General features: G+C 44.6%; 2 protein-coding genes and 1 long non-coding RNA gene across 8 annotated transcripts in view; 1 reads left to right on the forward strand and 2 right to left on the reverse strand.

Annotated features, from left to right (window-relative positions):
• The window catches only part of LOC120405395, a 9,929-nt gene extending 5,357 nt beyond the window's left edge, over positions 1–4,572 (reverse strand). Inside the window, exon 1 of the long non-coding RNA XR_005598540.1 lies at positions 4,419–4,572. This is a non-coding gene — a long non-coding RNA (uncharacterized LOC120405395). The remainder of the gene's footprint in view (positions 1–4,418) is intronic.
• Positions 4,573–31,819: 27,247 nt separating this feature from the next.
• LOC120401683 (regulatory factor X associated protein) lies at positions 31,820–83,038 on the forward strand. Of its 2 annotated transcripts, XR_005596650.1 has the most exons (4): positions 31,820–32,330; positions 34,677–34,784; positions 37,110–37,294; positions 80,259–83,038. XR_005596650.1 is itself a non-coding variant. In XM_039531857.1 (3 exons), the coding sequence occupies exons 1-3, from the start codon at positions 31,872–31,874 to the stop codon at positions 37,218–37,220; spliced, it is 678 nt and encodes a 225-aa protein (XP_039387791.1). In that variant the 5' UTR covers positions 31,820–31,871; the 3' UTR covers positions 37,221–38,700. The 2 variants fall into 2 exon arrangements, 1 of the variants encoding a protein (XP_039387791.1); XM_039531857.1 differs by lacking the exon at positions 80,259–83,038 and having other exon boundaries at positions 37,110–38,700.
• SMAD9 (SMAD family member 9) lies at positions 53,153–120,908 on the reverse strand. Of its 5 annotated transcripts, none has more exons than XM_039531818.1 (8): positions 120,798–120,908; positions 98,383–99,011; positions 91,130–91,387; positions 80,608–80,715; positions 71,725–71,946; positions 61,097–61,353; positions 56,403–56,495; positions 53,156–55,175 (listed from the first exon to the last, which is right to left on the reverse strand). In XM_039531818.1, the coding sequence occupies exons 2-8, from the start codon at positions 98,792–98,794 to the stop codon at positions 55,068–55,070; spliced, it is 1,458 nt and encodes a 485-aa protein (XP_039387752.1). In that variant the 5' UTR covers positions 98,795–99,011; positions 120,798–120,908; the 3' UTR covers positions 53,156–55,067. The 5 variants fall into 5 exon arrangements, with proteins under 5 accessions (XP_039387772.1, XP_039387752.1, XP_039387762.1 ...); XM_039531828.1 differs by lacking the exon at positions 120,798–120,908 and adding an exon at positions 120,636–120,732; XM_039531838.1 differs by lacking the exon at positions 80,608–80,715 and having other exon boundaries at positions 53,153–55,175.
• Positions 120,909–121,896: the final 988 nt, after the last annotated feature.

Below are 121,896 nucleotides of genomic sequence, written 5' to 3' on the forward strand. Positions count from 1 at the left end.
GGGCAGAAAAGGTGTGGGAGTTGCATTGTATGTAAGAGAGCAGTATGACTGCTCAGAGCTCTGGTATGAAACTGCAGAAAAACCTGAGAGTCTCTGGATTAAGTTTAGAAGTGTGAGCAACAAGGGTGACCACCAGACCAGGGGGATGAGGTGGACGAGGCTTTCTTCCAGCAACTAGCAGAAGTTACTGGATTGCAGGCCCTGGTTCTCATGGGAGACTTTAATCACCCTGATATCTGCTGGGAGAGCAAGTTTTTGGAAAGTGTAGGGGACAATTTCCTGGTGCAAGTGCTGGAGGAACCAACTAGGGGCAGAGCTCTTCTAGACCTGCTGCTCACAAACCGGGAAGAATTAGTAGGGGAAGCAAAAGTGGATGAGAACCTGGGTGGCAGTGACCATGAGATGGTCGAGTTCAGGATCCTGACACAAGGAAGAAAGGAGAGCAGCAGAATACGGACCCTGGACTTCAGAAAAGCAGACTTTGACTCCCTTGGGGAACTGATGGGCAGAATCCCCTGGGAGAATAACATGAGGGGGAAAGGAGTCCAGGAGAGCTGGCTGTATTTTAAAGAATCCTTATTGAGGTTGCAGGAAAAAAACATCCCAATGTGTAGAAAGAATAGTAAATATGGCAGGCAACCAGCTTGGCTTAACAGTGAAATCCTTGCTGATCTTAAATGCAAAAAAGAAGCTTACAAGAAGTGGAAGATTGGACAAATGACCAGGGAGGAGTATAAAAATATTGCCCAGGCATGCAGGAGTGAAATCAGGAAGGCCAAATCACACTTGGAGTTGCAGCTAGCAAGAGATGTTAAGAGTAACAAGAAGGGTTTCTTCAGGTATGTTAGCAACAAGCAGAAAGTCAAGGTAAGTGTGGGCCCCTTACTGAATGAGGGAGGATGTGGAAAAAGCTAATGTACTCAATGCTTTTTTTGCCTCTGTCTTCACTAACAAGGTCAGCTCCCAGACTGCTGCAATGGGCAGCACAATATGGGGTGGAGGTGACCAGCCCTCTGTGGAGAAAGAAGTGGTTCGGGACAATTTAGAAAAACTGGACGAGCACAAGTCCATGGGGCCAGATGCACTGCATTCAAGAGTGCTAAAGGAGTTGGCTGCTGTGATTGCAGAGCCATTGGCCATTATCTTTGAAAACTCATGGCGATCGGGGGAGGTCCCGGATGATTGGAAAAAGGCTAATGTAGAGCCCATCTTTAAAAAAGGGAAGAAGGAGGATCCGGGGAACTACAGGCCAGTCAGCCTTACCTCAGTCCCTGGAAAAATCATGGAGCAGGTTCTCAAGGAATCAATTCTGAAGCATTTAGAGGAGAGGAAAGTGATCAAGAACAGTCAACATGGATTCACCAAGGGCAAGTCATGCCTGACTAACCTAACTGCCTTCTATGAGGAGATAACTGGCGATCGTACATATCCCTACAGCCTTATGATTTCCAAGTGATGCACCACCCTGGAAAGGCACACACCAATGAGGGGAAAGCAGTGGGTGTGTTACTCCTTGACTTTAGCAAAGCTTTTGATACAGTTTCCTATAGTATTCTTGCCAGCAAGTTAAAGAAGTATGGGCTGGATGATTGGACTATAAACTGGATAAAAAGCTGGCTAGATCGCTGGGCTCAACGGGTAGTGATCAATGGCTCCATGTCTAGTTGGCAGCCGGTATCAAGCGGAGTGCCCCAAGGGTCGGTCCTGGAGCCGATATTGTTCAATATCTTCATTAATGATCTGGAGGATGGCGTGGACTGCACCCTCAGCAAGTTTGAAGATGACTCTAAACTGGGAGGAGTGGTAGAGACGCTGGAGGGTAGGGATAGGATACAGAGGAACCTAGACAAATTAGAGGATTGGGCCAAAAGAAACCTGATGAGGTCCGAAAAGGACACATGCAGAGTCCTGCACTTAGGACAGAAGAATCCCATTCACTGCTACAGACTAAGGACCAAATGACTAGGAAGCAGTTCTGCAGAAAAGGACCTAGGGGTTACAGTGGATGAGAAGCTGGATATGAGTCGACAGTGTGCCCTTGTTACCAGAAGGCTAACAGCATGTTGGGCTATATGATTAGGGGCATTGCCAGCAGATCGAGGGATGTGATCATTCCCCTCTATTCGGCATTGGTGAGGCCTCATCTGGAGTATTGCATCCAGTTTTGGGCCCCACACTACAAGAAGGATGTGGAAAAATTGGAAAAAGGATTAGGGGACTGGAGCAAATGACTTATGAGGAGAGGCTGAGGGAACTGGGATTGTTTAGTCTACAGAAGAGAAGAATGAGGGGGGATTTGATAGCTGCTTTCAACTACCTGAAAGGGGGTTCCAAAGAGGATGGATCTAGACTGTTCTCAGTGGTAGCAGATGACAGAACAAGGAGTAATGGTCTCAAGTTGCAGTGGGGGAGGTTTAGGTTGGATATTAGGAAAAACTTTTTCACTAGGAGGGTGGTGAAGCACTGGAATGGGTTATCTAGGGAGGTGGAGGAATCTCTTTCCTTAGAGGTTTTTAAGGTCAGGCTTGACAAAGCCCTGGCTGGGATGATTTAGTTGGGGATTGGTCCTGCTTTGAGCAGGGGGTTGGACTAGATACCTCCTGAGGTCCCCTCCAACCCTGATGATGTATGATTCTATGGGCAGAGCCAGGAATCGGGGGTGGGGTGTCAAAGGAAGCCAGGGACTAGGGCTAGAGCAGAGCAGGGGCTGGACAGGAAGTAGGTTTGGCACAGTTGCAGGTGTGGAATGCATTGAGCAGGCACTGTGCTGCTCTTGCTACCAGGTTTAAACAGGAATCTGTTGGCCCTTCTGTCCAATCAGGGAGCACAGTCTCTTAGTGAGGGTTTTTTACTGGGCCCAGCCAAGCTCATTGGGTTGCTAGACAACTGTGCCCAGAGCCAGCTGAGTTCCTGTCAGCTGCCCGTCTCAGTACAGAAGAAATCACAAGAGTCTTGGCAGATTTCTGTATTTTCTGGATATGACATGGTTATGCACAACAGTACACCAGAACACTGTGCTCATGTGATGATGTAAGCCTTAGACAGCGTTCGCAGTGATTTCACACCACAGTCATATGTGATGTAGAGAAGACTACACAGAAATAACAAAAATACCAATCTGGAATAGCCTCTGTGGGTAAACAGTGTGGATTTGAGCAGCATAAGGGTATTCCTTGCATATAAGAACAGCAATAAGGGAATGTAATGCTCCTGAAAGCAGGCAGCAGAATGACAGGCCTGTAAAATGACTGACAGTAGAATGACAGGCCTGCAATGACACAAGCAGAGGCAGTACAAGCTTGTCCAAGTTCCCGCTCTGATGTACTTCACCATGAACTTGGAGGGATCACTTATTTTAGCAGGTCTATATCCACATTCAGTTCTCAGTATTTCCGCTGACATGGCCAACAAGCTTGACAATTAGAATAGAGCAGCATTTCTTCAACTGGGGTCCGCGGACCCCTGGGGGTCCGCGAGGAACCTCCAGGAGGTCTGAAAGTCACCTCCAGGAGGTCCGCAAGCCATATCTGGGGCTGCCAGCCCCATTGATCAACTCCTTCCCCTCCCTCCCAGTGCCTCCTGCATGCCACGGAACAGCTGTTCAGCGACATGCTGGAGGCTCTGGGAGGGAAGAAGAGGAGTGGGGACGGGACACACTCAGAGGAGGGGCAGAAAGAGGCTGGAAAGAAGAGGGGCAGGGGCAGAGCAGGGCGGGGTGGGGTCTTGGGTGGAGTGAAGGCGGGGCCTGGGGCTGAGCGGGGGACTTGGGGGTCCAGGAAAAAATTTAAATCAAAATGCTGGTCCTTGGATTGCTAAAGTTTGAGAACAGCTGGTATAGAGGGTATTGCACTAAGAATATTTATATAGTAGGAACAAAGCTGTGACAACTCATTCATTTCACATAGACCAGGGGTAGGCAACCTATGGCACGTGTGCCGCAGGCGGCACGTGAGTTGATTTTCAGTGTCACTCACACTGCCCAGGTCCTGGCCACTGGTCCGGGGGGCTCTGCATTTTAATTTAATTTTAAATTAAGCTTCTTAAACATTTTATAAACCTTATTTACTTTACATACAACAGTCTCATTATACACTTATAGAAAGAGACCGTCTAAAAACATTAAAATGTATTACTGGCAGGTGAAACCTTATATTAGAGTGAATGAATGAAGACTCGGCACACCACTCCTGAAAGGTTGCCAACCCCTGACATAGACCATCAAAGAGCCTTCATACTGTAACAACTTTTGGTTTCTCACAACCTGGGCTAGATTTGACCTGGTGACTAGTGTGTGATTTTCAAAAGCATCTAAGTGACTTAGGAACAACAGTCCCATTGGCTAACACTAGATCAGCTATATAGGAAAGTACTTGCATACATAGCCCTCTGGCTGCATGGTGTGGATTAGATCTGCTCACCTGAACCAATGTGGGCAATGGTGGAAAATCTTTCAAAAATTTCCCTAACGGTAAATGATTCGTGTCGGATTCTGCATAAAACTTCCCAGCCTTAAATTACCCCACCCTCAACTTGTGGCATTTTTTTTGTTTGTTGTTATTCCAAATCCTCAGTATGCTTTGGTCTGTTAAAATGGGTTGTCCACCTTTTTTTTGACTGCACTGCGAGACATAAAAACCTCCCTTTCAAACAATGTTTACACTAGGGATAGTTAGAAAGAAATTTGTACCAGTGCTACTACTTGTGCAGCTGAACCACTGTTAAGAGTGGGGGGAGTGTCCCAAAAAAGTCCCTAATGTAGATGTGGCATTCAACATAAGAGTGCAAATGTTGGGTGCTAACTGCCCACCTTCTATTGTTTTTATTTAAGGCCTTTCAGGCACTGGAGCGTTAACTTGTCAGTGACCTGATGTATCTGCAGTGGCTCCCTGCAAAAAGAGACAGGCAAAGTATGAGAGAGTTGAAATGCAGTGAGTATGCATCCAGTGCAACTGTATGACCTTTATCTGCTAGAGGTTACCAATCAGTCTTCTATGCATTCATATACTAGCCCCCACAACTAGATATTTATTAGATGGACAAAACAATAGCAAGGGAGACAAATGGATGACCCAATAGATTATACGAATACAGTACTGTTATTTGCATTCACCTCATGTGTTTTCACTAAGCCATTATGACTCAATCCTTCAGAGAGAGGACCAAATTCTCTGATTTCAGTGGAGTTATGCCAGCAGCAAATTTGGCCCAGAGATTTATTTTTGTGTTGTCAGTTGTCAGCCTTATATTTGGAACCAAAAGGAGCAGGTGGAAGCAATTCTAGTAACAATTGTGCCCTTGTAGTGTGCTTCAATGAAACAAAAAATTACAAATAAGTCTTTTCCATCTATAATGGTATGTCAGCTATGATCTTCAGAAGAGCAGTAGTGCTGGCTGGCCACAAGCCAGCTGATTTTTAATTCTCATTCATTTAGGACTCTGGAAGCCACAGAAATACAATTTTACAGTACCAATTTCAGGATGATTAGAGCATAAACTATTTCATTGCTGTTCCTCCAGCTTCTGAGGTGTAGCTATTTAGCCCCAGATATCCCATGATTTTCTGTGACAATTTCAATGAAATATTGCTATTATAACTGTTATGACTAATAATTATTTTAATATTTATGCAGAATCATTGGTGTGATTGAGATATTTGCCTCAGAGACCTCACCTGCACTAGGAAAATGACCTCCTGCTGACACTGGGTCTCCTGGAACTAGTGCTGGAAGAGTTTAACCACAAGTGAGAATGGGATGTGATCATTTTCAATGCTGTTACAGGTATTGTTCTTGAGACTTAGTTGGGGCAGCTCACGGAGACATATGCTGACAACAACTGTCAGCAAGGGGTTAATTTCCTAATGTTGATGAAGTCTCTGAGGTAAGGCAAGTCTCATGACATTAGGATCAGTTAAGAGCCCGTCACACCAATGGTGCTATATAAATAACATAATCATTAGCAATAATAATTAATGCTCATATTTCATTGAAATAGCAAGAAGAGATCATGGACTATCCCATGGCACCATGTGTGCATGAACAGAGGTGTATTCTACTCCATCTTCATACATAGCACAGTAGCAAGAAAGCAGTTAAAAGTGTAAGGATAAGGCCGTCACCTACTGCACTTTTATAGAACCATGGAAAGATAATTTCCTCCTAGTAAACCCTAAGGAACTAGGTTTTTAACAAAAGTGATAATGCTTTTATTAACCTCGTTTTTTTTCTTATATATAGGCAGTGCTCAGTGCTCTGAGAAAGCTTTGCGACATTTCAAAGGTCATGATTTGAAGGGCATTTCATAATTTACTGAGCCAGAAGGAGAGCAAGATCCAGACTTTATGGTTCTCCGCTTGGGACAGCTTTCTAAGGAGCTTTAATTACCTGGCACAAAAGCTGGGCCATGTGTTGGGACCACATTCTGCCATTGTTACTTGCTGGCTCAGAGGAATGCTCCTCCAGCAATTACAATTTTTCATTTGTGAGAAAGTACTTTGATGAATCAGCCAGGTGGTAGTTTAATTACAGAGATCAAGCATGATCTCATTTTGATTCAGGAAAAGGCTTTTGAATACTAAAATCATTCCATTAGCTCAATGTATTCCATACGGATTTGGTGGGAGTCAATAAAGACACATGGTACTATTAGGCAGAATGAGAGGCAATGGAGAGGGAGACTTTTTTGTGAGATTCCTCAGTTTTGGTGTGTGATTAGACTTTGTGTTTTGAGTCCTGACCAGCAGAATTTTAATCAGGAGAAACAAGAGAATGCAAGTGTCTTAGGAAAATCACAGGGAAATGTATTAACATCAAATGAATCAGGTGGCAAAAATAGTACTGCACTATAAGTGCTCTACACTTATTTGAGGGGACATGACTGGATTTACGGGAATGAAAAATAGTGAGAAATTTTATATTTGTATGGGACTATATAAAGAGATTGGGGGGGGCAATCAGAGATGAGTGTGTCAGTGACAACAACCAACAAATTAAGGAAAAACTAGCCAAAGAAGGAACAGGAGAAATGAGTAAATTAGAACTGAATATTTTCAATAGGAATGTAATGGGGTCCACTCACCTCTTGCGAGCACCCCCGTTGGCCAAATGTGTGGGCCTGCACTTTCTCTCTGATGTTTGTGGTGACTCCTGAGGAGAGACCGCTATCAAAATACATAGCTCATGGAGCTCATCACCTTAGTAGATGGCTGCATGCTGTACTTGTGGATAATCCTCAGTGAGAAGACAATCACAGGGAACTACTCTGGGGTCTTGTTCATGACCACATACTAGTGGGGCAGAGTTGTACTCATGACATGGAATAAGCAGCAATAGCTGCAAAACTTTAGAATGGGGAAGCAGACTTTCCTGAGTGTTGTGGGTGAGCTGGCCCCAACATTACTGTACCAGACCACAAGGATAAGAACTCCCCTCCTCATGCAACAGAGTGGCGTGAACACCCCGTGGATAATCACTGGTCAGTTGGCACCAGTTTTGAGGTGGGAGCTGGGGTGCTGGAACAATTTTTAAAGAGGTGGTGCTGAGAGCCGTTGAACCAAACTGTAAATCCGGTATATAATAGAAACCACTTCAAGCCAAGGGTTGCAGCAGCACCCCCAGCAATCCTAGTTCCAGCACCTGTGGTGGGTGGTGTATGATGGGTGCTTCTGTGGGCTAGGTTTTCAGGGCAATCCATAGTGTGCTGCAGGGGGAGGAGATCAAGGTGGCCAACATTCCAGAGATCACTGCGAGAATTAAGAAGTTGAGGTACTTGAATTGTGCAGATTTCATTGAGGTAACCCATGTACCACAAAATCCCAGAAATACAGTAACAGGAAGAGGCACGGTCAACAGTGATTCGGGCTTTGAGGTTCATTGTGGAAGCTTCATGGATGTGTCAATAGGATGCCAGGCAGACTACATCATGCTAAAATTTTCACAAATCTAGACTTTTGAAGATTGGACAAAGAGGAACTCTACACCTGCTGAACAACATTGACGTGAGTGGTGTTTCTGTCCCCACTGTGATTCTGGGTGACCTGCTTAATCACTTTTACCATAGCTCATTTCCTGACTCCACAAACTCTGCAGGAGCAGGATGTCATGGTCCCTTCATATTCTCCATTTTATTTTTTAGTGATTCTTTTATTCTGTCTTCTCCACTGTTGGTCTTCCCTCAGAAGCATTTAAAGAAACGTTTCGTAATACTTTTAAAATATTTTGGCTTATTTTTCTTATCATGATGGCACCTAGGAATGCCAGTCCAGGATCAGGGCCTCTTTTTTGCAAGGTGCTATACAGACAAATAACAAAGAAAACAGACCCTGCCCCAGAGGGATTACAGTCTAGGTGTCATACAGGACGCTACAAGTGGACAAAACACACAGAAGGTACACATGGGAAGAGCAGGCAGCAAAGAGAACAGAGTTTAGCAAAAATCCTAAAACCTTTTTTCAAGATATCTTTTCTAATTGTTTTCCTTTCTCTTCTTCTCTGTCTAACTTCAGGGTATTTTCTTTTCTTCCACTCTCTTCCCCCATTCTCTCCCTCCATTCTTTTCCCATAACTACTGTATCCACTCTTGGTCCTCTCACTCTGTTACTCTCTCCTCATTATTTCTCTTCTTCTTGAGCCTCTTATTATGGAGGGTATAGAGTATGTCCTGCTCATATTTCAGATATGGCTGGATAAGCATTCTGAGGATGAGTGGGCAAGAGGAATTTGCAGGCATTTCCCTCTAGCAGCCTGATCCAGATATTCCCAATTGACATCAGTGGAGTTTGGATCAGGCCCCAAATATAGGTGAGTTGACAGGTTTGCTCTGCAGTGTCCTGTCCAGTCTTCCTCAGCTAGAATATTGGGGGCTGCAACACAGGGCATCAAGAGTAAAAGTGAAGTGTAAAACAAAGGAAAATGAGGAAGGTTTAGGGTTCTGATGGGGACATGGAAAAACTCTCCAGAAACAAACACAGTGAACATTAGGCCAAGTGATTCAAGGACTAAACGATTTTAGAGGGGTATTGCTCTTTACTAAGCCCTAACATTGTTACAGGAAAAAGTCTATAGTCTTCCAGGCTGCAATTAGGTTTAATCGCCAGTATAGCACATTAGCTGGAATTACATTTACTCTGTGTGCTAGCTAGATTCAAAGTTAAATTAATCCTTGGGAAATATATTATATAAAACCATTTGAAGGGTGGTTGGCAAGGCAGGAGTTTTTATTGCTATGCTAAAGGCTGGATTATGCAGTGTCACGCCTATGCTGCTTCAATAAATATTTCTCTTTTGGAATCATGCACCGATATTTGAAGGCTAGCTCAACTTCTGCAAAAGGACACATTACATTCCTCTTGCAGTAGATAATAGCTTTGGCACAAGGAGAGGCTAATTCCTAAACACTCTTTTTTTGATGCTGTCACATATGACATTCTCATAAGCGAACTTGGGAAATGTAGTCTGATGAAATTATGAGTGACCAACCAGTTGAAAAAACCATTCTGAAAGAGCAATTATCAATGGTTCACTGTCAAACTGGAAGGATGAATGTAGTGGGAGATGGGGTCTGTCCTGGGGTCTGGTGCTATTTAATATTTTAATTAATGACTTGGATAATGCAATGGAGAGTGTGCTTATAAAATTTGTAGATGACACCAAACTGGGAAGGATTGGAAGCACTTTGGAAGATAAGTTTAGAATTCAAAACAACCTTGACAAATTGGAGAACTGGTCAGAAATCAACAAGACAAGTACAAAGTATTATATTTAGGAAGGAAAAATCAAATGCAGAACTACAAAATGGGGAATAACTGGCTAGGTGATAGTACCACCAGAAAGAATCGGGAGGTTATAAGGGATCACATATTGAATATGAGCCAACAATGTGATGCAGTTGCAAAAAAGTTAATGTCATTCTGGGGTATATTAATTGATATATTATGTAAGACACAGGCGGTAATTGTCCTGTTCTATTGGTACTAGTAAGGCCTCAGCTGAAATACTATGTCCAGCTTTGGGCACCACACTTTAAGAAAGATGTGGACAAATTTGAGAGAATCCAGAAGACAGCAACAAAAATGATAAAAGGTTTAGAAAACCTGAACTATGACAAAAGGTTAAAAAAAAAACCTGAGCATGTTTAGTTTTGAGAAAAGGGAGGACCTGATAACAGTCTTCAAATATGTTAAGGGCTGGAGACATTTTATCATCCAGCTTCAACCCAGAAGACACCTGGCAGATGCAATGGGCAGATGCTGATGTAAACAACAAGCACCTCATAGATGATCCCACCATTTGGTTTCTTGCTCTGCCGAAGACAGCGGACAACCAGTTGCACACACATGATGCACAAATGGAGGATCAAGGATTTGCCACAGTGTGAATGTGGAGACCTCCAAACCATCAAACATATTGTGAACATGTGCCCCCATCTTTTCATTTCCAGGAGGTCCTTTGTTCTAGTTTCCTTCAAGTATCCCGCGGGGTGGAGAGGCTCCTTCTCTAGCCAGCTGAAGACCAAATGGAGGGGTCTCGGGTTTAAATAGACTTTCTCTTCTGGTGGAGATCCCCCTCCTCACTCCTATGCAAATCCAGCTCCGAGATGGAGTTCTGGAGTCACCTGAGCAAGTCACATGTCCATACATGACTCACAGTCTTTACAGGCAGAAGCCATTGTCCACATGGTATCTTGTATGTCTCCAGGAAGACTTCTTATGTGGATTGAAGCATTCCAAGATGCATTGTTCCCCAAGTGTTTCCTGATCGGGTACTTAACCTTGTGAATTCCTTCCTAAAGAAGCTGACCAAATGCCTCACAAAGCTTACATAGAAATCAAGCCAGTATACAGCCAATATTCTTAACCTCAAGTACAAAATGATATATTTGTACAAATAGGATGAATAGATATGGTAGACCATAACCTTTACAGAGATATGTTACATGGCACAGGCAGCGCAAAACATATTCCAGTTATGTCATACTCCCATAAAGCCTTATGGGAGGTACCGTCACAGTAAGGCAAGAAGTAATCTGTAGCAATGGATATTTACGTTAGATATTTGGAAACACGTTCTAACTATAAAGATAGTTAAGCGCTAGAATAGGTTATCTAGGGAGGCTGTGGAATTCCCATCATGGTAGGTTTTTAAAAACAGATTAGACAAACACTTGTCAGGGGTAGTCTCAATATACTTGGTTCTGCCTCAGTGGAGGGATGGACTAGATGACCTCTTTGGGTCCCTTCCAGCCCTACATTTATTTGATTCTATGATTCTATATAATCTGCTGGTGACACAAACTACAGCATTTGAGAGTAGCCTACCTCAAAGGCAGCTGGTTTTATTTTAATAGGTGAGAGTTCTTGGAAGACTACTCTATGATAAATTATGAGGAATTCACAAATAAAGATTGTATGAGAAAGTCAAATCAGTGGGAATTTTTAAAATGATGATCATGATGATCATGATGATGATGATGATTGCATAGCACGAGGAATGTACGTGGAGCCATACAGTGGAAAATCTGTGTCAAAAAGGTAGCTACTCACCTAGCCCAGAACAACTTTGAATCTAATGGCCACATCCCCAGCAAAGACAATGTTGCAAACAAGACAGAAAGAGTGGGATTACAGACAGACTTTAGGTTGAGCGGTGCAGCTCCTAACTTTTAATCACCCTGCCACCAAGTGCAATTTACAACCACAAGTTGGATACTTAGGCTCCCTGTACAAATCATGGTAATAGACACATTCCTGGTTTTCATCCAAAGGCTCAATGGATCTAGACATGACTGTTGAAACACAAATTAACAGTATGCTTTACCACTGCAGAATTAAAACATACACCCTTAGAAAGAGCTAGTCACTTTACCTGGGAGCTATGCACTAGAAAATTAAGAGCAAGAGGTAAAAGGGGTGGAGCAAAGAGAGAACTGAGAGTTATAAAGCAAAACCTACATATTTTCTTATAGCATGGAATATTGACATTACAAGTGAGATTAATGCATGCATGCAGCAGCTTACAAGCATTTCACAGAGGCTAAACACTAAATACATTCTTATCAGACTAACAGCTATTTTGAGCAAAACTAACATAAAGATGAATTGGTTTGGACTCCTTTAGTAAGGCTTTTGATACTGTCTCACATAACCTTCTCATAAACAAACTAGGGCAATACAGCCTAGATGGAGCTACTATAAGGGTAGGTCTATACTCACCGTCCGGGTCGACACGGTGAGTTCGACTTCTCGGAGTTCGAACTATCACGTCTAATCAAGACGCGATAGTTCGAACTCCCCGTGCGCTCTGGTCGACTCCGGAACTCCACCACCGCGAACGGCGGTGGCGGAGTCGACTTTGGAGCCGCGGAGTTCGATCCCGCCGCGTCTGGATGGGTAAGTCAGTCGAACTAGGGTACTTCGAGTTCAGCTACGCTATTCGCGTAGCTGAACTTGCGTACCCTAGTTCGACCCCCCCCCCCCTTAGTGTAGACCAGGCTTAAGGTGGGTGCATAACTGGTTGGGAAATCATTCCCAGAGAAGCAGCAAAGAATCCTGTGGCACCTTATAGACTAACAGACGTTTTGCAGCATGAGCTTTCATGGGTGAATACCCACTTCTTTGGACGCAAGCAGTGGAAATTTCCAGGGGCAGGTGTATATATAAGCAAGCAAGAAGCAAGCTAGAGATAACGAGGTTAGATCAATCAGGGAGGATGAGGCCCTGTTCCAGCAGCTGAGGTGTGAAAACCAAGGGAGGAGAAACTGGTTCTGTAATTGGCAAGCCATTCACAATCTTTGTTTAGTCCTGAGCTGATGGTGTTAAATTTGCAGATGAACTGGAGCCCAGCAGTTTCTCTTTGAAGTCTGGTCCTAAAGTTTTTTTTGCTGTAGGATGGCCACCTTAAAATCTGCTATTGTGTGGCCAGGGAGGTTGAAGTGTTTTCCTACAGGTTTTTGTATATTGCCATTCCTAATGTCTGATTTGTGTCCATTTATCCTTTTCCTTAGAGACTGTCCAGTTTGGCCGATGTACATAGCAGAGGGGCATTGCTGGCATATGATGGCATATATTACATTGGTGGACGTGCAGGTGAATGAACCGGTGATGGTGTGACTGATCTGGTTAGGTCCTGTGATGGTGTTGCTGGTGTAGATATGTGGGCAGAGTTGGCATCGAGGTTTGTTGCATGGGTTGGTTCCTGAGCTAGAGTTACTATGGTGCGGTGTGCAGTTGCTGGTGAGAATATGCTTCAGGTTGGCAGGTTGTCTGTGGGCGAGGACTGGCCTGCCACCCAAGGCCTGTGAAAGTGTGGGATCATTGTCCAGGATGGGTTGTAGATCCCTGATGATGCGTTGGAGGGGTTTGAGCTGGGGACTGTATGTCATGGCCAGTGGAGTCCTGTTGGTTTCTTTCTTGGGTTTGTCTTGCAGTAAGAGGCTTCTGGGTACACATCTGGCTCTGTTGATCTGTTTCCTTATTTCCTCATGTGGGTACTGTAGTCTTGAGAATGCTTGGTGGAGATTTTGTAGGTGTTTGTCTCTGTCTGCGGGGTTAGAGCAGATACGGTTGTACCTCAGTGCTTGGCTGTAGACAATGGATCTTGTGGTGTGCCCGGGATGGAAGCTGGAGGCATGAAGGTAGGCATAGCGGTCGGTAGGTTTTCGGTATAGGGTGGTGTTAATGTGACCACCACTTATTTGCACCGTGGTGTCTAGGAAGTGGACCTCCCGTGTAGATAGGTCCAGGCTGAGGTTGATGGAGGGGTGGAAGCTGTTGAAATCATGGTGGAATTTTTCCAGAGTCTCCTTCCCAGAGAGTAGTTATCAGTGGTTCACAGTCATGCTGGAAGGACCTAACGAGTGAGGTCCTGCAGGGATCGGTTCTGGGTCCAGTTCTGTTTAATATCTTCATCAATGCTTTAGATAATGGCATAGAGAGTACACTTATAAAGTTTGCGGACAATACCAACCTGAGAGTGGTTGCAAGTGCTTTGGAGGATAGGATTAAAATTCCAAATGATCTGGACAAACTGGAGAAATGGTCTGAAGTAAATAGGATGAAATTCAATAAGAACAAATGCAAAGTACTCCACTTAGGAAGGAACAATCAGTTGCACACATACAAAATGGAAAATAACTGCCTAGGAAGAAGTACTGCGGAAAGGGATCTGGTGGTCATACTGGATCACAAGCTAAATGAGAGTCAACAGTGTAATGCTGTTGCAAAAAAAGCAAACATCATGCTGGGATGTAAGAGCAGGAATGTTGTAAGCAAGACATGAGAACTAATTCTTCCGCTCTACTCCGTGCTGATTAGGCCTCAACTGATGTATTGTGTCCAGTTCTGGGTGCCATATTTCAGGAAAGATGTGGACAAATTAGAGGAAGTCCAGAGAAAAGCAACAAAAATGTTTAAAGGTCTAGAAAACATGACCTAGGAGGGAAGATTGAAAAAATTGGGTTTGTTTAGTCTGGAAAAGAGAAGACTGAGAGGGGACATGATAACAGTTTTCAAGTATATAAAAGGTTGTTACAAGGAGGAGTGAGAAAAATTGTTCTTCTTAACCTCTGAGTATAGGACAAGAAGCAATGGGCTTAAATTGCACCCAGGGCGGTTTAGGTTGGACATTAAGAAAAACTTCCTGTCAGAGTGGTTAAGCACTGGAATAAATTGCCTAGGGAGGTTGTGGAATCTCTATCATTGGGGATTTTTAAGAGCAGGTTGGACAAACACCTGTAAGGGATGGTCTAGATTAGTGTATCCCAAACTTGGGACACCGCCTGTTTAGAGAAAGCCCCTGGCAGGCCAGGCTGTTTTGTTTACCTGCCACATCCACAGGTCCAGCTGATCGCGGCTCCCACTGGCCGCAGTTTGCTGCTCCAGGCCAATGGGAGCTGCTGGAAGTGGTGGCCGGTAAGTCCATTGGCCCGTGCCACTTCCAGCAGCGCCTATTGGCCTGGAGCAACGAACCGCGGCCAGTGGGAGCCGCGATTGGCAGGACCTGTGGACGTGGCAGGTAAACAAACCAGCCCAGCCCGCCAGGGGCTTTCCCTAAACAAGTGGCGTCCCAAGTTTGGAAAACACTGGTCTAGATAATACTTAGTCCTGCCTTGAGTGCAAGGGACTAGACTAGATGACCTCTCGAGGTCCCTTCCAGTTCTATCATTCTATGATTTAGGAACAAGGAAAAGAGCATACGGTTTAGAAGGGAGCAAGGGGGCTCCTGGATATGGAAAGCCAAGTAGGGAGTGAGGTTCAGATTATCTTTGTCTCTTCTGTGGGAGCACAGCTGCCTTTTCTGCAAGCACCTCACACATTCACAGCCAGAACTCTAGCAGTCATCACTCTTAGAAATTTATACAGCTAATTTTTAAACATATTAAATTTCTTAGATGAATTTCTCTTATGGAACCTTATTAGTGGGACAAATGCAATACTGGTGACAGAGTAGACTAGAAAGGACTTTGCATTTATATAGCACCTTTAGTAGGCAAGTTAACACAAAATGTTTTTCAAAGTGATGACTCCAACCCATCTGTTTCCTTCCCTTGGCACAGAGGGGAGGAGAAAAATCTTAAAGTCTTAGATGTGGCCGGCAGGGACTGAGAAATATGTTGTGCTCCTCTCACACTACTTAGCTGGTGGCAGTCCTTCTGTGAACTACTCAACAGAGCCCCTGTGTTGGGAAACATGGATGGCTTGGAAGGATGAGAAGCTGGAGATATACATGACACACTGCACTCAGGACGTGATGGAATTTGAGCCATAAAAAGTCTCATAAATTACTGTTGCTATAAATAGCAGTAAATTATATTTCCCATCAGGAGTGCTGCTAACATTGGGTAGCCAATGGCAGCATGACATCTTTGCCAGCCATCTTCTCAATGCTGGGAGGGGTAGAAGAGGAATGTAGCCAGGGTTCCTGCCTGAAGATCCACAGGGTTTTCCTTCACTAATCCTATGCATCCTTGGCCTCCCCATTTGATCTGTAACCCAGCCTCTTCCCAGACCTGCATTGCTGTGGGCTCAGCTTCACAGACAGGACAGAGCACAGAACAGAAGCAGCCCAGCAAACATATATATTTGATATTAAGTCCTCCCTTTCTGTGCATGGTTATACAGAAAGGAGTACTGATAGAACTCATAGTGCGACAACGGTGTAATTAACTATATATAATGTGTTATTGGTCCCTTCATTGCTGAGAATCTGCTGCAGCACAATTCTGCAGTATGATTTGAAGTGCTGACGATTCACAGCAGGTGCGTTTTGTCCCACATACCAGCTAAGTGCGGCAGCAGTGAAGAAGGTAATTACTATCACAGATCTGGAATTTCCATATTTCTGTCTAATAGAGAAAACGTTGCAACTCTCAGAACCCCTGGGGATAGCAGGGTCAGCTGCAAAGGCACAGAGCCTCTGCACAGTTCCTCAGACCGTCTACCACAACCTGGTCCTCAATGGCCACCGCCCCAAAAAAGCTCTCCTAGGGGCTTTACCATGCAAAGCAGAGGGGAAACCCACAGGTACTAATGTTCACTGGGTCCGCATTATCTTGCATAAGGAAACCACTGTGACAATAATGTATGTGGAAGGCATTCTCACAGTGCTCTTTCCTCCACAGTCATGGAGGCCTGACACTTTATAGTAGTCTTGGAGGGTTTTTCACATGATAAAGGTGAAGGGGAGAACAATCTGCAGAACCAGTTTCCACCAGATTTGGCCCTCCTCCCCACCATATAAATACTGAAAAGACTGTATGGGCCTAAGTGCAAACTATTCTAGTCCAGCAGTAATAACGAGATCTGTAGTCCCTGATAATAATATCCCAGATACTATCACAAGACAAGCATCATAGTATTCATACGGGAGCAAAGGCCATTTATAGATTCAAGGTTTAAGGCCAGAAGGGAACATTAGAAGGGAACATATATAGTCTAACCTGTATATCACAGGCCATTAAAATTCACCAACTTGTCCCCATATTGTGGCCAATAAATTGTGTTTGATGAAGTACAATTTGTGTTTGGCTAAAGCGTATCTTCTAGAAAGGCATCCAGTCATGATTTGAAGACATCAAGAGTTGGAGAATCCATCACTTCCCTTGGTAGTTTGTTCCAATGGTGAATCACTTTCACAGTTATAACATTGTACCTCATTTCTAATTTGAATTTGTCTGGCCTCAGCTTCCAACCATTGGTTCTTGTGATGCCTTTCTCTGCTAGATTGAAGATCTCTTTAGTCGCCAGCATAATGTATCTGTGAAGGTACTTATACACTATAATCACATCATGTCTTAATCTCCTTTTTGATAAACTAAACCAGTGGTTCTCAACCAGGGGTACACGTACTCCTGGGGGTATGCAGACATCTTCCAGGGGGTACAGAGAATCATAAAATCATAGGACTGGAAGGGACCTTGAGAGGTCATCTAATCTAGTCCCCTGCACTCACGCAGGTCTAAGTATTATCTAGACCATCCCTGACAGGTGTTTGTCTAACCTACTCTTAAAAATCTCCAGTGATGGAGATTCCACAGCCTCCCTAGGCAATTTATTCCAGTGCTTAACCACTCCTGAAAGTTAGGAAGTTTTTCCTAATGTCCAACCTAAACCTCCCTTGCTGCAATTTAAGCCCATTGCTTCTTGTCCTATCCTCAGCAGTTACGAAGAAAAAAATTTCTCCCTCCTCCTTGTAACAACCTTTTATGTATTTGAAAACTGTTACCATGTCCCCTCTCAGTCTTCTCTTCTCCAGACTAAACAAACCAAATTTTTTAAATCTTCCCTCATAGGTCATGTTTTCTAGACCTTTAATCATTTTTGTTGCTCTTCTCTGGATATCAGCTCATCTAGATGTTTGCCTAGTTTTACAACAAACTACATAAAAAGCACTAGCCAAGTCAGTACAAACTAAATTCATACTGACAATGACTTGTTTATACTGCTCTATATACTATACACTGAAATGTAAGTACAATATTTATATTCTAATTGGTTTATTTTATAATTATATGGTAAAAATGAGAAAGTAAGCAATTTTTCAGTAATAGTGTGCTGTGACACTTTTGTATTTTTATATCTGATTTTGTAAGCAACTAGTTTTCAAGTGAGGTGAAACTTGGGGGTACACAAGACAAATCAGAATCCTAAAAGGGGCACAGTAGTCTGGAAAGGTTGAGAGTCACTGAACTAAACAGACTGAACTCTTTAATTCTCTCACTGTAAGACATTTTCTATAGCCCTCAAATCATTTTTGTGGCTCTTTTCTGAACCCTCTCCAATTTTTCAACATCTTTTTTAAAATATGGATGCCAGAATTGTACACAGTATTGCAGTCAGTCATACCAGTGCTGCATACAGAGGTAAAATCACCTCTGCTCCTATTCACTACTCCTCTGTTTACACATCCAAGGACCACATTACCCTTTTTCACCTCCCCATCTCACTGGGAACTCCTGTGGAGTTACTTGTCCATTATGACCCTTAAATCCTTTTCAGAGTCATTGCTTTCCAGGAAACAGTTCCCCATTCTGTAGTTTGGCCTAGGTTGTATCTTGATCTGTAACTTTGCATTTGGCTGTATTAAAACACGTTTTGCTTGAATGGGCCCAGCTTACCAAGTGACACAGTCCAGTAAGTAATTTATATGTAACCCTCATAATGAAGTCCAGGTTATGTCGTGTTGAGTATAATACTATTTGCATTAGAAAATCATCATCTATAATTTTTAAAAACACTAATGATATTTTATTACTGGTTGCCTGAGACTTCCAGCATATGCCACCATGGTCCTATTTCCCTCGATGGCATAGTACATTTCTAAGAGAGAAAGATAATCTATTTATTAATGTACAGAAGTCAAAGGATCAAAAGTTATGTTAAATTGCCTGAGTAGGACATTCCTGAAAGGTCATTACTTTGCTATTACTTTAAGTATAATCTGTTTATTATGTGACAGTGAGGAAGCAGATAAAATAAGACTAGAAGAAGGTGAAAGTGAACTTCTTGTGGACTACATTAATATACCTGGCCAGCTGACAGCCAACAAGAGACTAAGGATATTGTGTACAAGTTCAGATGTGTGATCCCAGTTGAAATGGGCCAAACACAGCCATATGGTCATGTCACTGAGGGTATCTGAAATACTTAGCATTAGCAATAAGAGAGATATAGATTGTGAGCAAGCTAGAGGGACTTAACACAATGAAATGAATTATAAGTAGGGCCCTACCAAATTCACAGACATGAAAAACGCATCATGGACTGTGAAATTTGGTCTTTTGTGTGCTTTTACCCTATACTATACAGATTTTATGGGGGGAGACCAGTGTTTCTCAAATTGGGAATCCTGACCCAAAAGGGAGTTGTAGGGGGTTGGCAAGGTTATTTGGCGGGGGGGGGGTGTGGTTTGCAGTATTTCCATCCTTACTTCTGCTCTGCCTTCATAGCTGGGTGGCCAGAGAGTGGCAGCTATTGGCCAGGTGCCCAACTCTGAAGCCAGCGCCCCACCACCAGCAGCGAAGAAGTAAGGGTGGCAATACCATACCATGCCACACTTACTTCTATGCTGCTGCCTTCAAAGCTGGGTGACTGGAGAGTGTCGGCTGCTGACTGAGGGCCCAGCTCTGCAGGCAATAGCACAGAAGTAAGGGTAGCAATATCATACTTGTTTACTTCTGCGCTGTGCTGGTGGGGTCTCTGCCTTCAGAGCTGGGCTCCCGGCCAGCAGTCACCACTCTCCAGCTGCCCACCTCTGAAGCAACACCACCACCAGCAGCAGTGCAGAAGTAAGGATAGCAGTACCACAACATGCTCCCCCCCAATAATCTTGCAAAATAAACCCAACCCCACAACTCCTTTTTGGGTCAGCACCCCTACAGTTACAACACCGTGAAATTTCAGATTGAACTAGATTTAACTGAAATCCTGAAATTTACAATTTTTTAAATCCTATGATTGTGAAATTTACCAAAATGGACCATGAATTTGGTAGGACCCTAATTATAAACCTTCATGGATATGAAACAGGTAAAAATGTAAAAGTGCTGCTGGGCTTTTTCCAAAAGCAAGATGGATCAGCCAGATACTGTATGGATACCTTAAGGTATCATGATCTTCTTGATGTAAGGGCTTGATTTATAAAATGAAACATTGTCTCTTTCCCCCAATTCATCAAGTAAATGATGCTTAGTGCCAAATTCTGCCCTGACGTAATGTAATTGTACAGGATGTAAGTCAGAGCAGAATTTGTCCCTTAGCATTTTTATATATATTTTATAGAAAACAGGCATATTTGTACATAATATCACTCTCTGAGATCTTTATATACATTGTTTTCATAAGTGAAAACAGAAAATAGCACAGGAAAACTTTGTAACAACATACAAGCAGATTAATATGGCTTAAGATGATCATTTATGAAAATAATGGCTGCCCACAGCAGATGAGGTAGTGGAGCAGAACTACTAGATACTTTCCTCCAAAAGATCTTTTGTGACAAAAGCTGAAGCATATTGAACTAAATTTCATCTCGTCATTATATTTACTTTCCAGAGCTCAGCCTTTGCACTACTCCTTCCCCAACAATAGAATCACAAATCCACACCATCTCCGCTTCCTACATTCACCCAATTCAGATCCCATTGACCAGCGCACCTAGGGTGACCAGATGTCCTGGTTTTATAGGGACAGTCCTGATTTTTGGGTCTTTTTCTTATATAGGCTCCTATTTCCCCCCACTCCCTGTCCCGACTTTTCACATTTGCTGTCTGGTCACCCTAAGCGCACCAGCAATGGATTTATCCTCTGAGCACTGCACTGTTGCTTTCAACCCTTAACTACATGTACACTAAATCTCTTACAAATGTTTAGAGGCAGATTCTGCCTCCCTTACAATGATGCCTTACAGAGGAAGTTGTTACAGAGAGTGAGTAACGGTGGCAGAATTTGGCCCACAATAAGTGACAGAAGAAGCAAAAGATTAACATGGCTTGAATCATGTGCTTTCAGATTTTTAGAAAATACCCCTCTACCTTATAATAACTGCAGAAAAGCAGAATGAGATTGAAGTTTATGATGTGAATATTATTTAGATCCTTAATCAAATTTGGAATGTTACTTGGCATACCATATGCTTGGTTTCAGCTCATGTAACAGAAATTACTTATAAATGGGAAAAGAATCAATGCTGCAGTAACTAAGTTCTTTTTTGTACAGTTGTACAATGTGCAATTGTAATGTGACAAGGCACATTGAAGCTGGTGATGCCTTCAAGGGGCGAGGGAGTATGTTACCATCCCCACCTTACTCTCATTTCTGTGAGGAGAAAAGCAGAGTTGTTGATGTTCTGAGCATGTGCAGGATACATTTTCAAAGTATTCCCAACTCCATGTTTTTAGTGTATAACAATTTAGAGCCAAATGCTTCCCTCTATTGTGCACTTGCAGAAAACTGGTTTGAAAATTGAGGTTGGAGGGGAAAGCAGTCTAAGCAGTGTGTTTTCCCCTCCCTCCCAGTTGCCTCTCAACACAACACAGCTCATTTGAAGATCAACAGGGTCTGATGAGATATGATTGCCAAGATGGAAGGCACAGTCAGAGAGCAGCTGCATGGACATAGCACATACATATATTAGTCTGTTTCTCCTTCCATCACCCATTTCTGCATGTTTTGACAGAAAACTCATTGTATAGCATCAGCGAGAGAAAAAAACCAGGGGAGAAGCACACAGCTGCTTCAGCACTGATGTGTTACATTCTCAGGATCATTCAGTGATTCAGTCCTGTGAATAGTGTGAACCTTTCTCTCCCTTGGGGGAGCTCTTTCCTTCTGAGATGCTCTGAACCTGATCCCACTGAAGTCAATAGAAGTTTTTGCTATTCACATCAGGAGGCTCTTGACCAGCTAATAGCAAAGAGAGTTAAAGCCCTGAGAGCACCTGGCTAGCAAAACACATTAATGAAGAACTTATCAGTCTTAATTAGTGACAGTAATAGGGTCTTAATCAGTGACTGCATAAGCCAATGACTCTCAGTCTATTCCATACCAGGACCATCCTTCCTTCCTATACCCCCTTTCATCTACTTAGTGTATAGCTGAGACAACCTCCATCCCCACTAGCAATCTGTGATCCCCTGATATCCATTCATGACAACCAATTTAATAATAATAATAAAAAAGCAGCTTCCTAAGGACAAACAAGTAACTGAAACATCTGTATCTGCATATAAGAATTTGCAGAATTGCTATTTCACAGCTTGAATGAAGCATCAGGAAGAGGTGAAGAAATATAATTGCAGTCCAAGAAAAGAATTTTCTGTACATAACATGAAACAATTCTCACCCAAGGAGGTGAATCATGAGTGCTACACACACACAAAAAACTTGAAAATCAGAAAATGTGGATGATTTTAAAAACACCTATAGGTGAGAAATTCTTTGCATAAGACCAGGAAGACAAAATAAAAATATAGTTGCTGAGCTAAATGTGCAAGCAGAAAGATGTTTTAAAACTTTGCAAGAAGTAGTTGTGTGGAAATATTTGTTGCCCTGGCACAGAATGCCAATGTATGTACTACCCAAGTCTCATAGACAACCTTTTTCTGGTTGACTAAAGTGAAGGTGATAGGTCTAGGTAGGGCAAAACTTGTTGGTAGCTGGCTTGAGACTCTGATGAAATATGAATGGCTCCATAATCAGTGCATGAAAAAAAAGTTAAGTAATAGAGCCAAAAAGGTGATCCCCCCTGGCCCAACCATTATTGTGATTTAGAGAATGTAAACAACTGAAATTCCCCAAGGCCATAGATGTTAGAAGTGGAAAGACTTGCTGGACTTCATAGATCATCTGTTCCATCTTCGTGACAATGCAGGATTGCTTCTTTACTATACACTTCTTAGTGCTTTATTCGGTCTAGTTTTAAATGTCCAAAGCAACTGGGCTTTCATCACTTCTACTGGGAGAATGTTTCACAGCTTAATGGACCTCACTGATTTTCCTGACATTCAACCTCATTTTTTTCATTTCTTCATTTCATTGCATTACTTAGCCTTACCACTTCATCAAGCACAGTAGTTATGCCTACTTTTACCCTACACGATAATTTTTCTCTCTTTTTTGTGCTCACATGCTTTGGGCTGCAAACATAGAGATCTTCTGCATTTTCAGTGTAAAGTGGAAATGGATTAAATGCTTTAGAAAAACAAGAGCCAACCAACGTAACAATAATCATCAGAATTAGGGATATCACTTCTTGCCAAAGTAACAGCTATGCTATCTACATCAAAGTCATATGTTATACCCACACAAAGGAACAGAAGACATCTAAACACAATGAAGAAGGACATTAGCTCTTCATTTGTTGAGGACATCCAAAATGCTACTTATAGTGTTCCTGTGCTAAAAGAAGTAACATATGCCCACCCAGTCGCAGACAGTGAAAAACGCAATAGCAGCAAACATGGGCTCCAGATGTCAGATCCACTCCAGCTGCTGAAAAGTCCATCACAGAAGGCTTTGTGTTGAGAACAAGAAGTAGACAGGTAACCAAACAGCAGTTGAGGTTCAGCAATAATAGTTCAGGACAGGTGTCTGATAAGAGGCAAAATAATCCCCTTTTCTCTCCGGGAGATTGAGATCATCTTCCCTGACCTCCCTCCTGCACATTTCTATTTATGTGTTTTATTAATTTTAATGAGATATCATTTTATTTCATTTAATATCAAATAAATAAATGAAGGGGAGGAGGAAGATATAACAGTAACCATTAGAATCAGTGAATGTGCCTGCCATGGGACAGAAGTACCTCTGAGAAATGTCATGTGCCTGAGACCAAGAAATAGAAACTAGCATTTTACCAGCACTTTGACATGTCACACCTTTATTACAACCTGAACCTGTGTCCACAACTCAGATCAAACTGATCCCAAACTTTTTTCCCGAGTGTGACATACCAGGGCACAGTCCAGACTAGTCAGGGGCTGTGTACCCTGTCCTGTAACCTGGGGTTCCATTTACATTGTTTTGCTGCTATAGCCTTTAAGACCAGTCTGGACTGGTCTTAAACAGCCTCCAAATTACTCCCAGCTATGTCTGTATGTGTGTGCTGCAGCCAGACAGCCAGCCACACCTTGACTTTTACCAGTCTGGGTTATGATATAGGGTGATCCCAACACACCCCCAGTCCCAGATTTTCCCAAAGAAATGTATGTCCTGTACTGCCCAGCCCTCTCCTAGACAGTTCAACATATTAAATTCGTTATTTCTTTAAGGGAATAATATGCCACCTTATTATCTTAAATAGTTATCCAGACAATTCAATTTAAACACACTGCATTAGATAAGACAGTAAAACAAGTTTAATAACTACAAAGAATTAGATTTTAAGTGCAAGTAATGAGGCATAAAAGTCAAAAAAATAAAGATAAAATATCTACTAGTGCCTAAGGAAAAGCTCACTGGTTTGAACATTGAGTTGCTAAACCCAAAGTTGTGAGTTCAGCCCTTAAGAGGGCCATCTAGGGCAAAAATCTGTCTGGGGATTAGTCCCCCTTTGTGAAGGGGGTTGGACTAGATGACCTCCTGAGGTCCCTTCCAGCCCTGATATTCTATGATTTGATATTAGATCTAAGCAAAATTTCTCACCCCATGCTTCCAGCAAGGTTACTGACCAAACTCTTCAGGTGAGGATCCCTCCCATAAACTCCTTTTTGTTTTCTCAGCTGCAGAGAATGTGCTGGGCAGGGACAGAGAGGGGAGGGTGTCTGTCCCTGTTTTTTTAATAGTCTGTTCCCTGCTTTGAGAAGGATTTCCAGCTGGAAGCAAGGCAACAGGGAGTCTAGTGAAGAAAGAAAACATCATACTGTTTCTTTGCTAAAATTTAGATTTTTGTCCCTGACAGTTCCTTGCCAAAGAATGTCCACTTAGCAGGGAATGGTCCATCAGCCTTGTTAACACCCACTGAGGCATCAGAGCTTGCCCTTTGTCTCTGAGAAACTGGTTTAGCCACACCCCAGATTTATCTGGGAAACATACTTCTGTCATGATTTCAGTTTATGTTCATAACTTTACATATAATGTTGCTATGTGCATTTTGTCATGATATTCTTGATGAGCAAGTTATTTAAATAATACCTCACATGGCATACCTTGTAAAAACATTATTACAATAGTGTGTAGGGTGAACACAGGGGTATACTCTGTCAAACTGAGGTTGGCAAAAATGAGTCAATATTTATTTTTGAAAGGCTATGTCCTTCTGCACGTTACAGTCCTGTCTGGAAAACAGAAACACTTCAGTCCTGTGAGAGAGGCTGATTACAGTATTTGATAATATACGCATCAAAACTTTTGTTATCAAAACCAAACCTTAAGAAGTTCACCACTGGCAGGCTAACGCAGTTTGCATTGCCATTAATGATGGGAGTTCAACATTCATTGCTTTCAAGGAATTAATATTTGTAAGGTACATTTCACCATTTTGTTTGTTTTGTCTTTTTTGAGTATATCATGTTTTTCTATTACCAGGCTTTTGAATCTCCTCATGGCTTTCTCACTAGGTTATACGACTCAATACTATGGATAGTGTTAAGCAGTAAAATGAGCAATAGAACTAAAGGACAAGAAACCTTTTTTTCTGCTACCAACTTCTGAATCCTTTTAAAAAAGAAATGTCTTTGTTAAGAAATGTGCTTTAAATGAGATTAACCCTCCAGGATTGTCCTGAAGTCTCCAGGAATTAAAGATTAATCTTTAATTAAAGACTATGTTATATGTGATGAAATCTTCAGGAATACATCCAACCAAAATTGGCAACCCTATCACAGCTTTACTCAGAAGGCTCTATTTCCTTGTATCATTCATGTATCTTTCAAAGCTACGTTTTAAAATCTCAGGTTTCAAAGTAGCAGCTGTCCGATGAAGTGGGCTGTAGCCCATGAAAGCTTATGCTCAAATACCGGTACATTTGTTAGTCTCTAAGGTGCCACAAGTACTCCTGTTCTTTTTAAAATCTCAGGCACTCTCCTTGACTTGATGTTTTCATTTTATAATGGTGTAATAAAGTTACAAGATAATTTGCATTTAGATTATGCTTTCTCTGTAGGGCCACCTTAACATTGGATGTATGAATTTTATCATCTCACTTTCCACTGAAGTTCTTAATATTTCATGAGATGCACACGTTACAAGATAACAGCAAAAGCACTTTGTGTGCAAAACACTCTTAAACAACAATAAGCAAACAGATCTCATACCCTCTGTCCTCATAAAAGGGAATATTTTGCTGCAGCTGCAAGTATACGCATTAGTGCCATCTTATCCCAGAACTAGGGCAGCTCAAGTGGCCTAATCACTTCATATGGGTAGTGGAAGACAGGCTAATGTGCTAATACTTAGTTCACACCCTTATATTAATATTTGGAATAAACATCACTGTCTGTCAATATATTCGTAGTGTATTCCAGTAGATAATGGCTTCCCCAGTTCCTCAATTATGATGACCATCTATATGTAATTTATCACCAGTCTACATTTGTACAAAATGAAAAATGGTGGCAGTAATGCTAATAAAATAGTTTGGGAATTTTACCTCTGCTGGGAAGGTATAGTATACGAAGACATGAAGGATACAAGCCCCTCAAATCTAACATCAAAGAGAAAAAGATTCTCCAGAAATTTGAAAAATGTGTCATTTGCCAAGAAAATCAAAACAATGCAAAACTGTCAAAAGCCACCAGTGCTGTGTGGAATTCTGTGCTGCTGGAGGCAGAAGCCAGGAGAAGTGAATTGTACTGGTGACTACTGGATGAGTTCACTAGTTTAGATGATGTGCCACCAATACTCTCACCATCACCCGTATTCTCATGATCTTCTTGAGTTCTGTCCCCAGTGACTGCTTTTCTAATGAATACTTCTCACCAGGATAGTTACTGAGGATTAGGTACTGAAAAATTGGCACAAAAGCTCTGGCATATCAAAATGAACCACTTTATGAGCACTAATGTAGATTTCAGAAATATACAGAATCTATTCAAACCACAAGTAGGCAGCCTGCACACAAATGAATATCTATGATTTAAGCATGCAGTTTTTGGCATCTGATGTTAGACACACCTGGGAAGGCCAAAGACTGTGTATCTGTTCCCAGCTGGGCAGCTGGGACACGTAAATTAAGGACCAAATTGTCAAAACATGGCCTTCATTCCTCAAAATGAAGGCTGGTACAAATAGTATATGGCATATAACATTTGTTTTTTGCATTTGAACCTTTCTTTCTCAACATTTTCTACAGTCTCTCCTAGGAACAAAACAATATTTGATTGCAATTTTTAATCCATAATTTTCCATAAGTTCAAAGTTAGGCTAAATTGATTAGCTACCCAGTCCTTTTCCATTTCTGTTTCTTCTTATGCATAAACATTCCAAATCATTCAAAAAGCAACCTTCTGGTTAATACAAAGTAGAAGCATGATAATAATATAATATTTTGCTTTGCATTCTAAAGTGCCTTTCATCAAAGGATATTAAAGTGCTTTGCAAACTAATTAAGTCTTACAACATCCCTGTGAGATCCATCAATGGCTATTAGCCAAGATGGTTAGGGACACAAACTGCCAGAAGTTGGGACTGGATCACAGGGGATTGATCACTGAAAAATTGCCCTGTTCTGTTCATCCCCTCATAAACATCTGGCACAAGACACTGTCAGAAAAAAGGATACTGGGTTAGATGGACCATTGGTCTGACCCAAGGCAAGCCTACACTCAAAACGCTACATGCGTGCAGCTGCGTCACTGTGACACTTTAATGCAGATGCTCTAAGCTGATGGGAGAGAGTTCTCCTGTCGGTGTTGTTAATCCACCTTCCCAAGAGGCGGTAGCTATGTCAGCAGGAGAAGGTTTCCCACTGATATAGCGCTGTCTATACAGTGGGGTAGGTCGGTATGACTGTGTCACTGAATGACGCAGGCATACCGATATAGATCTGTAGTGTAGACCAAATGTCAGTACGGCCATTCTTATGTTCTTATGTATTGTTATCTTCATTTTTTCAGATGTAGAAATTGAGGAACAATTTTACTAACTAAGGGCCAAATTGTGCCTTTAAAGCACAGCCCTCTGGTGAGAACTCCAGTGCTGCAACTGAAATCAGTGAAAGTGCCTGAGATACGGCCTCCTCAGGTGAAAAGAGAGGGAGCTGCTAACAGGATGTTCTTCGCAAAGACCTCTTAATTTGGACATAATCATCCACTTTGGTCTGAAATAGCCCATACCTGTTGGCCTTCCTGGCATGTTGCAAAACCCATCTGTCTGACAGGGCTGTTAGGTAGGGCTGGGGTATTTGGTAAGGAATTTTGTCTTTGCTTGTTGGGCATGTGAAGGGGTCTGATGTATAAAATATGTTCCAACTAATTATTATATGGTTTTGTATGTGTGTGTGTGTGGGGGGGGGGAGAAATGTGGTAGTATTCTGGTTTTGTCATTATTTTTGTATTGTGTTTTTAATTAATCGGAAGGACATATAGAGTTTCAGACCAGCATTCTGTCTAGTTGCATTTAAATCAAAACAAAATCATTTGACTTCAGCAGAACTACTCAAGTTTACCATTGAGTAAAAGGGTTCTGAGTATAGCCCTAATTGTTTGAGGTGTGTATTATTACTCTCATTACTATTGCTACATATTTGCAGTAGTGCCCTCTATGTGCTAGGCACTTTCCAAACACCTATGAACAATCCCTGCACCACAGAGCTCACAATCTAAAGACAGAGATCAGGGAAGGGAAAAAAATAATAGGCAACTTCTATACAATTTATATATACATCAGCAAGATTCGCTCTAGGTACCAGTTGAGAGCTGGTTGTTTCAGAGGGCTACAAATGTGGCGAGGCTCTTGTTGCGTGCAGGCAAGAAGGCACATCAGTGCTTTTCAACAATGGAAGGTGTCAGTGCTGTTGATACATGTTTTGGTTCTGTCCACTGCATCCTAGATAGAGCTGGGTAACAATGGTTCAAGGAGCAGGCAAGACTCTGCCCAGCCCTAGGTATAGGGCTGCAAACAGGCTGATTCATGGGGCAGATGAGCAGGACAGGTGCCTGGATCACCATGTGGCTTGGTTTTGTGGCTGGGCTGCATGGGGGAGCAGGTGCCTAGAGGGGCTGTCCATCAGTTACATAGGACATTTCTGGGTCATTTTCACCTCCTCCTCGTCACTCTTTGAAACACTGTAACAAACACACAGTATTAAGGGCCCGGTGACAGACTGTACTCCTGTATTCACCCCTTGCATACTACTGTAATAATCTTTGTACAAAGTAAGCCTTATGGGGTATCATTTGAAAATTCATAATTTGCTGGTCGTTACTGTTCTGGTAAAATATGTGTGGCAACAATGTATGTAAAACTATAACATTCCACTGTATGGTGTTACTAAAACATGTTTCAAGTCTGGGGAGTGACCAAAACAGTTCCTCAAAGACAAAGAGCAAGATGACACCTCAGCCAGGTATAAACAAGGTCAATGGGTCATTACCTGCTAACTGGCTATTCACTGGCAAGAAAAAGGGCATGGGCGGAAATAAAAATTTCATTAAGATGATGTTTAAAAAAAAAGTGAACGGTACAGAGTTTAAGCATAGAAGTTTCTGGTTATCAGAGAATAACGTACAGATTATCAACAGGCACCAAATTCGGGTTAAGATTGGATGGCATAAGGAGTACATAATCTGCAATATCCCTGATTGTGCGTAAGACCTTAACGGGTCAAAGTACAGACATTGAGACATGAGGGTTTGTTGTTCATATAATGGCTATGTTCAAGTGTATAATAAGTGAATACGATGATGAGGATGGATTGACCATCATTTGGTGAGATTTAATGTTCAGTGAGTTTATTGTTTCAGTTCATATGGTCCAACGGAAAAAGTCTCTCAGTCCTTTTCTCGTAGTCGATGCACGATGTTGCTCAGGCTCACGCCTCCTGCTGCTGTTGGTGGCCGGTGATGTGTTCGATGTAGATGTCCCTGGACCATCGGATGGTGTCTGAGACCATGAGTTGCCGCATGAGCCGTGCGTAGCATCGACCAATCCCGCAGGTCCACAGCACACACTTGTTGCAGGGGTCACAGGCACCCAGGGCTCCAACAATCAGGGTGTCCATCTGCACCTCGTAGCTCTTAGCTCTCAGGGTGTTGGCCAGGGGAGCATACTTTTCTAGCTTACGAGCTTGGGCTTTGTGAAAGGCCGGGGTCCTGTTCTCAAAGGAGACTGTGATGTCAGTAAGGATGATCTTTTTCTGGGCCTCATTGGTGATGACAATATCAGCTGGTTACAGCTGGCTGTCAGTACCGGGGATGGCGCAGTTCACGACAACCTGCCCCAGTCGTGGTGCGATGGCTTTCACCAGGTGGTTCTGGATAGCATTGTGGTACAGATCTACATCTTAGCGAAGAAACAGAATGGGGTTCCTGTTCACAGAGTCTGCCTGTCACCATACTCCCAGTTGGAAATGCTTCTCGAAGGAAGACAGGACTATAAAAAGAAAGGGAAAACACCCAAGGCACCCCTCTTCCTTGCTCTCTCTATTGATTCACTGCATCAGAAGGAACAAAGGAAGCAGCCATTAAAACAGAAGGAGGGGTCCTGGCCTAAAAAGCTTGGCCAGGAAGTCTGTGGAGAGCCTGTGGTGAGAAAATTTTGAGTTTAACATAGTTTAAGTTAGGCACTAGTTGCATTTTATCTTTATTTTTTTTGTAAGCATTTCTGACTTTTATGCCTCATTACTTGTATTCACTTAAAATCTCCCTCTCTGTAGTCAATACACTTGTTTTGTTTGATCCAATTCAATGTGTTTGAATTTAATTATTTGGGAACCTCCATTTGGAACAACACAATCTGTTCATATCATTTCTATTAATAAAACGAGGGCCTTCATATAAGCTTGCATTGTCCAGGAGAGGGCTGGGCAGTATACAATGCACACCTGTGCATGGGGAAAGCCAGGCCTGGGGAAGGAGAGGCTGCACCAAGGCTAGAGCGAGCCAGAGGATAAGCTACGTGTAGCTGGCAGGTGGCAGTTGCACACAGACACTCGGGGTGTGGCCTGCATGCTGGGAGCGCCTTTAGCAAGGCACCCAAGGGCTGTACCCTAATGGGCGGGTAGCCCAGCAGGGCCGGGCGCCGGGTGACACAGCTGAGTTCTCCGGCAGGAAAACACAGCTGGGAACGGGGCTGCCCCGCCCAGCACGCGGCACACATATGACCCTCCGCCGACGAGGCGGAGGCTGCATTGTCACGCGACCACCACAGCTACCCGAGGCGCTTAACGACGCCTCAGGCGCGCGCTCCTCATCTCATTCCTCGCCTCGTCGCCCACATCAGGTTTGCGCACGTGCAGAAATTGCATCTTGGCGTCGTGACAGAGCGACCGCCGCGCACGCGCACTTGATTTTCTGTCACCTTGGTGTGGCACTTCCCTACGTGCCAAATTAGTTTTCCATAATACGCATGCGTGCTCACGCCACAGTCCCCTCAACAGTTGCGGCCGTAAAGCGGGCGTAGTCGCGCGCCGCTCATTGCCCCTAGGGCGCATGCGTTCCCGGGTTCGTCCGCATGCGCAGTAGGCAGTTGGCGAGGCTTACAGTGAAGCCGCGCACGCGCACTAGGTCTCAGTGCTGGCAGGCAGAGTCTACGGTTGGTCGCCTGTCAGGGCCGTCGCGCCTGCGCAGTCACTGCTCTGTGGCTACCGGTCCAGGGCCGCCCGGAGCGCCTGGCGCTCGCTGGGTGGGAGAGCGGGACGGAGGGTCCGGGCGGCAGCAGCAGGGCCCTGCGGCCGGGGCCCGCCGCCGCCTCCTCCTCGCCCCCCCAGCTGACGCTGCTGGTGATGCAGCCGTGCAGCGGCGACGAGGAGGCGGCGGCGGCGGGGGGCACCGGGCGGCACCAGGGCCCCGCGCAGGCCCCGGAGACCTCCGGAGGCCTCGTGTTCCTGTGCGAGGTCTGCCCCAGCGAGGGCGAGGGGGACGCGGCCGAGGAGGGCGAGCCGGCGGGCGGCGAGAGCACGGCCAGCCCCGAGGAGCTGGAGGACGACGAGGCGGCGGCGGCCTCCGGCGGGGAGGCCCCCGCGGGGGGCGGGGGCTGCAAGAGCTGCACGTACCAGGGCTGCAGCGAGACCACCACGCAGGTGGCCAAGCAGCGCAAGCCCTGGATGTGCAAGCGCCACCGCAACAAGATGTACAAGGACAAGTACAAGCGCAAGAAGAGCGACCAGGCCCTGGGCGGCGGGGCCGGGGCGCCCCCAGCGCAGGGCGGGGCTGCCACCCCGGGGGGCAGCGCGCGGGCCGAGGTGAGGGGTTAGTGCCCGGCTCCCCGCTGTGTCACAGCGCCGAGGTATTGGGGCAGAGATTAGCGCCGGGGGAGGGGGTGGTAGCCGAGGCTACATATCAGCCCCCCCCCCCCCCACCGCTGTGTGCAAGGGTAGCTCGCTGTGCAGCGCCCAGTTAGTAGCACCTCGAATCACTTGAGCGAAGGGTGAGTTGTAGGCAATCAACTTTTCGGTGGGGTCCCCCATTGGAGGGAGGAGACTTAGCCTGCCACTATGTGCTGCTGTTACGTGGGGGTGGGAGCGGCACCTCCCTCCCTGGAGAGCCACATAACTCTCCTGGTTCTCTTCTCCACTAATGTACAGATTCGGTGCAGAATGGCACTAGTTATTTACATCTCCTGCCTAGCGTTTTGTCTGCTCCTACTCCCCGCGCAAAGTGAGTTCTTTCTAACGAGCCTGTCAGCCTGGTATGATTTCCTGACCTCTAGCGTTCCAATTATCTAAGCATGTTTGTGATGGCCCACGTAGTTCCAATAATAGTAGTGGTAATTCTCCTGTACCAGAGAGAAATCCACACCCGTCTTATAGACTGAGGCCACTGTGCCAGGGAAAGCCTTGCAGAGAATAACTTGGCCATCTGCTTTCCTGCTCCCTTCTCCCTACCCCCTGTTTGTTACACTTATGAAACCCTCTAAGTATGCTTAGTCCTTGTGTAATACTTTAAACATTCAAAGCTATATCAAGCCACACAACATCTTCATAAATGTTATCTACATATTATAGATTGAAAAACAGAGGCACAGGGATCACACAGTAAATCAGTGGCAGAACTGGTATTAGCACTCAGCTTGTTTTTCAGCAGTTCTGCTTCTCAGTCCCAAACTCTATGCAATGTAGTCTCTGATAGTTGCCATAATTTTTATAAAGAGTTTTCAAGCAGATTTTGCATTTTGTGCATGCATTGTATTTTGGAATAGTTTTGGGAAGGGGGAAACCGCATTTCTTCTACCGAGTTAAAAAAAAATGGAGATGGGGGTGGTTTTGGAAGGGGCAGGATTTTCTTTTTCCAAAACTATGTAGTGTGTACATAGAATACCCATATATGCATCTAATAAAGGCTGAGCCTTTTGACAGTTAAAATTATATTATATGCTTTCAAGCACTCGTTCATCTTCTAATAGGTCTCTTTTTCATTTCTTTTTTTTTTTTCTTCTGCTTCAACAGTGTTGAAGTAGTAGATGCTAGAATAGATATTTGTCTGACTCCTTTCATTTGGAAGAACAGTTAACAAACTTTACAGGGTGGGATGCCTCAGGCCAGAGAGAAACCAGTGAGGAATCTGCAGCACCTTATCTGTGCTGAACTGTGGCTAGAACTGCCCCAGCTGTGAATATAGCCTGACTTAGCCTCCAACCTGAGACTCTCTAGGCTAGTGGTTTTCAAACTTTTGTACTGGTGACTCCTTTCACATCGCAAGCCTCTGAGTATGACCCCCAAAATAAATTAAAAACACTTTTTTTATATATTTAAAACTATTATAAATGCTGGAGGCAAAGCGGGGTCAGGGGTGGAGGCTGACAGCTCGCGACCCCCCATGTAATAACCTCACAATCCCCTAAGGCAGGGGTAGGCAACCTATGGCAGGCGTGCCAAAGGTGGCATGCGAGCTGATTTTCAGTGGCACTCACACTGCCTGGGTCCTGCCCACCGGGTCCACAGGCTCTGCATTTTAATTTAATTTTAAATGAAGCTTCTTAAACATTTTAAAACCTTATTTACTTTACATACAACAATAGTTTAGTTATATATTATAGATTTATAGAAAGATCTTCTAAAAATGTTAAAATGTATTACTGGCACGTGAAACCTTAAATTAGAGTGAATAAATGAAGACTCGGCACACCACTTCTGAAAGGTTGCTGACCCCTACCCTAAGGGGTCCCGACCCTCAGTTTGAGAACCCTGCTCTAGACACACATTACTTTCAGGGAAATATAGTTAAAAAGTGTGGAGGGAATAATTGGGCTGTTTCAAATTACTTAATTTTTAATCAAATAGATTAAAGTTTTATTAATTAGCTGTGGTAACTTGGTTAGGAATCTAATTTAGAAGTCTAATTCACCAGTTTCTGAAGTCGTGCTCACTGTGGCAAATGGAGACTGGAAGCTTTATGGAGGGAAAGGGGAAAAACAACATTGGGTGGATTCTTTTCCTTTCTGGCACACCTTATTTCCTTCCACAGGTTAGGAAGGGGAAGCAGGCCCTTTTATTCTGAGATCTTTCCCCTGTAGAAATGAAAATGCATTGTAATGACAAAACATATTAACATCTATCTTTCCTCTTGTGTATTTTGTCTCTTATGTCCAGGATTGTGTTGATGGCTCAGTTTCTGTTACAAAACAAAGAACAGGGTCTATTGGAGATCGCCCAGCAAGACCTACTCTTTTAGAACAAGTATTGAATCAGAAAAGGCTGGTAAGTACCATGGCTTCACAAGGCTGAAGATAGTAGGGTTGCATTTTGAGAACCAATTTTTGGAAAAGTTCTGTTGCTCACTCCTTTTCTTAAAGAGAGAGATAGAATATGTATTGAAAGTTATTGGTGCCTCTCTGGAAACTTGGAAGTCAGTAGATTGCTGTTGTGCATTACATAGTTATAGAAACAAGTTTTTAAAACTGAAATATCCCAGTAGACATGAAAGATGCACATTTTGACAACTGCACAGAACATAAATATGAATAATCATGAGTATATGAATCAGTTACATTAGCTGAAAGTGGACATTTCTGTACTATTAGAAAAGTGTGTAGTTCTTTCTTTGGGCAGATAGCATTCATAATGTATCTAGGATGTTTTAATCTGTTAATCCAGGAATCGGCAACTTTTGGCCTGCGGCCCGCCTGAATGTCACTTACATGGAGGAGAGAACTTAATAAAAGCCAAAACCACCAAATATATTGTGACTGTTTCTACTGTACCTTTACCATTGTTTTTGTTCTCTTTCTATCAAAAGAGAATCAAACGGTTCATCTACTACCTCCATTAACAATGACAAGCAACGTAACCAGCCCTGATTATTGTGCTGCAGGTCTCTTTAGGCACTTATGTGCATGGAGGACTCCAGATCCCAGATATTTTGAAGTTGAAAGTCTTTAAAGAAAAGATCTCAGAATGCTAGGTTTACAGCAAAATAACCTTATTTTGTCTCCCTTCTCCCAGTGAGATACAATACATAGAAGTACCTATTTAAAGTCTAGAAATAAACTTTGGAATAGTGTTCATGAAAAGGAAATTATATTATTTAATTCTTTAAAGTATCCTGCAGAAAAATTTGTGTGACAAAGCCCCCCATTGGCTGCTGCTCTCTGAGTCTTGCTATTGGATTGCACCGCTTTGGCTCCCTTGCCTGACTGACAGTACCTTCACAGCTCTTAGCTGCACTTGGCAAGGTCCTTTTAGTAATGGAAACTGAAAACACTTTTATGATTTCCCTAGAAATATAGCAACCAGATGCTCTTGGAAAAGTAAGTATTTCTTTTAAAGGCCTTTGCACAAGACTGAAGCGCTTTCATTCATGGTTCTGCCCACCAAACAGGAAATGTGAGGCACAGATTCTCCTTGAACCGTGTTGCTGTCTTCTTCAGTGCTTTGCCCCTTTCATTCAGCAATATTCCTTTAGAAAAGATCCCTTTGTTTTTAATATATCCCACCTGGGGCAAAGTATATGGGAAGGAAGGATAGCTCAGTGGTTTGAGCATTGGCCTGCTAAACCCAGGGTTGTGAGTTCAGTCCTTGAGAAGGCCATTTAGGGATTGGGGGCAAAAATCAGTACTTGGTCCTGCTAGTGAAGGCAGGGGGCTGGATTCAATGACCTTTCAAGGTCCCTTCCAGTTCTAGGAGATAGGTATATCTCCTATTATTATATATTATATTATGATCTCATAAACCATAAGGATATTTTTAAATGGAATGTTAATGTATACATCTTGGAAAAAGAACTGGCTTCAAGGATGAAAACATTTCCTAATATAGTACTTTTATGGCACCTTTTAATCAAGGATCTCAAAGGACTTTCTAAGTACTCATTTTGGGAGTTAGATAATTATACCGATGCTGCAGATGGGGTGGGGTGGGGTGGGGGGGGACAAGTGGGGAACTGAGGCACAAAAGTTGTGATTTGGCCAAGGCCCATAACAAGTTTGTGATAGTGCCAGGAATAGAACCCAAAACTCCTGATTCCGATCCTCTTCACAAGACAGTGCTTCCTTTCATGCTTTCATAAGGGTTGTTTGTTTCTATCTGGTAACAAGTTAGTATGATAGATTTCTATAAACATTTATAGAAATCTTACTTCAATGACAGACTCTGTATTTCTCCAAAAGAACAGGGATTTGAGGTAGTTTGCTATATGGAATACAAGTAGTATAGTTCAAATTAAACTGCAGTTAAATATTTTTAAAGCATATGTTTACATTGTCTATATGACAGTAACTTATTTTTGTTTAATAAAAGTATACAGTATTATGAAGTGGCATATCGTGCACATCTTTCAGTCTTGATTCAGTTAACTGAAGGTGGCATTAATGTTGATTCCATTTCTTTTCTGGGGGTATTGTAATGATGAAAACGGTTCCCACTTTGGTGTGTTTTGTGGGCATGTTTTGTAATATGTTAATTTTATTGAACTCCCATTTATAAAATATAAGGAACAAACTGATATAATGCATAGTTCACAAATATGGGATATTTTTCTATTCTAAATATTTTGGTGTCCATTTAAAATATCCTCTTTTCTTTAAGTCATTATTAAGAAGTCCGGAGGTGGTACAGTTTCTGCAGAAACAGCAGCAACTGTTAAGTCAACAAGCTTTGGAACAAAGGCAGCAACAGTTTCCAGGAGCACCTGTGTGATGAGGACAAAGATCTGCAGCAGAATCTCATGCTGAAGTGGTGGAGGGATATGTATCTTACATAAGTGAAAAAAGGCGAGTTAAATATTAAGATGGAAGACTAAAATTGTTGCTGCTGTGTTATACCTGTATTGTTTTGTGGTTGCACTTTTGGGGTTCTGAGCTGCATGGATGTCCACAAATTTGTGAGCAAATCAGGAGGAATCTGATTCTCCATTCTGTTTCAGAGATGTAACTTATTAATAATTTTTATGTAAATGTCATTGTATCAGTAATCCTTACATAACCCCCTACTCCTACCAAAGTCTTCCATTATAAACTAAACACTTTGCTATGTAAAAGATTTCATAGCTTCAGTGTAGTCACTCTTTGATGACAATCATTGAAGAAATAGAGGCAATTACTTTCTGTGGAAGTTGTGAAATAAAAAAAGTACTGACTTTGAGCCAGCCCAGTAAGATGACATAGTAGCATATTGCTCAGGGATATAGGAGGCTTGGAGTCATTAGCTTCTATTGCACTAACAGTTAAAGACAAAATAATGCCATGCAGTAGCTGCGCTAATGGCTAATTGTGTAAATCATTGGTTGATCCTGTTGGTGTGTCCATAATTCACAAGTCTAGCTGGATTGGCGTGTTTAACCATTCTCTCTAAAAGAAGTGCTACAGGGCTGTAACCAGCGTAATAGGTAGTTTGAAGGAATTGATGTGGAAAATAGCCCCAGAATGAATAGAAAGGAGAAATTGCCATTTAAAGGAAGAACTAGAGGCAAAAAAGAAAATAACCTAAGGTTTTTTTCATTGTTTACATGGCCTTCCACTAGCCAATGCTCATGAGCTTTACAAAAAGTAATATTTAAAGAATTGGTGGTCAATAGTGGTGGACCATAGCTTGCTGAGTGATAGTAGAATAAAGTGACCTCTCATGGATGAACCAGTTTAAGAATTATATTAATTATTATTTATTTGTCTTGGATTTGAAAACCATGAGTGACTTTCATTCCTCTCTGAAAGTGAATAAAATGAAATATTTAGAGTTAAAGTTGTTGAATTTAGTTATAACAGCAGTTGTGTGCAAAGAGTAAAATTAATTCCATATCACTTGTTCCTTATAAGTAATCTTCCTCCTCCAAAAACAAACCTTTTAAAAAGAGCCTAATACAAAAGAAATAGAATCCAATCTCCTTGGGTTTCTAGTTAATTAAAATTGTTCATTTTAACAATTGGTTTACCTGTTTAAGAATCAAAACATATCACAAAACAATGAATCCTGAGTTTTTCTTAGTATTAAAACTAATTTTGTAGTAGAGGTTTTTTTAAGTAATAGTATAGGTGTGACTTTGGTACAAACTTTTAAGGTTCACTAATAAGTATCAATTAATAATATTTCTGTTACTCTTGTATGGGTGTTGTGTAAGATGTATTTATTTACAGAAAATGTTCAGATAGTGATCTATTAAACAGCAATTGTATGTCTGGAATTGTGCAGGTGGTTCTCATTTCAAACATGTTTTAAGAAATTTTGTATAAAAAATTTTGGACCAATAAGTGTTCTTTGAACAACTTTTTTGTAAAAACTCATGTTCCTTTTTTTTCTTCTTTGAACTTATTGTACATTCATTTTTATGTTCTGTCTCTGTATTCAAATGGCTAGCTCTGGTTAGGTAGCCTTAAATTTTGCTGCATTTCCAAACTGCTTGTGTTCTTTGAGAGAGAGAAACTCTACATTTAAAAAGAAAAAAATCAGATACTGTGTTTTCAGGGTGTAAATGGTTGTTATATGAAAATTAAAAATAAATACTAATTTTATAGATTTTTATTATTATATTTATATATAGAAGAAAGTAGTGGGTTTTTTTTGTCTAATTTGGCTAAGTTTTTTTTTAGGTTTTTTTATGAAAACATTTTTTTGGGGGGGAAGACAACTTCCTTAAAATTGTGGAGCTGATTGCTGAGTTTGATGCTGTACTCCAGGACCATCTAAGAAGAGTCACCACCCAAGAAATGTACACACACCACTACCTTGGAAAAACAATTCAAAATGAGATTATACAGTTACTGGAAACAAAAGTCAAACAGAAGATTGTGGCAGATCTGAAGTCACCAAATCTGTTATTCTGGACTGCACACCTGACATCAGCCGTACAGAACAAATGACTTTAATGGTGCGTTTTGTAACAACAACAACAGAACCTAGTGAAAATGCTCTCTGACAGTCACCACTGCAGGGACATTTTCTAGAATGTATTGACATTGATGATACTACAGGAGCTGGTATGACAAATGTGCTTCTTAAGAAGCTGGAAGATACAGGAATTGCAAAAGCTGACATGAGAGGTCAGGGCTACGATAACGGTGCCACCAGGAGAGGAAAGAACAGAGGAGTGCAGACATGGATCCGAGAGTTAAACCCTTGAGCTTTTTTTTGTCCCATGCAGTTCTCATTCATTGAACTTGGTGGTCAGTGATGCAGCATCAGCTTCTAGTGAGGCTGCTGAATTTTTTAATGTAATTCAAAGCATCTATGTATTTTTCTCTGCATCAACTCATCGATGGCAAATTTTGAAGCAACATCTGGGAACATCCTCTCTGACACTGAAACCACTGAGTGCCACACGATGGGAAAGTCGAGTGGAGGCGATAAAGCCTATCAAACACCAAATTGGGAGGATAATGCTATGACAGGAACTGTTTGTGGGAGAACAGTGGCAGAGGGAAATGGAATCACCAGAAACATACATAACTTCAAATTTCTGTGTGGCTTAGTGTTGTGGCATGACATTGGTTTTGAAATAAATGTTGTAAGCAAGAGACTCCAATGTGTTGACGTTGATATATCTGGAGCAATGGAACAACTGGATAAACCAAAGTCATACCTAGTCTTATCAGTCAGATGAGGGATTTCAAAAGGTTCTGAAGAGTGCACAGAAGTTGGCAGAGGGACTTCACACTGAAGCTATTTTTCTAGCTATTTAAGAATACAAGCGTCACCGAAGAAGACGACATTTTGATTACAAGGCATGGGAGAATCCCCTAAGAGACCCCAAACAACAATTCAAAACTGAATTCTTTAACCAGGTGCTATTGTGCAGTACAGTCAGTTGAACGTTTCATGCAGAAGAACATTTCATGCAGCTCAAGGAACACAGCAGTATATTTGGGAAGTTGTATGATATTCCAAAACTCCTCGCTATACCTGAAGAAGACCTACACCAGCAATGCAGGGCACTAGAGACAGTGTTGACACATGATGACATGCACGATATTGATGCGAGTGATTTAGGTGATGAAAGCCCTTTCAAGATACATTTCAGCAGGATCAACTCCAAAGGCTGTTCTGGAATATGTGTGCACAAATAAGATGACCACCAAAATGCTTTTGGTGCTCTGCGCATACTTCTAACACTTCCTGTAACAGTTGCCAGTGGAGAATGCAGCTGCTCCAAGCTGAAGTTAATAAAAGCACATCTACACTCCACAATGACACAGGAGAGGCTGATCGGCCTTGCAACCATATCAATAGAGCATGAGCATGAGACTGTGGACCTTCAGGAAGCAGTTCAAATCTTTGCTACCAAGAAGGCACAGAAAGCACCACTTTGATTATTCAAACAGATAAAAATGCCAGTGTTTACTGTACAGACAAGAAAAGTTACATTTGCAGTTCAGGCGTTTGAAAGTTGTGTTACTTACAATTTTTGAACAAGGCATTTTAAGTTGTTAGTTCTTTATTGAGGTAGGTAGCAGAGCAGTACCATGACAGGAGTAGAACCGGAAGAAGGCAGAATTGAGACCTTTCAAAGTTTTGGCCCAAGTGAGGGGGCATGGCGTCATTTGAGCTCCCCGCCTCAGGTGCCAAAATGTTGTGTCCAGCCCTATATATGAAGGGGTAAAGAATGCTTTTTCTCCACGCTATTCATGATTTTATAGGCCTCTATTGTATTCCCCCTTCCCGCTATAGTCTGTTTTTCAAGCTGAAAAGTCCAAATCTTTTAAATCTCTCCTCATATGGAAGCTGTTCCAAACTCCTAATCATTTTTGTTGCCCTTCTCTCTACCTTTTCCAATTCTAATTTATATTTTGAGATGGAGAAACCAGAAGAAACTGGTCTACACAGAGTAGATCTGGAAATGGACTATACAAAGTGCTGTCAAGTGCAAAAGTAAATTAGGAATTTTTCTTTTAATCTTTTAGTAATAGTTAACATGACAGCTAATTGTTACAATAATAGATAATTATCAGAATTTGATTTGTTAATGGTGTCTTTCCAAAATGTCACTCAAAATACTCATTCTATCTAAATTGTTTGTGAATGTTTAAATCAAATGTCTGATTCAGCAAATCCTCCATGTACACAGCTACCAGTAACTTTCAGCATTTGGCTATTGTTAAGCTGAAATCATTAGTGTGTGATATTCCATGTGTTACTTAATCATTGGAACAAGCTACGAAAGGACATAGTGTATTCTCCATCTCTTGAAATCTTCAAATCAGACTGGATGCCTTGCTGGAAGATTTGGTCAAACAAGTTAGTGGGCTTTTATTCCCAGTAACTGGAATGTTGGATACTGAGATTCAAATCCCTATTTTGCCTGATTTGGAACAGAAACTTCAACCCTAGTCTTCCACCTATATGCCCTAACCACAGGGCTATGGAATATTCCATTGTGGGTTTCTCTCAGTATCTTCCATTGAAGCTCTTCCATTTTGAATAAAATAAATAGTCATTGGAGTAGGCATTGGAACCCAGGTCTCTAGTGTTTGTGCCAACCATGGGGGCTATAGAGTCATTCTCAATATTTAAGTTTTTTGGTTTTTTTTTAAATATATACAGCTTTACTGGAGAGATTGAGAGCCCCACCCCAGAATATGATTTAGCTCAGTAGTGAGGGCTCTTGTCTGAGAGGGAAGATCTGGGTTCAAGTGTGTGCCCCAAAACAGGCAGAGTGGGGATTAGAACTCTGGTCTTCTACATTCTGGCTGAGTTCTCTAACCATGAGATGATATACAGAAGGGGGGGGGAGTGTGACATGCCCAGCATTCAAATGTATACACCACTTACCCCATGTACATAGGAGTCTTTGTACTCCTCCAAGTCAGTGACCAGATTGGGAAAAACTGGCACTACTTCTCCACCACCAACTTACTCATGCTGTTAAAATAAAACCAGATTCACAACAGGTCACATTGATCTGTGTCCAATCCCACCTCTTTTCTACAATGTTTGCATGCTGTGATGCTGGCTGATCATCATCCACACAAAAGCCATTATTTGATGCAATTTCCTAGATCAAATGTTCTGCCAGATGGCCTATCAAGGCTCACAAACATCTGTTCAGGCTGTATAATTATTGAGTTAATGGAGTGACCTGGATACAGAGTATTGTTTATGGTACTGAATCTATCATTCATCTGTGAGAGAAGATGATCAGGTTACTATTCCAGTTTTCAGTCTTCTCAGGCCAGGCTACTGTACCTCCATAGTCCTTGAAAGAGGCTGAGCCCTTGTAGTGATCTGTTCAATTTATATTAAACATTCTACAGAGGCTTCCTATTTCTCTATCAGTTTAGTTTGTTTGTCCACGTTAGCAGGTCAGGTATTTGCCTGGTCATAGCAGTAATGAATGCAGGCAGTGATCCAAGAAGAAATTGTTTGAGCAGACATCGGAGGACCTTTCATTCTGTTGGCCACTGCGACGAACAGCTGCGTGGATTTGCAAAATGGCTTGGTCCGTTCAATGTAGAAGGCTAGTGCTCTTCTGACATCTAGGGAATGCAGCCAATGCTCCTCCAACTTATGGGGCTTTGGAAAAAAGATGGGCAGATAAATCTCCTGGTCCCTATGAAACTTGGCAGGAAGGCTGGGTGTGGATGCAATTGGACCTTGTCCTTGTAAAAGACTGTATAGGGCGTTTCTGAGGTAAGTGAGAGACCCTGCGGGCTTCAGTTATTGCAACCAAGAATGCAACCTTCCAAGAAAGGAGGAGAGAATAGGAAACCAGAGGCTCGAAGGGGGTGTGTGCTATGAGCTGGGATAACATGAGATTTAGGTCCCACGGAGGGACTGGGTCCCTGACATGCGGATAGAGGTGGTCAAGGCCATTGAGGAACCTGGCAGTCATGCTGTGGGCAAAAACTGACCTGCCCTCTAGTGGCAGATGGAAAGCTGAAATAGTAGCCATATGGACTTTAATAGATCACAAAGACAGGCCTTGGAGCTTGAGGTGCAGAACGTAGTCCAGGATTAACTGCAGCGAAGCCCGCCCAAGCCAAGGACCAGTACGTAAACTGTCTCCACTTGGCCGTGTAGGTCATTCTAGTGGAGGGCCTTCTACTGCCTGGCAAGACTTGCTGAACTCTGGCCGAGCACTCCTCCTCCTCATTTAGCTATGCCGCAGCCAAGCCGTCAGATGCAGTGCTGCCAGGTTCGGCTGCAGAGGGGCGCCGTGGTTTTGTGACAGAAAATCCAGCCAGAGCGGTAGCTGAAATGGAACCACCATGAAGAGGTCCAGCAGCGTGCCGAACCAGTGCTGGTGTGGCCAAGCTGGCGTTATGAGGATCACCTTCACTCTGTCTTGCTTGATCTTCATGAGGACTCTGTAGATCAGTGGAACTGGGGGAAAGGTGTACATTAGAGCCTCCAACCATGGGAGCAGAAAAGCATCTGATAGCCTCTGTCAGACGCCTGAAAGGAGCAGAAGTCGTGGCATTTCCTGTTGAGTCTGGACGCAAACAAGTCCACCTGGGGAGTAACCAACCTGTGGAAGATGATGCTGACCCCCTCCAGACGGAGGGGATGGTGAGACGAGAAAGTCCATCCCCAGACGGAGGGGATGGTGAGACGAGAAAGTCCTGCTGAAACGATCTGCCAAAGCATTCCTGGCCCCGGAGAGGTGTGTGGCTACGAGATGGAAGTCTTATTGCACACAGATGTCCATAGTCCGAGAGCTTCCTGGCAAAGGGCAGGCCAAGTGGACCACTTTAAGCTCCCTGACATTGATGTGTAGTGAACAATCGAGTCGGGACCAAATTGTGTCGAGCACCCAGTGGTCTGAGGTCAGCCACAACCAGGCCGAACAGAAAGGGGGTAGACGATCGAGGAAAAAGCAGGGGGGTGGATCCTGGGCAGTGACTTGGGCGCTGTTCTCAGACGCATCCTCAAAACGCCTGCTTCTGGCTGCCCTGATCGTGAGAGGGGCCAAGCTCGGCAAAGGAGCAGGAAGATGAAAGCTTAAACTCCTTGTCTTTTTCCTTTTTGTGTAGGAGCTGGACCGGGGAACGCTCCACAACTTTGATGGAGGTGGCGGCAGGAATGGCTTTCTATCCTGTTGAGGGGTATGCAGGCCCAAGGACTGGAGGGTGGCATAGGAGTCTTTAAGGCTGTGGAGCCATGCATCAGTCAGCTCTGAGAAGAGCCCTGCTCCCTCAAATGGGATATCGTGGAGGGTAGTTTGCAACTCCTGGGACAGCCTGGAGGACTGTGACCAGGAGTTGTGCCTCATGACCACTGCAGAGGCAATCACCGTGGCTGTCGAGTCCGTAGTGTCCCAGGCCAGCTGGAGGGTGCCTCTCGCCACTTCTTTACCCTCATCCACTAAGGTGGCAAACTCTTTGGCTTGGTCCTGTGGAAGGCCCTTCTTGAACTTGCTGATGGAGTCCCACAAGTTGAAATTGTACCTGCCTAGCAGGGCCTGACGGTTAGACACCTGAAATTGTGGGAGACAGCAGTGGATCCCTGGCTGGGCTAGGGGGTCTGACCACAGTGGTACCCCTGTGTAGCTCCGGGGCAGGCACATGGCCTGACACAGGTCCTTTGTCCAAAGCCCCCTTGTCCTGCGGAGCCCAGGGGCCCTTGGGCTTCTGCCGTTTCTTGGGCACCAGCAAAGGGGAATGGTGCTGGGTGGGTTCCATAGCCAGCGGTGCACTGCACACTAATGCCGAAGTACTAGGCATGGAATTTGACTGGAGGGCTCTGAGGCAGGACGAAGCACAGCCTCCGTGAAGAGGGCCCTCAAGCGGATATCCCGCTCCTTCTGGGTTCTAGGGTGAAAGTTCTTGCAGATCCTGCACTTGTCTTTTCTGTGTGATTCCCCCAGACACTTGAAACAGCTGTTGTGGGGGTCACGATGGGCATCGGCTGGGTACACGATGAACCTGGCTTGAACGCTGACTTTGCAGCGAAGTCCTAGCTGGGACTCTTAACTACTAAAACTATGGGACACTTAACGGTTAAACTAAGTACCTAAAAACTAACTACAAAGGAGACAGAACAATGGGCTGAAAGAATCGCTAATGTTCTTGCAATGCAAGACAAGGCATTCCAACCAACCATCACAGATGGTAAGAAAGAACTGAGAGGGTGTACAGCTGGCAGCGCCTGAATAACTGATGCATGAGCATGGCCCTCGGGGGCACCGCAGCTGACCCTACAGATACTATTAGGGCAAAAGTCTCCGTGGGCACGCACACACCTAGAATGGAATTGGCATCAGCAAGCACTTGAAGAAGAACCATGGATTCCAGTGGGACTATGTGTATAAGGTTTACTCATCTGATTGAGAGTTTTCTAAGGGGGGTGCGCCTGTGCCTGTAGTGAATGGGAGCAGGATTGGGCCCTAGACCCTTATCAAGGTTTAATTTGTAAATCTCAGCCACGCAGAAAAATTCACGCCAAAAAACTGCTCTCTGTTTGGAAGTAACTTTATTAACAATAAGCACAAGATGTGTATGATCGTTATTACACCAGGATAATTCTATCCAACGAAATGAAAGATTGATAAAGTGTATTATTCAAACATCAGACTAAGTACATTGTTTTCAGGCAGCCCCAGTCACCCTTGACAGGACAAAGGATTTGGAAAAGCTACTTAACTATGTAGCAAGCATAATGTTTTTCTCGATGTGATAGCAAGGCCTAGTTTACCAGTTGGAGGACTTAACATGGCTCTCAACTCTCAGGCTCATGAAGGCTACTACTTCTGTCTCAAGAGGCAAGTGTACAAGTGGCACTACCCATGCACTAATTTGCACTGGCAAGTTTTTGGAATGTCAAGGACATCTGCCTGAGAATGACACTGAGGGCTAAACATAGAATAGATGTTCCCATTTGACTTAGAGCCCAGACTCAAAGCCAGCTAGGAGAGTGGGTCCCAGGCTCAACCACAAGCAGGAATGTCAACACTGCTATTTTTAGCCCTGAAGCACAAGCCCCATGAGCACAAACTCTGAGTCTTCCTGCTATGGGTTTATTTTTGAAGTGTAGACATACCCTAAATCCCTTTTTTCTGGATGATGAAGTTGTTTTGCTCAGGCTGTGATCAGGGCTGGCTCCAGGTTTTCTGCCACTCCAAGTGGCAAAAAAAAAAAAAAAAAGCTGCGGCAGCGCGATCGCACCGCTCCACTCTTCGGTGGCAGGTCCTTCATTCCAACAAGGACTGAGGGACCCGCCGCCGAAGACCCAGACATGCCATTCCAGTAGCAACCGGAGGGCTGCCCCTTGATATTGGTTGCCCCAAGCACCTGCTTCCTTAGCTGGTGCCTGGAGCCGGCCCTGGCTGTGATAGTGGGAGAAAGGGCAAAATCAACCAGAGAGAGAACTTGTGTATTTTACTTTTGTATATTTAGGCTTGGTAGAATTTGTTGTTTTAAAAATAATTTTAACATAATGTTTCATTTTAAGCATTTTTTTCCATTTTTATTTATTTAAACTTTCACAATTGCACAAAATTATGGATTTTAAGCATTTTTTAATTTCTATCCATTTAAATTTTCACAGTTGCAGGAAATTATGGGGGGGTGTCAGACAATAATTATTTAATGACAGCAGACATTGAGATCCAAAAAATTAAAGCTTTCTAACCACTAGAACACACATTTTCAACATCACATATGAAAATATACAAAGTAAATATCCTCTCATAAGTTCTCAAACTGCATTTTTCTTATTTCACCTATCTGTAAATTTTGATTTTTATAGATGGATATTTTCCCCACTGGTTTGTGTATATGCTGTGAAATTGATGTTTACTGACGTTCACCAATAAAAATCTAATCCTTCCAAGCCTTTGTGTATATATATTCCATTTGGTACTGGTTTTTCCCTCAACTAGAGTGTGATAACTAATACATACTAATAAACAGCAGAGAACCCCTCAAATCCATAGTTTTGCCCCTCACATGCATACATCTTTGGAGGATTAGAGCTTTCATTACTATACACACTTTATAATCCACACAGAAAGGGGTTAATCTCCCCATTTATCAGCAAAATTTAAATAGCAGAGGCAGTGCTGTAATGAGATCTTGAATAACTAACAATGAGTTATCTTTACAAAGTATACTGTGGTAAATTTATTTGTATTTTAGAAAGAATTATAAATAAGTAAAACAGAACTGAAATTGCCAAAATAAATGAAGAAAATGTAGTGATGACTTATCCCGGCTCTTTGTTAAATTTGTTCCCGTGCTCACTAATCTGCAGTGTCTCGCAGGCATGAGTGTGAATTAATGAGACTGTAATATTTTAGCACATTGTAATATCAGAAACATTTTGATACAGATGACATGATAATGTATTTGAAAGTGCAAGGGGTTAGGATTAACCAAACTTCCATGGATTTCAATGTATGATGAATTATGTATTTGAAATTAACTGGTTGGTTTAGTTTTCCTGTGCTATTATTGTGCACGACCATTTTAGGACTAACTCAGAATACAAAATAGCAGTATACATATGTAACAAAAAAAAACAACCTAAGACCACACATCAGAAAAAAGTTCACAATTAGCTGGAAGTATTCACACCGGCAATGATAGAAGTGCAACTGACTTCAAGGGACAGAGTGTGTAATTTAAAACAGAATTAAACAAACCAACCCCAAAATGGTTATTAACCAAGATGGTAACCCCATGCTCTGGCTGTCCCTAAGCCTCTGACTGCCAGAAGCTGGGACTGGATGACGGGGGATTGCTCAATAATTACCCTGTTCTGTTCATTCCCTCTAAGCATCTGGCATCAACCACTATCAGAAGACAGGATACTGGGTGAGATGGACCATTGGTCTGATCCAGTATGGCCAGTCCTATGTTCTAACCCAGGGAATCAATTTAAGGAGGAAGTATTTGATCTAATTTGCACAGGCAGTTGATTGTAAAATAAAAGCTATATGTTGTCTAGTCTTGTGCAGGTGCTCTGGGGCAAAGTGGGTGTTTGACAGGAGTATTAGCTGACCCCTTCTAAACAAAGGGTTAATACCCCTCAGCAGGTGCTCAAAGGAAAGGGGTCTGAGAATGGTTGTTCTGGGAGGAGACTGCCATTAAGAAGGTAGTGCTCTGCACAAGGAGCCATGGCATGATGCTGGGGAGATTTTTTTGTTGACATGAACTTATTTTGATTTCTTGTTATAAAGGTTATGCCTTAAAAAACAGGCCTTGCTGACTGTGACTTGTTTTTTTTTTCCTGTTGAGTCATTCCAGCAGCTTACTGGGTGAAAGAAGGTACAGGGATTCTCTCCTCTATCCAGGAGCCAGACTGAACACAACTCCCTAATAGTGTGGGGGCACCTAGCCATCCATAGCCCTTGCTATGCAGTGCCCAGCCAGACTGGGACTATGATTAGGCCCTTTTGCGCCATGCACAGACTCAGATGGAAGGATAGAGAGGCATGCATAGCTGCAAATTGCTGCAGCACACATAACACTGTCCAGCATGCTCCCTACCATCACACCTTTCCTTGGTGGAATGGGGCATTCTGCTCATGAGCTACATCTCCACTCTCCCTAGTCTCTCAGTGAAGCAGAATTTAGTCCTAAGAACTTTAGAAAGCTGCAGCCCTGCATGGACCCTTCTCAGCTCTTTCACGAAAGCTTCCACTTGCACCTGCAGACTGTTCTGACTAGCTGCCTGTCCCAACTCAAAAGCAGGAGATGCCCAGGATAAAACCAGCTTCCCAGGTAACAGCACAATCTCTATTATGGGCAACATGCCTCAGCTTTGAAAATGAGATTTTAATGTGTGTTCTATTCTGAGTTTACTCCATTGCACCCCAAGCTTTATTTTCCGCATCTGCTTCTTGTTTTCTTGGAATCAGTAATGAGAGAGAGATTAATAGGAAGTAGGATGAAATGCTTGTCTATGGTTTTGACTTCCACCACAAACTGCCCTGCACTGCTAGGGATGATATCACACATTACATTTCAAATGGTCTATAGATCTCCCCCCAGCTTTATCAGATAGAATTTACGTATTCTTAAAGTTGAATACAAAAGAGAAAAAGTCCCTAATGAGCCAAGAACACTGGCTTTCCCCTTGAGATCCATTCCAGGAACAAATAAATTAAGCCACACTTCTTTATTAATGATTCTATTCAACCAAAAGAAACAGCTGCAGTTTCTCCCGTAGTAGTCACATCTAAGGAACTCTACATCTCTCTAAGCAGCAAGTGGTAAGTGATGCTTCCTGAATCTCATAGCTTTGCAAGCAGATAATAAATGCTGTCAGCCATGAAAGAACAGGGTGAGATCAGACAAAGCTAGACACAGATGCCTCTCCCTCCACCGTTAAGTGGAGGGGGCCCACTGATGTTCATGCTTCAGTGCCATAAGGTATGAACTATGAAGTACAAGTTGCCTCTCCTTAGCAGAGCTCTCCTGTGACAATGTCGCAACCACCATCTTGGTCACCACCAGGGATGAACCTGCAAAGCTAATGTGTAGGACACTTCACTACAGTTTGACTTAAAGGACTATAGTCTTGACTGACCACCCATTGGACTCATTGGCAAGACTTACTTCTGTGGGTGTTGGATTGGGCTCTAGATCCCTAGCTGGCAGCTGTGGCACAATCATATCCTGTGGAGCAGGGACACCAGGACCTTGGGCCCTAACGGCAATGAGAATGTCTGCCCCTTTATTGCAGCCATAACTACACCTCTACCTCAATATAATGCTGTCCTTGGGAGCCAAAAAATCTTACTGTGTTATAGGTGAAATCGCGTTATATTGAACTTGCTTTGATCCACCGGAGTGCGCAGCCCCGCTCCCCTGGAGCGCTGCTTTACCGCGTTATATCCGAATTCGTGTTATATCGGGTCGCGTTATATTGAGGTAGACGTGTATTGCACTGCAAGGCTTTCTGTGCTCCTGTTTAACAGGAAACTCATAGACTTTAAGGTCAGAAGGGACCATTATGATCTAGTCTGACCCCCTGCACAATGCAGGCCACAGAATCTCACCCACCGACTCCTGTAACAAACCCCTAACCTATGTCTGAGTAACTGAAGTCCTCAAATTGTGGTTTGAAGACCTCAAACTGCAGAGAATCCTCCAGCAAGAGACCTGTGCCCCATGTTGCAGAGGAAGGTGAAAAACCTCCCGGGCCTCTGCCAATCTGCCCTGGAGGAAAATTCCTTCCTGACCCCAAATACGGTGATCAGTTAAACCCTGAGCATGTGGGCAAGACTCACCAGCTAGCATCCAGGAAAGAATTCTCTGTAGTAACTCAAATCCCATCCCATCTAACATCCCATCACAGACCACTGGGCATACTTACCTGCTGATAATCAAAGATCAGTTGCCAAATTAATTGCCAAAATTAGGCTATCCCATCATACCATCCCCTCCATAAACTTATCAAGCTTAGTCTTATAGCCAGATATGTCTTTTGCCCCCACTACTCCCCTAGGAAGGCTGTTCCAGAATTTCACTCCTCTAATGGTTAGAAACCTTTGTCTAATTTCAAGTCTAAACTTCCTAGTGTCCAGTTTATATCCATTTGTTCTTGTGTCCACATTGGTACTAATCTTAAATAATTCCTCTCCCTCCCTAATATTTATTCCTCTGATATATTTATAAAGAGCAATCATATCCCCCCTCAACCTTCTTTTGGTTAGGCTAAACAAGCCAAGCTCTTTGAGTCTCCTTTCATATGACAGGTTTTCCATTCCTTGGCTCATCCTAGGAGCCCTTCTTTGTACCTGTTCCAGTTTGAATTCATCCTTCTTCAACATGGGAGACCAGAACTGCACACAGTATTCCAGATGAGCTCCTAACTCTCTCCACAAACACACGCACAGACAAGGGCTGGACACACTACATACCTGCCCATCTGATGTGGGGTAAATGGGGATTAAGGGTGGGAAAAAGAAGGGGCCAACTGATGGCTTCATGGGGGATGCAAGGTTTGCTTGAACAGGCTCTGGAAAAAGGTGATATATTAATACTGGTATTTCTGAAGTACTGGCAGCAATTAAACTATCATCAACGCACAACAATTTTCTTGCACAGATTTCTTAATAGGAAAATAAGTGGTCTGAGCACCATGATGAATGTTCTTTGTGCCACTAGCAGCTTAAATCTCATAACTCTCTTTTGATACATTGCACTTCTCAGTAGGAACCTTAAACATGGTTTGAATTGTTGATGCCCAGAAGCTTTAAAAAAAAACATTAAAAAAAACCCTGTCTTTGTGAATTAGTTTTCCTCTAAGTGGCTTTTAAATCTCTCTGGCAGCCTATCAAAAGCTGCAGTATTTATGAGTTCGTTTAAAGGTTTTTAATTGAATACTAGCTGACAGTGTCATGAGGACCTTTGAGCAGAAAATATCACCATTTACAATGGGGAAACGTTACAGTGAAATACAGAATTCCCTTGCAATAAGTTATGGGAAATTTATGCCTAGTTTCAGGGCTTGGCTACACTTACAAATTTGCAGCGCTGCAGCAGGGTGTGAAAACACACCCTCTCCAGCGCTGCAAATTGTGGCGCTGCAAAGCGCCAGTGTGGTCAAAGCCCCAGTGCTGGGAGCGCAGCTCCCAGCGCTGTCCGTTATTCCCCACAGGGAGGTGGAGTACGGACAGCGCTGGGAGAGCTTTCTCCCAGCGCTGGCGCTTTGACTACACTTAGCGCTTCAAAGCGCTGCCGCGGCAGCGCTTTGAAGTGTAAGTGTAGCCAAAGCCTCAGACAATGTGGACTTGTCATTCAGAATAGGCTGACCACGCAGCTAAAATCAATGAGGGCTGCAGACACTGAGGCCCTCTGAAATTCAAGCCCAAGGGCCCATAGTCTCAAAGATGTTTAGGCCCTTAGCTCCCATTGAAATTAATGGTGATAAGCCCCTAAATAACCTGGATGATCTGGTGTAAGGCAGCTGAAGTTGGGCATTGCAAATCAGTGGCTGCTTTTGTAAAATTTGGCCTGAGTGTAATTTAGGGTTTTGCCAGGTCTGCTGTGAATGCTTTAAAATCTGATGAAATACCTTAACAAGGCAAGTGGGGTTTACACACTAGGAACTTGTTACTGCAGCCCTTACTCAGGGGTGTAGTCCTACTAACAATGGGGCTATTTTTAAGGATTACTCCCAGAGAGTGGAATGCAGGAGGCAAAAAGCCAACCTGAGGTGACTGGTGTTTTAATCACACACAAATCACATGGGTTATTACTGTGCAAATGCCCTTGCGTTCCGGAGGTGAAACCCCCTACGAACCAAAAATATTTTAGAAAAGAGACCAGTGCAGCTGGGCAGGTGTTCTGCTGCACTATCAGCAGGAGACAACTGGATTCTAAAGCTGGAAGGGACATGTTCACTCTCTGAGTAGAAGAGGAAGATGCTAAGAATGTCTACAATCAAGCCCAGCTGTCCATTCTATACAGGCATTAACAGGGGATTGAGGAGGAGGTTGCAACTCCTCCCTTGTGGGTTGGAGGGAGTCAATTATCTTTCACTGAAAAGGGAAGCGCAGAAGGAAAGGATGAACCTGGGATACAGAATGGAGGAAGTAACTAGCTGCTGAAATGGAGCGAGTGGGCTTTCTCCATTCTCAGCTGCTAAAAAGGGAGGGGGAGCTGCAGTCAGAAAAGCACAGAAAAATTGGTGGAGAAACTGAGCAATGAGTATTTTGAAAACCACAGTTCAAAGACCCCAGTAGGGTGACATTGCTGATGCAGAAGATGCTGTGTAGAGAAGATTAGAGAGCTGATGAAAATGTCTTTTCAAACTAATTTTCTCAACTCTGCTAAGCAGTAAATGGCATGTCTAGAGTTTCTCTGTACCAGTATTACTTGATTTCATTGCTGTGGGAGATTATAAAGCTTCTCCTATCAGATAATGCTGCTGCTATCAAGTGGTGACAGAATGGGGCTCTTCGCCAATACACATTTCCCATGAAAACTTGCTATCTTGCACAGAATTTAATGATCGTTTATTATTCTGTGCACTAACACTGTTGGAAATGCTTGACGCTGTATTCAAAGAAAGTAACCCTGTTGGTTTATTAAAAATTCTTGTGCTACATTCATAATTATCACCTTATAATAGGTATTACACAGTTTCCAGAAGTTGTGAGAAGTATTTTTAACAGATGTCGTTTGGGTTTTATGCAAAATATACTTAAAAGATTTCAGAAATCCTCATCTTACAATTAGACAGTGCAATGCTTAGTTCTAGCTATTGTACAAGGAGAAAAGAAAAATCATTCTGTTCAATAAAAGTTTCAGGGTAACACTTCTGTTATTGTAAAAAGTGGGATCTATGAAGTTACTGGAGTTTCTGTCCCTTATAGCAACCTGGTTCCTGGCAGCTAGCTAAGCTGCCCTGCCTAGGCATAATCAAATATTCCCCCACTCCTTTCACATGTTGTTGGTGATCATGAAAAAGGATTGGAGTCCTTCGGAAAAGGTGATGTGCCCTGGGTGAGTGGAGTTTTGCCAGGCTGGTTCCATGCACTAGAGTGTAGGCAACAGCATGTCCCACTTGCAGAGGGAATGTGAACTGGAAGCTTATAAAACATTTTTGCCCACCACTTTGCCCCTGCAGCCCTGGTCATTCCCTGCAGCACAGCCAAAACCACTGTGCAAATGCCAAGGCCTATGGCTAAGATGGTAAACAGCTTGTTCCAGCAACTGTAGGGATGTGTACGGTATCCTTTGCCCCCCCTGACTGGCTGAGAGCATCACCTGCTGAACCCCGAATAATCAGTGGCCCAGAATCAATCCCTGAAGCAAGGCACCATCAATACAGTAAATGTATCCGACTCAATCCCACTCCCACCTCCCACCCTTGTATGTTTGCTGCTCCCACCTCTGCCATGTACCCAGTACAGAGGCTTTCCCAAGGAGAATGATAAGCTAGTTATGTAATTCCACAATTTTCATTTCCCTTTTGTGACTCACAGTCCAAGTGCCTTTTAGACGTACCATGGATAGCAGCACAATAGTCAACTACAGATCGTTCTAATTTAAAAACAAAATACATCAATACTGCTCAGTGGAGAGGATGAAGTTTACATGCCAGATAAGTATTTATTTTTATCTTGCAAAAAGCAGTGGAAGTTAACTCATTTTTAAATACTATATATGCATAGATTTTGGTTTTGTTTAAATGAAATTGTTCTTGTTTTTCAGTGCAACAGTACCATACACTACTGTGTCAACAGTATCTGACTACTTGGGTTAGCCCAGGATGCTCTGACAAGGAAGGGCTGAACACCTCCTGTGAGCCAGAAGTTCCCACTGAAATCAACGGTAGATGTGGAAAACTAAGCTCCTCGTAGGGCCTAGCCCATAATGCTTTGCAATAGTGTAACAGACTGTACTCGTATGTTCACTTTTACAAAACTATGATAAAACCTGTACAAAGTATGCCTTGTGAGGTATTGTTTAAAAACTCATAACTCGCTGATCATTATCGTCCTGATATAATATGTCTGGTAACATTGTATGTAAAGTTAGTAGCATCATACAGTGGAATCTTATAAGGCATATTCCAATTCTGGGGAAGCAGCCCAAACCTGTTCCTCAGAGACAAAAGGAAAATGGACGCTTCCGCCAGGTGTCAACAAAATCAATTGGACAATCACCTGGGTAAGCAGCCATTCTTTGGCAGGAAGAAGGGTGTGAGCAATAAATTTTCATCCTGGGAGACAGATTTGCTGCCACCTGAACCCCAGCTGGAGATGATTCTCTAAGAGGAGGAAAAGATATAAAAATGAGGAACAGAGGACACAAATCACCTCTCTCCTCCCTTTCCATCTGCTCATGGCGTTAATGACACCTGAAGAAACACTGAATGGGGGGAAGGAGCCTGACTGAAAGAGTTCAGCCAGTAAAAGCATGTGGTGAGAAAAACCTTGGCTTTGAATTCACTTAGCTTGATAAGTTAGGTATTAGTTTGTGTTTTACCTTTTATTTCTTTTTAACCAATTCTGACTTTTATACCTCATTACTCATAATCACTTAAAATCTATATTTCTGTAGTTAATAAACTTGTTTTATTTAAACCAGTGTGTTTGGACTGAAGTGTTTGGGAACCTCCATTTGAGAGAACAGTGCTTGTGCACATCATTTTCTATTAATGAAGTGACGGACCTTCTATGAACTTGTATTGTCCAGGACGGTGCTGGGCAGTACAAGACACACATTTCTGGGGACAAGTTTGGGACTGAGAATTTGCTGGTGTCACTCTGTATATAATTCAGGAGTGACTGGCTAGAACACTCATATCTTTCAGGTGGGAGTGATTTTGCATGCTAGAGGCTGTGTTTGAACAGGCCAGGAGTGGTTGTTCTCACAGCAAAGCAGTGTAAAAGGCAATGCCAGGTTGAGAACTGAGGAGACATAGCTGTTCAACAGTCCAGATTGTACCCTGCGGAATGTCACAAATAGGGAGACATTCCTTTAACTGTTTATTCCTTTAACTCACCAGCTGCAATTCACCCTATGCACAAATCTTGCAGGCCACTTTGGTCCTGCTTAAGCCCACAGAATTTAAAATGGATTTAAGTGGTGCACAGCTTGGTGTTGGTTCTCTGCAGCCAGGGGTTCTTAATCCATATGGCGTGCTGAGTATTCTCACCTCTCGAAGACTTGGGTGGGAAGTGAAGATACTCACAGGAAATGTTAGGTCTTTGCAGGGATCTGGTTTATTTCATATGAGACTAGACATGCTAACCCTGAATTCTAACCTTGTCATACTAGCATCATGTTAACTAGAAATGACAAAACATACCATGAAAAAAATAGGGATAGTAGACTATGTATATATATTTACATCTACATATAGAAACTTCTTTTACTTGGAGATTCTATAAGCCACTGCCTGCAATAGCATCCATCCTATAGGTAATACTAGAGATGATTCTTAAGAGACTGAGGAGATGGGGTTATGAGGTGAGCCCATCTGTGTGAGCACCTTATCCAGCCATTGCAATGGTCCGTGCAGATGAATCTCAATCCAGCAAGGAGTGCTTGTAACATCCTGGCGATGATACTCTGCTCCCCAGCCCTACAAAAATACCAAAGGATCAAAAGGTGAGTTTCTTTTTCATTGTAATTCCACCACTAAAGGCCCAGCCTCATTGCAGCCAGTGGGAAAGTGGCCAGCGATGTCAACTAAGTTGCCAACATTTAATACATTTCTCTAGGGACAACTTCTCCAACAAGTGGGGGAGCCTTAAGGGCCAGAACTGTCTGTGCATTCAGTGAATTTAAGATTATTGGTGACACAATTATCTAAAAGTTTGTGGTTCAGACAGATGTTTGAATACTGAGACTCCTACAAGGCCCCATGAGCCTCTTCTAATTTACACTTAGTTTATTTATAGGCTTTTCCATCCACCATCAACCCCCTTCCTCTTCTGGCGATTCTGACCTGCAATTGTCCCTTATGGGGAGGCTCCTTAGCTTTCTCATTCGGGGTTCTTGAGGGCATGGGTTTCTCTCCCCATGCCTTTCTTCTAATGTGTGTGTAGGGGGGTTCCTCCTTTCTTTCAGTCTCCTCTAGGGTGGGGAACATTTTGGGCTTCACCCATTTGTGTATGTTCCCTTTCCCTATCTCATCATTCCTTCATCTCCTGCTCCACCATTCTCACTTTGGATCTTCCTGTGTCCCTCATTTCCTATTTTCCTCTGTCTCCTCCATCAACTACACCCTCACCTCAAGAAAAGGTATATGGGGCATACACACACCTGCTCGCTGTTCCTCTCTGTGCCTTGCTCTCACAGACCCCACCGCAGGGAGATGGGATATACAAGAAGCCTCAGGCTTCTCAACAGTTCTCCACAGTGGATCCTGTAGCAGGAGGCCACTCTGCCAGCTGCCCAGGACTCTGGCTGGGATTTGAGAGACCCCCAAGAGAGTGTGATGGCGTTAATAATGCACTGGAGTCCTGGAGCAACCGGGACAACCAGCAAGTCTGTTTCAATGGGTGCAGAACTGAGTTCTTATTGTGCTGCATAAAATAAACCACAACATTCAGTATGAAATCTAGTGGAGCTACTATGCCTAATTTCAGCCCAAACACAGAAGGCCCAATTCTACCACACCTAGTGGGGCTACGTAGTCCCTTACCGTGCTGATTTCACTGAGTTAAGTGGATTGAGAGATTACAAGACTAGCTCAAAGTCACACTCCTGGGCAATGTCAGAGCCAGGAACAGAACTCCAATGTCAATAGGACTAAGCACAAACTAAGATACTAGTCAGCATGAGTGGGTTTGGCAGGAGCAGGCACTTTTGGTGGGTCACTGAGCAAAGATGCTGAGGTTTATCTATGTTGCTGTTGATCTGGAGGGCTAATAGGTTTGTCATCACCAAAGAGACATTTACTTTAACATGGTGGAATTTTTACAGGGAGAAGAGTTAAGCTTTGGGGCCTGTCAAACAGGCTCCTTTTAATCAATTAGCGTCATTCTGGGCTGCAGTGAAGTCAGTTTACATTAAAGTTCTGGAAAAGTTTTCATAAAAACTCTTTTCTTTATATTGGCCCCAGTTTATCTACCAGATCTCCTGGATCTGTAATACTGGTGTGTTCTGTACTCTTTTTTCATCAAAAAGTGCATAATGACAGTAGAACAAATGTCAGAAGTGCCTAAGCCCCTCACTTTATTGGCAGTACTGCCAATCTGGGGGGGAAGAGGGGGAATCAAATTTGTGTACACCTGACCAGTTTGGTGCATGGAACAGTGACAACATTGCAGTAAGCCAAATGTTTAAGTGGCTGGACAGCTCCCTCTCGTGGCAGCTTGAACACATTCTCAGGCTCTTTAATGGGTTTGTTACTATTCATGCTGTACACTCAAACCCACCGTGACTAAAATGGCAAGGAACTGTGACTTCTGCTTTTATCTCTATCAAAGAAAGTTACTCCAACTCCACCGCTGCTTATGAACTGCCTGCCCTGGGCTGCAGCTGGAATTCTTGGCTCCCAGTACTAAAATGAAGCTGGAAGCTTAAGCAGATGGAGGAGCTCTCTGGAGTGATTAGAAAGGGAGTGCAATCAAAACCACGGGCAAAATCCTAGGCTTGTTGTCTTGTCTCATATGATTGCGATGGGGATAGCAGTGACTAAGTGGAGGGTCCAAGAGCCAGTTTGCCAGCATAGAGCAAATGGCTCAGGGGTCTGGAGGCAATGAACTCAGCAGAAGTCCATACTGGCGGCTCCAAGTAGGAGCAGCACAGGCTCCTCCCAGCAGGTTGTGTCAACAGCAGCCTACATGAAGGGAGCCTGGGCTTGGCCATGCCCCAGATGAGCAAGCTATGCAGTCCCTTGAAGCTGTGCAGCACCACAGTAAGTGTGTTTTCCAGGTCCTCTCCTTAGCACTATGGCCTCAGGCAGTGACGTCCAAGAGGAAGTGAACCAAACTGGGAGTCAGAAGACCTGGGTTTTGTTCCTGATACTGACAAGCTGTGTGATTGTAGAGGTCTCATTTAACCTCTCTGTGCCTCAGTTTCCCCATCTGCAACAGGGAAAATGATACCCACCTTTGTAAAGAACATCGCCATCTATAGATGAAAAGCATTCTATATGTTCTTAGTATTATTACAGTTGTGATCCTAACCAGCCGCTGCATGGGTGCACTGGGGGGAAGAAGAAACAGAAAGTGGCTTCTTGCACCCTTCGTCCCCAGTGGAGGAGAGGACAAGGTTTTGCTGCTAAAATGACCATAAGAGGACTCCCAAAGCAGTTTTCCAAGGAAAAAATAAAGAGGAGCAATGAGGTTTGAAAAGATTGGAAATGGACCTCTCACACATTGATGATAGGGAGCCAAAAGGGTGATATAGTGTTTACAATTGTTTCAACAATGCAAGACGATAACATGGGAGAAGTCTGGTTCAGCATGAAAACACAACAGCATTCCCTGCCACTCAGGTTTGATTCCAGATAACACATCAAAGAGAGCGCCAGCGAGTTACTGAGATAATGAAGGTGTTGCGTGCACTTCCTGAACAAACATGCCCATTCATGTCGTCCACTAACAAAGAACACTGTTTTTGCCACTAATACTTGAGTTGTACAAGACTTCAATTCCTTCTCAAACCGGAGCACAGCATAACAGTGCAGGTCACGGCTTGGGAGACTTTGGCTTGCACGCTTAGGGAAAAAAAGTGCCAGGGGATTTTTAATTTCCACAAAATGCAGATAGGACTTCGGTCCTTAAAGTTTTATAGGACAGGTCTGCACTCAGGAAGCTCTTCAGACACTTTGCAAGGAGGAGGAGGGGTTTGACCCTGCTGATATTCATTCTAGGCATATCAGCCCTGATTCTTGGCCCAAAAGCCCCGTCCCATCTGGCATAAATACTGCAGTCATTTGGACAGCACCATTTCTTGTATAAAGCTGTAATAACTGACAGGTCTTTGCAAACAAGATCAACTAGACTGGGGGAGTCTTCCAGAGCTGAAGAAGTGCAGATAAAAACTTCCAGTCCCCTGTGGTTAGCTTTCTCCCAGAACTTCAATCATAAGCTCAAGAGGCACTGGGAGGGGTTTGTTCAACCACCTGAAAGTCACCAGGCTCCTCTTAAGCTATGTCTTACACTGGCAACTGAACGACACAACTTTTGCCATTCAGAGGTGTTAAACTTTAACAGAGGTGTTAAAGTATTTTGCTGGCAAAAGAGCCGACAAACAGCAGCTACACTGCCTGACTTTTAGTGACACGGCTGTATCAACACAGCCATGTCACTAAAAGCTGCGTAGTGTAGACATGGCCTTAGTCAGGACAAGTTAATGGGAGATGGATGGGCCTGTGAGGCTATAAACTGTAATTGTAAATGAGAGGGCAAGCTGCCGGCAGAGCTCAAAAAGTTATGTATTCTATCCCTTGCTCCTAAGCTTTGCCATTTTTCACTTAGGTCGGTATTTCCAAACCTGGGCGCCTAAAGTCAGGCTTCGAACTCTGCACCTAAACAGCAGTGGGCTGGTTTTCAGAGGTGCTGAGCAACCCCAACTCCAAAGGACACTGAATGGGAATGATGGGCACTCTGAAAATCATCCCACCTTTATCTAGGTGCCTAAATACAGATTATGGAGTCTGACTTTGGGTACCTAGATGTGAAAATCTGGCCCTAGTCTCCAGTCTCCTCTTGCTGGGAAAGGGCATTGAGAAGATCGTAGAAAAATCAACTCTAGCAGAATCTGATAGGTTCCAAGTTTCTGGAGAGCAGTTAGTCTGGCTTTAGACCAGGCCATGGCGCAGAAAAGCAACAGTTTCAATGGTCAACAGTCTCCTCAAATCAGTGGGCAGTTGTCTTCAATACTATTGATCATAAGGGGCTGCTAACTCATTAGCTGAACATGGCTAGGATGGATGAACAGCTTTGAAGAGATTCTCTTCGTTCCTTGTGGCAAGAGATCAGAAATGTGTGGAACACCATCAATTCCTATCAAGTTCAATGAAAACTGAAGGTGTTCAGCACCTCACAACTAGGCCTCATCACTTTCATTCTACAGCAACTACCGTCTGTGAATTGTTTAGTAGCATTAATACATTTTTTTATGTTGGTGGCTAGATAAAACTCTATTGGAAAAGATCAACCCAGTTAACTAATCCCTGGGATTTCCCTTTTCTTTCCAGAAAGGCAACAGAAGAGAAGGAATCCTTACTTTAACAAAGCTCATTCGGATAGTGCACATCTTGGTCAGCTCATACACCACCTCAAAGCCATGGTTGACTGACTGGGCGAGCAACTGAGCAAAGAGCTGGTTGTTGAAAATCTTGAGGCTGCAGCCACTGGGGATCTTGCAGACAGTGGCTGGGTGGAAGCCATGCTGATAGTTACAGTTGCGGCTCTGTACAAAAATGCTGCTGTCACTCACGCATTCTGCATACACCTCGCCACCAACATAATAGAGATGGACACCTTGAAAGGACAAAACCACGAGTTATTTCTCTGTAATACTTGACATATATTATATTAGGGCTTTACGCTTTGGCTACTTTACTTCTGTACAGTGTAGCAAGGGGGTGTGGCCTCCCTCAGAGACTAATGGAAGGAATCCCCGTCCACACCTCGGTGGGTGGAGCAAGGACACCCACGCCCACCCTGACGGAAGCAGAGGGGTGGGACAGGAAGTATAAAGGGTGGACCCTGAAGCTCAGTTGGGCTACAGCCACCAAAGGAGTACACAGATGCCTCCCACCTGCTGCTAGAGTTGGAGCCTGAAGAGGACCTCAATTGTGCTAACTCGCCAGGATTGCCAAAGCTGCCAGCCAACCAGGACGCCGAGGAGCTGATGGGACTGTTGCTGACTACATGTTCTGAGGAGATAGAGGACAACCCCAAGACACAGGTACCACAGCGAAAGGAGTATAGGAAGTAGCCCAGGGACACCCGACTACAGTCCAGTTGTGTTGTTGCCTGAATCCAGGTCAGTGTGTTTCGGCTGGATCACCGCCGACCCATTGGCGGAACCATCTGCCAATGTTAAGACCCTGGGCTGGAACCCGGTGGAGTAGGGTGGGCCCCCTACTGCCACCCCCACCCCAGGACAGCAGCCTCCCCACTTTAGGCCAAGAGGCCTGCATTTGTCTGCCGTTTGCCAGAGCTAGGATCTCAGACTCTTTGGTGCTCTGCCCTGTTTGCAGGCCTGAGCCCCTAGATTGCTTGTTCTTATTGGAAGGCCTGCGAGGTTCCAAATGATCACTTGGGACAACTAATGAAAAACAGGGTCAGGAGTGGTGGTCAGAGGTTCAAAATGAGGGATCCAGGTGGGGACACCAAGCAGAGGACTCAGCAAAACCAAGTCCTGTCATCCCTCCTCCAGGTGGAGATTCAGAACCCCAGGGCAGTCCTGGCCAGAAAAACTCCAGAGCTGTCCTCTGGAGCTGGACCAGGAATTAGATTGCTTGTTGCTTTGCCCTGCCTGAGGGGCTGAGCTTGTTAGACCACTCGTTTCTCTGCCCTGCCTGAGGCCAGAGCCCTGAACTACTTGCTGCCTGGTCCTGCTTAGAGAGCCACGGCCTCAGAGACTGCTAATCCCCCAGTAACCTTTGTCTTGCCAGAGGCCCGGGAGCAAGAGGGCATGGCCTCCCTTGGAGGCTGAGGGGGAGGGACGGACACCTAGTCCTACATACAGGTACCAGCCAATTATTACTCCATCTGTGTAATTCCTGTATATCACCCTAATGGTAGTTATTGTAAAGTCACAAATTTCCTATACAAAATAATAAAATATTGCTACTGATACATTTAAAGTATATGTATGTAGATGTTTATATGTAACATATCATGCACAGAACAAACCTTTCAGTGATTTATGTCACAATTCTATTCCATACCAAAAAAAAAAAAAAAAACTACACCAAAAGAACATTAAGGTTGCAAAATCAAGCATACTACAAAGTTAGGAAATGCCAGAATTAAGGTTGCCTGCAGAGTCTTAATTTCCTCCCCTGCACTCCCAATGCACACTTGATATGCCTCATTCAGTACACAGAATGGATGGTGCTCTCTTACTGAGCAGCCATTCAGTAGTTATTATTAAATATTTTGGATGTTTTTCTACATTTTCAAATATATTGATTTCAATTACAACACAAAATACAAAGTGTACAGTGCTCACTTTATATTATTTTTGATCATTTTTACAGTGCAAATATTTGTAATCAAAAGAAATACTATTTTTCAATTCACCTCATACAAGTACTGTAGTAAAATCTCTTAATCGTGAAAGTTCAACTTACAAATGTAGATTTTTTTTTGTTCCATAACTGCATTCAAAAACAAAACAATGTAAAACTTTAGAGCCTACAAGTCCACTCAGTCCTACTTTTTGTTCAGCCAATCACTCAAACAAGTTTGTTTACATTTACAGGAGATAATGCTGTCCGCTTATTAGTTACAATGTCACCTGAAAGTGAGAACAGGCATTCGCATGGGAATTTTGTAGCCAGCAATGCAAGGTATTTATGTGTCAGATATGCTAAACATTCGTATGCCCTTTCATGTTTTGGCCACAATTCCAGAAGACATGCTTCCATGCTGATGATGCTCGCTTTAAAAAAAGTGTGTTAATTAAATTTGTGACTGAACTCCTTGGGGGAGAATTGCATGTCTTCTCTGTTTTACTCGCATTCTGCCATATATTTCATGTTATAGCAGACTCAGATGTTGCTCATTTTAAGAACAAAAACAACGAAGAGTTTTGTGGCACCTTAACGACTAACAAATGTATTAGAGCATAATCTCTAATGAGCCACTTCTTCAGATGTATGGAGTGAAAGTTACAGTAGGCAGGCATAAAAATACAGCACAAGAAAAGATGGGAGTTGCCCTACCAAGGGGGCGGGGGAGGGTCAATGATTCAATCAGGGTGGATGTGTCCTATTCCCAATTGTTGACAAGAAGGTGTGAATGTCAGAGTAAAAATTACTTTTTGTAGTGCTAATGATGCAAATTCCATCAGGATGGATGGCCCATACTCAACAGTTGATGGGAGATTACTTCTTGTAGTGACCCGGCCATTCTCAGTCTTTATTCAGGCCTAATTTGATGGTGTCAAGTTTGCAAATGAATTCCAGTTCTGCAGATTCTCGTTAAAGTCTGTTTTTGAAGTTTTTTTGTTGAATTGCCACTTTTAAGTCTGAAATTAAGTGTCCAGGGAGGTTAAAATGCTCTCCCACTGGTTTCTGAATGTTATAATTCTTGACGTCCGTTTTGTGTCCATTTATTCTTTTGCGTAGAGACTGTCCAGTTTGGCCAATGTACATGGCAGAGGGGCATTGCTGGCAAATGATGGCACAGATCACATTAGTAGATGTGCAAGTGAACGAGCACCTTATGGCGTGGCTGATGTGGTTAGGTCCTCTCATGGTGTCACTTGAATAGATATGTGGACAGAGTTGGCAATGGAGTTTGTTGCAAGGGATGGTTTCTGGGTTGGCGTTTCTGTTGTGTGGTTGCTGGTGAGTATTTGCCTCACTGCAGATTTGACAAAATGCAAAGAAGGTACCAATGTGAGATTTCTAAAGATAGCTACAGCACTCAACCCAAGGTTCAAGAATCTGAAGTGCCTTCCAAAATCTGAGAGGGACGAGGTGTGGAACATCCTTTCAGAAGAGTTAAAAGAGCAACTCTCCAATGCAGAAACTTCAGAACCCGAACCACCAAAAAAGAAAATCAACCTTCTATTGGTGTCATCTGACTCAGATAATGAAAATGAACATGCATCAGTCCACACTGCTTTGGATTGTTATTGAGCAGAACCTGTCATCAGCATGGACGCATGTCCTCTGGAATGGTGGTTGAAGCACGAAGGGACATATGAATTTTTAATGCATCTGGCACGTAAATATCTTGTGATGCTGGCTACAACAGTGCCATGCGAACACCTGTCCTTACTTTCAGGTGACATTGTAAAACAAGAAGATGGCAGCATTATCTCCTGAAAATGTAAACAAACTTGTTTGAGCGATTGGCTAAAGAAGAAGTAGGACTGAGTGGACTTGTAGGCTCTAAAGTTTTACATTGTTTTATTTTTGAGTGCAGTTATTTTTTGTACATAATTCTACATTTGTAAGTTCAACTTTTATGATAAAGAGATTGCACTACAGTACTGGTATTAGGTGAATTGAAAAATACTATTTCTTTTGTTTTTTTTACAGTGCAAATATTTGTAATAAAAATAATAATATAAAGTGAGCACTGTACATTTTGTACTATGTGTTGTAACTCAAATCAATATATTTGAAAATGTAGAAAAGATCCAAAAATGTTTAAATAAATGATATTCTATTTTTAATCACGATTAATTTTTTTAATCGCGTGATTAATCACAATTATTTTTTGTAATCGCTTGACAGCCCTACTTAGTATTATATAGTACTTTATGAGTTCCAACATCACAAAGGAGCACGGGGGCAGAGGCAGAATCCATTTTTTCAGGGCAGCATTCAACTGCCTTCAACATGAGACCCTGCTTTCTTTTCATGTAGTTCCCTGTCTCATTCACCACACACCCAACTTTCGCAATAAATGAAGCAGGAGTCCTACAGACAACAGTTGCCTTCACTACAGAGCCCTGATTCATTTCCAGAGCAGATCCAGCCTGTGCATTGAATGAGATGGGTTCTGTGAAAAACACACTATATGATCACCTAATTAAAGACTGTATCATAATGCACATGCATAAGGAAGCCAAATTAATGTTGCACAGGCACTAGGCTAGAGTTAATCTCTAGCTCACTGTGACTGCTCTCACTCAAGCTAAGCTAGCTCAAGTGTAGTAACTGTGGAGCCACCTGTTGCAATGAAGACAAGCCTCTGTGCCTTTTTTTTTTGTCCATCTGTAAAGTGGGAACAACAGGGGTGCTGTGCGCATAAATACATGTAATGATAGTGAGCTGCTCAGACACTACAGTGACAGGGCAATAGAAGTATGTGATATAGGCAGACAGAGCGAGAACACTGCCACTGACCAGCCTCAGGGCAGGAAGAGAAAACTAGGAATAGAAATATCCACTGTGGCTTAAATTTTCAGCAGATGCTAGTAACTTTGGGTGCCCAACTTGAGACAACTTAAAGGACCTGGTTTTCAGAAAATGCAGAGCACCCACTCTCTGAAAATCAAATCCCTTTAAAGGTATCTCTGACTGAGCATCCAACATGAAAGACAACCAAACTCATGTCACTTCTGAAAATTTAGGTGACAGTGTTTTATTGTTGTGGATTTAAAAAAAAACATGAATATTATAAAACTAAAATGCCGGCAAGTATTTCCATTTCTCCAATGTGCATTCACTGGAGACAAGCACTTTCAATGACAGCCAGTCGGCTGCACTCACTTCCAGAATCGCCAAATCAGGAGTTCCCATGCTTTTATGGGATTTCATTCATCTCTTCAGATCCCTGAGATCCAGCACCCTCGAATCCTCCAGATCTTTTCGGTACTACAAAGTAAACAGATCAGAAGCCTCTTGTCTGTCTTTGAAGTTTGACTGCTGAAATTGGACCAATTTCTAGCAGATAATTGCACTGTGCTCTGGGTTATTACTTGCTTTGATGTGGTATTTCCAGGAAACAGTTTCATGCTGGTACACTGGATGACAATTCTATTACATACACTTATCCTAGTGACCTAATCTTGTTTACTCACTATTTTTTCTGTTAACAGAAGAGATAGTTGTATCCATTTCAACAGCTTACATAGTTCCTAAAGCAGATAGACAGATGAATCATTGGACCTGTCCTGCAGTCCTGTGCTTAGGGCATTTCCCCTCCTGGGCATTTTCCTTTCAAGTTAGATGAATAGGGAAATGCAGAGAAATTAAAGGTCTCGGCCGGATCAGGATTCTCCATGGACAATTAGCTTTCTTCCTTTGAGTAGATTCCTAATGTAAGGTTCTAGGATTTTTAATCAACACAGACAGATCTTCAAATCTGAACAGATGAGAACCATTAGTGTTTACCACATTTTCTTCTTGCTCTGGAGATCATTCCCTCTCTTCCCTTTTGGGCAGAAACTCACAGGAACTAGCTGCCTCAAATGAGAATTTTAACCATGAGAGGCCTAGCAATTGCTGTTTATGGATCTACAACACACTACTAGCGTATGTTCATATACAGTCTTTGTCTTTATTTTCAGATAAACTGGAACTGGACGACTATCTCATTTCCACTGTTCAAAAAGAAATATTAACTATTTGGGGTTTCACAAAGCATCACAACATCCTAACTGTTCCAAAGGACAATATGTAGAAAGATGGGAGGCCGAGGAATGGCATCCCTGCATTTGGTCTTCAGATTTGCTGGTTTTTGTATCAAGCATATCAGATTTGTTACTTGGCTTGGGCCTTCACCATATTCAATCAGTCTCAAGACTGGACTAGAAACAATTAAAATACTGTTTTGAGACTGGGAACTGGGTAGGGCCACTGAGACTTGTATTCAGTTGGACCCTCATTTAATTAAAAAAAAAAAGGAAATGTAGTTTAGCTGATCATTGCTTAATGTAAGTCTTGGTCAGAAGCTTTCTACTGCAACTAAATAAATTACAACCTGAAAAATCTTGAGTGTATCTTCAGCAGGGAATAATCCGGTTCAATTTGGCTGTTTTATGTCCTCCAGCAGAAGCCATTCCAATGGAAGGGGGAAATCCATAATTGAACACTTCAGAGTTTGTTTGTTTTTTAAATGCAGACTGCAATAGAGGCAGTTGTATACCAACAGGCGCATGTATGTTTATTGATTATTCTGGATCCCAATCAGGAAAGGAGACATTATTTAAAAGACTAGAATTCTCTTGGAAACACTCGTAGTAGAGGTGGGTTGCTTATTTTTCTGTGGCAGAGCCAAATTTGTATCTCACATTTCTTCCCTGTTTCTGCCGTTGGCCTGCCAATGCATCAGTGACCTATATCAAAACTTTTATAAGACTAACGGCTTGGCTACACTGGCGCTTTACAGTGCTGCAACTTTCTCGCTCAGGGGTGTGAAAAAACACCCCCCTGAGCGCAGCAAGTTACAGCGCTGTAAAGTGCCAGTGTAAACAGTGCCCCAGCGCTGGGAGCGCAGCTCCCAGCGCTGCAAGCTAATCCCCTCGGGGAGGTGGAGTACCTGCAGCGCTGAGAGAGCTCTCTCCCAGCGCAGGCACCGCGACCACACTCATACTTCAAAGCGCTGCCGCGGGAGCGCTCTCGCGGCAGCGCTTTGGAGTTTCGAATGTAGCCAAGCCTAAATGTCAACATCATTACTCATACATTGTTTTAGATCTTCTAAGTGCCATTCGGATTCTTAACTACTTAATCCTCAGACAACTAATGCCAATTAGATAAGTTATTATTTCAGCTTTACGGAGGGGAAACCAAGACACAGAGGTTCAGCAACTCATCCAAGTGACTTAGTGGCAGAGGCAGAAACAGAATTCAGGAGTTCATAGTTTCCAGTCCGATCTTCAATCATTTTATGGCAAGTGCTGATTCAAGGTTGTGTGAACAAGAAAGAGGACCAGTCACAGAACAGAAGATCATTAAGCTCAAATACACAAAGGCATTTAGGCTTCTAACTTTTGTTGATTTCAGCAGACAGTAGGAGCCTGTTTTAACTGAGCCTTAGGCCATGTCTACACTGTGTCAATGCAGCTGTGCCACTGTAAGATCACTTGTGTGGCTGCTCTATGCCTGTGGGAGAGCTCTCCCATCGACATAATAAAACCGCCTCCACAAGCGGCAGTAGCTATGTCAAAAGTGGTAGTGCAGACATAGCCTTGGTGCCTACGGGACAAGATCAGAGCTGGCATTAGGCATTAAAATGTCCCAATTACTCTGATTCCCTCAGAGAGAGAAGAAACAAAGAAGAAAGCAGTGGTCTATGAAGAGGGAGAAGGAAATCCAAAACTCCATGCTTTGTTTTATTTTGAGAAGGTTAAAACTGGTGATCCATTTGCTGGTCACAGAAGTGGCAGGAAGATAGTTATGAGCTGGGTGAATCCTTATTGTGGGTTGAGTTAAACCCCCATTGAGACTGATAGGTGTGAACTCACCCTTCAATTAACATGTCTATGAGCATAAACCCCCATCTTTGGGCTTGGCTACACTTGCAAGTTACAGCGCAATAAAGGAGCCCCGGGCGCACTAGCTCACTACTCGTCCACACTGGCAAGGCCTGTAGAGCGCTCTGACTCCACGGCTCCAGCGCTGCTGGTACTCCACCTCAGGGAGAGGAATAACGTTTGCTGCGCCTTGGCTACAATGCCCGGGCATCAGTGTGAACAAGGTGTTGCATTACTGTGCTCTGATCGGCCTCTGAAAATGTACCATAATCTCCTAACGTAAAGTGGCCACTCTTGTCATTGTTTTGAACTCCTGTAGGAATGCGGAAATGCCCTTTCAAAGCTCCATTTCTGACAGCTGGCATGCAAGCCGTTACTGTGGAATGCTGTGTGTGTGTGAGAGAGAGAGAGAGGGGCAGGCGGGGGCGGGGGGGGGGAAGGGGAGGTCTGCTGCTGTCTGAACTTATAAGACAGCATGCTGACATGCTCTCAGCCCCCCTAAAAACCCACTCTCTCTCCCCCCACATACACACAACACACTCCCTGTCACAATCCACCCCACCGTCCCATTTGAAAAGCACGTTGCAGTCACTTGCATGCTGAGATAGCTGCCCATAATGCACCACTCCCAATGCCGCTACAAGGGCCGCAAATGTGGCCACGCCAGTGCACTGTAAGCAGTGGACAGACTGCAGCACTTTCCCTACTGCGCTCTACGAAGGCTGTTTTAACTCAAAGCGCTTTACATCTGCAAGTGTAGCCATGCCCTAAGATACAAGGAGAGTGTGAATCCACCCAAAAGCTTTCGGCTGAGTATTGTTTTGGGTAGGTGTGTATGGAGGAGGGAGAGGAATGGCATAAGTGATACAAGACTGAAAAAGACAAGAACAGAGAGAGAGAGAGAGAGGCAAAAAAGCAAGAAGGCCAAGCAGTAACCTATGAACACCATGTGACCCTGGAAAAAGCCAAGAGATTTTTTGGGGCTGTGGACTAAAGAGGCTTGGAGCTGTAAACTAAGAAACTGCTCCTTTTGTTCTGGGTTCCTCCTGCATTTGGAGAAGGAGGACTTTGTACATTCCTAGTAAATAAACAAGACTGCATCAAAGAGAATATCAGAATCCATCAGCTTCTACTTCCAGCTGGAACATCCCCAGAGCCCCATAATGTGATTAGCCGCTTGGGTTGAAAAGGGGCCACGCGGATGCCAAGAGCGGCATCCAGTTTCCCAGGAGAGAGAGAGAGAGAGACTGTGAGCTGGATTCCTGTTGAACCAAGATGGAACAAATAAAGGAGGTGCTTGCAAAATCAAAAATGGCCAGTGGGATTGTAAACAAGACATAAAACCAGAGCTGGAGTTTTCACAAAGGAATTTAAAACAAGACCTGGAAGCTTCACAAAACAAATTACAGCAGCATCTGGAGGATTCCCAGAAAGGGCTGAGGGCTGTCAAATCTCTGTTGGAGCAACAACTGCAAAAACTCCAGGCAATCTGGGATGTCCAGATGCCAAGCTCCCAGGGAGGAAAAGCAAGACAGATCAAGGAGGTGACCAGCAACCTGGCTGCCACAGACCAGAAGTTTCCACTAACTACTGGCGACTTGGCAAGCTTTACCCAATTTGGAACTTGCTAACAGAGAGGAGCTGCAGCAAGGAGCAGCCTTCTGTGTCTTCTTGGAGAAGGGGTGGGCAGATTGAAACTCTGATGGGGATGTGCCCCTCTCCAAGGCAAAAAGACACCTAAAATGCTCATCATTGAGCAGAATAGTTGCATCACAGGAGGGGCAAGTTTTGAACTCCAGGGATTTTGTTTCAGGTACAGCAGTTAAATCTTGGTACCAGAGAAGCCTCTAAGGACACAAAAAAAAAGTATTGGTTTTAAAGCTAGCAGGTGTAAGAGAAAAATGACAAGTATACTAATGACGTTATCTACAATTAATTTATATACACGAGTAGGCAAAGTCACAAATGCACAGTGAAGCGGACACTGCGGGGGTTCTGTCTTACTGCCACAGGCGATCAGAAGGAACTGATGGGATGGCTGGACCTGCTCTGCTCTTTCTGGCCTCAGCAGGGGGACATGAGGGCATACAGAGCACAGGCATGGCCCCAATGGACACTGCTGGCCAAAATAATTCAGTCGTGTGTATGGAGCACATGTGCACTTCACCAGAAGTGGAATACATGTGGGCAATCACTTGAAAAAGAACCTTAGATTTCTCTTAGATTTAACTGGCAAAAGTTCCCAGAAACACAGAATCAGACTGGACTGGTTTCCTTAACCAGAGAAAAAAAGCAACAGAGGAAACGTTAGCAGTGCTATCTAAATGTATAGCTCAGCTAGTTAGCGTGTTGTCTATCTCCACCTGCTTTTTAGTGATAGAAGAACCAGCAGCAAGACACCAATAATTATTTTTTTAGTGACATTTCAATGGCAATATTCTCAGTTGCCAGATGTTCTGATAAATACAAATGAAAATACATACTTCTAAGTTAGAGCAAAGTTTTGTTTTTAATTATGGGTTCCATGTAGGCCAAGTAAATAACCTTTGTAAAAAGCTACCCTCTTCCCAGTAAAGAGCCGATGCCTCATCTACTGCTTCAGAAAGAAGCCAAGCAGGTGGCTTTACATTCATGTTGGTTAGGTACATAGACAGATACAATGGACAAACACACTTTTCTAGTTCTAGACCATGGACATTCTTCCAAGCTCCGTTCCTTACCAATAAGAGAGAATTTGCTCTTACCTTTACCTATGTGTCGCCTGGTGTTTTCTATAGTAGAATTCCTGTTGACATTAGAGAGCAGTCCAAGACAGAATCGGTTCCTGTTATTTGAAGGATCCGTGAATCCATCTATAAGAATACTCCGAGAAGAAGCCTGGAAAGTCTCCCCTACTCGGTTGTTGAGTTCATAGTAGGCAACTGAGCACCAGTGCTGGGGTTCCTCATAGCAAACAGGTCGAAAGTCTGTAGGAGATAAAATAAATCAGGTGTCTAGGTCACAGTAATGCTTGCTTTTCTATCCAAACTCTCAGACCATGATCTCATTCCAGTCAGTCACTTTTCATCAGAGGCAGTCTCAACAGCAAGTTCTATTTCTTCTTAGTTTGCTGACTAGCGCTCCCAAAGGGAGAACATTAGAGAACTTGAGCAGGTGCTTAACTGGAAGCATGTGAGTAGTCCCAGTGAGACAACTCTTATGCTTAAAGTAGAGCATGTGCTTAAAATTCTTTACTGCACAGGTTGAGTTAGCTTTGCAGTGCCCGGACAGTTATATGCACTGTATCTGACAAACAACAAGAGCCAGGAATGAGCAAACTGGTTCAGTTTTATAATAAAAAGTGAGCTAAGCCTTCATGCAACGTGTGATTAAACCTAATGCCAAGCAAGGAGGTTTTGCATTATCATCCCTCTGTCTTATTTCTTATTTTTCATTTTCACATCCCTCAGGATGGCCTACTTCCACCTGAGAGTACAGGCAGAAATGGCAAAATGCCACACAAAAGGCCGTTCTTGCTGGAACCCCAAGTTTTGCAGACTCAAAGTCTGAATAAAGATCCATCTGGGTGCTTATTTGAACTGAATCTTATTTGTCCCATGAGCATTAATTAAACCTGTCCCCCTGCCATGGGCATGTGAGACCCAAAAAGCAGTGAAACTGACTCCTGCTGTGAAATGTACAATATGTTTCCAACTGAGAGTAGCTAGGCAGGTGGCCAGCAGGGATCAATGATGTCCTTAATGGTTCTGGGAGTATTTATTTGTGGTGGGGGAGGGGAGAGGAAAGATGACTGGAAACTTGGTGGCTGTCACATGGGTTTGATATGTACCCACACGTTCCTAGCACGGTTACCTTCATCCTCTCTCTCCTTCAGTTGTCTGCTACATGCACTTGTTACTTATTGTCTTAATTGAGATTGTAAGCTTTTGGGGGCAGGGACTGTCCTTTAATATGTGTTTGCACAGTGCTTAGCACAGCGAGGTCCTGAACTTGGCATCTGTGCAGTACTGCAGTACAAGAAGCAATCGTAACAACTGCACTCAGAGCAGGCCATAGGAAACCAGGGCAGAGGGACTCCTCATACCATAGATTCCATGGGGCACTGCTCCACGGTGGTTGTCTCTGAGACAGGTGAATGAGTGGCTAAGGGAAGAGCAAGTCAGTAGGTCTGCAGGCTGAGGTCTGTAGTCACTACTGCAGCCCAGAGGCCGTAGAAAGAGGAAGTTACTCACCTTCTGCAGTAAATGATGGTTCTTCAAGATGTGTTCCCATACGGGTGCACCACTGCAGGTGCATTTGTGACCCTGTGGCTCTAATTGGACATTTTAGGTCTGTTCAGCTTGCAAATGCGCTCTCCCTCCCTCGTGGTCTGCCTCGAGGCTTTCTAGCACAGCGTCGGCAACCCCCCCTCAGTTCCTTCTCTACCACAGAGCCCCATATTGAGAACTCTGAAGTATAGGGGAGAAGGGCAGGTTGTAAAGTACCCATAGGGACACACCTCTCGAAGAGCCTCAGTTACTCCACAAGGTAACTTTTTATTGTTTGAATAGTGTCCCTATTGGTGCTCCACCATTGGTGACTTCACAGCAGTATCCCCCATGGAGGGCTGGGGCTTCGGAGTGGAGTCTGTTACTACAGAGAGTACTGAGGAGCTGAAGATGACGTCAGAGGCCGAATCTCCAGCGATCACATAATGTTCTGTGAAAGTGTGGGCAGAGGCCCAAGTTGCTACTCTGCAGATTTCCAAGATAGGGACATCTTTAAAAAGTGCAACCGAGGTAGAAATTGACCTTGTGGAGTGCCAACAGACTCTGTGCGGAGGCCACAGGTTGAGTCCTTGATAACAGAGATTAATGCAACCCAAGACCCTTTTGGGTAGTCTTTGAGCCAATATCACGGAGCCTTTGTGTCTTTCTGCGAATGAAAGAAAGTCCTCAGTCATTAGGGAGAAACTTGGGATGCAGCCTCAGGGTTACTTTGTCTTTAAAAGAGACCATGAATAGGGGGTGTACCATTAGGACCGCAATTTCTCCTATGCACCTACCTGAGGTGATGGCAATTAAAAATGCTGTCTTCATGGACAGGTGAAAGAGAGAGCAAGTTGCCATGGGCTCAAAGGGAGGTCTAATTCTAGGTTAAGATCCCAGGTCAGAGAGGGTGGTCTCATATGCAGGAAGAGGTTACCAATGCCTTAAGGAATCTATGCATCAGCGGATGAGTGAACACTGAGTATCCATCTACTTGATGGTGGAAGGCCGTTAGAACTGCAAAATGTACCTGAAGGGAGTGGAGCGAGAGTTTTGACCTCTTGAGGTCTAAAACCAGAGAGAGAGAGAGAGGACAAGGCCTGGTATATGTGCTTAGAATGACACCAAATTTGTAATTGTTTCCATTTTTGTAGGTAAGTCCATTAAGTGGTTAACTTTCGGCTGTATAGCAACACATTTTTCACCTCGTCAGAGCACGCTACCTCTTAGTCTTGGAACCACGAAGGAGCCAACCATGGAGGTGGAGGATCCGCAGACTGAGGTGAAGGATCATCCTGTTGTTTTGAGAGAGCAACTGAGGAATGGGCCAAAGGGGAACCGGAGGGCATAGCGTCATGTGTGTCCAGTAAGGGAATCAGACTTGTCTTGTTCAGAAGGGGACAATCAGAATAACTCTCACTTTGTCTCATCGGATTTTCAACAGGACTTTAGATAGAGAGGGAATGGGGGAAAGGCATACAAAAGGTCCCTGTCCCATAGGAGGATGAGTGCATTTCCCAGTGAATGTGTCCCCAGTCCAGCCCTGGAGTAGTAGCGAGGACGTTTCTTGTTTCAGTAAGTAGCGAAAAGATCTGTAGTCAAGGTTCCCCAAAGGGTGAATATGTTGCAAAGCACCTCTGAGTTCAGTTCCCATTTGTAGTTGTGAGAACAGTTCCAACAGACTGTCAGCTGTCGCAGTCTGCAGATACACAGTTGAGATAAGCACATTGTGATGGATGCACCAACTCCAAAGTTTGAGTGCTTCCATGCAGAGGGAGAAAGATCTGGCGACCCCTTGGTGATTTATGTAAAACATACAGTCATATTGCCCATTATGACCTTTGTGTGGGTATTTTTGATGAATGGCAGAAAGTGTGCACAGGCGTTCCTGAATGCTGTTACCGCCAAAGGATTGATATGGAGGGCTGCTCCTGTGGAAGACCACTTGCCCTGAACCTTTTGGTCATGTAGGTGGGCTCCCAAGCCTATTAGGGAAGCATCTGTTGTTAGAGTCAGCAGTGGTGGTGGCTGCACAAATCGAACGCCTACTCGAAAGTTGGATGGGTCTTTCCATCTGTCCAGAGAGTATTTTACTATGCAGGGCACTGATAGCAGTTTGGTTAGTCTGTCCCTGTTTGGAGAATTGATTGAACTGAGCCACATCTGAAGACACTTCATGAACATCTGGGTATTTGAAGTGACAAAGGTTCACGCTGCCCTATGACCTAGCAGCTGCAGAAAGCTCCTGGCTGATGTTTAGGGGCTGGACTGGACTGTCCCTATGAGACTCGTGAAGGTGGAGATGTGGAAGTCGGCATCTTGTAGGTCGAGGGCTGCAACCCAATCTCCTTACTCCAGAGCTGGAATCATGGCTGCTAGGGTGATCATCTGGAACTTTTGTGCCTTCACGTATTTGTTTAGTGCCCTTAGATCTAGAATGGGCCTCTACCCTCCCTTCACCTTGGGGAATCAGGAAATAACGAGTAGAACTCCTTGCCTCTGAGTTGCATCATGATTGGTTCTATGGCCCTAAGTGTAATACATCTATTTTTGTGCTGAAGTAGGTTCTCATGAAAAGGGTCCCTGAAGAGGGAAAGGGAATTAAATGGCATAACCCTTTGAAATAATCTCCAAGACCCAGCTGTCGGAGGTGATGTTGTCCCAACTGCTGTGAAAGAGGGCCAGGCGACTTCCAAAGGGACATGACAGGCAGAAGGCATCTGATGTTGCAAGAAATAGCTATTTAGACCCTCAACCAACCCGTTAAAAGTGTTCAGCAGAGGAGGGCAGAGAGGATGTCGATTGGGGTGCTGATTGCTTCCACTTTTGTACTGTGGGCTTTTTGTGCTGCGGTTTGTAATCGTGCTGTGATGGTGGGTACTGAGGAGGTCATGACCTCTGCTGTGGTTGAGAGCTGTATCTTCTCTTTTGTCCTGCAGTGTAGATTCCCAGAGCGCATAATGTGGCCCAGGAATCCTTCAGGGTGTACAGAGAGGAGTATGTCTTATTCACAAAGAGCTTGTGCCTTTCAAACATGAGATCTTTCACTGTTGTCCGCAGTTCTTTGGGCAACCCTGGAAAGGTGTAACCAGGAAGCCGGCATCATTACCACTGCCATGGAGACTGAGTAGACTGCTGTATCGGCTGCACGCAGTGCTGTCTGTAGCACAGTTCTAGCTACTAACTGGCCCTCTCTGACATCATCATTCATCATTCATGCCCGTCACCCCAACCGGGGTATGGGCCGCCAACCACAGATCTCCATAGTCTTCTATCCTGGGCCATTCGCTCTAGCTGGTTCCAGGTATAGCCCATTTTTTTGCTATCAACCTGAAGGTCGCGTCGCCAGGTATTTCTTGGGCGGCCTCTTTTCCGCTTGCCTTGGGGGTTCCACTGCCTAGTAGGGTCAGGTTGTTGCTCCTCATCTCTGCTGCAACCTGTGCCGTCTTTCCTGACTCGTACATGGTCCTCACATTCCATGTGCCGATGGTAATCCTCCTGGTTGTAAGAAGGGTGATCGGCTTAGTGGCTTCCTCGCAGCTTTCACCACCCAGCGTCATGCATCTTCGAGTTGAAGACCCTTCTTTTTCCAGGCTAAAAGTCTCTGTTAACTCTATTGTTGGCGTTTCTGTAGCAAGCTGATTTTTACAGGGTGGAGTTGCTAGCCCCACGCCCAACCCTCCTCCTTTACCCTGACTTGGGACAGGCAGATGGCCCCAAAGGACCTCTCTGGTGGAGTTGCCCTCTCTGACAATGGCCTGAAACTGCTCCTTTTGCACCTCGGGTAGATGATCCACAACTACACTGAGTTTCATATAATTAATAAAATCATATTTGGCGATGGCAGCTTGGTAGTTCGTGACTCTAAACTGCAATGTCGCTGATGAATATGCCTTCCTCCAAAAGAGCTCTAGTCTCTTCCAATGCCAATTGTGTGGGGTCGACTTTGCGTGATGTTGTTTGCCACGTGCATTAATCACATCTGCTACAATTGAGTTGGGTTGCAGATTTAAAACAAAAAGTCTGCCTCTTTGGGAGGGATGTAGTACTTCCTGTCAGCTTTCTCACAGGTTGGTGCAATGGAGGCTGGTGTCTGCCAGATGACTGACAGGATCTAGAATAACCTTGTTAATTGGGAGGGAAATTCTGGATGAAGAGGCAGTGTGCAGAATATTCACCAGTTTGCAATTTGTCTGTCACCACCTGCAGGTGAATTTACAGCTCATCTGCCACTCTCTTGATCTTAAAATCATCACCAAGTGATGGGGGGGGGGGGGGAGCGTGCAGTACAGCCTCGTCTGGTGAAGATGAGGAGAAGATTTCAGGAGGGGTAGCTTCTCCTTCAAGTCCTTCTTCCTGTTCTTCCAAAGCTTCCTTCTCCACTGGCTCAGAGGCTCTGGACAGAGAGGCCGGAAGGGACCATTTGGTGGATTCTCTCTGAGAGACAATGGACACCCTTGACATGTGGGATGTGTATGTCGCCCAAGGAACCTAATACAGGCATAGGCAAGGGAAAGGCATGGATGGCGGAGAAGCCCAAGGGGCCCATAGCACATTCATGGGTCAGCTTGATGGAATGGAGGACCCTTGTATTGTGACGGCAGGCCATAGTGAGAAGCTAGGGAAATGACATCCTCCTGGTCACTGTCAGGCTCATCACTGGATAAGGGTGGCGTTGACCGAGATATTGGTGGCATACAGCCCGATACTGAGGACGATTCCGGGCACTGGGATGTACTCGGTACCGGGGCCCTGATACTGAATAATTGTGATTGTGTTTCTTCAACCAACCAACAGGTCGCTAGGGTACTGTAACTCTTGCAGTATTGTTGGCTCACTTGGTACCACAGAGAGTTTCTGCGGTACGTTGCTGGTACCGATGGTTGCAAAGATGCGGAGCACTCCCTAGATGTGAATTTTGTCACATTTGGTAACACAGGTTTACTCGGTGCCACTCCTTTAGAGGTAATACGGTATTTGTCTTTCTTCTCTAGGCGCTGCGACTGAACTCACAGCGGAGGCACCCTGATGCTTCTGGGTACAGCACTTCGGAGCCACCAGTACCGAGGTGGCTGATCGCACTGAGGAATCCCTCTGACAGGCCAATTGTGCTTGGAGCCCTTTTTCCTCGAGCCTTTATGGGGGGAATCTGCTGGTTTTTCTGCAGAACTACTCGCTTTGAAGTTGAAGGCTCCGGGGAGGATCCGGGGTCGGCACCAGAGTCCCCTGGCAGCTGAAGTGCCTTCTCCATAACTTCAGCTCCTAGTTCTTGTGAGACCTCCGCTTTAGCTGGTGGCAGAGGGAGCACTTCTGAGGGATATGGGACTCTCCCAGGCACCAGACACCGTGAGAGTGTCTGTCCATTACAGAAAATGGACTCCTTGGAGGAGGGGGACCTCTTGAAGCTGGTAGAACCAGCCATGCCCCAGGGAGGTAGGAGCTATCACCCTCTAGCAGTGAAGAATGCAGAAAAAAGATGTTCTGTCCTCTTCTTTTCTCTCTCTTTTTTTTAAACCAAGAGAAGTTAGAAACTCTAAACACTCCTAGGGTGTGGGGAGAGACAAGGAGGATCCTCCCAAAAGGGCTGGAAACGTAAACTAAAATTATTTTTCTTCTTTTAGCCCAGTGGGGTAAACAGAAGCATTAACTATTAAGAACAAAAGAACTAAAAACAACAACTACTTATGCTAAAGATGCAGAGGAAAAAAAAAAAGACAACTGCTCGCTCAGTTGGAGGCCAAAGGTGGTCGATAAGGAACTGAAGGGAATTCGCCCACGCAGCACTAGATAGCCTTGAGGCAGACCACATGCTTGGGCTGAACAGACACAGCTACCTAAAATCTCTGATTAGAGGTGCAGGGACACAGATACACCTACAGTTGAGAACTCATAGGGACACTAGTCGAAGAAGAATAGCTGCAAAGTAGCTGTAAAGCCTTTAGCATGGGGATGGGGGCTCCCAACCCTCCCAGCTTTCACTAGGTCTCCCACACAGAGCATGGGGAGGAAGATCTGACCTTCTGTACAGCTCTTTCTGTGCACCAGTGACACTACTTATTATTCAGAAAATATAAGTATGTATTACAGAAATGTGACATTAACAAAAAAGAGATGGAAATACCAAAGCCTCTAAACAGAGTGCTTTATGGTGGCTAAGTAACTCACCCAAAATTGAAGTCGATAAAGAAATCGATCCTGATTTTGACTAAGCTCTGGCTGCATTACACATTCCTCCCTCCCGTCATCCCTTATTTGATCTTCGTCACTACAACCTGGATAATGGTGTTTGTTTTCATTAATACTTCTTACTTTTGTGACCCCACAGATGCAAATAAAATCAGAATCTTTTGTCCTGGTACCTAAGTCACTGAATTCTTAAATCCCTCTCTTGCTACTGAATGACAAGCCTAGGCTGCCTCCTTAACCTCAGATCTGGCAAAGCCCACTGTTACAGATGTGCCTTGTCCTCTGATCTGGAGGTCATCAGCAGAGCCGATTCCTTAGGTTCCGTAGGCGACTTCTCACCTCACCTGCACAGGCTCAGGGAAGAAGGGCGTTTCTTGTAGACAGTCCTCGGCGAGGATCTGTCCTTGTGCCCATGAGGAGTGCCCTCTACTCTCATGGGGAGCCCTACAAGAAGAGTCCTTGGGCTTATATGTCAAAGGCTCCACTCCAAAGCATGTGCTTGGAGGGGCACAGATGAGGGCCACCTAGACTTCTCCCTCAGGTGCTTTCATAGGCGAAGCTCACAGGCTTTTCGAGTTCTGGGTGGGAAGGAGCGACAGATCCTGCACTTTGCAGAGATATGTGCCTCACCCAGACAATACAGGCGCCGCTGATGTTCAATCTGATGGAAAAGGAGCAAGGGCGGGAGATGCAATTCTTGAATCCTGGGAATCTGAGCATAGTCCCCGAGCAGGGGAGGAGGTTCCCCAACCAGGGAAAAGAAATACTCTATGCTAACTACAAATTAACTACTAGTTACTAAGTTAAAATATATAACTATTTACAAATATTTTCTTTCTTTGCAGGTTATACAACTGAGTGACTGCGTACATGAGTCTAACTCAGACTATGTGGGAGTAAGAAGGAACTGGAGAGGCGTTGACCCTCACTGCCTCTTATACCCTAGGTCAAGAGCACAAGGAGATCTACTGTGCATGTGCGGGCCAACGGACACTGCTATGAAAAAATTCCAGACTTGGGTGCACGGTGCAAATGCATACCCACATGTGGAATACACATAGGGACCAGCACTCGAAAAAGAACAATAGGCCTTCCTGCTCTGAAGAATATATAATAATTCTTTGGCTAAGAATTTTTCCCTGGGAAGCAGTACAAATACTTGTATATTTTCAGTTTCTCCAGCAGCAGATTTACCTCCATTGGGCAATGATAGCACTAACTGATTGTCAGCTGTTGCATCCACTGATCGTCCATTTTGGTTTCCTGGTGTTTCTCTTGCATTGTAAGGTGGGGGTGTTTCAACTAAAAAACAGAAAGACACTGAGATCAGCAAGTTGGTAAATTCTACCCAGGTCTGCCTGGGAACTATTCAGCATAGTTTTAACTAGAGAAGGGTCCAAAACAGAACCCGAGTCTGAATCCCTGCCCTCCTCAAACTCCAGGTCAAACCCCTGGAGATGCACCTGTCCCTATGGTTTAGACTCTGTGTCAGGTCCAAAGGCAGACGAGTCCTAATTTCCAAATACAGATTGGATGTGGCCCAAGATGACAGAAATTTCAGCTTTGATTTTGGCACTGGTTAGTCTGCACCCAGACCCAGTTTTGCCTCAAACCCAAACTCCATGGAAAGAGACTGGCATCCATCTTAAGGGTGGAGTTCCATAAGTGGGCTCCCTGAACCCAGCCTGCTTCACATGGAATCCTGGTGAGGATGCAGAGCAAAGACACACTAGCTGACCTCAACTGCCTTGACAGGGGGAGAGAGCCGCACACAGGCCTAGACTAATATACAGTCAGCAAGACCTGGAAATGAATCAGATGGATTACAGGCAGAATGTGGAATCCAGGAATTGCTACCTGCCTTGCCCTATGCCATGAAGCAAATGAGAGCCATTGCATTCTGCAGCCACTGTAGCCTCTGGATCAGATTCAAGCAAAGACCAAACAGGACTGAATTACAATAGTCTAGCCAGGAGGTGAGGAACGTGGGTATAGCTGTAGTGAATTCTGCATTTGACAGAACTGGGCAATTTCCAGGTCTAGTGATAGCCACTGTGAAGTAGTGTTGTACTAGGAGTTTCCATTCTGGAAAGCAATGCAGAATGACCCCTATTCTCCTGACCTCCCTCGCAAGTGGTGGCCTCGCCCAGTGCATAACAGAGGTGCATAAAGCATCCACAACCACTTCAAAATGGGAGGTGCCAGAAACATGACATAAGCTTTATCGGGACTGAGTTTCAGCCAACTGTCCCCCATCTAAACAAATCTGTCTGCAAGACAACCAAGAGATAGTTAAAGCAGGACAACAGGAAAGGAGGCACAGAGGTAAAAGTCACTAGTATCACTCCATATCCCAGTCCATACCCTTATCTCCCATCAGGCTCATACACGTTCAACAAGATAAGGAACTGAACAGACATAGCAGGGAAACTGGACAATGATGAGCTCTTAGCTTTTAGGAATTCTCTTCTACAAGGCAGCTCAGTCACAGAAGAGTCGTGACAACACCCACACCTACCATGGACCACAGCTAGGCTACCAACACCTAGTGATAGGCCTAACATAATTAGCAGGGAGCAGACGCCTTAGTCCCTTACTGGCAGATCTTCCACCATGTTAATCAGAACTCTCTGGGTCATGAAATGGTCTGGTTCTAGATGTACAAAGATGTATTTAAACAAAAATGATCTAATCCAGGTGGGATTAACCCAATCCCCACTGTCTCAATAACCGCTCTCACAAATGGAGGTGCAGAGGCTGGCCAGTAATTTGCAGAATGAATATTTTAGAACAGAGGCTGCAGTTCCACACATGTATGTGCAGAGGGAGTCTGGCCTCTCAAACGTTTGATCACCTCCACTAGTACCTTCCCTCTAGCCTTAACCAACCAAGATAATCTATGGCATTGGCAGCTGGCTACCAATGACAGCCTGCCTCTCAGAAAGAGACACAAGCTGATGACACTCACGCAGGACAGAAGGGGTATTCATCCCCTCACACTGTGGAGAGGGCCAACTCTCTTCTGACCAATCTTCTTGTTAAAGAACCATATGCACTAATGAAAAATAAACAAATGAACTACAAAAACAGCCCTCCTAATTCCCAAATTGTTTCATTTACAGAACAGCAGCCTAGGAACAGGAAAGCATCCTCCATTCTAATATATGCCAAGAAGGAATAGAGTGTGTTGGAAAGCTGAAATAAAGACCTTGTTTTCATGTTAGAAAACACAGATGTAGACCTCGATCCTGCAAACACTTAAGCATGGGAGTCAATTTATTCATGGGAGTAGTAACTTAATGGGACTACAAACAAGTAAAGTTGCACAGGTGTTTACATGTTTGCAGGACTAATAAAAGTATTTAGGTTGAAATTCACTCCTGTGCAGAGAGACAGCAAAAGACATCTATGTCGACCTGGCTTGATGTGAGTAATTGGGCATGGGTGAGAGTTGATTTATTTGGAGATAGGATTAGAGAGGAAAATGGATCAGCAGGCTGAAAATGGCATGTCTGCACCGGCTAAGGTAAGTGGGAAAACACCCAGGGAACCATTTACAATGGACAAGCTAAGTCGGAAACATAAAGATGGGGTAAAGAATAAGTTGTACATGCACAGAGCATGCTGTACAGGGATTGGTTCCTACAAAATGACCAAGCCAATCCCCAAACATGATGCAATGTATAGTAAATGCAATGTAATTTGTAAATGTATATAAAGGAAAGTTGCAGTGTAACTTTGGATGTGTTGTACGCCCTATACCGGCGGTGGCAACCTTCGGCACACGGCCCATCAGAGTAATCCGCTGGCAGGCTGCGAGACATTTTGTTTACATTGACTATCCACAGGCACAGTGCCGCCACAAATGCCGACGGTTTCCGATCCCTGCCCTATACCAACCCCCTACATTTGAATCTGATCAATTCAGCATAGCTTTGCTGTATGACCAAAAAAAAAAGAACCTGAGTGACCAGACTGGAGTCAAACTGAGTTCTCAGGGAACCCCAACACTGTGCACCACTTAAACCCTATTTTGAGGGCTTAAGTGGGAATTAAGTGGTACATAGGCATTGCCCCTCCGCACAGCGTATATAATTCACATATAGCGGATAAATACAGACTAACTTGTAAAGTGACCACGGAACTGGCAAAACAGCAAGAATTACAGTATCCAGATTGATGTCATTATTATGTATGCTTCAGCAGTGCCCAGAACCAGGGCTCCAATGTGCTAAGTCAGTGTTTCCCAAATGGTGGTCCCAACTCACAGTGGATTGCAGAAGGGTCCAGGTAGATGGGTCGTGCAAAGACTGACTTCCCCTGGGCAGCAGGCAACGGCATGGGAAGTGGGATCCAGGCATCAGAGCCGAGGAAGCACCTCCGGGACACACACAGGGTGGGTACAGGCTACTGTCTGTCCGCTTGCTGGATCTGGTTGTTTCTTCTGTGCTGTTGCTGCTGCCTGGATCCTGCTCCCATGTCTCTTGGGCAGCAGTGTGGAGAGAGGGATGTGGCAGCAGCAGTGCTGAAGAAATGTCTGGAGCCAGCAAGTGGACAGTTAGTACACTGGTGGCAATCACGAACCAGCTACAATGAAAGAGGGACTATCTGGGGCTGCAAGAGGGAACAGGGGGAGCCAGGATAATGGTGGGTCCTGTGACAGGGTTAGGGGAAACCCCGCCCTGTGCGGGGTAAATGTGCCCACCTCTCTTAGGGAATTGGGGGGAGGGGGACATATGTATCTTATGTCTATGTCTCTCCCAGCCCGAGTCCATACCCTCACTCTTATCAGCAGGGCGGTGCAGCCTAGTGGCCAGAGTCCATAAATTTGCCCTTGTCAACCGGGCAGTAAGGCGTAGGGGCCAGTGTCAGTCAATCTGCCCCTTTTCGCAGGGCACTATGGCCCAATGGCCAGAGTCGGGAAATCCCCTCCTTCTCGCAGGGCAATAAGACCTACTGGCCCAAATCACTACATTCGCCCCTGTTCACAGGGCTGTAAGGCTTAGCAACCAGAATCAATAAATTTGCCCTTGTCAGCAGGGCAGTAAGGCCTAGTGGCCACTGCCAGACACAGAGGGAGAGGTTGCACCCCCAGAAAGGGGGTCCAGGCCCTCCCGCTCCACTGGACCCCAGCCCAGAGCCCTGGTAGTGGCCGTAGCACAGGCCACTGAATCAGCAGGGGAAAGCTCAGACCGAAATGCACTGACTCAAGGCTTTGGCTCATTCACCAGTCCATTGTTTGATTCCCCTAGGCTGCTTCCTGCCGTCATCCCTGCTGCTGTGGTCCGGGCATCCCTGTTACCTCTAGGTTCTCCGGTCTGCCCTATCTCTGGCACCTCTGAACCCTGTGAGGCCTCCAGGGTTGTCCTGGCGTCTGCCTGGGCTGCAACATCCCCGGCTCCTAGGGTCCCAGACTTCCGCTGGGGCAGGTGGCACATGTCCTTCCTCCACAGCAGTCAGCCCCAACTGAGCCGAGCTGCTCCCTTTTATATCAGTGCACCTGGAGCATGCCCAGTAGAGTACAGTGGGCGTGGCTTCCTCAACCCACAATGTAGGATTAACCCTTCCCCGTCCAGTCCAAACACCCTCCCCTTTAAGAGTGGATCTGGTGGGGGCGCGGTGTCTCTTTCCTCACATTCCGGCCAAGAAAAGAAGTCTGCATTGGCGTGCGCCTTTCCAGGGCGGTGCATCACTTGGAAATCATAAGGCTATAGGGATATGTACCATCGCCAGTTATCTCATCATAGAAGGCAATTAGGTTAGTCAGGCATGTCTTGCCCTTGGTGAATCCATGCTGACTGTTCCTAATCACATTCCTCTCCTCTAAGTGCTTCAGAATTGATTCCTTGAGGACCTGCTCCATGATTTTTCCAGGGACTGAGGTGAGGCTGACTGGCCTGTAGTTCCCCGGATCCTCCTTCTTCCCTTTTTTAAAGATGGGCACTACATTAGCCTTTTTCCAATCATCCGGGACCTCCCCCGATCGCCATGAGTTTTCAAAGATAATAGCCAATGGCTCTGCAATCACAGCAGCCAACTCCTTTAGCACCCTTGGATACAGTGCATCCAGCCCCATGGACTTGTGCTCATCCAGCTTTTCTAAATAGTCCTGAACCACTTCTTTCACCACAGAGGGCTGGTCACCTCCTCCGCATACTGTGCTGCCCAGTGCAGCAGTCTGGGAGCTGACCTTCTTCGTGAAGACAGAGGCAAAAAAAGCATTAAGTACATTAGCTTTTTTCACATCCTCTGTCACTAGGTTGCCTCCCGCATTCAGTCACTTTCCTTGACTTTCTGCTTGTTGCTAACATATCTGAAGAAACCCTTCTTGTTACTCTTAACATCTCTTGCTAGCTGCAACTCCAAGTGTGATTTGGCCTTTCTGATTGCACTCCTGCATGACTGAGCAATATTTTTATACGCCTCCCTGGTCATCTGTCCAACCTTCCACTTCTTGTAAGCTTCTTCTTTGTGTTTAAGATCAGCAAGGATTTCACTCTTAAGGCAAGCTGGTTGCCTGCCATATTTACTATTCTTTCTACACATCAGAATGGTTTGTTCCTGCAACCTCGTCAATGTAAGTGGCAGTGTACTGTCTCTGGGGTTGTAATATCCAATCCATACGTCACTGGAAGGATGCCACTGCCCCATGTAACCCAAATGGCATGGTCACAAATTGGTATAGGCCAAAGGGGGTTGGGAAGGCCATCTTTGTGCATGAGGTCAGGGTCAGAAGGATCTGCCAATACCCTTTGGTGAGATCCAGAGTCGACAGGAACTTAGCTCCCCCTAAGCTCTCAAGGAGTTCATTGACCCATGGCATTGGGTAGGCATTGAACCGAGATATATCGTTCACTTTTATAAAGTCAATACAAAACCAGATGGAGCCGTTTGGTTTTGGAACTAGGACTACTGGGCTTGGCCACTCACAATGAGATTCTTCTATAATGCCCGTGTCTAACATGATCTCGACTTCCTTCTGAATGGCCTCCCACATCTTCTTGGGCAGGGGCCAGTGGGGTTTGCATACCTTGTCCCAGTACAGTTGCAATATGACAACTCATCATCGTTATCCATCCTGTCCAAGCCGACAAGACCTCTGGGTAAGACCTCAGGGGTCCTTGGAGTTGCTTTCTCTGTGTCAGGTGTAGTCCTGCTCCTATCGCTTCAGGCCCGTCCTCAAAAGGTTCATCCACCAGGGACCCTAATTCTGGTTTGGATGTACGGGGGGATAGGGAGTGATCAGTAACATATCCCTGCTCCTCCAGGCTTTTAGAAAATTGACATGATACATGCACGTCTTGCGGCGCCAGCCTGGTAGCCGAACGTCATAATCGACCGATCTGATCCGCCGCATGACTTCAAAGGGGCCTTGCCACTTAGCCAATAGTTTGGATTTGGTTGAGGGGAGCAGGTTTAGGACCCAATCTCCAGATTCAAAGCTCCGAAGGCCTGGCTCCTTTATTATAGTGTTGTGCCTGACTCTGTTGGGCCTTTCCAGATTCTCCCTGGCAAAGCCTCTGAAGCCTCTCCTGTAGCTGTAGCATGTGATGAACAACCCCCTTTGCCTGGGTCCCTTGCTCTTCCCAGCCCTCCTTCAGAAGGTCGAGGATACCTTAGGGCTGTCTCCTATATAAGATTTTGAAGGGGGAGAACCCCGTGGAAGCTTGGGGTACCTCATGTATGGCAAACAACAAGGCTGGGAGTAGCGTATCCTACCGTCGTACATCCTCTTCCACAAATTTGCGGCGCATGCTCTTCAAGGTCTTGTTAAAAAAAGTTCCACCAACCCCAGATGGACGGATTGGCATAGGGATATCCTGAGGGCTCGTATACTTAAAAGATGGCAGAGGTCGACCATCAATCGGGAAGTCACATTTGTCCCCTGATCCGTTAAGATTTTGCAAGGTATCCCCACCTGGGAAAAGACCTTAACGAGTTCAGTGGCTATCTTAGGGGCAGTGACAGTCCATAACAGGACTGCTTCTGGGTACCGGGTCGCGTAAGTCAACAAATCACAAAGTGGCCAGATTCACTCTTTTCTAGTGGGCACACCAAGTCAAGTCCTATTCACTCAAAGGGGATCCTGACCACTGGGAGGGGAATGAGGGATGCTTTCAGCACTTTTTTCAGGCCCGTGCATTGGCACTCTGGGTATGAGGCACAATAATTCTTCACCTTCTGGTGGATACCTGGCCAGAAGAACCGCCGCGCTACCCGTTGGCGGGTCTTTTCTCTTCCCAGGTGTCCTGCCCAGGGCACTGAATGGGCGAGGTGTAAAAGACCTTGGCGCAACCTCTGTGGGACCAGCATCTGATGGAGTACTTATAGTCTGCAACATGTCCACCAGCCAAAAGAGGTGGTCCTGACATAATTCAAAGTGTGGGCCTTGGGGCTTTAGGGGAGACCCCTCCGCTTCTTGCTCTCTAGAGGTGGCCTGTTCCTAGGCATGCCTAAGTATAGGGCCCTCTCCTTGTTCCTGAATAAAGTCACCATCGTGTTTGAGCTCTGTCTGCACATCATTGACAGAGGAATCTGTTCGTGTAGATGGGGATACCAGGATCTTGGCAGACCTGGAAGGTCCTTCCCCTGGGTCATCATCCCGATCCCTCCTGAGCAGCCTTCTTTTCACCCGCTCCTCACCTTCTGCTGGAGTGTCCTGGGTGGACTCTTGCAATAGTTCTAGGAACCACGGCCAGTCCCACCCCAGAATCACCGGATAGGCCAATCTGGGGGTCACGCCCACCGAGAGATCCGCTCTTCAGTGGTATATCTCCAACATCACTCAGGCAGTAGGATACCAAATGTAGGTCTCTGTGGATGCACTGGACATAGATGGGGGTTCCACGTGGCTCAAGACTGGGTACAAGATCACCCCAGATGAGAGTTTGACTATAGCCGGAGTCGATCAATGCCATCGTAGGAATCCCTTCTATGAGCACCAGTACCCCAAGTTTCCCTGGGCCCCTCTTTCGGGCCCGGGGGCTGGCTACCCAGACCTGCCCGTAATTGCATTCCATGTAAGAGCAATCCCAATGAAAAATGTCCCTCTTGACCACATTCATAACAACAGTCTCTCGCTCCTCTGGGCGGCGTGTCTATTCAAGTTGGCTCAACGCCAACAAGTGGTGTCTCTTCCTGCTGTGTAAGTCCTCAGGTGGCGGTCGGTTTCTCATCCGGGTCACAGGTCCTGACCGGGGTCCTGACAAATGCTGTAGTCCTCCCAGGGGGGGCAAGTGGGGTCCCCCCCCACTGGCTGGTTTCTCCCCCCAGGTTCCTCCATCTTGCGGGGTCAGGGTTCCGTAGTCTCAGCTGCCAAGTAATCTTCCATCAGTCCAACCACTCCCATAAGCATTGTGGGGCGGTGTCTATGCACCACTACTTCCTTCCGGCACGAAGGATTTGGGTGAACTGCTCCAAAGTTACAGCTTCTGCCACCTGAGCACCGGACCGCTGGTTGGGCCCTAGCCATCACCAAGCATACTCCTGAAGACACTGAGCCACTGCTCATGGCCTACCCCCTGCAGGGTACCGTTCCTGATGAAAATACTGGAGGTAGGTCTCTGGGCTGATACCTGTCTGGGCTAATAATGCTGTCTTCACCTTTTCATAATCCAGGGTGTCCTGAGTGTCCAGGCTGCAGTAAGGGGCTAGAAGGGTGTCCCAGTGTCCTGCTGGGCATCATGCAGTGGTGGCCACCCATTCAAATGTCATGAGAAAGGCTTCAGGATCATCCCCAGGCCCCATCTTTGTGAGCCTTAGGGGGAGGCCAGGCGATAGAAATCCCGGGTGAGGGTCCACTAGAGGGCTGACTGACGGCCCGCCTGGCCACAGTAATGCTGCCATTTGTTGGACAAGCCTTTCCTGGTGAGCTTGCTGCTGGGCAGCCAACTCCCGCATCATCTCCTGTTGGTGGCTCGTCACCTGTTGCAACAGCTGGGCGTATTGCTGCTGTTGTTGTGCGGCTTGTTGCTGCTGGCTTCCTAGGAGCCATTTCAAAACCTTATCCGACTCCATTACTCCAGTAATCTCGGGTCACTAGCATGTCAGGGCAATCAAGGGGAAAATCCATACTCCCCTCGGATCTACTGGTTTTAGGCCTCTCCTCAGGCCTGGGGCACTGCCCACATACTCCACCACGTGCGACCGGGTTGGGGGGAAAACCCCATCCTGTGCAGGGCAAGTGGGTCCGCCTCTCCTAGGGAATGGGGAAGGGGGGAGTATGTATTTTACATCTATGTCCCTCCCAGCTAGAGTCCATACGCTCGCTCTTATCAGCAGGGCGGTGTGGCCTAGTGGCCCAAGTCTATACATTCGCCCTTGTCAATTGGGCAGTAAGGTGTAGGGGCCAGTTTCAGTCAATCTGCCCCTTTACGCAGAACAGTAAGGTCCAATGGCCAGAGTCAGGAAATCCCCTCCTTTTCGCAGGACTGGCCCAAATCACTACATTCGCCCCTGTCCACAGGGCTGTAAGGCTTAGTGACCAGAGTCAATAAATTTGCCCTTGTCAAATGAAAAAAGGGTTATGCAGTTACCCAGATAGCTATTGCATATCTTGAAGGTTCCTGAAATTACCACAGCCTTTTTAAAAATTAAACTCAGCTGTCCCTGACTAAATCGCAATCAAATAATTTTGTCTCCAATTCAGAATCACGTATGCCCGGATATACTAAAATGCAGATTAATCCACTTACATTTTCAAGTGGTTTTACAAGCTTTCAGGATCAGCTGAATTGGCAGGACAGCCACACAGGGTAATTTACAACAGGCCTCATCTTCCAAGGATACCAGTATAAATCAGGAGCAACTCCATTGAAGTCAACAGTTACCCAGGTGTAAAACCACAGTGAGTGAGAAGAGAGGCCCTACATATACCCTGTCATTCTGGGGAGTACATCAGTGAAGTTGTGGAATATGAGCTAAAATGATTAAAGATGCAAAAAAGAAACGATAGAAAATGTAGGAAAACAAAATCTTCCTATGTCCATAGTGTCGGATTATAAATAAATAAAGGACAAATGAAAACATTAAGGACAGGAATTTAGATGCTCAAAAGTCAAGACATTCAAACGTTAAGATGCAAGATTCAGCTCTGAATTACATCCATGTAAACCCAAAGCTGAAATCAATGGATTTACACTGGTGTAACACGAGCATATGTTGAACACCACGAGTATCAATATATTCCTAGAAACTTTAAAAAGTAAGAGGTTAACAATATTTGCAACATGAATGAGTGAACTTTACAAAGACGGAAACCTCGGAGCTGACTCAGCATCCTCTGAAGTCAATGGGAGTCCCTTCATCATCTGCAGTGGGTGCTGGATCAGATCAGTTACCTTTTTAATTTCCTGAATTAAGTCTTTCTATTCATGAACTTCAAGTGACATCAACAAATGTCTTCGTATTTTACTTTCCCTGTTTCCCCCACCCCCACTCCCCCCAAAGAAAAGTCCAAACCTATTGAACTTGGGGAGTTCACAAGCTCCAATGACTTTCCTGCTGGAGTTTCTAAGCGCCTTGAGAGCTACTGAGTTTGCCAAGAGCTCACAGACAGTATTAAAGGAGAGCCTCATTTGATTTCTTTTAATCTATTCAGCCTCCTAACAGAGCATGTCCATCTTTTGCTTCAGCCTCCAAACACCATGTAGGATCTCCTTCTGCATTCACATTCACTGGCACAGGTGGGCATCTGGAGACCATCGTTGCCTCTTACCTGTGAGCTGATATGGACTTCCTGGTCCAGAAGAACTTCCTGGAGAGTTAGGATAGCTGATGCTGCTGGGTGACTGAGAGAACATGTTACTGGGTGATGATGGAAAAGGGGTGCAGGGAGTTTGCTGAAAAGAATCAGGATAGGTGGCATTATGTGGCATCAGAGGCTCACTGTGGAGGGAAGCACTCCGGAACTTGGCAAGGAGGCTGAGATGCGGGTTAAACTCACTGTGTCTTGGAACCAGTACTGGAGGCAACACTGAAAGTAAAAACAAGAGAGAGTACAAGTTTTAGTCAAACACCCACTCTAGCGTGCTGTATCTCTTTCTGCATCTGAGTGACACATCACACTACCAAAACGTCACTTCACATATACTATCCTCTGAATGTTGCTATAAATGTGTTACAAACATATTTTAAATACCCTTTACCAGAGTCCTCAGTGTGTTGTTGTTACAACTCAGTTCATCCAGAACCCTTCATTGAAACTAGAAGATAATAAATCTGCTCAGCAACTGAGCTTTCTTCTTTCTTCAGTGGCAACACTACCATTCCTTACACAACATGACTAAAGCTTTCAGACAGCAGGCCCAGTTCTGCAGCTGCTACATGACCAAAACTCCAACTGTCTTCACCAAGGAGAGATAGTATGCATGCACACATACCGCCCACCCCCCGAAAATAATGGAAGTGGCACATTTATACCCATTAAAATTACAGCTCCCACAATCCCTTTTCTGGGATGCTGAGGAAGTCAGAGATTTGCACAATACTCTTGATAAGCAGGATTTGTCAAACTCAGAGCCCACTTTAATAATAAATAATAATATCTGGCACTTTTCAGGGATAGGGGTCAGTATAACTATCTGAATTTTACAGACGAGAAAACGCAGGCATGGAGAGGTTAGAGGCCAGATTTTAAAAATGTATTTAGGTACCTGAAAATACACACAGGTGTCAAGTAGGATTTGCCTATAGCAATCCTTTCCGAATATCAATTCATTTATTTGTTCTGGTATTTCAACCTAGGTCCGGAGAAACAGGGGAGTCATGGTGCTCATGGTGGAATCCATGTAAGAACAGCACAAGACAGACTTGGATATATATGGTTGCTAACAGCATAGCAGAGTCAGTGAATGCACCGTAAATGCCTGGAATAACCTTGTGTGCACTCTAGTCCAAGGACTAACCCTACTAGCAAGGGTGAAAATTATCCTGTACTGCTATGTTGCTCCCAAGGTCATGCCCCCAGCAATGGAAAGGGACAGAGCTGTGTGCTGTATTTAATGATAGCGAATTGTCAATTAATTCTCCATTGAATAGATTTTTATGAATGTAACTTACAATCACCTTTTTTGTTAGACTTCCTTGTGTCACATCATTCTCTCTCTTTTCTGTGAAAAACGGGGGTGCAACTTTTCCTGTCTGTAGCATCTGTTGTTTTTAAATTTTCCTTCCCTCTCTCTTCATATTGTGTTCTTTTTCTTGCCCAACATTGTATTCACTAGATTCCCCCCACCCGCTATTCTGTTTCTCCTGTCTTCCCCATTTGCCACCCCCCAAGCTCTTTCATAGAATCATAGATCATTAGGGTTGGAAGGGACCTCAGGAGATCATCCAACCCCTTTCTCAAAGCAGGACCAATCCCCAAATGGCCCCCATTAAACTTACAACCCTGGGTTTAGCAGGCCAATGCTCAAACCACTGAGCTATCCCTCCTATATCCTATTGCTCTTTCATAACTTATCCCATCAACCTTTTCCTATCTCCTGCCTCCCCCAACACTCCCACCCACCCACTGACACATAACACCTAATAGCCTGAGGACTGAGTATTATGGGATGGAGTAGGGAAGGGATTCACTGTCCAGAGGCAATGCCCAAGAGAAAAGCCAGCACCTCAACTACTGGGAAACAGGGAAGGCACTGGGATTCCTACGAGGGTGCTGTCCACAGTCCTACTCTAGGACTCCATCTGTCTAATCTGCCTCTTGCCTGAATGTGTCCAATAAACTGGAATCCTCCAGCCTGACACCAATCCCCTCTGGCTGCTGGAAAGAAGGAATATTCTTTCCTGTTCCTCTCTCCTGGTTGCGATGAGTTTGGGTTGGTGGTGCCCCCCCGCACCATTCATCTCCATCTCCTTGCTGTGATGCATCTCTGCTGCTCAACCTCTCCCTTAGCTGCTGGGGTTTAAAAGTCTTCTTTCTCCAATGAATAGCTCCAGTGCTTGATGCTGCTGCTCTTCAGAATCTCCACAAGCAGCAACATGAAACTGACCTGACTTTTGTCATTTCCTGGTGGCCCACAGGGTTCACAGCAGCCAAAAAGAGGGTGGCCATGGTGTTTTCACTGTACTGCAATTTGTGGAAGCTCTGAGCAGGAGCAGTCACACTACAGTAGCCTGTCTATAGACTTAGGAAGCTAGCACTGGAGCACTAATGCTCTCTCTGTATTTAGAAGGTTTTCTTTGCACCATGAGGACTAGAAACAATTCTTTGCCTAAATGACTCCTGACAGTCTGCAGGTGCTGATGGCACTTGCCAGGGAAGGCTTCCTACTTGCCCAGGATAAGTGGGCAAGGGGAGTTTCCAAGTCTTGCAGCTCCATAAGCTTGTTAAACTGTTATATCCAGCTCTGACTGGCACACCCACACTTCTCCAGTGCACTGCTTCTGTCACATCACACCATCTTTCTGCTGCCTATGCCATACTGTGCCTAGAGGGGTGAAGCTACTGGGGTAGCAAGGAGGGTGGAGGTTTTTTCTGTTTGTGGCTAGTGAATCTCCAGAGGCTCCTTATTCTCCCTGCTCCTTTGCCCGCAGATGCCGTTCTCTGAGTCCTAAGAGGTGGCCATGCTGGAGACAGGGTAACCAGAGGTCTGACACTGAAACCCTGTCTGACCCCGTCACACCCAGTCTGTGCGAGTGATTCACCTAGATCATCTCTACTCACCACTGTTCCTTTGCCCCAGCTAATATCTGTAGCTGACCCTGTGGAGGTATATTAGTCCTCCTGCGCATTACAGGAGTATGCCAATGCGCCCCTAGCACAGCTGGTGACTAATGGGCTGATCCCCCGAGTCCTGCCCTTGCTGCTCCTGGACTAGATTCTTTGTTGGTCATTGTCTTCCCCCCTCATCTACTGCACTAGGGCTCACTGAAAACCTGGCCAGGCACCAGCTGAAGACAGTTGTGTGGCACTCTGAGCACTTACACGTGCACCTGCCTGTTGTGCCTGTGGCTGCAGTTGCTAATGAGCACAACAAATTTTCCACACATTTTTTATCCCCCCATATAGTTGTTTAATGAAGGGTACAATCGGTGGCAGTTTAGCCACTGTGCCAACAGGGCCCATGCCCAGGGGCCCCAGCAAATTGGGGCATCCATGCGCATCCTGGCACTCCTGCTGGGAAGTGGGGTCAGGGTGCAGAGGCTTGCCCTGCTCCACCTGGCACTCCTGCCGGGGAGTGGGGGAAGCCCCCATACCCAAACCCCACTCCCCAGCAGCTGTGCTGGACGGGCAGGGCATGGCAAGCCCCCATGCCCCTCCAGGAGCTCCAGGCAGGAGGGGGAATCCCCCACACTCCAACCCCATTTCCCTGGCAGAAGCGCCTGGAGGGGGTGGGGGGACTGCAGGTGGAAGGGGTGGGGAGGGGCCCCCACTTGCTCTGGCCCAGGGCCCCCATAAACCCCTAATCTGCTTCTGGGTACAATAGCACATCTTCAGGTTCTGACCCTGTGCACAGCTGCAGAGGTTTACGCTTTTGAGAGTGCAGTCCTAGATGAGATTCCCCCCTTCCCTGAACTTTCCCTGTGTCCTTGATCATGGGCAACCCTACAGTAACAACAACATGTAGCATGTGAAGGGGGAAAATGGTCAAGAGACACATTTCAGTTTTAAGCTTCACAAGGAGGGTTGGACTAGATGAGGGGGTTGGACTAGATGACCTCCTGAGGTCCCTTCCAACCCTGAGATTCTATGATTCTAAGGATTCAAATAGAAGCAGCAAAGAGTCATGTGGCCCCTTATAGACTAACAGACGTTTTGGAGCATGAGCTTTTGTGGGTGAATACCCACTTTGTCGGATGCATGGAGTGAAAATTTCCAGGGGCAGGTATATATATGCAAGCAAGAAGCAGGCTAAAGATAACGGAAAAGGATAAATGGACACAAATCAGATATTAGGAATGGCAATATACAAAAACCTGTAGGAGAACACTTCAACCTCCCTGGCCACACAATAGCAGATCTTGAGATGGCCATCCTGCAGCAAAAAATCTTCAGGACCAGACTTCAAAGAGAAACTGCTGAGCTTCCGTTCATCTGCAAATTTGACACCATCAGCTCAGGATTAAACAAAGACTGTGAATGGCTTGCCAACTACAAAACCAGTTTCTCCTCCCTTGGTTTTCACACGTCAGCTGCTAGAAGAGGGCCTCATCCTCCCTGACTGAACTAACCTCGTTATCTCTAGCCTGCTTCTTGCTTGCTTATCTGTTAGTCTATAAGGTGCCACAGGACTCTTTGCTGCTTTTACAGATCCAGACTAACACGGCTACCTCTCTGATACATAAGGATTCAAATAGTCTCACAGGGTCCTTTTCACTCTTGGACCACAGCCACTTTTCCATGCTAACCACCATATAAATATTGTGGAGTAGATTTTTAGGCAGCACACTGGCTTGGGAGTTACCACATCTTCCTTTCTGGTCAATGAAACTCATTTATAGCAAGTCAAAAGTTCACCTTTGTTGCTGCTGCAGACAGCAGCACTGCATATTAGAAGCTCCATTATCTGTCATCCAGTACACAGAGTGATCTCATTTAAAAATAATAGAGCAGGCAGTTTTTACATTATTTTAAAATTGCAGTTTTGGTTGGCAGTAACCCATTTCTAACTCAGACTTCTGACCTGGAGAATGGGGAAGTGACTCTAGCCACCCAATCCACCTCCTCTAAATTGGAAGGATTATTCTCTATCTCCAAGTCTCAGTTCTGCAAATCAAGGGGATGTTTTCAAAACAGGGAAGTGACAGTGGTGCTTTCTAACAGCAACTACTGCGCACTGGGCCAAAGTCACTGCCTGGATTCCACCAGCAGTTGTGGGCTTGGGGAAATTTCACTGGAGGGAGGCTGGTAGTGGCAGAAGCCACACACAACCTATGTTCTGTCATTCGGCATACGTCACAAAGCTGACGAGGTGGCCTGAGGGGAGAGAGAGGAGTCAGTGCATCTCGAGTTCCAGGCTGGGCCTTAAGAGTTGGTCTCCCTGGTGGATATCTACTGCCCCTTCTTTCTCCTTCCCCACTCTGCCATGGTAAGTCCCGTCTTTGGGATAGGAGGAACTCACTGAATAAATCAAAACCACTAGTTTTGAATTTAAGTTATGGATTGGAGTATAGAATGGGTCACTCAAGAGAAGGGACAACAGAATGGGAACAATGGAATTTATGGGAAGAGTGAGTTGAAAAATAAAGGACATTTGAGGAGATCAATACAGCATAGCAGTTCTGTGACCATCACTGGGTTTATTAGTGAACATTCCAAGATGCAGTTTCTTTAGCTCCTAAGGCTAAGATGCAAAGAAACTCACACAAGCCTACAGGAACCACAGTTAGACATGAAAAGTGTTGTATTTTTCTGTAGCTAACCAAAATTGTTATTTAAATGGATTGCAGCCTAGACAATTGGGAGCTGTTACATTTTGTTCAAAGGAGAGGAGTGCCTGACACCAGGACCAGATACTGACAGAGCCTGACCCTTAACCCTCTGGGCTTAAGGGCAAAGACAACAAACTTCAGAGCTCCTGCAGCAGTATCCAGAACTGTCACAGAATAACAGCTGTTAGCAGACATTGAATAGATCATAAGATCTGCACTATTCATGATTAATATACTGATTTAAATGGAATTACTCTTGACTTACACCAGTGCGAGAGGACAATAAAGCCAACAACCTTTCAAAGGCAAAGATACACAAAATTAGGGTGACCAAATAGCCAGTGTGAAAAATCAGGACGGGGGGACGACTGTCCCTATAAAATTGGAACATCTGGTCACCTTACAGAAAATGGATATTATCTTAGTGTCTTTTTGAGATTACTTGAATAGCTTATTTTAGTAAATCATTAAATCAACCACTTCCACCCAAATTAGACAACTATCAATTCACCTGTAAGATTTAGACAAAACAAATGTTTTTAGAAGTTCAGATCCATTTCAGAGTGAGAGCTCAGTTTTAAAGCAAGGAACATCAGGAAGGGAAGCAGCCATTGTTGCATTAATGTTAATAAATGCCTCTCTCTCTCAAATTATATGAAACAGTAATAAAAGAAAAATCCCATGGTTCATTTTATCTGATCTTAATGTCAATTCAAAGTTTAGGACTGACAGAGGATCATCAATGGTGGTACCTGGTTTACAGTTACTAACGACAAACCCTATTCACTAGTAAATTGCCACAAGGCCAGGATTGGGCTCAATAATTTTACAATAATTGTTCAGCAGTTTCTTTGCCACACAAATCCAATGACTTGATCTCGTGATAAAGGCAGGGATTTACAATGCAGGTTGACATCTACCCTGAAGAGGATCCTCAGCAGAAAAATTTAAAGTTGCATGTGGACTTTGGGGGTGGGGGGGTTTGAATAGAACTGTCCACCCAGCTACGAAAAACTCACAACGGGAAGACAGCAGGTATTTTAAGACGCCTTGACTGATCTAAGGTCTAGGATCTTCGGTGCACCTTCATAACAATTAATCCATCCCTGTGGATCCACTCTAATCTTTAAAAAGGCCATTTACTGTGGATTAGTAAATCAGTTTTTGTCCTTTTAGAATTGGGCAAAGATCCAGCCAGGATGGAGAGACCCGTTTGTGCCTAATTTCATGCTAATGGGCACAATAGTGCCAGCACATTAGCTAGTGAGGTTCTCAGGGAAGCTAGCACCCAATACATCAAAGGAAAAACGCTTTCAGCACCCTGGACAAGTTCCTGATGTTCGATTCTCCTCTCACACTTCAATGGGATTTCCTTGTATCCTACCAGAGGAGAGTAGAGCCCCTTGTAAATCACAATTATGGGCAGAAGCTAGATCTGGGATCCCTTTCAGCAGAAAAGACAGCTGATCTTTCCAGCTGAACAGAGTCTTCTTTGTTATGATTTCACAATAGGACTAGTTATGATGCACCAAGTACAGACGTTTCACCCAAAGAGCTGATATATAATTATATAATTTTCAGCCGATATATTACCTGGGGTCTCCACCCGCCGGTAATGGTAGGGGTTGATGCAAACTTCTTTCTGCTTCGAGCCAAATGGGAACTCGCAACATTCTAGTGGTTTCAATTCATGGTGAGACTGTAAATCGGGCCAACGCCACACTCGGCAATAGATGACATGGGGCAGCCCCTTGCGATGAGACACCTGCAGCCTCCCATCCAAGGAGCGTGGGATTGTGACACACTTACTGGGCTGGCCAGGACAGCTCAGAGCCCTCTCAAGTTCTTCCATAGAGCCTTTCTTCTTCTTCAGTTTCTTCACCAGGGAATCCACAGCCTTCTCTGCCCACTTCTCCTCTTCATCTCCTTGCTTCCAACCCAGCAGTCTCTTCACTGCTGGGCTGGTGAAGGAGAACAATGAGCTAATAGGGGTGCTGGAGTGCATAAGAAGCAAAGATTGTGTGTAAGTGCAAAGAGAAGCACAAATCCCTTGCTGCTTACAAAGCTTGGGTGAAGTCTTCACAATATTCAGATGGGCAGCTGCCTTCACAGAAAGTCTCTTTCCCACATAACAGTCTTCCTAATCTTAGACACAGCTTGAGAACACTCCAACTGGGTGAGATTCAGACCTCTCCACAATACCAAGAAAATGTCGATCAAGCCTGAAACAATAACACAATCCATAGTTAGGTTTAATACGTTTCCTGACTTATGTTTTTAATAAAATTAGATAAAAAGAGAAGTAAGTTCAAAAGTGTGTTTACTTTTCACTCTGTTTGCTATTTTGGGCCCAATGCTATCCCTGGAAGCTGGTCCCTTGGTTTTTAGATTTCTCTAACGTTAGACTAAGCAAAGAGTATAGTCACTTACAGTCAGCTTCTAGTGATTTCACTTCCTGTTTTCCTGTGGTCAGCTTCTTGAGGGCCCTCCTTAAAGCATGGGAGGTGGAGGACCTCAAGAAGCTGACCACCACTGTGACTGTGCCCAAGTGAGTCTGTACACCCTGCACCCCACAGGGCTCTGTACCTGAGAGCTTTCCTCTGTGGACAAGAAGGAAAGGACATTTGACATGCAGCCCTAAATCACAGTGGTCTTTGTTGTTGCCCGTATGACCCTACTTGCCCAGCAGATGTACATGACAAGCACTGGGAGAAAAGACTTATCATGAAAACATGAACAGCATGAGTGAATTGAAAACAGGGAGGAAGAAACACATTTATGCGTGCAAAATACACACATGCTTATTTCAATGCCATAGTGCCAGTCTCTGTGCTATGTTATAAATGAATTCAACAAGCCAGAATGATTTATCAAAAGAAAGTTGAGTAGCTGACAAAGCAGCAAACTGTAATTGGTCTAGATCAGTGATTTCCATCTTTGTGTAATGACTGGATCAGTTTACCAAATAAATGGCCTGGTCCTTCCAGGAAGTGTTGAGTGCCCTCAACTCCAACTGACTGATGCTCTGCACCTCCTAGAAGCAGGCCCTAAGGCCTGTCTGGAATCAGCTAGGCAAGGCTGAGATCTTCTTAATGAGGCTTTGATCCTTAATCCGTTTAGGATCTATTAACCAGGGGACCTGGCTACTTAGGGAAAACAGGGGTTTAAAAAGCCCGTGCCTAAGCGACCAAAGGAGCAAGCGAACAGAAGCATAAACAGAGGAGTTCTGAGAAGAGGCGAGAGAGCCAGATCCACCAAATGCTCTCTAAAAACTTAGGCCAATAAACCACTCCCCACCCAAACCACGACACTCTCCCCACCCCACAAAAACAACCAACAACCCCAAAAAAGCTGCAGGAGTAAAAAGAATGCAGGCAGAAGTCCAGCAGCAGACTACCCAGTTTATTGCACGGAATGTAGCATGTATGATTACCTGCTTTGTGGGCAGGTACCGTATGTGTGCAAATATGTAGGAATTACAGAGTAGGTTGTGCTGGTGGGGGAGTGGCAGTATATGTAAAAGAAAGCATAGAGTCAAATAGACTAAAAATCTTAAATGAATCAAACTGTACCATAGAATTTCTATGGCTAGAAATTCCATGCTTGAAGAGTACAGAAGTAGAAATATACTACTGATGACCTGACCAGGCTGGCAATGGTGAGTGTGAAATGCCTGGGGAGGCTAGAGAGGATATAAAAATAGAGAACTCAATAATAATGGGGGATTTCAACTATCTCCATATTGACTGGGTACATGTCACCTCAGGAGGGGATGCAGACAGAAAGTTTCTAGACACGTTAAATGACTGCTTCTTGGAACCCACAAAGGGAGAGGCAATTCTTGATTTAGTCTTAAGTGGAGCACAGGATCTGGTTCAAGAGGGTGAATATAGCTGAACCACTCAGTAATAGCAACTGTCATATAATTAAATTTAACATTCAGAAGGAGTGGGGGGAGAGAGAAATACCAAAGGAGACCAGCACAGTAACGTTTAATTTCAGAAAGGGGGACTACCTAAAAATAAAGAAGCTAGTTGAAATAGAAATTTAAAAGGTACAGTCACAAGAGTGAAATGCCTGCAAGCTGCATGGATTTTTTTTTAAAAAAAACACACCATAATAGAGGTTCAAACTAAACATACCCCCCATTTTAAAAAAAAACAGTAAAAAAGCCCGCCCAAAATGCCACCATAGCTATCTGGCTTCAAGACTAAGCTTGATAAGTTTATGGAGGGGATGGTATAATGGGAAAGCCTAATTTTGGCAATTAATTTGTCTTTGACTACTAGCGGTAAATATACCCAATGGCCTGTGATGGGATGTTAGATGGGATGGGATCTGAGTAACTACAGAGAATTCTTTCCTGGGTGTCTGGCTGGTGAGTCTTGCCCACATGCTCAGGATTTAACTGATCGTCATATTTGGGGTTGGGAAGGAATTTTCCTCTAGGGCAGACTGGCAGAAGCCCTGGGGGGTTTCGCCTTCCTCTGCAGCATGGGGCACGGGTCACTTACTGGAAGATTCTCTGCACGTTGAAGTCTTTAAACCATGATTTGAAGACTTCAATGGCTCAGACACAGGTTTGATACAGGAGTGGATGGGTGAGATTCTGTGGCCTGCATTGTGCAGGAGGTCAGACTAGATGATTATAATGGTCCCTTCTGACCTTAAAAAGTCTATGATTCTATGATTCTAGATAAAATTCAGTGCTGATAAATGCAAAGTAATGCATACTGGAAAACAATCTCAACTATACATACAAAACAATGCAATCTAAATTAGCTTTTTCCACTATGACTCCAAGATCTCTTTCTCGAGTGGTTAGTTCCTGAAAACATCCATTCAACGTGCAGCAGCAGTCATAAAAAGTGAACAATGTTAGGAACAATGTTAGTTGTATGCAGTGTGGTAGCCATGTCAGTCCCAGGATATTAGAGAGAAAAGATAAGTGAGTTAATATCAGAAGAGCTCTGTGTAGCTAAAAAGCCTGTCTCTCTCACCAACAGAGGTTGGTTGGTCCAATAAAAGATATTAACTCAACTACCTTGTCTCTCTAGGAACCATTAGGAAAGGGATAGATGATAAGTCAGTAATCATAATGCCACCATAAAAATCAATGGTACCTCCACACCTTGAATACTGCATGCAGTTCTGGTCACCCCAAATAGGTGCTGGAACAAGGAGCACTGGGGATGTGGCAGCTTGAAGGGGTTTCCATCATATACAGGGTTTACAGTTTGGTTCAATGGCTCTCAGCAGTCCTACTATACAAATTGTTCCAGCGCCCTGTCACCTTATCTCAAAAAAGCAAATATTAGAAATGGAAAAGGTACAGAGAAAGGCACTCCCCAAGATGGATAAGTAAAAATGGAAATTTTTTATGACCCATTCATAAGCCGACCCTATAATTCAGGGGTCGGCAAACTTTGGCTCCCGGGCCATCAGGATAAGCCGCTGGCAGGCCGAGAAGGTTTGTTTACCTCGAGTGTCCACAGGCACAGAGGTAAACCTAAGTAAACAGTGTCCTGGCCCGCCAGAGGCTTACCCTGATGGGCTGGGACAGCAACTGGTGGGGAAATTGGGGCTGGGGGGGAGAAGCTGGGGTCAGGGGAGTAACCCCTGTGACCACCTCCCACATGATCCCACCCCTAGCCTGGGACCCCACACTCTCCCCATCCCATCCCTTCCCACCTTAGCTGGGGCAGGCCAGGGGAGGATGTCTCTGGCCTGGCCAGAACTGCTCCAGCAGGCTGGGTAGCGCAGCTGCAGCCTGCCAGCCCTGGAGCTGCAGCTGCTTCAGAGGCTGCAGGGGAAGCAGCGTGGCCAGAAGCGAAGAGACTCTGACCCCAACTCATCCCTTCTGGCTCTGCTGGCTGTGCTGCCTCTCCTTGCTCCCTCTGTTGGGGGGAGGGGCTATGTCCCACCTCTCCCTCTCTATACCCGTTCATAAGCCAACCCTCTTCTCTGATGCTTCCCTTTTTTACTAAATAAAAAGTAAAAATCAGGTACTTCTTCACACCATGCACAGTCAACCTGTTGCCAGGGGATGTTGTGAAGTCCAAAACTATAACTGGGTTCAAAAAAGAATTAGATAAGTTCATGGAGGATAGGTCTATCAGTGGGTATTAGTCAAGATGGTCGGGGATGCAACCACATGCTCTGGGTATCCCTAAGCCTTTGACTGCCAGATGCTGGGTCTAGACAACAGGGGATGGATTACTTGATAATTGCCCTGTTCTGTTCGTTCCCTTTGAAGCATCTGGCATTGGCTACTGTCAGAAGACAGGATACTGGGCTAGACAGACCTTTGGTCTGACCCAGTAGTCAGACATCCAGACTCTACTCTGCACACAGCTATTAAGTTTGGGCTGCTCCAAATTCCAGCCTCATGAGAGAAAACAAAACATGAATAGGAAGGAGCCCTGATGACGACTAGTGGATCAGGCCCTACGGCAGGAATGGGGAACCTAGAGAGCCAATGACTAACTCCTGCTGTATCAGTACGGTTGTAAGTACCTGCTATAGGCTGATGGGGAAAATGGGGCACATTTTTTTATCTGAAGAGTGTCCCCAGGCGTTAATGTATGTAAACAACTGGTCTTGATAAGGTAATGTAATTTTACAATTAGCAGATCTGAAAGCATACGTGGAATACAAACTTACATACGTAAGAATATTGTTCTGAGATTTTTTTCCATTTTGAACAAGGTTTTAAATAAACACATTAATCTCTTCCAGTCAAATTAAATAATTCAACAGTGACCTCAGCATGAGTCTGAACACTATTGTTGTTAGTGGGAGAGAAGCCAAGGGAACATGTATAAAAGCAAAAGCAGTGCTCTGTAGACCATGTGATGAAATCTAAGATAAGGCTACATTGTACAATTTCCTTTCATGCTCCTTCATTTCTCTCTTAAGACAAGAATTAAAAAAAAAATCTAAATGATCATACAAAGTATAAATGGCATTAAATGCCGCTTTTAGATATACACACCCTATACTGCTATTGACTAACATTATCATCAGAACATCCTACTTCAGAGCTATTAGATTACAGAATACTGCAGGCTGCTCAGCAGACGAAACCATTTGTTCCTGTGCCTAGATGTTCCATTAGGAAATACTTAGGCAGCCTCTCTGCTATAGTGCTGTAAAGACAGAAAAATGGTAATTCACAACCTAATTTAATTTAAACAATCTTTTAGGACCACATTTGTTTCAGACATAAGCATCTCGTATCGAGCAACTTATACTGGTAGTGGGTTCCTGCAGCACTGCCAGGTTAAAGTTCTAAAATGCTTTAAGCAATGCTTGAGTCTGACGTGTTTCCAGCATTGATGGTCTGACATGTTTTCCTATGTGGATGATTTGAGTCCATGGGAAAAGCGTGTCTCAACTCTGATGATCAAACTCTACAGTTTTACAAAGTCATGAGCTTTGCCATTTGAGATCTGGTGTTACCACCAGTTCTGGTCTCACTGTTTCTGAATTTCAAGCTTTGTGGTGATAGAACATGCAACATTCGTGTGAATGCCTTGCATCATTCAGTCAATAGTTACTTCTCTAGCATACCTCACTTTCCACAGAGCTCAGGATGGAAGGGTAAGACAGCATGAAACCATCTTACTCTTCCACTGATTCCTTCTGTGATAGGAAGACCCTTTAAGAGGGACCCCAGGGCTGCTGCAGGCTACAGAATACCCTGGCAGTGTGGCTCTGTTGAAGCCATGCTGCTAGGGAGCCTGACACTAAGAGGAGAGGACTGCAGAGGACACAGAGCCATCATACCCTTGCTGTTTTGTAACCTGATCCAACTCCCAATGAAGTCAGTGAAAAGGCATCTAGTAAGTTAATGGAAGCTGCATCAGTTTGTCCAGTAGGAGCACACAGCCCTGGCATGGTAGAGCCCTGCATTCAGGAATGGATCTTGGGAGTCTCAGACTCTGAGACAATTCAAGTAGCGCCCAATGGTGCAGCCAATGGAACTTATTCCTGGACAGAGGACTAGCACAAGGCTTATGCATCACTTATGACCCATTTAAATCCAATTTTGAGGATTTTAGTGGTGCATAGCCCTTGTGCTGATCTTCTACATGGGTGGATTTCACCCAACAGATATAATCCTGCTCTTGTTGAAGTCAATGGGAAAAGTTCCACTGGTGTTAAAGGAAACAGGACATGGCTACATGCCACTGTGTAGAGAGCAGAAGCCAGTTTTGCCTAATGCTGTGTACATACATATCTACAGTAAGAACTGCACCCTACTGCACATCCATCCAGGACACAGTGTAAGATTGTCTTGCTCTCACTGTACACCCAACCGACTGACTCACAAGCAGCACGGGTACCAGTCTAGAAAAAAGACTGCTGTCATCAGTCTCGGTGTCACTGAAATGGCTAAATATGTGCACAGAGTAGATATTCTCAGAGGGCTGTCTAGACATACACTGTGCAATGCTTTGGGATATTGCTAGACACTGGGAAACGGTGAATCTATAGGACAGCAACTAAACCGCTACAAGAATCAAAGGAAAAAGAAACCGTCTGTAGATAAAATGTCTCCAATATAAAGGACTGTGTGTTTAACGCGATACTATCTGTAACTTTCTTACATATTCCTGTTACAGCTAACACCTCAGATTACTGTAACTAAAAGAGATCATAGGGAAAGAGTGGGTTTTTTTCCCCAGAGGTTTTTCTAAATGTCTGCCTTTGACACCACTTTGTGTATATTCTGTTTCACTGCAGTCATTTCTTTGTGCAGGTCTTTCACACAGCAACAAAGGACAGAAAAACAATTTTTTAAAATATGAAAGTGTGGTAAAGTCACATACATTTGGGTCTAAAATGAGTATAATGCTTTATCATAACTAGCTGTTATGTAGTGTTTTCCATCAGTAGATCTCAAAGAAAGCAGGAAATCAGTATCATTAGCCCCATTGTACAGATGGAAAATTGAGGCAGAGAGGTGAACTGAGATCAGTGGCAAAACTGGGAACAGAATCCAGGTCCCCAGGTGTAAGTCTAGTGCTGTATCCACTAGGCTACACTAACCCCCATAACAAGGTACAGTTGAGAGGCATGGAATTAAAGCTGAGGGGGTGAGGAACACAGAGAAACCAGTTTGAAAGGGAAGAAAGGGAAACCTGGCAAGCAGACAGCACAGGAGGAAAAAAGCTGAAGGGAAGGAAAAAAAATATGAGGTACGATGGAAGCATTTTATTGCAGCTGCAGATTAAGCATGAAGATGAAAGGAGGCCTGCAGCTGAAGGGAATTCAGTGACCCACACACTGAGTTTATTTGTAAGTGGCCTGTATTTTGAAGCCTGTGAATTTCAATTTCAGACTATCTACACAGTTGAACACTAGGCCCCACCCTCCTTTGTCATTTACAATTTCTAAACCCTGCCGAACATGTCTGAACACGTATACCCTTTAATCTAGCTTTAACTTGTTTATACTAACTGTGACTTGAGAGAAGGATTTTTGATAATGGTATTTCTAAACCTTGTCTTTTTGTCACATGCAAATACTAGCAAAGCACCTGGTGTGAAATCCTCGCCCTACTGAAAGCAGTGCGAGTTTTGCTACTGAATTCAATACGGTCAGGATTTTATCCCAGAAATGTTACCCTTAAAGAATTCTCTCACTCACTCACCTTTGAACGACACGTAGTGTGATGAGAGAGATCTTCACTCCTTTCTCCCTGAGCACTGCAATCAGTCCCAGACCTCTTACCCATGATTCTCAAACTACTGCAGCTGTATGGTACTGCTAGTGACTCCCCATGCCCGATGGAAAGAGAGTCAGCTGCTTCTACAGCACCACACCTCTTAGCTCGGACCCCGCAGGGCCTTCTTAGGGTACGTCTATACTGCAATAAAAGACCCGCGGCATGGCTGTGGCTGGCCCAAGTCAGCTGACTTGGGCTCGTGGGCGTTGGGGTATAAGGCTAAAAACTGCAATGGAGATGTTTGGGCTCAGGCTGGAGCACAAGCTCTGAAAATGCACGAAGGGGGTGGGTCTCAGAGCCTGGGCTCCAGCCTGGGCTTGAACAATACAATAGTGTTGTGGGGTTTTATTGCAACATAAACATACCTTTTAGGGGCTGGCATCTGTGAGTGCGGAGGAGGCACGTTCTCCCAATCTAGCAAAGAATCCACAAGATAGATAATAAGGCTAAATTACTTTCTTACACAGCTCCTTTCACCACAGAACCTTAAAGGGGGTGAGACTCTCAGGGCAGCTTCAGGCTGGAGCAGCAGAGAGCCCTTGAGCCAGTAGGGAAGCACTCAGCATTCATGAAGACATCTCTGTGCCTCCAATAGATCCCTGACATCTGTGTAGGACTCACAGCACCCATGGGGGCTTCCGGACTCAACCCTCTGTTACGTCCACTGGGGTCAAATCGCCTCTCTCTGCACACAGACTCGGGAGGGATTCTGGGCCTTTCAGATTTATTTATATGGCATTTTGCCAAACCCTGTCATTCTTTCAAGTCTTTCCATCCACTTACTGCTGATTCACACAAACGGCCCAATCCTGCCGCCCTTCCAAACCCCACTGTAATCAATGGTAGCTTCAGATACAGAGCTTGCAGGATCAGGCCCAAAGTAAGTATCAGTTGTCTTCATCTGAGATAGATATTGCTCTGATCTTACAGTTTACTGCTGAGATGGGAGGAGCAAAGCAAGAGAATCACTATGGAGGCAGTGAGGCAGAGCGGCCTCCCTTCACTACAGAAGGGGTTAACTCCTCATGGTGGGAGTAGCTAACCCCGCCCCGCCCCCCTTGCAGGAAGTGCACAGGCAGGACAGGAAGTATAAGAGTAGGGCTCTGCAGTTGGGGCCAGACTAGAGAAGGAGGCAGACAGTCCCTCCCAGAGAGCCGAGCCCTCAGCAGAATCCAGGACCAGCCGAGGGGAAGAAAGTCTACCCACTGCCCCAGGAGACAAAAGACCCTGAGAAGACACCGGAGTAAGGGTCACCTGACTGTAAATCTGAGAGACAGAGCTCAGCGGCAACAGAGCAGCACCAGCCAGAACCAGTAGGAAGTAGCCCTGAGAAACAAGAGGTTGGTCCAGTTGCACTGCCGGGATGTGAGGCAGCAACCGCACATTTCTCTGTGGCAGGATCGCCCACTCCTGCTAGGGCCCTGGGCTGGGACCTGGTGGAGCAGGTCCCCTTACCCTCTGACCCCAGTCCTGTATGCGGGGCTGGATGCACATTAACCTTTAAGCCAGAAGGCTGAAGTCAGACTGTTGCTGTTTGCCCCATCAGAAGGCTGAGGGCCATAGACTGTTTAAGTGCTCAGAACATGCCTAGAGGGCCAGGCCGATAGACTATTGTTCACCCTGGAGAGGAGAGCAGGACTACTGGCTCACTGGGGTGTGCTGAACCCTCCTTCTGGAGACCTGAACTGCTACTCGGCCGACTTGCATGGTCGCAGGTCAGACCACCTGACGAACATCCAGTAGGCGTGCAGACTTCCTGATGCCACCAGAAGGGAGTGCCCTTGACCCCGAGAGGGAAGAACAACGTGGTGGAGAACTCAGGCTTCATCCCACCCCTGAGTCAAGGGGATGAGCCAAGGGCTAACCAGAGACCACCCTACAGAAGGGGGACAAAAAGAGACCCCACTGTGATGGACTCATGGAAAGCCAGCAGTGGCTCCTTCAACAGCTGGGCAGTCAGCAGCAACGAGAGAGTTGGGGGCCCAGCACCAGGAGCAGCAGCAATGCCTGCAGCAGCTCACTACCCTACTACCGACACCTCTTACCCCTAACCCTGGTGGAGAAGTGACTCAAACTGGCCCTGCAGCTCCTGTATGCCTGGCTAAGATGAGCCCCAACAACAATCCGGAGGTCTTTCTTGTCATGTTTGAGTGGGCCACCTCAGGAGCCAACTGGCCCCCTGAGCAGTGGGCCACCCTTTTGGCTTCATACCTAATGAGCCCAGCCTAAGCTGTGTACCAAGGACTCCTAGTGGCCGACACCCAAGACTATGGGTGCCTGAAAAGTGATGCCCTCGACATCACGCCCAAGATGCATCAGCAACGACTGTGCAGAAAGACATACCCATCCGGGCAGTGAAATAGATGTGATTAAGATAGAGAATGTATGTGAATGCATGCCTAGTTTAAACAATGAATGAATGGTTAGGAGTAATCCACCACCACACCTCAAAGGAAGGAAAAACAAAACATCTAATAACATGGAACATGAACTGACATAGGAATAAATTCCTATAAAACTGGACTCTAAAGACTGAGGACTTTGAGTCTAACTATAACATCTATACAGAACCTGAATAAATGATTGTGTGATCTTAATAAGATCCTGCTGGTTTTTATTGTATTGGTACAACATGGGGCCAGGCTGAGGATGGTTGCACAGCAGCTCAAAGATGCATGGTGGTGGTGGTTACAATCTGAGGGCTTGTCTACATTTACAGGAAGATAGACACTGTGGCGATCAACGCATCAGCCATCAATTTAGTGGGTCTAATGAAGACCCACTAAATCAACCGCCGATCGTTCTCCCATTGACTCCTGTACTCCACCTGATTTAAAAGAGTAAGGGGAGTCGACGGAAGAGCGTCTCCCATCAACATCGCATAGTGTGGACACCGTGATAAGTAGATCTAAGCTACATTGATTTGAGTTACGCTATTCATGTAACTCAAATTGCATAGCTTAGATTGACTTTTCCCTTTAGCATAGATAAGGCCTGACTGGCATACCAAGGCCAAGGTCACTGACAGGTGGTGCTGGAACAATTTGTGCACCTCCTCCCACCACAAGGAAGCATATGGGTCCTTTGCCAACGGCCAGCGACCCTGAATGAGGCAGTCACACTCATGAAGAATTTTTTGGCCGTGAGATCCCTGTCAACCCCGGAGCTCAGGCCTCCACCCTGACGACTTCGCTAACAAGAGAAGAGAGGACCCAAAGCCAATGAACAGCCCCAGCCCTGGCCCAAAATGCCACAACAGACAGGACTTCGCCAACCCCCAATGATCACCCAGAGCATCTAGGTGAACCACCATGCCCCCGGACATAGTGAGGAAATCCCAAACCCCAGGTGAGCAGACCAGCTCAACAAAACCCGAGGACAGGCCCAGGTGCCCTGAAACTGGCCCAGGTTTCACCTGTGGCCATTTCGGCCACCTCCGCTGGGAACATCCAATGATGAGCTGTAACTTCGGACAGGTCTCGACCGGGGAAGCTAGAGTCCATAAACAACCCTCCGGCAAGCTGACAATCCGCCAAGACCTCATTAGGACCCCCAGGCCCACAAGAAGGGATCATCTGCCTCCAGTGCATTCACAGGGATGGGAAGCCCTATCCCACTGCTCAAGTCACCAGGATGGTAAACAGTGAAACTAGGACCATGACAAGCTCTGGCCTTGAAGCCGGCATATCCAGTCATCCTTGGCTGCGACTGGGGGTGAATCATGGAGGTTCCACCACAAATCCCAAGTCCAATCATCCAGAATTGGCGTTTGAGGGAGACCTCCTTGAAGGGATGAGGGAGATGCCCAGTGACCTGACCTGAGTGTCCGGGAATGTCAAGATAGTAAGCTCGACACTGCTGACAAGGGGAACACCCCAGTGCAACCCCGTGACAAAGAGTTGTTGAATTTGGAGGCAGGTTTTGGCCAAGATCAGGAAGACCCTCATGCTTAGTTGAACCTATGAGCAGTCAGCATCAGTGGGAGAGTCACGGAACCCTGCCGGGCAGCACAATACCCCCAATTTGAGATAACAGGTGATGCCTATAACACATTGACCTCAACCCCCAGATGCAAGAAACCCGGAATCAGTTGGTGGTGCCCCAGTGCCACCAACAAGCCATTCTGCAACTTGACCATGATGTCCATACCATGGGACACTTGGCAATGAGTAGGGCACTACCAAATTCATGGCCGTGAAAAATACGCCACAGACCATGAAATCTGGTCTTTTGTGTACTTTTATCTATACTATAGGGTAAGAGTATACAAAAACACAATGTTTCTCAAACTGGGGATCCTGACCCAAAAGGGACTGCTAAACTATTGTAGAGGGGTTGCGGTACTGTCACCCTTACTTCCGCACTGCCTTCAGAGCTGGGCGGCCGGACAGCTGCTCGACAGCTGCCCAGCTCTGAAGGCAGCGCAAAAGCAAGGGTAACAATATTGCAACCCCCTCTTGGGTCGGGATCCACAGTTTGAGAAACGCTCACTAAAGGGCTTTACATGTTTATATTTTGCTGTTTTTAAATACATATTCATCCTTTGTTACAACGCCATGAAATTTAAGATTTAAATATTTGAAACCATTAAATTCAAGATTTTTAAAATTCGACAACCATGAAATTTACAAAAAAAAAAATAGACCATGAATTTGGAAGGGCTCTATGTATGTTGCAGAAGTTTCCCCCAAAAGACCTCCAACATTGGGACCAATTCATCCCACCTCTATTACTGGCCATCCGGGAGGTCCCACAATCATCAATGCAGTTCCCTCCCTTTGAGCTGTTGTATGCCTAGCAGCCACAGATGTGGGAGAGCTGGGAACAGCTACTGTCCCCATCACAGGGCTTCCTGCAATGACTTACAGCCATGAGAGCAGCTGGTGAGAGTAGGGGTCTTAGTGAGAGAAATATCTCCACAGCACGCAGAAGGCCAAAGAGCAGACCTACAACAAGGGAGCCCAGGAGAGAACCTTCGAACCCAGTGAGAGGGTCGTCCTCCTGCTCCTCTCAGATGAATCAAAACTGCTAGCCTGGTGGTAAGGGCCCTGTGAGGTTATCTGCCGGGTGGGGCTAGTCACCTATGAGATCTGGCAACCAGACAGGAAAAAGAAACAGCAAGTCTACGATATAAATCTCCTAGACCCATGGCAGATTCGAGAGGGGCTGGTGGATTGCCCCATATGTCCCAAAGCCAGACTTAGGACCCCCATCCTGACTGACTCCGAAGAGCCACAGATTGGGAACAACCTGACCCAAGAACAACAAAGGCAGGTCAGGAGTCTACTAAAGGTGTTCCCCAAAACCTTCAGAGCCTGACTGAGACAGACCACCTTTGTTCAGCATATAATATTGACAATGGCAGGGAAGATTGTCTGAGAGATCACTCGGCCCCTGCTGCAATGAACATGGGAGATAGTGGAAAACGAGATACAGGCCACGTTGGACCTGGGGGCGGTTGAAAGGTCCCAAAGCAACAGCCCCATCATCCTCTTCCTGAAACCTGACAGGACCCTTAAGTTTTGTATAGATTTTAGGAAGGTAAATGCCATATCCAAGTTTGAGTAAGTCGGCTGAATATCAGTTCAGGTCTCCAGCAGGAGGGTTCCACGTAGAACAATAGTCTATGGGGCTGGCTCTCTGGGCAGCGCTAAACACTTAAACAGTCTATGGCCCTCAGCCTCCTGACTGGGGCAAACAGCAACAGTCTAGGACTTCAGCCTTCTGGCTTAAAGGTTAGTGCACATCCAGCCCCTCATACGGGCCCAGGGTCAAGGGAACCCACGCCCACCCTATTCCACCAGGTCCCAGCCTAGTATATATACTAAGTAGCACAATTACTCAGAATCATCTCCCTTTGATTGTACTGGCCTTCTGAGTATTAAAGTATTACCTTCTTAGGGAAACTGGTGTCCATGTCTATACATAATGAGCCATGCTTGGCTTCACCAAGGGCTGGTCTACAAGAAAACTTACACTGGCATAGCTATGTCGCTCAGATGTGTGAAAAATCCATGACTCTGGGAGAGATAGCTATGCCAATTTAACCCTCCTGTAAACAGCATGAGGTTGATGGAAAGATTCTCTTATTGACCTAGCTACTGCCTCTCGGGGAGGTGGATTAACTACAGTGACAGGAGAACCTCTCCCATTGGCATAGGTAGTGTCTACACTGAAGTGCTACAGCATCTCATCTGCGCCACTGTAACACTTCAAAGTAGACACTCCCTACGCCGACAGAAGAGGTTCGCTGGTTGCTGTAGTTAATCCACCTCCTCCAGCGGCAGTAGCTTGCTGGATGGAAGAATTCTTCCATTATCCTAGCATTGTCTACACAGGGACTTAGGTCAGCTTAAGGACACCTGTCATAGGTTTTACCCCCACTCTGAACTTTAGGGTACACATGTGGAGACCTGCATGAGAACCCCTAAGCTTAATTACTAGCTTAGATCTGGTTGCTGCCACCACCCAAATTGTTTAAAGCAGCTGTTTATGAGTCATTTGGGAAACTCTGTTTTCCCCCCCAAAATCTTTCCCTCACAAGTATTGTAACCCTTCCCTGGGTAACCTTGAGAGACTTCCCCACCAATTTCCTGGTGAACACCGATCCAAACCCCTTGGATCTTAAAACAAGGGGAAAAAATCAATCAGGTTCTTAAAAAGAAGGCTTTTAATTAAAGAAAAGGAGTAAAAGAAATACCTCTGCGAGATTAGCATACAAGCTACTCTCACAGACAACAGATTCAAAACACAGAGGATGTTCCTCTGCGCAAAAACCTTAGTTACACAAAAGAAAACCCAATTTGATTATCCCTCTAATGCAAAAAGACAAAGTCACAAAAAGAAATAAACAAACTAATTCATTCCTTATTTAATACTTACTACCCTGGGTGATTCCTGCACAGAACTTAATGAATAGAACAAAGGAAGAACTTCCCTCCTTCCTCTTGAAACATCTTGTCCCCCCATTGGTTCCTCTGATCAGGTGTCAGCTAGGCTAGGTGAACTTCTTAACCCTTAATTGTCTGTTTATGACACACACACCCCAAATCATAGACAGTGTTAGACCACAGTGGCTGACCACTCAAGGGTCTGGATTTTTCACACCCGACTGGTGCATAGTTGGGACTTAATTCTCCAGCTGAACCTCAGATGTTGATTTCAATCGATGATCTAGACCTTCACCAGAACAAAGAACAAGGGCCCAATCATGCAGTCCTTGCTCAGGCAAAACTTCCATTTCAAGCCAATGTTTGATTAAGGACAGTTGGGAGTGGCCTCCCGAGACCAATGAAAGAGGAGGCTTAACCAATTATTGCTATTATTTATTAGTCTCTAGACTGCCCAAATTAGAGCAGGACCCCTTGGTGAATGGCACTATAGATACACACAATAAGAGAAGGTCCCTTCCCCAAAGAGTTTACAACCTAAATAAACAAGACAGACAAAGACTGGAAGAAAAGAAATATTATCCCCATTTTACAGGCAGGCAGAGTCCCGAATTCCTTGCATACCAAGCATTCCCATCTAAGTTGTAGCAATGTCCAACATTGTTTCTAAAAATGAAGTGGTTGGAAAAATTAGAGTTAATGGTTTTTAAAATAAATGCTGGCCCTTCTCAAACAAAGTGCATATCCAAATGCCATCAGGACAAACACTTACAGGAAGAAGGGACTGCAGAAGTATTTCAGTGTCAGGGCTGAGCTAGAACTAATCAGATCCTGTAATCCTTGTGATCAATCACTGGTTTCCTGGAGATTTTCCCACACAACCATTTTAGGAAAAGGAATAGCTCGAAATTAGATGTTCAACATATTGTAATAGATATATATCTAAAGAGCTGTTACCTAACCTGTACTTAATGTGGACTTTTCATGTAGAGGATATTTTATGTGGAAAATTTAGTATCTCAGGTCCCTAGAACATAATGTACTATTTGATCTATACTGTGCAATAAAACCAAAGGTACTAGATGAAGCAAATGTTATATCTTCATAAGTGTAAAATTTTCCAGCTTATTACAGAAGAGATTTTGGGCCCAATTCGGTGAGGTTCTACAAGGTGCTGAGAGCCTTCAATTTTCCCTGAAATCAGGGGAAACCAAAGGTGTTTGAAACCCTTCAGCATCTGTTCAGCATTATGTTAACACAGTGTGATGTGTTTTACAAAGACATGGTTTGGTGTAGCTGAATGCAAAACAAAATACAGATGAGGTTTCTAAATTCCAGAAGAGAGAACTTTCAGAAGTGATTCCAATCTGATCGACAGCAGGTACAAATAAAGTAGCTGTAATTCCATCATCCTCCATTTTCTCCTAAGCACACAAAGTTTAAAGGATGCACAGATTTTTTTTCTTCTTTTCAGTTTTTATATTTATTTTTTTTTTATGTACAGAGAGATTTCAACTTCCCATATTAGCAGTTTTCCACTGAATCACATTAGCGTTGCTCAAGTCATATCACATTCAAATAGGTTTTTCCTAAATGGCTTTCATTGTGTATTACTATGGAAAATGATAATGTAATAAGCTTGCCTGCTTGAGCATCCACAGTACTCTGCACTAATAAGTGCTCTATAGCATGGAACCCCATGATACCCTTTGGGGCATCCACAATCTCTGCCTGCTGGGGAATTAGATCCAAATATGCCAGTGACAAGGAGGAGTGTTGAGCGCAGGCGGGCAGTGGAGTTATTTGCCTCTGTAAAACAGGACCAATGGCAAGGACTCCACCACTGAAGAGACCAAGGCCTTGGCTACACTGGTGCTTTACAGCGCTGCAACTTTCTCGCTCAGAGATGTGAAAAAACACCCCCCCTGAGCGCAGCAAGTTACAGCGCTGTAAAGTGCCAGTGTAAACAGTGCCCCAGTGCTGGGAGCGCGGCTCCCAGCACTGTAAGCTAATCCCCTCGGGGAGGTGGAGTACCTGCAGCGCTGGGAGAGCTCTCCCCCAGCGCTGGTGCCGCGACCACACTCACACTTCAAAGCACTGCCGCAGGAGCACTCCCGCAGCAGCGCTGTACAGCTGCAAGTGTAGCCATACCCCAAGTGACAGCAGCCCAGAGGCTGCTGAAGGTGGACTGGGCATTTTCCACTTAGCTCCTGCATAACACAGCTAGATAAGCTCAGGCTTTATATGGGATTTGAGTATTTCACTATAACATGGCTAAGGACCAACACAGCTGGGCACCCATCCATCCAGGTATGTATATAGTCCCCATCAGTCCCCGCTTCCTAATGACTTCAATTGGAGTTGTGTGGTGTTCATTCCCTCTAAAAATCAGAGTGTTTTTATAAGAGACAACATGCAGCATTAGGTGCTTAAATTTAAGCACCTGAAGTGTGAAAGTGTCAACCAACGTCTTATTTTCTATTTCAGGCAGCTTTACACCATTTTAAGGATTTCACAGCTAAGGTAAACAATCTAGAAAATTAAATTAAAAAAATGAATAAACAACAAACTCAAAAAACAATTCAACTTTGTTGCATTTTGGTGACTTCCTAGCACAATCATTTGCATTTAAAAGTATTATTTACACACTACAGTACAGTTAGCAAACACTCCACTGCAGAAGTGTAAACCAAATCATGCTCCACGCCTCCCCTTGCTTACAGAATAGAAGCATAACCAAGTGCAATGCAATAGAGAACAAACAACAGAGTACCAACTAATGGTGATAGACCTACGCCTGCTGCCAGTGAAACCTGGGAATGAGGGGGAAAAGGAGGCCCAAAACTGAACAAACATCCTGATTTGTTTTTAAATGGACCACAGCTCTGGAGCTTATAGGCAACTCCCATATGAGATCTGAAAGTACGAAGCTTAAATTTAGTGTGACAGAAAGAAGGAAAGCTGATGTATAGAGATTCCAGAGTGCGTATTTGTGTGGCAACATGACTGAAGCATAGAGGAAAAGGAACAAGATTTTGGCAGTGGTGTTTCTGATGGGGAGCAGACATGAGGATGCTGGAGAGCTTGAGGCTGCAGTATCAAAGATGGAAAGTTGCTGCAGAGTGGACTAATGCTGTGGCAGCAGTGAAAGACAGGAAGGGAGGAATTTGAAAAGTACGGTAAAGAAAAAAAAAGACGGAAGATTTAGCTGAGGATCTGAGGAAACAGAGAGAAGTCAAAGTTGTCGCCAAGAGTTCAGATGAGGGGAGGATAGCGATGTTACTGACAATGACAAAGAAAGTGGGAAAAGATACAGAAATTGCATTCCTGATCTGAGAACAGTGAGGATACACAAAGGTGTTCCTAATCAATGGGGGGGGGGTGGAGTATAGGGTGAATTTTGCAACCCCAACCTTAAAGTCAACCACCATAATGATGGGGATTAGCTCTGTGAAGATGTATTGCATTTGAAATTAGGTTGGAAAGAAAAAGCCAAACAAATTTTCGACATCTGTGCACCTACTGAGGTGCACAGGAGTCCCCAAAATATATCTGCCTGAAGGAGTTACACCTCTTTGCCTTATTTGCTGCAATCCTGATTCCAAACTTAAAGAAACAGTCTATATCTTGTTTGTATAAGGTGTTGCAACAATTCCTGCAGAACCCTTTAATGGTCAAAACCACATCTGCCTAAAGCCACATGTATCTGCAACACAAATCTGGTTAATTAGCTTAATTCTAATTCATATGCATTTACTAGAAAGGATTTTAGTAGTCTTGGTTCCAATCTTGCAACTCTTTGGTACTACTCTCTTGAGTAGAGGTTGCAAGATTTTCAGTTAACTAAAAATAAACAATAGATTTCGCACTGCATTCTCAGGAGCAGTCCCAGGTTCTTTATTATAAGCACCTTTTCATAAATATTAATCTTATTATTTGAACATGATGCAAAAAAACTGCCAATGAAAATAAGTTAGGTTATTTTTTTGAATGGTCATTTTATGAAACTGAATTCTGTTTCTAATTTTTTCTTATGCCAAATGCTCTCAGACAGTACTAAACCAGCATAAAGCTCTCGTTGTCATTTACTTATTATTTTGTGCTGCTAATATACATATAAACATTCATATTATTGTTTATACCAACCACCAGCAGAAAATCAGAAAGTCAGGAACAACCACCAATTGCATACATGGTTTTTTTGCTATATTGTTTTAACTTAAAATATTTACCATGCTTTCTTCCCCCCTCTGCACTTATTTCCAAAGAATATTCAGAGCAAATAGAATCCATACAAACGCTCATTAGTAATTGTTACATTATTTATTTGCAATGGACAAATTACTCAAAAGTATATTTTCTTCCTTTTGGCCAGCTTTAGTCTGTGAACTTCATTTAAATCAGAAGGCACAGTCCAGCTGATCCTGGAATTGCTGCTAGCCACTGTCATCAGTAGTAATACTCTACTTAGTGCTCTGGTTAGAGGTCACTAATAATTAACAGCTATCTTCCTCTGAATTAAACAAGGGGAAAATAAAACTTTGTCAAGATGGATTAGCCTGGCCACTAGAATTACAACAGTTTAGTATTCAAGAGAGAGGATTGTGGGACACTATCTCCCTGACTGATAACAGCAGAGAGTTAAGATGAAGAAAGTTTGTAAAGAAAAGAAGGGGGGAGGAGGAATTAACTGTCCAGTGTTTTGTGACATCTTTTACTGTGTATCTAGTCTGATTCCAGGGGTTTGGACCCAATTATGTTGAAACTGAAGTCACTGTGAGTGCTACCACTGATTTCCAATGGGAGACGCATCCAGACCTTCATGATATTTGATTCCTCTAAATATATTTCTATCCTCAACATATGTTTTGGGCATATATGTATGTGTCTCTTGGGTTTGAACAAATGTGTTAAAAAAAGATACTTACCAGTCACACAAGCGCATTTTTTAAATGAGTGTTGTAAAGCACTGAGGATGTACACCACTGTATTTTATTTCAGTTTATACATAAACAAAAGCATCTATCCCAGACTCTGGGTACCTTTAATAATTTTACAACCTTAATTACCACAGTGAGTGGCAAAAAAATACTAGATCCATATTTTAGTCATTTTTGCAAAACTGCTGGTGTTTCTAAATGTCAGGAATAAAGTAAAGAAGAAAACATTTACCTCTCCCTCTCCTAGAAAAGCCAGACAGAGATGAGAATCTGAAACCACTGTAGACCTCAGTAAACATATAGCTATATATATTTCTCAGCAAATTTCATTTACCAAAAACTTTGCTGATATAAACTTATTTGAACTGGTATAACAAAGGAAATGTTGTAAAAATTACTTCCCTGTTTTAAAAGCGAATAGGAAACAAACACAAACCAGCCAACAAATGTTAGTGCAGATCAGCAATGGCACTGGTACCTATCAAATCTAAAAGAAGGGAGTTGTCTGGCTGAATAAAAAGGATGAACTTTGAGAGATGACAGTTGTCCAAGCCATTGCTATGAGGATTCATTGCTCACAGTCAAATTTTACAGTACTTCCTTTAGATTACACCACAGAAGATTAGAAGATAATGTGCTCCTAACATTTATAAACATGTTCTTATGTGCATCTCATTTATAAAATACTGAATCTTTGTCTTATCTACACTGTCCTTCCTGCACAACCCCAAACCTGAATACAGTCCAAGAACTTGTACCTTATTTCCTACTTCTAAGAGTTTAAGGGAAAACTCATTCATTGAGAGGTTGCCTATTTTTTGTCAATTTCTTTTTTCCTTATATCTATTTAGACTAAACCAGGGGTTCTCAAACTGGGGGTCGGGATCCCTCAGGGGGTTGTGAGATTATTCCATAGAGGAGTCGCAAGCTGTCAGCCTCCACCCCAAACTCTGCTTTGCCTCCAGCATTTATAATGGTGTTAAATATATTTTAAAAGTGTTTTTAATTTACAGGGGGGAGTCACACTCAGAGGGTTGCTATGTTAAAGTTCCGACAAGGTGGGTATTCACCCACGAAAGCTCATGTTCCAAAACGTCTGTTAGTCTATAAGGTGCCACAGGATTCTTTGCTGCTTTTATGCTAAAGGGGTCGCCAGTACAAAAGTTTGAGAACCACTGGAGTAAACATTTAATTATACATGTATTCTTCATTTTCATTCACATTGATGAGAATCCTTTAAAGCAAGTACCACTGGTAACAGTTCGTATACATTTAGACTGAAAGTACAAATATCTGGAAGCCACCCACTATATTATATAACAATTTAGAAAAAAATTGAACCAACTATGAATTTCCTCCATTTACGCTGTCCAGACTTGCTTAAAAAAAAAATAAAAAAAATCAGGCGACTGCCCATAGCTGAGATTATTGTTTTGGAAATCCTGCTCAATGGCAGTAATTGCTTGTCCAAAAGACACTGATCGGATTCAGATTGATATGCTAGTTACACAAATGTGCTAACAAAATCTGACAAATGCTGACGTTTCATTGGCAGGTATTTCCAGTAGCAAGATTTCTAGACTACAAAATGCAATGTGATGGGGAAAAGTGTTTCAAAACGTGACATGTGGGTTTTTTTCCGCTAAATGAGAAGGAAAGAAATCATAATAGTGGGAAGACATGTCAGCGTTTAGCCATCCATAAAAGTGTTTTTCCTTGTGCTCCTCCTTTCGATCACAATACTGGCGTCAGTTTGTCTCCTGTATCTGTTTCCCCCTCCCTCCCTCTTGCAAATATCTGGCATAGGAACAGCCAGCAAAGAGGGGAAAAAATCAAGTATTTTAGCACAAGGAAACGATCCGCGTAGCAGCCTAAAAACACTTGAGAAGCACATTCTTAACTTTGTTTTTAAATGCCTACAAGGTAAGTACAATGCAGAGCAATTAAATGGAAAAGATCCACGCGACCCCCCCCCCCCCCCCCATGGGAGAGGCCATTTCTTTCATTGCGGCCCCTGGACTGTAATTATACAGCCCTGGATGGAGGTGCGTTTTCCTCTGGGTCAGCACGGGAAAGTGCTGTGCCCCGAATCAGTGCCTGGCCAGGCAGCGATGCCTGTGCCGAACCGGCAGCCTCCACCCCAGGCGCACACACCCTGCTGCAGCTGGTCTGTCTCGGGGCGGGCAGGGAGCGCGTTCCCGCCTGCGCTCACGGACAGCAGGACACTGACAAAGGTCCCGTCCCCCCAGCTCTCCTGCCATGCAAACGGGCCGGGCTCGGCACCTTCCTCCCCAGGTGCGGGGCGCGCACGTGCCGCGGGCTCCTGCCAAGCGAGAAGTTTGCAAAGCCGCGGGAGGTCTGCGGGCAGCCTCGGCCGCCCCTGGCCGCGGGGAAGCCCCACGCCGCGTCTCCGGCTCGCGTGGGGAGGGGAAAGGAGGCTCTTACCTGCCGCTCGCGCCTGGCCCGCGCGTCTCTCTGCGGCTCGCACAGCCACTCGCTGCCGCGGCGGGGACGGGGCTGCAGCAGGGGCCGGCAGCAGCGGCAGCAGCAGTCCCGGCCGGCGTCAGTCAGGCTGGAGCCGCCGAGCCTGTCTTAGTGCGCCGAGCTGGAGCGCGGCCAGGGAGCGCGTCTGCCTCGGTGCCGCCCCTGGGCGCTGCCCACGCCCACCCCAGCCGCGCGCGGGGTCCAGGGCTGCGCCGGGCCCCTGCTCCGCTCCCGCCACCAGCAAGGCGCGCCCCTCACGAGGGGTGCTTGGCATTCAGTGAGGGGAGCCCAGCGTGCTAGGCGCTGTACAAACAGGCACATCTGCCCCAGCGTGCTAGGCGCTGTACAAACCCTAAACAAAAAGGTTCCTGGGGCCCCCTTCACTGGTGTGTTTCACCCTCCTAGAGGGGCTAGGACTTAACTTAGGTGCTTGGGGGAGGCTGGAGAATCCAGATGACTAGTGTGATTCAGCCCCCAGCATCCATGGCGGTTGGAAAGGCAGGGAAGTTAGCTGTGGAGGATAACCAGTGGGTCACCCCTTTGCATCCCTCCGCCCAAAGCAGGATCGTTCCCTGCAGAGGGTTTTACCTACTCGCTCACCTGTCCCAAGCAATGGCATTTCCCTTGTGACTCTCATTCCCAGCCTTAATGCTGAGGGTACATTTGTAATGAGTTTATTCCTAATGCATCCCACATTAATAGACAGCTGTGTGTTTGTCAGTGTGTTGCAACCGAACGTCTTATAAGAGTGTTTATAAAAGGCATTAAACCATTTCATTTTTACCCCGCAGTAGACACTGTTCTAGTGCCTTATATGCTGCACTAATATATAATGGGACAAATTACTGCTGGGGTGACAGAAGTGTGTTGGAAGGTGAAAGAGGTTCTGAAGGGCCCCGTTAGCACAGCCGTCTAGGAGTCAAAAGCGCAAGGGGTCGGGGCCAGCTAGTATTGACAGCAGTACTGCTCCTCTTCACCCCAGGAGCCCTGGAGGCATTATGCTTAATGCAGGCATAAGGCTTTTCTTCTCCACTGCCGGAGCACTGGAGATCCTACCTCT

The sequence above is a fragment of the Mauremys reevesii genome, linkage group 1 (genome assembly GCF_016161935.1).
Source record: "Mauremys reevesii isolate NIE-2019 linkage group 1, ASM1616193v1, whole genome shotgun sequence".
In the NCBI taxonomy this organism is placed as follows: Eukaryota; Metazoa; Chordata; order Testudines; family Geoemydidae; genus Mauremys; species Mauremys reevesii.

Coding starts and splice junctions, on each gene's coding strand:
- LOC120401683 (XM_039531857.1), top strand. CDS start 31,872: ATGCAGCCGTGCAGCGGCGACGAGGAGGCGGCGGCGGCGGGGGGCACC. Junction 32,331..34,676: donor GGGGCAGCGCGCGGGCCGAG/GTGAGGGGTTAG, acceptor TCTTATGTCCAG/GATTGTGTTGATGGCTCAGT. Junction 34,785..37,109: donor TATTGAATCAGAAAAGGCTG/GTAAGTACCATG, acceptor CTTTTCTTTAAG/TCATTATTAAGAAGTCCGGA.
- SMAD9 (XM_039531818.1), bottom strand. CDS start 98,794: ATGCACTCCAGCACCCCTATTAGCTCATTGTTCTCCTTCACCAGCCCA. Junction 56,496..61,096: donor TCCGAATGAGCTTTGTTAAA/GTAAGGATTCCT, acceptor GTATTTTTGTAG/GGCTGGGGAGCAGAGTATCA. Junction 55,176..56,402: donor CATTGCAATGGCTGGATAAG/GTGCTCACACAG, acceptor TCCTCCTCTTAG/AGAATCATCTCCAGCTGGGG.